Source organism: Sturnira hondurensis, unplaced genomic scaffold (genome assembly GCF_014824575.4).
Source record: "Sturnira hondurensis isolate 20B ecotype Veracruz unplaced genomic scaffold, ASM1482457v3 Scaffold0003693, whole genome shotgun sequence".
Taxonomy (NCBI): domain Eukaryota; kingdom Metazoa; phylum Chordata; class Mammalia; order Chiroptera; family Phyllostomidae; genus Sturnira; species Sturnira hondurensis.
In genome coordinates, this window is record NW_028076324.1 from 1143167 (window position 1) to 1287345 (window position 144179).

At 36.2% G+C, this 144179-nt stretch overlaps 1 protein-coding gene across 1 annotated transcript; it reads left to right on the forward strand.

The window, feature by feature from the left end:
* Positions 1-32456: 32456 nt before the first annotated feature.
* Positions 32457-106778, forward strand: GALNTL6 (polypeptide N-acetylgalactosaminyltransferase like 6). Its single transcript, XM_037042752.1, has 5 exons — positions 32457-32555; positions 43103-43211; positions 93128-93266; positions 104653-104819; positions 106720-106778. Exons 1-5 carry the CDS (start codon positions 32457-32459, stop codon positions 106776-106778), a joined length of 573 nt encoding a protein of 190 aa, XP_036898647.1.
* Positions 106779-144179: the final 37401 nt, after the last annotated feature.

Genomic DNA, 144179 nt, shown 5'->3' on the forward strand with positions numbered 1-144179 from the left:
TATGTGGGATGAGAAATTTCCTTTTCTCTAATAGGGAATTCAATTTATTTATATTGCTTTAATAATTATTAAATAAACCTACTATTTTGAATAAAAATGTAATAAAAAATTAGACATTGAAGTGTGTAGTAACAGAAATCAATTTATCATTGATTGATGATAAATGGCAGAAGCTCATGTTAGAACATTTCCAGAATTTTTCTTAGAAAATAGATTGATACTCTCTTTAGATAGAAGAAATTATTTGTGTTATATTACTAACTCATTCATAAAGAATATTGTAATTTGTCAAGTGTTTTACATATTTTAGTCCCCCGCATGGACAGCTGTTGTATGTCTCTGCTTGTACACAGGGAGGGTATTATTTAAACAGATGAGAATGTTTTTTAGTTGCATGACACATTTGCTCACTATTTACTACTTCGTTTATCCACTAGTTCCACTAAGTGTAGGAAGAATAAAAATAGATATAATTTTAGAAAGAATAAAAATGGATATAATTTTATATTCTCAACTAGACATTCATATTCTTATATTTACATAATACCCAGGGCTAATAGAAAAACACACATACACGTACATTGTGTGTGTGGGCTGTGGGCTGTAGCTAAGTAAGCTGCCACCCGATCATAAAGAAACTGTTTCTGTTTCATCACATGACTCATAATTCACTTGGGAGACCTGCAGAGTGCCCTTCGAAATCACCATGAGTATGTCGTTAAGTTATATCAATTACTACATTAGTGCTAAGAAGAACTTGATGCTGAGTTTTTAAAAACTGATTTCAATTGAAGTATTAGTTGGTGTAAGAGGAAGTGAATAGACTTTGGAGCAAAATGCTTAACCTGGCACTGTGACTTACTAGCTTCGTGGTATTTGGCTCTGAGCTTTAGTTTCCTCATCTCTTAATGAGAAAAGCAGGACTTAGCAATAATTGCTCTAAGGATTAAAGACAATAGTTCTTTGAAGTGTGCCTGACAAATGCATCATAGGCATTAAATAGATGCTTGCCATTTGAGTTGTGTTTTCTGTAGATGTACCCAGGGAACCACTGTATCACATAGACTCAAAATTTAAGGACTCAGCTTTAACTCGTATAAAAAGGACTGATCAATATACACAAAAGAGAGCATTTAAATAGTTCCAAATGGCAAAATACCGGAAATGATAAACAGGGATGGTTGCGTTGATAGAATGTTCCACCCCTTTAGAGAATATCTACTCATAGACTAAATCAACCAGTTGTATAGTGAGAAAAGTGAGGAAAAGTGAGTCCCACAAAACTATGATATCTGTTGATATGTATAAATATATTTTGAAATGTTATTTTATTTACATACCAATTGTATTTTGATAAGCTACAAATCTGTATATTACATTTTTATAAAAATGTATCCATCATTACTTTATAAAAGTAATCATATCATGAAGCCTTTTCTCACTCTTTTAATACTACATGTTTTGTAAGTACATTAAATAGAACTACATGAAATTCAAAGAAAATATGCCCAAGATCTTTGGAAAATTCTGGCTTCCTAAGTCTTCACACTAAAATATTAGTTCATTTTATTATTATTTTCTTGAAAAATGGCAATCTGATTTGCTATAAAACCCAGTCTTTTAAGATCTAATATTAATTTAATAGATATTTGTTTTAGTTTGTTTCGTGACAGCCAAAATGTCTATATTAGGATATTCTAAAAACTACTTTTATTCAATCAATAAATATTTATCCAAAAAAACTAGACCAAGTTTAGAAAATCCCCAACTTGTTTTTCTATTTTGTCTTCCATTTTCTTTCGAACTTTAAAAGACAGCAGAAGATATGAAAAATAATGAATAATATTAAAGTCCTACCATATCCCTGTCTGTTTCAGAACCATTCCTAAGGCATTATTTGTGGATGTAGGGATGTCCCAAGGGAAATGCTGAGAGGAAACAGAGTGAATTTAGCTGCCAGAGTCGATCAGTGAGGATGCTTTTTGACATGAGTAACTCAAATTGCTTTAATGTAATTTATTACTTACATAGTTGGAGTCCAAATGAAAAATGGGCTTCGGGATTACTGGATACACTGGTTGAACAGTGTAAGCAAAGCTTATTTTCATCCTCTTGCTCTGGGATCAATAGCATCTATCCACTTCATCCTGCCTCATTAACATGAGGTGACTTCCAGGAGCCATCAGGGCTGCATGAGCCCTTGAGGAAACCCCATGGCAACAAGCAACTGCCCGTACTCTGAATAGCAACGAGTAAATCTCCGTTCAAAGGCAATGCTCCGTGAGTCTCTCGTGGTTTTGCACATTCTCTGAGAAAGAGGCATTAACTGTTAATCTGTTGTTGTTGAAGGTTATTTTGAATGCTGTTTGTATAGTGAACAACTTTGGGGGATAGAGACTGTCTTTCTGAGCAGAGGGGTGATCTGTCTACTGACCAGGGTAACAGATACAATATTTCCACCAGGGCAAAGATAGTGGCAAGATTGCTGGTGGTCCCTTTCTAGATTATGGATTTCCTAAAATCAGCACATCTCAGCTGGGATACACACCCACTGTGTGCATGGCCATAGCCCGAGCCCAGCTGCATATGTCTCCTGTGGGTTTTAGTGTGCAAGAGGAACAGATATGAACGTGAATGCTGTCTGCTGTGTCATGAGTAAAAAATTTCTGCCCAGACTGGTGAGGCTCAGTGGGCTGATTGTTGTCCTGCAAATCAAAAGATTGCTAGTTTGATTCCAGGTCTGGGACAGTTGGGGGCACGCGAGAAGCAACCTGATTGATGTTTCTCTCCCTCTATTTCTCCCTCCCCTCCCCTCTGTTTAAAAATAGATAAATAAATAAATTTGAATGAATGAATAAAATTTTTGCCTTTGATCCACACATATGTTTTGACATTATTTTAACTTTGACCCATACATGTGTTTTGGCAGTACAAAAAAACCCCCACAAAACTCCGCGACAGGCTAACTTTTAAATTACAAGTAGAATAAAATCTCAGACCTTTCCCAGTTACATTCAGATTCTGAAAACATTTCTAGCAAACTTTTTTACTCAGGAAATTAGACAAAATTGGGTTGCATGTTGTTCCCAAACCAACTGCCAACAATAAGAGTGAACTACAATTAGAAATAGCAGCCCCATGCCTTGAGCTGAAGCCAATTCTCAAACTGTAGATAGATGTTCTATTATTCAGTAGATTGAAGAATGGATTAGAATTTGAAGAGTCAAACAAAATGTTAAGCTAGAGTTTCACACCCAAGTAATGATGCCATCGAGAAAGATTTTTTTAAGAAACACATGGGGGTTAAGGCTATTTTTGTTGTGGCAGGAATTTGGCTCGCAAGACAAGCCCCCCAAAAAACATTGTTCTGTGTGTTCTAAGCCAGTTAATAAAACCTATTTTAAGGCAATATGCTGATTATTGTACCCTAATGCTCAATTCTCTTATATAATCAGCTGCCCCATGGTATTTTCTTGAACCTCATCAACAGTCTGAAATCTCTTCCCTTTCAAAGATTATTTGTTTGGGGAAAAGCCAGAAGTTGAAGGGCTTGACATCTGGGCTGTATGGAGATTGAGCCACCTGGGTGATTTGATGTTTCACAAAAAAACTCTGCATGAGACCTGATGCGTGATGCATTGTCCTGACGAAGCTGCCATTCGCCAGTTGCCCCCAGCTGTGACCATTTTCATTATATTGCATCTCTCAACCGATGAAGAATATACTGATAAAGGTGGTGCTCCTTATTAATTGTTTGGGCTGGAGGGACATACTTGTGATGGACAACAGCTTCCCAATCAAAAACCACAGTTAACATGGTCTTGATCTTGCTGTGACTTTGCGGCACCTTCTTTGGGCTTGAAGAACCAGACAACCTCCATTGGGATGACTCTGCCTTCATGTCCTGATCATAGCCATAGACCCACAATCCATCTCTGGTTATGACTTTCTTGAGGAAATCTGGCTCATTGGTAGTGGTTTGGATCAAATAGCAACTGCAACACAATGTTCATTCTGCTTTGGTAGCAGAAGCCGTGGAATGGATTTCATCATGACATGTTTCCAGCCAAGATCCTGCATCAGCATCTTGGACACAGTAGTTTTTACAACCCCCAGATCAGCTTCTAGTTCTCACACTGTCACTCCCCAATATTTGTTGATTGCAGACTGCACACATTCAACATTCCCAGGTGTTCTGCTCATTGCAAACCTTCCAGAACATGGATTACTGTCAACAGGTTCTTGACCATCTTTGAAGCATTTGCCCCACACTGTTATTTGCACTGTACCCATTGGGTAGTCCCAAAAAGCCTTCTGAATCACCTGAATAGTTTCCACAGAGGAATGTTCAAGCTTGACACAAAATCTGATGCAGATTTGTTGCTCTACTCACTCAGTCATTTGGAATGCGATGGCCACGCAGTACACATGCTCACTCAGTGGTGTCTACAGTCCCCACGGACTAGTACTGGAAGTTGTCATGGTTCAAGCATACACATTCCAGTGCACTCTCCTTGGCTGCCAGGTTACATCAATGTCATGCAAACCATTCTCATATTAGTAATGGTGCGACTTTTTCTGGACAGACCTCTTTTTTATGTCATGCTAAGGAAGGAAAAAAATCCAATGTGAACGTAAGATTTCAGGCTATTTCAGGGTAAATGTTTAATTGCTGGAAAGGAAGTTTTAGAGTGTCTGTTGTTTAATCTGTATAAAAGAATATGTATTTCAAAATTATATTGAAACTTCATCTCCAAGATTCACTTAGTCTGTTTCTAATGAAGTACTATAGCTTGAGATGTGCTTCTTTTGCAAATATTAAATATTTTCTTGTCCAACTTTTCTTTTAAGACAAGTAATCAAAATGACTGAAATTCATTTATATCGATGCAGATTTTTTAATACATATAACCATATTTGAAGAGATAAGTTCCTGATTTAGGAACATTTTGTACAATTGTCTCCTAAGAAATTCTGTTTTTGATGAGAGTTGCTATCAAAGGCGTGCAGCTTCTGTTCCCCTTAACCTTTACAGTGACAATTTCAAATGGAAAAAAAAAGAAAAAAACCTTTATCTGTCTAGTTCAGGCACAGTTTAGGGACCAAAAGTTCATTTTGGGCACATTTGCTAAGGATAATGGATATCACTGATAGCCTTTGACAATTATGTGACATTAATATGAATGATGAATCACTAAATATTTTTAGGCTATTTATTTACTGTGGATGAAAAATCTCAATTTAAAGTGGTAGAGATTGTTTATACAGTTTTGCTTACTTACACGGGTGGAGTTTTTCCTATTAAGCTCATATTTTTTACTGTCACCAGGATAAGCTACTTCAAGTACTTCTCCTTCACCGGCTACTCTTTAGAACACATTGATTCTTTATTTTCTTTATCATCTGCAGTCAGGATAGAGATGGGCCAGTTCACCCATCAAAACTTAAAGCTTCTATTTTTTTCTGCATGATCAGTGACATAAGTCCCAGGTTATGAGACTGAATTCATAGTGACATCACTTCAATTATTGAGCTTTCATTGGGGAAGTAATATTTGTAAGTGCCTATGGGTCAGGAATTGCAGCTAAAAAGAAGTAAGTCATAGAGATTCCAGAAATCAGTGCAACATGAAGCCTCATATTCACAAATCATTTCATTATTTCTAAAAGAAGAAAAAAGTAAGTTCCCTAATGCTTTCCAAAATAAAATAAGAAAAGGAAAATATTTAACAAAGGAGTCATTATACTTGTCCATCCTACACAGAAATTTCCACTCTAAAAAGCACGCAGCCTCATAGTGGATCATTTATTTATTCAGTGAATGTTGAGCAACCACCAGGCCACAAGCACTGTCCACTGCAATGGGGATACAATGCACAGCAAGAAATAAGATGCTCTTGGAGCTTAAGGGGAAATGAAGAGGAAGACATCCAACACTATTTGCACTAAATAGTGCATGTGCAAATATATATATATATATATATATATATATATATATATATAATCAGAAGGCAAATTGCAGGGCATGTGATAAGACAATATCCATGGAACTGAAAGTTATGTTAGAAAATCTAAGACGCCCTTTCTGAGCAAATAATAACTGAACAGATTCTAGAGAGATAAACAGAACTCACATAGGTGGAAGATGGAGAACAGAGACTCCTCAGCAGAGGTGAGGGAGCAGCTGACAGGAGCTCTGGTGAAGGAACACATGTTGGGAACCTGGAGGTCCTTTTGAGGGAGTGAAAGAAAATGACATGTCTGGAGTGCAATGAGCAGCGCAAGACAGGACACGAGTGATGCACAGGAGTTTAGAGAATTAAACAGTTCTACGCTTTTGAAAAGCAAATTTTAATCTTCGTAGGTCTATCCTTAAATGTCAGTGAAAGTTTGACATGAATGCACAGATTCAAGTTTTTGGTGTTAGTACCAAAGTCACATCAAAGTCTTACTAACCATGTTTTCAGGATGGCTGGAATTTTTCTCAATTCAAGATACTTTATAATTTTACCTATTTTTGAAGAAATGTAATATATATACTTTACCTTATGAAAGATTAATATGACTTTATATGGATATAATAGATAGGGAAGTCAACAATGCACAACAGAAGCACCCCTGAACTAATTTAAGCCATAGATAAACAAATAACTTATTAAAGTCTCTATGCCGTTCTACTAAAATATAACAAATAGTAAGGATCAATTGTACTGTAGAATGCATAAGTAAAGAGCATACAGACCCCATGGAAAACCAGAAAGCACTGTGTATCTAGGAGGCCATTTGTTTATATTTTATTAAACCTGCTTTAGATTCTCAAAATCCCTAGTTCCTTCTATTTTGTCATACTTTCTAGCCCTTTAATAAATAGAGGAGTTTCAGATCAGTGAAGTATTCCTATTTTTAGAAATAACTGATGATTATAAACAGAGATAGGGTTACCTTCATTGTTCAAGGAGATTGAAGGGCAAAATGTTAAAAAGAATACACGCTGAAAGCTTTGCAGACTAATTTATTATTTTTAAATGGTTTCATTAGTCACAGACATGAGCATATTATTTACACTTGAATAAACTTGCCCTTTTAAAATCGAGAAGGGAATTAAATTCAAAAGACTTTTATATGAAACAGAAATTTTCTTTTAACATAGTTATTTTTATCTATCAAAAGATTATGTGCAGTTTGTCTATTTCCTAATTTGGAATTCAGATAATTAAATGATAATAACACTGATGATGATAATAATAATAATAATACCACTTATATTTACAAAGTTGAAGCAGATGGAAATAGAAAATCCAAGCTGCTGTTCAGCATATAATCACTATGCAAATATTCCAACAGCTTGTATGATTTTTCAAACTATTGTCTCAAGAGCAACAAACCATTATATTGAAAAGTTGAGAAAGACAGCACAGTGAAAAGATGTTATGCATATAGAGTTTAGGGCCATTTGTAGTCAATTCAACAATGATTAAAGTAAATCCACTATTTTTAAAGGATCCAAGCAAGAAAAGAGAGGCTGGCAGATGGTGTTGGGCAACATTTCCTAAAGAAGAGTTTTGTGTTCTCACATGGATGTGTGCATGAGTTTGCATGTGTGTGTGTTGGCATATAGTGTGCTTTCTGGCCTCATCCTTGTCATTTAAATGTTAAATGATGAATCCCACTTAATTTCAAATCTCCTCAGCCCCATATTTCTACCTACTGATTCCCCTTTTTCTATATTTTCCATTACAGACATATTTCTTGGCCAAAAAAGTTGAAAAGGAACTTTGAACTTCTCACCTGTCTTATTCTTTAGTACCTATTGTAATTCATCCATTGTTCCTTTAAAAATATTCATGGAACCCACCTAATTTACTATGGGCTGAAGATTCAATGGTGAATGAAGTCAAATATGCTGCCTGATCCCATGGCACTCCATCTAATAGGGACTTGGATATCAAATGCACGTTACAAGGAAAAGAATAAATGTTTTCAACTCTAACAGCCGTATCTGACCTGTCTTGGATTAAAGGGATGTCATCAGTAAAAAGAATACTGAATATAAAAGGAATATACATGAACTTAGTGACAGAAGGTTTCTGTGAAGAAGAAACTAATTACAAAAGTAGACATGGAACGTACATAGTACAAAGATGGGGCGGTTAATGTTGAGAGGCGTGGAGGGACAGGGGTCTATAGCGGTACATTGAAACCAGGCCATGCAGGCCTCATAAGCTGAGTTAGGCATTTTTCTCTTATTCTCTAAAGCAGTGAAGACGCTTTGTTTGTGTCTTTTACGGGGATCCTGGGAGCGTGATTTTTTTTCACTGTGAAGGAATAACTTGGTCCACACCATGAAGAAAGATTGTTTGGTGGGCTGGGGATAATCTGTACCATTGTCTACAACAGCTCCCGCCTCGGGAATCGGCTAACTTGTCTTCATGAAATGCAAAGGAAACATCGCACTCTCAGTGCTCCTGGAACAGGGCTTGTCTTCCTCTCGATTCTATGCTGCTTCCATTGTTATTCTACTCCCTCTCAAAGATGTCACTTACCTTGTGGCTTCATCTTCCCTCGATGTGCTGATGACTGTGAAAAATATATCCCCAGAAGAAATGCCCTTCCCAAGCACTTCAAACACATTATGTTCCAAATTGAACCACAAACTTCTGTCTCAATGTCAATGCTGTTTCTGACTGCCCTATCTTCGAATGACTTCATTGTTCACATAAAGCAGAATTATTCTGGAAGCCATCATCCCACATCTAATCAATGACCTTGACCACCCACTCCACTCCTTAATTCTCTCTCAAAGCCCCCCACTCCCCCCAACTTCACTGTGGGTAACTTTTGGCCCACCATCACCTTTTCAGTTAACATAACCAGATAGCATACTGTTCTTCACTGTGATCCCTCTGGAAACTGTTCTGCAAATAGTAGTTATAGGACTCCCTGGGGGACCAAGAGAATCACAAGCTGTCCTCTACTAGGGCCTAAACAACGTCCTCTGCCTCAACTTCCTAACTCATGGGAAGGCCCCTTCCTCATCTCTGCAGTCACGTGGCTTGCCATCCATAACCTACACTTTAGTCATGCAGAAATGAATGTCTGCATGTTCCCCCCAAACATGGTTTTCTTTCAAATCTTTGGCCTTGAAATAAACTATTCTTGTTGTTTATCACACTCGTTCAAAAACTCTCTCTATGCAGCTAACCTCAATATGCAGGTATATACTGCCCCCAGGAGCGTTTTCCTAATTCTTAAAATACTGGCTTTCCCCCATATGACGTTTGTGTATTGGGTCATATTTATCCTCTGGAAGTCACAGGCCATAGGCTTTAAAGGTTATGTCTGTATTATCCAGTGTTTTATTAGCCATTTTCATAAGTATATAACTCATATAGTGGTACAACAAAGGATTATTCAACTAATAAATAACTGGCATTCTTACCAATTTCTGGTTAAAGTAAGCATTATATATAGAAAGTTTTAAAAATATTTATAGCCACTTCTATGTACGGAGCCAAGCAAATAATAAATGTTCAGAAAAATGTTTATGAAATCAAATACTTGTTTGCAGATTTAAAAACAGTAAAATATTGTTAATTGTACTTAGCAAAGAAGTTATGTAACATGTTATAAAATATTTGTAATTCATAACTTATTCTACAAACAGAATTCTTCTAGAGTTACCATAACTTCTTTTTTCTTTTTTAAATTTTTTAATGTAATTATTGTTCAAGTACAGTTTTCTGTCTTTTACTCCCATCCCAGCCCATCCCCCCCCAGTGCTCCCCACCTCCCTCCCATTTCCACCCTCCTTAGTTGTTGTCCATGTGTCCTTTATGACTAGTTCCTGTAATATAATGACAAAACAAATAGTTTCAAGAATTAAACTAAAAAAAACTATCTAATGGTTTCTAGATATAAAATCTTTGGTAGACAACATAAGAATTTAAAAAATGCCTGAAACAAACCATCAATTTCAAACCATACTTATCTGAAAAATACATTTATATTTACACAGCATACAGATAATCTGTTTAAAGTAAGATTATTCAGAAATCTCTGAAATACAAAAGTTCTGCAAGTCTTATTTAATCAGAATCAGCTATAAGTAGCATCATTACAAGGCATCATTCTAGCACTTTCTGTACTAAGTTTACGGGCAAGTAAATATTTATGTAATGTATGAGCATGACCACATTTCCGTTTTTACCTATTAAATAGCTCTTGACTCTGTCCTCAACCCCACCCTCACCTCCTCTCTACTTCCACTTCCTTTCACTTCATGATTTCACATGTCCTTTTCTCTTCTTAAATGTGAGAATTGTCTTTCTCAGAAACTATTCTTAATTATTTAAGATTCGCCACTCAAATTAAACTTCCGCTCTCTTGTCCCGGGCCTCTGCGATATAATGTTGTAGTCATTTCTACATAGCTGAAACGTATTTTCATTGTATTGTACTGAATTTATTTTTGTGTGCCCTTCTAATTAGCGTATTATTGTGGTGAGTTCTGGTTCATGTCTTATTACTATCTGAATTCAGTGTGTTCCACACAGAAAGGTTTGACAGATGTTGAAAGAGAGAAGGAAGGGTAAAATGATTTTGATTTTTTAATGTAAGTGACCCATAATTAAGCTATCATAGAATTGATGTGTTGTAGAAAAACAAAGGCAAAAAAATGAAGTTGTCTTTTTCAGCGCCCTTAGTGCAATCAGGATGAATTTTATTATTTCTCAGTTTCTGGGTGGTTCTCTGTTACTTCTAATTTTGGATATGTTTCAGACAGTTATGTTTCATAACTGAACCTGAACTGCAGAGGTTTGTCATGATCACTAGCTCCATCATCTAAGCACATCCTTGAGGTATGGTCACTGTCCTGCTTCCCACATTCTAAATCATTTGTTCTAATGGACCCAATGCTATTGGGGAGGTAAATGCCAACATTTATAACATAATTGACCTCTAGACAATGGATTAAAGAAGTATTTACTATGATAGAAAGTTGGTTTTACCATTTACCTTAAAATTAAACTGCTGAAAATAACAGAGCCACTAAATACACATAGAGGTTTCAAACCAAATGGAAAACTGCCTATCTTTGGTAAGTCAAAGAAAGAAGTGAATAATATGAACTAGAAACTCACAAAAATTTAACTTACTTTAATTATGCTTTTGAAGCCTGAAATGTTTATCTAGTCAAAAGACTGTCATAATACCCAGATCAGAAAATTTTTACACTCACATGAGTTAAGTAGCTAAATAAAAAAGAAATAATTTATTCGCTCACATTTATTCAGACTTATTATGTACCAGATATAGTTTTGAGGATTATACAGAGTTACATACAAATCTATAGCATCAAAAATTCTTAATATGTAGATAAGCTACCTAAAAACAGACTCGAGCACTTTGCCCATAATTACACAGATGGTAAGTGGCCACGCTGAGACAGACCTGCTCTCTAACTCCTGAGCTCCGAGCTTTTCATTGCTAGACTCTTCCACTTAGACTGTTTTACATACAGCACAATAAGAAAATGAATGGCTGATAAAATTATGCTGAGGTGGCAAACCTAGTTTGAAGGTCTGTTGCACTGACATACTTTCTTTACTAAAGTGATCATTGAATTTCTATCAACTCGGGTTTTCACATAGCAAAATGAACTTCACAACCTATGGAGTAAAGGGAGTCCTCAAGGGCCTATTTTTAAAGCTGTGCTTTTGTAAATATACATAAGTAATATTTACAAGCAACCGAGCAGTGGATTTATGCAAGGTCAAGGAAAAAGACTCTAGGGCCTTACAACACTCATTGAAAAAACTACAGGAGCAGTTACATACTTTGTGAGAAGAACAGACTGCAGACGTTAAGAGCCAATCAGTTTGCGAGCTACCTTAAAACCTCTACAGCAGGAAAGTTAGCGCTGCTTGTTGGTAACCCTATATCATGAAAGCAATGGAGGAGAAGGTCATAAATAAGTAGCCACACCAAGAGTTATACTGCTGATCAAATGTTCTGGTCAGAGAACTGGTACACATGCTTTTAAACTCTTTGGAAGGACCGAGGAAAAATTAGAACATGTGAAGTTATCATGATGTAATGGGACAAATAATACCCAAAAGTTATAGTAGATATAATATATGATGAAGAATTGATTTAAAAGATAATCAGAACACACACATACACACATAGAAACACTTTTATAAAGGCTGGTAATGAAGTTTTTGAATTATATACACATCAATAGATGGCACATAAATATAACTGAATTTGTTGCCAGCTAGTAATTCTGTATTTAACAGTAGACTGCATTAATTAAAATCAGAATTTTAAAATTGATCTATATATTTTTGCAGGAATATTAAGGAAAGTAAATGAAACTTTGAACTTAAATGGCTATGGATGGCCAATTTATGCAGCTGAAAACTCCTACCTGCGAGTTACAAAGCAAAGATGATGGTAATATGCTCCTCATGCTTTGAGTGGACCCCTGAACCAAGGCAGTAGCTGTTGAGCCTGGGTGATATCGGCTCACATTCTCGTCTGTGGAGATAATCTTGAGTGCAAAAACACATCCTTCTGCAACCTTGCAGTGTTTCGTATTTATACCATCTTCTAAATGTAATCACTGTATTTCTTTGTTTCCACTATCTTAGTTAAGTCCTTTATCACTGAGATTCTAAACTACAAGCTCTTTTCTATCCAGTTATTAAATTGTTTCCAACTGATTATTCTTAAAATGTGTGTGTGGGAGAAGGGAGGATGGGGGTGGTAATGAGTGGGGATCAAGAGATACAGATTACCACTTATAAAGTAAGTCATGGGGATATAAAGTTCAATGTGATGACTGTAATCAATAATATTGTATTGCATATTTCAAAGATGCTGATGTTACCATAGATAGTTAACTAATTATTAATAAGAAAGGGAGCATTGTCTAATTTCCTCTTTTCTCTTATTAATAACTTGTAACTACTTATGATAACACTAAGGGACTAGATTTTAAAAGTCTCATCACAAAAAAGACAAACCAGTAATTTTGTATAGTGACAGACAGTAACTAGGTTTAGTATGGCAATAATATCACAAAGTACACAAGTATTAAATCATTATATTGTACACCTGAAACCAATATAATAGTCTATGTGATACTTCAATTACAAATAAATTAATAAAAATCCTCTAATATTTTACATTGGCCTCAGTACAAATCTTAATTCCAGAAATGTGTCAATATTCTCCAATAATATAAATTTTAAAAACTATATTTTTGTAGTTTCGGATCCACAAATAGCAAGTTTATCATGAGTTCCTAACATAGATTAGTCTCCAGTTGTCCATGAAAGTGAATCCATAAGTTGGTGTGTAGATAATTTGTAGGAATGAAGTGAAAAGAAAAAGACAGAAACAATTGCTACATAAAATAACCCGAAATGGGTGTTGCCCCCTTCCTGTACGCCCTTCATCTTTCATTCTGCAGACTATAATTTACAGATGCCTGGTTTGGTTTGTTTGCTTGTTTTAACAGTAGGAAAGCCCTAATGCATTTTGAAATGAAAAAGTACCTTTAGCCTGTGCTGACCTTCTCTGGATAGACTGTTCCTTCCATTTATAAGGGAACTGGCCACATGCCCTCAAATGGTTCCCTCTTTCAATAACAGATGATAATAGACATTTACGACTCTAAAAAGACCTTAAAAAGCACTAGTTCAAACCTCTTTTTAAATATGAGAAAAATACTGAGCAGTTAAACAACTTTGGAATTCTAACAGTCAGTAAAGGATTGGGGGAAATGTAATCACTAGCTATTTATCCATATAGTTAATGTCTTCAGAAGTATCAGTAATTTAGATGAAACTGTCAATTCAATATATTCTAGATGCAGTAGGGGCTAAATTGAATGTCTGCTTGAATTATATTCGATTACATTGATGTTTCACTAATCTGTGCTGCAGTGAACACAACCAAATCTTTCCCAAACTTCAAGTCTTTTCCCATGTTGTTAAAAGACTCCAGTTTAATTATCTTTAATTTAAAGTTAGAGTTTAGAAGTGCTATTCATGACTGCACATTGATTTCACTTGCACTGAAAAAATCTGAGTACCTTGAGTCATTTATATATATATTTGTAAATCATGAATGGTGCTTTTTTTACTTGGAACTAGTTACTTTCATGAATGCAAATGTCAACAATATAAAAAGAAAGTTTTGAAATGGAATAAGTGGTACCAGAAAATATTTTAAAATCGCTTGCCTAATCCATTGTGTCTTTCAGTACCTACTGCCATTTGAAATTGTGTGCTGATGGAAACGCCAACACAGTGTTGGCATGATGTGTTAGATAATATAATTTTACTTTTGCTTCATTTTATTTCAGAGAAGTATATTTGAATAGGCACATAAATACAAATGTAACTCTGTGATAGTATATAACTTATTTATCTTTTTGTTTTGCCAGTCAACCATAGTATTTAAGTGATTGTTTTTTTTTTCTTTTGGCAAGAAGAAACTGATAGTGATACCATTAGAATTGTTGCTGAGTGACGAACACTATAAAAGTTGACAATCTGTAATTACAATACCCATCCCAAAGTGTCATTGCATTCAATAAGGTATCACATAATGCCGATACAGTGTGCACTTGATCAAATGGCGGTTATTATTTGTCTTTACCAATAGAAAGCAAGCTTCACTGATGTGAATCACTAGAACAATTTATGAAAGAGAAGCTGAACTTGCCTCCTTTGTCTCATTACATTCTTTAACCCACCCCCAAAAAGGAGATGGATAAAAAAAGAAAGAGCCCTGGCTGGTGGAGCTCAGTGGGTTGAGTGCAGGCCTGTGAAGCACACGATCGCGGTTCGATTCCCAGTCAGGGCACATGCCTGGGTTGCAGGCCCGTTCCCAGTAGGGGACTCACGAGAGGCAACCATACATTGATATTTCTCTCTGTCTCTCCTTCTCTCCTTCCTTTCCCCTCTAAAGATAAATACATAAAATCTTTAAAAAAAAGAAAGAAATGTCTGTCCATTATGGAGAACATAAGAAATTAAGATTTTTTTATATTAAATGGATAAAATGACCTCCTAATGGCCTGCTTTCTTTGTTAAAAACTTCTTGAGAATAATTGGCTGGGGCCAATAACAGTCCCTACTGATATTCTTGTCATTAAATAAGACACAGATCAATTCTTGCACATTCAGCTAGTTACTACATGAGCTAGAAGACAGAATCTTCATTCTGGAATTTGAAAGCTAGTCGACCAATTAAATAATGTGCATGAAGTGATAATGAATGTAAAGATAAACTATGACATTAAGAGTTCTAATTGTATTGTCAGTCTGTCTTTTTCACTGTCAGTCTCATTCCCACACAAAAGCAGAGGGGTGTGGCCAGCTCTCACTTGGTGCCAGTTCAGCCTTGGCTAGAACAAGAGATTTTTGTGCCAAGAAATAGGTGGAGGAAAAGTAGCAGACTTGGTGGAGCCAAACTTTGGTGGAGCCTCGCCTTCCAGAATTTAAAGACATGGCAACCGTCATATGGGCAAACACCTTCATGTAGTTTGAACCCTGAGGCGGGGTGAGGCATTAGTAAGACATGCCATCTCCTCTATAATGTAAATATCTCACTTACTTAAAGCTTTCAAGCTTCTACTTCCAATTTCCTCAAAGCATCATTGGCAACAAGACCAGTGGTTAAAAAGTTTACCAGCATCTTTGCAATTGTGTGGACTTCATTTTGCGTATATAATGAGCAGACAGTTTGAGGTTGTATCCCAAGAAGGCAAATAATTTCGAATAGAAAAAGCTAGAAATTAGTGCAGTGAGTATTAAATGTCTTTTGAATTATATTTGTTATTAGGTAAATAAATAAGGGAATGGGAAATAGGAATATTTAACACAATTAATTATTCCACTGTACTTATGAAATAATCACATAAGCATTGATATAACAATTTCATGCATTATCCAAATTTGTGTATAGATATAGATACATGTTTAGATATAGATATCACTTAGATATTATTTTCATTTATACATAGATGATAAATACATAGATAAATATTATTTGGGGTAGAGAGATTTAAAAAAAATAGCTTCATGTGGTACATTGTCTTTGAAATAGGTGTATAGATAATTTACTCATGAAATCAGCATGGTCTGTGATTACCATCTAGTGGCCGTGTTCTCAAACTGCAAAAGTTTGGTGCTAATGGAGAGTCTAAGGGGGTTTACTGAGCTGCATCAACCCATTTTATTGATGCATATGTCACATATATTAACTATTATATAATATAATCAACTACAAATGCATATCTTATAAAATTTTTGCAAAAAAAAACCTGGTGGTTTTTGCATGAAAGTGCTTTGACTAGGCCAGTTGAGAAAGACATTAGTCAAAATCAAAACTAGCTGAGAAGAAAACAGTGTGTTCAAGTTGAATTAAATTACAACTGCTAGGGCATGCAAACAGAAAAAAAGTGCTGTGCAGAGTTTGGCAAGAGAGTTTTCCAATACTAAAATTTATAAGTTTTATTAAATGAGAAATCAAGTTGTTAAGATTTGAAGGTCAGAATGAATACTGTTACTTTGTGATAAGGAAAAGGGCAATGCATTTTTACATGATACAAGAATTCAAAAAATGTGGATAGTCGGTATATTGTCCTGGAAGAAAATGCACGGGAACTGTTTGCAATAATTTGGGAGATATGAGTACTTGCATTTGAATGATCACTGGGAAAATGGCAAAAAAGTCAGGGGAGGAATCTAAGCTTTGTCAAGAAAGAGGTGTAAGTACCTAATAAATTTGGTGGAAGAGATAAACCAAAGGCCTCTGGAAGGTTTGAGTGTGAAGAACTAGGAAAATTGTGATGTTTTATAAAGTACTATGGAAATTAAGAATAATTATTAAAAACACTTGTAATAGGATATCAATCTCATCAGATTTGGACAGAATTCTAAAGAGTCATTCTACATTCTGTCATGTAGTCTTCTCAACCATTCCTCCATTTTTAAGGTCACATTGGCAGGAAGGAGTCAGGTACATATAAATTCTGTCATTGTCCCAAAACGTTACAGCCAACATGTGGCGTCACTGGCATTCGACCCCAAACCCCTGTGATTCTGAAACTATACACTCTGTTCTCTTCTCTGTGAACCTTTTTCAGGTGTTTAATTCCTTGACAGAGACTTTTTTTAAACTAGGTTAATGTGAAGGTTCTGCAGTGCATCTATCTCTCTACTAAACATTATATAAAATTCTATATAATTACAGTTCAGAAAGTGTGACGTTTGCTCCATTATCTTCTATATCAATAGGATATATTTGTCCTGAAATAGAAGCCTGAAAAGAGCAAAATAAAAATACAGAAAGGCTCTATTTATATGTAATAATCCTTTTTTAAAAATTAAACCGCTGTCGTAGCTGAGGTTTGGGTTGTTACAATGTTCACTGCATGGTAGAGCTGTGCCCCCCTGGTCTGTGATTAAACAGAGTGCTGAACTGCACTGAACCCACCCGCCCGGTGCTCCGGGAGAGGCAGACGGTGAGTGTGTGCAGAGAGTGCGTACTGGTCTCACTCAGTCCCCATGTATGCCTGTTCCTGGTTCCTCCTGGTTGCTGGTTGGTACCCATGGTTTTTATTTTATCACCTATTTTGGAGTTAAGATAGGTAAACTTCAAAAATATCTTGATAGTCTCAGCTAGTCTATAATTATTAATAGACTAATATATGAATAATAATTACTGAGGGCATAATTATTATTATCCCCTGATTTTTAAAAGTGTCCTTTTTGGGACAATAAACTACATTGTTGGCCCTGACCAGTGAGACTCGGTTGGTTGGAGCATCGTCCCTTAAACCGAAAGGTTGTGTGTTTGATTCCCAATCAGGGCACATGCCTAGGCTGAGGGTTCAAGCCCCAGTCAGGGCACATGTGGGAAGCAACCGATCATTGTTTTTCCCCTTACATCAGTCTCTCTCTCTCTCTCTCCCTCTCTCCCCTACTCTCTCTCTCCCTCCCCTCCACCCCTTCTCTAAAAGCAAGGAAACAATGTCATTTGGTGAGAAAAACAAGTTACAACATCACTATTAACCAGAAGTGCTTAGACAGAAACACGGTGGCCGGTAAAATTCGTAGGTTCTTTTGAGAATAATGCTCTAAAATGGGTAGGATAAAAGACATAGAATTACAAAAGGAACCAAACATTAAAATAGAGTTATCAAAATATTTTAAAATCAAATTCAGGATGTAGTAATTATTGTGCTCCTTGATTGACTCATGAAATACCAGTATCTAGTGATGACCTTAGCAACCACTATAAAGAAGAGATGATCAAAGAATATTTCAACATAGCTGCATCAATTGCAATGTGAGATGAAAATATTTGCCATTTCTATTGATTAAGAAATTGTAAATCCTACTAATTTTGTAGTTCATGGCCTACATTTATTCTTGAAGGAAATGCTGATTTTCAGTTCTTTAAAAATTAAAGTCTATTTTCTTCTAACCCCCAAGTCATACATCCAACTAGTTGAGAACCACCAGCTACAGTGCATGACTGGCACATGTATCTTCTCCAGGACTAGAATTGAGCTCCTTAAGCTCACAATTTTTTTCTTGTATCTTTAGTAATAAATGTAAAGCATAACACATTATACATGCTTAATAAATGGATATATGCAGGCATAAATAATAAAGTCAATGAAAAAATTGAGGGTGTGAAAAATTCATCAGCAAACTTGGATAATAGCACCACAGTATAGAAAAACTTCCTGATGTAGGCGTTGCCTAGTCATGTGCTACGTAATAATGTCAAAACAAAGATGGACCTTACGTAAACTGATCTTTGGACTAGAGCCCAGTGTTTTGGGATAGTTATGACCTTTTCATGTCCTGGGTGACTTAAAAGATGGCAAGGGCTTACTCAACTCTAAAAGTGACATTTTGCTAATCCAGAGTTGTGAGATTGAGGGTATTGAAACTAGGTCTAAGGGCCGTTGTGACAAAGGGAAGACTCTCATTTTTTGTTTCTTATCTCTTCCAACTTCCAGTCCTACCCCAAACTCAGGAGTACACTCTGGAGGGTTTAGGCAATGTTATCGGAGAAGTCACTCTGCCTCTTTGATGTTTGTTCTTTGCGGAGTGTCTTCGTTCTGGAGATTTTTTCACATCTCCTAAGGAAGTCTCAACGGCTCCACAGCTTGCTGCCTTTGCACCTTTCCCAGGCCTGCCATCAATGGATTAAAATGATAAGATATGTGGAAAATGCATCTGTTTCCCACCTACAAATATAGGGCCATCACTGGTATTATATAAAGAGAAAAATCTGAACGGGATTTCTAACAGGAAAACATTTAAGCATCCTTTAATGTCGCAGCTGTGTGTCAGCAGAAGCACATCCTGATTCTGCCCGGACAAGCCCTTGTGAATGCTCTAGCCCACCACAAGGTCAGCCTCATGGGCTCAGCCTGTCAACGACGATAATGGAAGACAACACTGTCCAAGGGATGCAGGTGCCAGGAGACAGCGGGAGATCACAGACCATCATGGAAGGAGGACCCAGTGAGGAAAAGAGAACACGAGCTGCTCCCTAGATGCTCAAGGTGTTTACCGATAGAACATATTCCTTTATAATGAATGCCTTCGGCAGCCCCTGAGTAGATAAAGTATTTTCTTTATAATTGTATTATAATTTGAATTTACACTGTTAATACCAGGAAAACAAGCTGTTTCAGGTAGTGACTTGTGATGGAAAGAAGATAAAACAGAGTGATATGATTGGTAGTAATCGAGGGAAGCAACTCCAGATAAGATTGACGGTACGTGGGCAATAAGTGATATTTAAAATGAGACTTGAGTGATGAGAAAAAGCCAGCATTTTAAACAGTTGGAAGAGGAGCATTCCAGAAAGAGAGATAGCAGATGTACAGATTCCAGGGCTGGGAGAAGTGTTGTATGTTTGTGGAATAGAATGTGTATCAGAGCAGACAAAACATGTCTTTTAAGTGGGAGAGTCTTAGTGGTGTGCAAAGCTTACTCATATAGGGTTCCTAAGCTTTGGTAAGCACATTAGATTTTATGTTAAGTGTAATGGATTAATTCACTAAATGTCTTAAATAAATAGTGCAGGATTTGAATTCTGTTTTGAAAAGTCTACTTTGGATCTTTGTGGAGAATGGATATTTGAAGGACAAGAGGGAGCACGGGGGAACCAGGTGGGGTTGCCTTTGTCACTGTCAGGAAAGACAGTGAAGGGGGGGGGCATGGGAGTGCCTTTCTCTAAGAGAACAAGAAGAAATTGATTCCAACAAGGGGAGGAGGCTTCTAGATTTCTCTTTGGAAACGGGCAGCCTCTTCTGATGAGGTTAAGCATTTGCTTCCCTTTCCTAAATAAAGCTTTGGCCAGAGCCGGTACAACACCTCTTTCCAAGGAGATACCTTATGTAGCTGTTAAAACCGGGGAAGCCAAACCACCGGTGTGTGAACTCGGCTCTGCCTGTTAGTAGCTGTGTAACCTTGAACACCTACTTGAATTCTCTGTGCCTTGGTATCCTCACATGAAAGAAAGGATACTAATTATATTCTCTGTAATAGAGTTTTTAAAGACTAAATAACAATGCAAAGGCCTTGTCATAGGGCTGGGCACATAGTAAGTGAATGGTACACATTAATTTTCTTATGGCTATTCCTAAATGGCAGTGTTTTCTTTTAAAATCCATTGTCTTTTAGAATACATATTCATTATACATAATTACTAAACTTCCCCCTGCATGCCATGCGTGCGAAGACCTTTCCCCAGTTACTAAAGGGGACAATCACTGCTTAAGTGAATAGAAGAAAACAGAGCGAGGAACCAAGCATTAGGGGGGAGGCTATAATCAGACAGTTGAATTACAGCAGATTGGAATCCCTTTATGGAATCCCTGCGAATATCATTTGGAAGCCATGCAGTGAAGTCAAGAGCACTAAAAGGAGGACCCCTGACCTACACGCGTTGGAAGCCTATTGTCATTGAAGACTCTGATCTCAAAATGATACTGTCTTTTTTTTTTGCTCAGTAAGTGTAAGATAATTTTTTTAAAAAACATTCTTTTGTATTATTTTCTTACTATGTTTATTTCTTTTGTAAATCAACTATCACTCTAAATGTGACATCAGAATTATTAACAGAACTAAAATTTGTGAAATACAAAAAATGATACATAACCAGTGTATTACTAAAAATACTGAGTTCCTAAAGCATACCTACAAGAAACAAAATTCTATCGTTGTGAACCTGAAAACATGTGAGAGGCATCACTAAACAAGGTGTAACTGTACTTCAACAGATGCAGACCTGCTGAACAGGCTTTCTAATATTTGCACTATTTGGTATTTTTCTTAAAAATATAGGAAGAATTTTGATGCTATACTGTTTATACTCCACAAAGCTGGGAGCTTTGTGAATGATTTCACCCAGGAAACCACAAAACCCAATCGTATATTTAAAAACAAATTTTATAGGTGAGAACATAAAGTGCTTAGGTGACTGCTTTTATAGAAATATTGGGTTCAGAACAAGAGAATGGAATTGCCTTTTGTGGTTTGGTTGAACTCCATCTGAAAATCACAGTTGTGAGTATGGCTGTTAACACACAGAGATTGAGAAGAATGATGAAATCTCTATAATCATGTTTAGTGTGAGAAACTAAAGAACATTACCTTTTGACAATTAGAGGGTTGTTACGTTGAAGGAAGGATTTACTCTTTCAGCTTTGAATGAAAATTATAGGAAAGCACAAAAAGAAAGGTTTTTTAAACATAAATAATTTCTCAGATCATCAGAATGATTAAATTACAGAAATTCTCAAATTCTCTCCCTCCTTGGTTGTTCTATCTATTCTATGGAAGTGCTATGTTACAAGGATGTCTAGTTGCAAAAGAGAATATTTGCTCAAAGTTTCAAAGTGACTTAATTTTTTTATTCATGTCTCAAAATTCATAAATGATCTCACAATCTTACATGTTGCAAAATTGCATATAAGTCCTGACCTAACAATTGCCTCATAAAGCTTAACCATGAGATATTCAGCATTCTAGAAACTAACCACTGCAAGCTCAGAATATATAGGTGGTTGAGATGAGAGATGTACTCATCTCTCAATGAGCACAATTAGCTCGTTGAGAAATGGATCTTATTTACTTCCCTCAAAAGCATCAGTGTGGTATAGTTTAAGAGACTCTATTTGAAAAAGTATGCATTCATTCTGAATCTTCCTAAGGAAGGAGGATGCGTGATCATTGGTCAAAAAACTGGAGTAATCCTAGAAAACCAAACATTAAAAAAAAGTCATTATTCATTTTAATGCTACATTTTATTGATTCATAACAGGTATGTCACACAAGGAAAAACAAGGATGAACTGGCATCAGCCTTCAATCTTTTAACAAATGACCATAATTGTAGCTCAATGAAACAAACAGACTTCATTCTTTTTTATTACAGGAATAATAGCATAGGATCAAAATAAGGAATTATATTAGTAAGACTAATTCATTTACTTACTCATAGGTTTAATAAATAGAGGTTAGAGCTTGTTTAATTTTCATTTCATTCAAATTTGTATCTGTCCTTCCACAAATTCATTTTGCTGAGTGGATTTAGTTTTCCTGGTCAAGCTGACAAAAGGACTCCTTGGTGCATTAGAATTTTAAATGGTATCAAGTCAAGTAAGTAAATAAAGATAATTAAAGTGAATAGTTTATCATCATCTAAATGCAAACTAGCGTTATGCATAGAAAACCAATGCCATCTTCCCCCATTATTTACTTCACAGTTATTAATTATGTGGATATACATCATAATAAAGAGCAAGAAGTGTTGACAACAGCACTGTGAATTGAAAAGACAACTATGAGCTTCTACATATGGATAGATATGATAGTGTATTAAGCATAAGTATTGTTAAAATTCCAACATTATTGCTAAAAATAGTGTGGTCACTTTTTAAATAAACTTTATTTTTATAAGTTTTAGATTTGCGGAAATATATTGTAAAGAGAGTAAGGAGTTCTCATAAACCCAGAATACAGTTTGTCCTATTATTAACATCTTATATTCACAGCATTCCTTTATTACAATTAATGAAGCAATACTGGTGTATTGTTATTCACTGAAGTCCATACTGTGTTAATATTTTCTTAATTTTTACCTAATATCTTTTTTGTATTCCAGCATGCATTTTAGAATATGATATTGCATTTAGTCATTATATTTTCTTAGGCTCCTCTACCTGTGACAATTTCTCACACTTCTTTTGTTATTGATAATCTTGATGGTTTTGGAAAGTACTGGTTAGGTATTTTGTAAAATGCTCCTCTATTAAGATTTGTGTGCCGTCCCTGGCAGATGTAGCTCAGTTCATTGAACACCAGACTGCGAAGCAAAGGGTCGCTGCTTCGATTCCCCGTCAGGGCACATGCCTGGGTTGCAGGCCAGGTCTCCAGGATGGGGCACGTGAGAGGCAACCACACGTAGATGTTTCTCTCCTTCTCTTTCTCCCTCCCTTCCACTCTCTCTAAAAATAAAACTAAATAAAATCTTTTTAAAAAGATTTGTCTCTTGTTATGGATTTTGGGGAGGAAGATTACTGTGGTAAAGTGCCATTTCCATGATATCATATCCAGTGTATATAACAATATTTTTTACCAGTGTTAATGTTGACCTTGATCATCCGGCTAAGATCTTGCCAGGCAGGTTTGTCCACTGTAAAATTCTTACCTCCAGCCCTGCCCCCACTTCATACTATACTCGTTGAAACAAAGTCATTCTGCCAACACCTAAGGAATATAGAATTGGGTTTCACCTACTCGAGGGTGGGTGGGTTATCTACATAAATTATTCGAAACTCTTTTATTTATAGGAAGTATTTGTCTCTTCCCAATTATTTACTTATTCAATCATTTAGTTATATCAGTATGGTCTCATGGATATTTACTTAATAAATTATTATAATCGAATAGTATCTGGTTTATTTTGTTGTTCAAATTGTTTCAGCCTTGGCTATTTAAAGGCTCTTTCAGTTGGTTCTTTGGCCCCTTGAATTATCTCCATCATCGTTTGTATTTGTTGTTGATTTTTATTTCTTTCATTGGTTGGTTGGTTTGCTATTCATTCATTCATTATTTTATTCATAGGCATTATTCCTTTATTGTAGTGTTACATGTGCACCAAAATTGACAGGAAGGGACAGAAATTTCCTACTCTAACAATCTCTGTCATTTGATTGGTGTATTAAGACCATTAACATTTAAAATGAATGCTGACATGTTTACCATGTTTGTAACTTTTCTCTGTCAGAGTAGTTTTTGTTTTTTTCTCTTTTCTTTCTACCTTCTATAGTTTTAATTATTTTATATAATTCCATTTGCTTCTTAGACATGAATTGTACTTCTTTTTACATTTTTATTGGTTGTCCTACAGTTTGAATTATTAATTCTTTAAATTTGTCTCTACCAGTGAATGACAGTATACTGATTTGTGTGTACCGTAGTATCCCTATGAGTCTATTCCCATTTCTTCTCTTTTTCCCTTTTTGATATTACTGTTAGCTGTTTAATTATTTATATGCTATATTCACCCAATACATTACCTTTATTTTAAACCATTATATTTAAATTAAGAATAAAAAATAAAAATTTTATCCCCATTTATTCCTATTCTGATGCTCTTTCTTTATATAAAACTGAGATTCTGAACAATATCATTTTCCTTCTCTCTGAACTTCTTTTAACATTTCTTGCTAGACAGGTCTGCTGGTAATGAATTCTCTCTATTTTTGTTGAAAATGTCATTATTTTTTTCTTTTTTATAAAATAATTTAATGGGGTGTTGAATTATAAATTGATGGTATTTTCTTTCAGTACTGTTAGCATTTTGCTCCACTCTGTTCTTGCTTTCATGGTATTATAAAAGGCAAATCCAACTGAGTAAATTTGAAGACATGATTGGCTTTATTAAGCTACTGATGAATTGGCTGACATCCCACTTATCAAACAGAAGTCGCTGAGGAGTTGTGCAAATGTAAGGTTTTCATTGGGAGAAGGTGGGACAACAGAAAAGACAGGATTATTTTAGACCACCGTGTGTTTTTTCGAGAAGGAAGAGAATGACAAAAGTGTTCGTTATGCAGATTGCCTCTTCTTTCTGTGGGGGATGAAGAGAACCTGTGTGGCAGATCACCTCACTGAAGTTTGCCAGAAAGTTCTGGATTGCTTGATTAAGATTATTGATTTGGGGAGAGGTCGAAACAGCAATTACGTAAGGTATTAAATCTAGGTTTGATTAGCACAATTGACTCCATCTTGAAACTGGTTTTCTCTTTAACAGTTAGTGATTGGTGATGTGGCTTAGTATAAGTGATTCCATCTTGGCCTATTATTTTATTTGTTTGTTTGTTTACTGTGTGTCTGCATTGATGTGTATTCACTGTGTGCTGAGTACTATAATAGATATTTTACAAATAAATCTTCTCATCTTAAACCTATTTGAGATAAGTTTTATTATTCCCATTTTATAAATTAAGAAAGACATTGAAATTTGTGCTTTTAACCACTAATTGTTTCCTGTCCCTAATTCACTGGAAACTACCTATCTATTTTAGATATTTGGGATGGCAGAAAGATGTAGGTTAAAGAGTTCAGCTAAAGTCAAATGTTTAGATTAGATTGCTATGCAGTTAGCAGTAGTCTCTCGGATTGCACAAGGGTGACCTGAACATCTGTGTTTAAGGCATACAGATGAAAGAGAAACCTGGATGGTGCAAGTGAAATAGTTCATTGTATTTTCACCCCTGGCATCTATACTTATTACTAATATGAAATATCTCCTTTGTGGATGGTTTTAAAGACACCAAAGGAAGGAAAGGAGAATAAGTTGCATTGTTGCGCGGTTGACATCCTTAACCTAGAAATGAAAAACACTGCATAGAACTTTATTTGTTTGGTGCCATCACTAAATGCAGAGAAATCTTTTTGAACCTTTACCAATATGTTACTCAATCTCATATCTATGGTCGATAAAATAGGCTGTTTTAAACTTTGTTCTAGTTTTTAAAAAAACTATTTGACTGTAAACTATAATTATAATAATCAAAGTTGCTTTCCCGTAAGTAAATCACTTTAAAAGTACAGCATAGATACCAGGAAAACACAGCAATCCATTGTCTTTCATGTCTACAGTGTGTTGAACCAAATACTCTAAATTAAGAGCTTGGAAAGTGGTCCACTAGTATGTGAAATAATTAGCTGTGAAAGTCATGGTCCAAGACCCTTTTAAGATTTAGGTCTTAAGTGCTTTCTCTTCTCCTTGTCAAGTCTTGACATTTTATCATTTGGTATTTAAGAAGGGAAGATTAACCTCCTCCCATAAATACCATAGATAAATTATATTTGTGTTAAATAATCAATACCATTAAAAGCAAGCTGGTTTGCATAGTCAAAGCATTGATGCCTCTGCCCCAAAAGATGGCCACTTACCCACATGCAAATGGGTCTTTATACTCAAATAAAATTCTTAGTTTAAGTAATTTTTAAAGCAAAACTTTCCAGTGGAAAAACTATTATCACTCCTGCTAGGTCTTAGGCACCTGAAATTCAGTATGTTCCAAATTCAACTCACCTCTTCCCCTACTCCTTCCCCCTACAATACTTAAATTAATAAAGCAAAAAGACTTCATTGAAATTAATACTATATACTTTACTTGTTAATTGTATTTTTTAATATTACAGTTTTAGAATGTAAGCTATGTAAACTCCTGAAAGGCATGTATCTTCTCTACCTTAGTCACTGATAAATCCCAAGTACCTAGAACAGTGCCAGGCACATAGTAGGTGCTAACTCAATTAATCTTGGTTTAATGAACGTGTGCATCCTTCTACTAGAAGATCAAGTCCCTAAGGGCTGTAAATTTGTCTGACTGACAATTATATTCCCAGTGTCAGAGCAGACATTCCATAAATATCTGTTGATGGATCAGCTGAAAGATGCATTGAATAAAATTATGCCAGTAATAAAATATGAATAGTAGAGGAAAACATGGTATAAATACCCTGGTCTCTCTCTCTAAGCAATGTATCTACTACTAAGGCACATTTTATATACATTTACTTGTTAAGTTGTGGTACTCCCGGAAGTAAATGTTTGGTAAACTTATGATGACTTACAATGACTGCATTGCCTTTTGACTCAATTTTCCTGAAGATTGAATGAGCTTGAAACAAAAATTCAGCCTTGAAGACAGGCAGGCTAAAAACACTGTTTGAGCCTGTCAAGTATGAAGTTTGCATATTCAATTGTCTTCATAATTTAGAACAGTTTCCTTCAGATAAAGATTTTAAATTATCACTATAAAAACCATTTTTACCTTGTAACAATACTAAAGGTAGAAAAGTCTCATCGAAGGTAACGTTGAGGTCGCATCTATGTTTGTGTGCGTACCGCTGAGGCAATGATGTTTATAGTTATTATGAAAATGGTAATAGCTGTAGCCAGACTGAACATATGTTTATACGTACAGTAACATTTTAGGAGTTTGAAGCCAATGACTGAGACATGCTGTCATCTGATCATTTTTTAATTATAAACTAATCCTGTATTCTCAGTTGTAATTCTGGGTCTAGGTCTGTTATGCTGTTTATTTTGTTAGCAGATATATACAAGCACCTGGGGAAGAACTGACACTTGTTTTATTTATTTTTGACACTATCACACTTACGACGGAGGACCTCTGCATTTTCTCTCTAATCCTCATTTCATGTTTCTATGTCATGTTTCCCTTCGGACGAAACACAGGAAGCTCACATTAGAAAGCAAACACAGCCGCATGTTAAAACAATGTTGATTCTGAAGAGCACCCGAATGCGCTGTTTTTCCCCTTGAAGCACTGATAGGGTGGAATTCTAGAGGCACCATCTGATGACCTTCTGCAGAAATTTCAGGGGGTCAAGAAGCCCAGACTTAACACCCGCAGAAAACTCAAGAGTGCATCTCCATCACCAGGGGCCAGGTCATTCCTGAAGGTTAATATAATTTGCCTTTTTTTTTTTTGACATGAGCACTCTTTGCTTTTAAATTTTCACAGAAATCCTGTCCACTTCTATACTAAGTTTTCTCTATTGTTTTTTATTTTTTCCTGTAGGGATCACAAAGAATACTTTGAAATGGGAATACTCCTCAGAAAATGTGTTATTTTTGTAACATGCTGATCTCCCGAATATTTCTACGAGGTATGCTACTGCGTAGCAAGCAAGGGCCTGGGGGCTTTCTGCTGAGTCAACGTGTTTCATTGTGCTGGATAAAAGTAAACACTAGTTATTCTGAGGGTCAGTGGCACTACTCTTCCACATTGCACAGTTTAATGGAAGCATAGCGTGTCTGCTGGATTATGGCTGCTGCTGAGTTCTTGTCCCTCTTTAATATCGGGAAGGTTTTCTGCCAGGTGCTTTCATTAAATTGTATTTAGCTAAAAAAGTTAATAATGCCATCCTTTATTTGCAAGAGACTAGTTTGCTACTGATCTTTCTGATTATGGACTAACAGAAACTTCTGTTTACTGACAATAATTTTTGTTATAATGTGGATGAAATTCATGAAGTAACAAAATAGAAAAAAAGAGAATCAAAGCAATGTTTTTATTTTTTTCAGCCACCCAGACATGTATTTAATGTCAACAGAGATGCATCTTCAGAAATTCTTCACGAACACCCAAGAAATCATAAAACGAGGGTCATGTGACCTTTGCCTATGCAAATGAATGATGTTTAAAGAATTTGGAGCAAAAGCAAGAGATGTCAGTAGAACTCTCAAACTGAGTGTTCCTTGTACTACATGCATACAGTTGTTCCAAATAAAATAGTATTCTTACAATACGGGTGTGATGGCAGTGTTTTCTGTGTGCAAATAAGTCCCAAAGAGAAGCATGTGTAATGGAAGTAACCATTGCTGCATTCTATCCTGCAGGTGCCTGGTCAGTGTAACTGAGCCAACAGGAGCACATCACCTTTAATCTGGGATTCTGAGCGTCCAGACACTCAGCTGGTTTTGTCTTTTTTTTATGCTCAAGATTAAAACCAGAGCACTATGCAGCTGGTGACCAGCACCGAGTCTTGCTTGGACTGCCTCCCCCTTGCAGCTCCGCTTACCAACACTGCCTCGCAGTTTGTCTGTAACGGATTTTCCTGATCTACACGGCCTCCTTGTAGAGATACTGTGTGAGGTTCATTAAAATGATCCATGAAAAATCGTGCAGTGCTCTGAGGAGTCGAGACAGTGACACAGATACAGAGGATAAATATATAAGCTCAAGGTTTTGGTGATGTCAGTCAGGTTTACACCAGATAAAAGATAGTGCCCTCAGTTTCTGAGGCAAGCTGAGTGAGGTCCCGATTAAGCTTGTGACCCAAGCCTGGCCCTTGGTTCAGGAATGGTGACTGCATTGGCACCCAAACACACGATCCTATGGTATATTTATAAATGTTTGAATCTGTTTAAAATTGTAAAATCTAGACATTTTATATTGCAACCCAGATTCTGCTGAAACATTTTAAAATCTAAAAATAAGCCCTGGCTGGTGTAGCTCAGTGGATTGAGCGCGGGCCTGCGAACCACACGATCGCAGTTCAATTCCCAGTCAGGGCACATGCCTGGGTTGCAGGCCAGTTCCTGGCAGGGGATGAATGAGAGACAACCATACATTGATATTTCTCTCTCTCTCTCCTTCCCTTCCCCTCTAAGATAAATAAATAAAATCTTTAAAAAATAAAATAAAATCTAAAAATAAGAGTTGAACTCTTTTATATGCCCCTCTGCTTGCTATCGTACATCTGTGTGTTCAGCCCTACTTCAGATACAGTGTTTACAAAGTCAACAGGCTGGACTGGAAATTTCAGTGACCCAAACCACCTCAAGACTTATTTTATATCCTTGTTTCCATGCCTCTGGGTCTCTTCTGCTTGTTTGTTTGTTTTGTTCATTAGGTCTTTCTTATAGGTGAGATCCTATGGTATTTGTCTTTCACTGCCTGGTTTACTTCACTTAGTATAATGCTCTCCAGTTCCATCCAGAGGGGAGCGGGAAGGGATGAGGTTGGAAGGGGAAGGGACTAATAAACTAACAGGTATAAATGACCCACGGACATAGACAACAGGGTGGGGATTGACTGGGTGGGGGGTGCAGGGCAGGGGAGAGCACCAGGGGAAAACTGGGACAACAATGAAAAAAGATTTATCTTGTTAATAATGTCACATTTAAAAATTTAAACAGAATGTGAAGAACAAGACACTTCTACTCACTTGAAAAGGGATTTTATAGTCAGACCCTAACTTACGAGTATGTTTTAGGAGCATGCAAAAATGCAAGACAAATGCCATATGATCTCACCTTTAACAGGAACCTAAACAACAAAACAAACAAGCAAGCAAAATATAACCAAAGACACTGAAACTGAGAACAGGCTGACAGGGACCAGAGGGGAGAGGGGAGGGAATTTCAGGGGAAAAGAAAAAGGGTTTACAGGAACGAGTATAAAGGACACATGGACAACAACTAGGGGGTAGAAATGGGAGGAAGGTGGGGAGCACTGGGTGGGAGTGGGCTGGGATAGGAGTAAAAGACAGAAAACTGTACTTGAAGAACAATTAAAATAACTTTAAAAATAAAAATAGAATTATTTTTTTTTTTAAAAAGCAGAATCTTCTCTGCAGATTTCTCTTGACTCTTCGCATGCTCTGTAGTTGGGTTCAAACTTAGGAATAAAAAGGATGTTAGAACAAACATCGACAAAACTAATTTCCACATGACATTTAATGCATTACTCTCCAGTCTGAGATCCATTTATATGACTCCTTAGTGCTCAGTGGGCAAAGTCTAAGGTCCTGCATAGTAATTTTTTTGGCTTCAACTTATCTCTTTAGTTGATTTCCTAACATTTTAAAAATGACAGTATAGGGTTTGAGTAAGTGAATAATGAGAGAATCATAGAAAGTCTTTACGTTTTCACTTTGTCTTTTGTAATTCATAATAATTCAAGGCAGATCAGCTTAGTCCAAATTCTAGTTTGCCACATATTAGTTATGTGGTCTTGAAGACTCGATTAATTATGTGACTTTCATATTTCTGAACTCTAGTCCATCATCCAGCTCTTATGAAGATAAAATTGTATAAGAATAAATATGTTAGTTGTGTTCTTTTTTCTTTAATGTGTGGTATCACACATTATATTACTTTTTTTAGCAGTGTTCCATTTGCTTAGAACGTCTCCCAAATGGCTTCAATATATAAGAAACTTAATCACACCTAATATAAGAATTCACACCCATCAGTATATCCTATTAATGTCTCAGACATAGAGTTTAGCCTACATCATTTATTATTTGTTTAATGTATATAAATTTTGTCTCTGCAACGATGCTGTAACTTTTCAAGGACAATGGAAGTAACTCAAATATATAGGTAAAAATAGCAGAGATGGGGAAACAACTGGTATTATATATCACTTTATGATAAGCCAAGGGCTTTCACATACTTTATTTGATTTAGTACTCAAAAAATCCTTGGGAGGTGGGTAAGGTAGGTCTTATTTTTATTACCCTAATTTCATATATGAGTTAACTGAGGAACCTAGAGAAAATGTGCATTTCCTGCGTATGGTCTAAACTTTAATTTATTTCTTCTGGCCCTGAATCCAGAGTACTTCTACTACATCATGTTGTCTTCTAAAGAATATGTATAGTGGTAGGTATACGGTTGATGGCGAGAATAAAAGTCCATTGGCTGTTGATTTATAAACCCCAAGACAGGTCCTGAACACAATCTTTTCTTTATGGAGTCTCACACAGTGTGTTTTTTAAGTGTCATCAGCATCTGTAGTAAATATTGTGATGAATAAAACTCCTCTAATTGAGGCAAGGGACTAGTATTTTTATCCGCCTGGGGTGTTCAGACTGACAGCCCCTGGGAACGGTTTGAACATTATCTCAAAGTCGCTGATGGTGGTCAGGTAGCCCAGGAGTCAGTCCATCATTACTTAGGGGGGCACACCCTTGACTTTGACCCATCCCTGTCATATATCTGACCCCAGGTGTTTGAGTTTGCTATCTCCGGTAAGCACACTGTCTGTGAGTAATGTTTTACCCTTGGACCTTTTTTCTCATGACCTATTCTCCAGTATATTATTTTTCCATAGGTTCTTGGAACTCAGCTTTAACTGCTAGGTATGGCTTATGCTTAATGGATTATGTCTCTTCTATTCCTGGTATTTTTTCAAGTTAATTATTTGTAGTGACATCGCAGTGAATTAGAAGTGTACCAGGTGAGAAATAGGAAGGGTGCTCGCAAATAAATGGCTGACCTGATGATAGGTCTGAAATATATGCCGCATGGAGTGCAGCACTTTTTCCATGTATTTTACAAGGTCGTAGATAATGGTTCTGTACGACTATAATCACACGGAGGACACACGATACACTCCAGGAGAGAAGCAAATAGATCTGACACCGGAGACTGCTTATGCGAAAGAAAAGGTTAGAACATCGACGGGCCGTTTGGTGGGTGGTTAAGCTTTCGGGACCAATGTAGTTCCCCACAAACACATGCGGATTGCTTTAGTCTTATTCACCCACTTTTCTGGCCAGAGAAGGTGACACAAACATATCAAACTTTTGTTATATATGAGAAAAGGATCCTTCAGTAAATTGTGGCACAGGCTTTGCTGATGAGTCTGCTATGTTTTCTTTTAGTGTAATAATTGTGTTTGTTACTTCCCTTTTCATATGAATTAGTGCTTCATAAGCCTCAGAGTTACTTGCAGAAGTAGTGACAACATAGATTTCCGTGTCCCTCCTCTCTTATTTAGCAGGTATAAGTTGGGACTGGGAAATTGTATTTCTAACAAGTTCCCAGGTGATGCTGAGGCTGCTGATCTGTGAGTAGCATTGAAATAGATACGAAGAGGTATTCGTGTAGCAAATTCTCAGATGGCTTTTATTATTAAAGCACAATTCCACCTGGCTCACATCCTCCTACTTGCAGTTTCTGATACCCAGGGTCAACCATGTCAATTTTTGATCCTTATTTAGTTATATGCTTCCATATTTGCAGATAGCATGTGCATATTATTGTTCTCTAAGGGTTTTTTTTTTTTGGTCCACTTTTGCTTTATCGATTGTTTTCCTGTTACATAAATGTGTATTTAAAACTATTATTTCACTCTTTTGCTCAACTTCCAGTATAGTTTTAGCACCAATTTTTGTTAAATCAATATTTAGGTAAGAGTATTTGTATCTAAATCATAGTCTTCTATATACTTTCCTTTTTATATATATTTTCCCCTCCAGCCTAATTAATCGCCCTAGTTTTTATTTGTTTAAAATTTTCTATACAGGGTGGAGAAAAAGTGGGTTTAGAGTCATTTATATGGAAAATAGTACAATAGTTAATAAGTAATAAGATAAGAAAAAACTATTGTGTTTTGCATATTTGTAACTATGTTGCTACTTTTGCCACACCCTGTATGCAGCAGTAATTTATCCTAATCTCCTTGGAAGAACTGTAACTCTTCTTTTAACATATTGTTGAAAGACAGGCAATGACTCAGGATTTGTTGTTGTTGTTGTTTGTTTTTGTTTTTTTTTTGCTTCTGACACTCTTGTTTCTTCCCCTTTTTTATATTTTTTCTAGTTAATTTAATGGATGGTTGAGATTTCAGAACACTGGTCGTTCTACTCAATTGGACTGGGATTGATTTGTGTTTATTCACCTACCTTTCTGGCAGGTGAAAAGGTTGCAGGCACTTCTAATCTTTATATTGGTCAACAGCCCTCACTGTGAAACCGCTTCTTCAGTAGGTCTTGGCACGTGCTTTGTGAATGAGTTCGGTTGCTTTGACCTTTATTTTCAAACTGCCTCTAATTATTCTTTGCCTACTATTCCTTTTTCATTTTCTAAGAGCTGTTTCTTTTTTGTAGTTGTTGTTATATTTTCTAACTGCTCATTTCTTTTTAAATTTCTGTTTCTATGCGAGAACTTTTTCTTAAAGTTTCCTGAGGAAATTAAATTTAGATTTGGGGAGAAGTTGTCTTCTCTGGGTTACCGTATTGCCTTTGTTTCCTTGCAGTTTATTGTAACTTTTGTTTATTTTGGCCTCTGAATTTTACATTAAAATCTCTCTCAAAAGTCTGGTAATCCTTGGGCACCTGATTATATGTATGAGTGAAGTAATGAAAATTCTACTCTGAAGTTCTCTGTACAGAGGACTTGCCATGCGGTTACTGGGTGTGTACCTGGGAGCTGGTTCCCACGTCTTTCTTACAGATTTCAGGGAGGAATCATCTGTGTCTTGAGGAAGGGGTGTAAGAAGGCTAGGAGCCTCCTGGAAGCCTAGCGAGAGAAGACAGCTTTGGTTAATAATACTTGGCATGTAGACTCACGTGGAACCCTGATTTTCACAAGAGCCTGGCATCCTTGTTCTCACCTGTTTCTGGAATTCTGAAAACACGTCTGTCATTCAAACCCCGACCCTCTCTGGGTGGGGAGCACAGTGGTGAGTGAGTCATAGAAATCAGCTGGTGTTGGAATTGAGCTAGCCCTGGAGAGTCTAACTGCCCCACCTAAAAAGTATAAAGGACTCATGGATATGGATAACAGTGTGGTGATTGCTGGGCAGAGTGGAGTATAAGGGGACTAAAGAATAATGGAAAAAAATATAATAAAGATTCAATTGTTTTAAATTTAAATTTTTTTGCAAATTTTCTATGGAACTTAAAAAAGAAAGTATGTCCTCTGTGCACACAAAGTTTGTTAGCTATCAAACTACAAAGAGTAAAAAAATAAAAAATGAAAAATAAAAATTGTCAGTCTTTCTAACCTGGCCCTCAGAAAAGCCCATTGCCTCTGATTTGAAGTATTTTCAAAGTTCATTGGCATAAAAAAGTATGCTTTCATACCAGTACTTCTCAGCCATTTAAAAAATTTATATTAATTCAACTATCTGTTTTCTTGATAAATCTGATGCCCTGCTGTAATTTTATAGGGTTTCTGGAGAAAGTGAAGATTAGTTCTTGTGTTCCTTCTGCTCTGTATTACAAATGGCTGGGTTCTCTAAATTAAATATGTCAAAATAAGGGAAATTAATGTGCCTGGTAATGCTGGAGGAGGTCTTGGAAAGGACTTGGCCTCTGGTTGATCTGTGAGCTGAACTCAGACAAGTCAGAAGCTCCTCCTCCCCTCCCCTGACCCTGGAACCTACATCTGGCCCACCATTTCCACACTAGGAGCTGTTTCAGTAGGTAGCCTAAAGAAAGTAAGATGTTGTAGCACTAAATACGGGACTCGGCCCAGGTAAGGCCTCTATATAAACTTAAAACGGTGGGCAGGTACAGAGATCTGCTTGTCTCCCAGCTGCCCAAGGCAAGCCTGGTAAGTAAGTATGTTTCCTCGCTTATTTAACCTGCCACCTACTAATCTGGAGTGGCCTGCTACTTGCTGTGGTCCATCCTTGTCCCCTGTGTGCTGGGAGGGCTAGGAGGGTCAGTTTGCAAACCAACAATTTGTGAGCCAGCCAGGAGATGTAAGAAATGGGTCTTGAGAAAGCGACATTGTAGAGGCAAGTGTGGCCTTTGACATCTGTGTGGGACAGGGTAGTGTGTAATGAGAGCAGGGTGAATGAGAGGAGGGATGCCCTAAAAAGGCCAGCTGGTTTAATTGCATGTTGGAGGAACTGCACGTAGCTCTCCTTAGCAAAGAAGGGAAATGCATGGCTGTGCAGTGGACTGGCCTCAGCTGTGGGCAGCTCTCCACTACTACTAAAGCCCTACCAGAAGCTGAAGCTTGAGTGAGAACGTTGTACGAAGAGCAGAGCTTAGAGCAAAGGTGTCACACTCATTTTCACCAGGGACCACATCAGCCTCGCGGTTGCCTTCAAAGGGCCAAATGTAGTTTTAGGACTGTATAAATGTAACTACTCCTTAACTAGGGGCAAGGAGCTCAGCACTGCTGCTGGGTAGCAACAAGGTGCTGGGCTGGATAAAACAAGGTGGAGGGCCAGATTTGACCTGCAGGCCTTGTGTTTGCCACCTGTGGCTTAGAGGAAGACTTGTGTGTTTGTACTGCTCTGCTAGCTTCAGGGTTGGAAGAAGAGGTAAGAGAGTGGGATAATAAACTGGAGACTTTAGCATGCTATTTTGTAAAGCTAGGAGAGTGCAAGCAGCTGCAGATTAAATTTCAAGTGCTTGTGACAGAGCCTGTTTGGGATGCTGAGAGCTAAATGAGGAAATACTGAGGAGAGTGAAGGGGAGGATGTTGTGGTGGTTGACAATAAAAAGAATTAGATGCCCCATGCTGTCTGTCCCCAATACAAAGCAACACAACAATAACCCCAGCCAGTAAGGCAGCCCCTGACCCAGGAACGTCCTTCTGCTGATTTATTGTGATACAGGGCTCAGTGAAAATAACCCTAAAGCGAATGTGTTTTGACTTCATTGCCAATGTGGCCCCACCTGAAGAAATAGACTAGCAACCCACTGCTGTGTTGGTTGTTGTGTAAAAAGCCCTACAACCTAACCAACCGTTCAGACTTTCCTTACCTGCCCCTACCATCTCCCATGCCCTGCCTGCTTCATTAGAGGCCTCAGGGATACAGTTCTGTTGGGGGTGGGTACTTCCCACACCTGAGTATAGAATGCAGGCCAAGATTGCCTCCAAGGAGGGCCAATGAAGTTGATCAAAGTCTCCTTCTGACAGTCCTGGCTGCTGTGGCTCAGTGGATTGAGCATGGGCCTGTGAAGCAAAGGGTCACTGGTTTGAGTCCCAGTTAGGGCACATGGCTGGATTGCAGGCCAGGCCTTGGGTAAGAAACACATGAGAGGCAGCCACACATTGATGTTTCTCTCCCACTCTTCTTCCCTTCTCCTCTCTCTAAAAATAAATAAAATATATTTTTTTAATCTTTTGAGCTCAGTATTCAATGGTTTCCAGAAATATACAAAAATGATGGCTCCAATGTCTTGTTGATATTGGAGCCAAATATTATACTCTAATACATAGTAACCCTCAGGAGTTTTCTGGCTCCCTCGGTCATGGTTGTGGAGGGAAACAGCAAGGTCAGGGAGGTTCCTCTGACACTGCACATGAGGCATTCTTCCCCAGGAGAACACAAGGTGTTTGTCTCTTGAATATCAGAGAATATACTGGTCACTACAAGGGCAGACTCTGCAAACCTCTATGGGTGAAACCTGCCTCCAAGTTAGAGTAACCCAACCAGCCCTGAGGGGAAGCACCCACTGGAAACCAGCAGGTCCACCACCATGAAGAGTAGTAATAGTCAAGCAACATAAACTGCCTGAGGAGGGGCATCAGGAAATAGGAAAAACTACCCAAGAACTACATTGAGCGGGTATTGTACACCCTGCCTACCGGGTTTTCTATAGCCCGGTGTGGTTGTTAAGAAAGCCAGATGGCTCATGGCGGGGGACCGTGAACGACTGAGAGTTGATCAAGGTGGTGACCCCCTCCATGCAGTCATGCCCAACATTGCCATCATCTTAGATGCCTTGGCCTCAGTCATAGGAGTGTACCATGCTGGGCTGATTTTAGCAAATGTTTTTTTCAGTACACCCTGCTGCTAAGTCACAAGATGAATTTGCCTTCATGTGTGAGGGGCATGAATGGACATTTCAAATGCTTCCCTGATATTACCTTCACAGTCCCAAAATATGTTAGGGCATGGTAGCCTGAGATCAGTCTCTGTCCTCCTTTCCCACATCAGTAAAATGGGCTCATTCTGTTGATGATACAATGAGGACTTGCCCCTGCTGCAGAACACTGCAGACTCTGCTGGAATAGGTGTGAAGGGAAGGATAGGCAGGGAACCCACAGAAAATTCAAGGCCCAGGCAGTGCTATAAAGCTCTGGGGAGTCATTTGTTGAATAAGACTCATTTTTTTCCAAGAAGCTGTGATTGGTAAGTTCCAACCCCTAAGAACAGGAAAGAGGTACAAGCTTTTGTAAACATTTTTGGATTTTGGAGGACTTTAATCCCTCCACACAGCATAGTACCTCCATCCTTTACACGCCCTGGTAGAGAAAGGGCAGGTGTGGAACTGGGCATCAGAGCAGCAATCCGCCTTTGAGAAGGCAAAAATACTAGTGAAGTAGATTAAAGCTCTGGGCATCTCCCAAGCAGGGCTACTATCTGAGTCAGTTGTGTCTGTGTTTGTGACTCCAAAAGGCATGGGTTGGGCACTGTGGCAGAGACAACAGGAGAAGAGAGTGCCCCTCGGATTTTGGTCCCCAATCTGGAATGGACTAGAAACCCTGTACGTCCATGTACATCAACAGCTCCTAGCCATGCACACAATACTCCTTCAAGTAGATCCTCTCCCAAAGAAACAGCATGTTATGGTAAGAATGTCCTTTCCTTTCTGTTCCATCCACCCACCTCTGCTTCTCTGCAGCAGAAGAGCAACCTGTCCATCAGCCCAGAGTCTCTAGATACTAGACCCTATAGATTGTGTGGATAATCCAAGGCTCTGCTCCTCTATCCGAGGCAGCCCCTGCAGCCTGTAGAGAGGGAGTGGAGGAAATGCTCTGCTCCATTTCTCTTCTTTCAAAACAAGTAGATCTTTTATAAGCTATGAAGATGGACTGAGGTAGATAATTTTTCATTAGCACATTAGTTGTACTGTTTCCATCTAAGATGAGTCTGGTCAGGGCAACCAGCCCACAGGGACTGCAGTCTCTAATCAGCCTAACACTGACACCATCTGGATATAAAGAGCAATGAACTCCAGCAGCAAGTGGGATGAATCATTCAGCGTTTGTCCTTTGCACTGACAGTGGGCTGTTCTAAAGCGATCAGCCCTCTGGCTTGGGTGATTGGAAGCCAAGGGATGAATGACCATTAATAAACCCTATGGGGTCAGGAATGTGGAAAGACATTTCAGCATGTCTACAAGAGCCTGAGACAGTCCTCACTGCCTTCCAAGTCCAGGCTCACAGGTACTGGCACCCCCTGGTAATTAGGAAACTGAATCTTAACTCAAATGCAAGCCCTAGCACCTGACCCTTTGGTAGATACAGCAGATTGTATGCATAAAAAGAGTGGCCACTGTAGTAGCCCAGTGGGATGGGGATGGCACATTGCCAAGGATGCTGGATTGCCCTTGACCTACAATTATGAGGTTAATGTATTAACAGCTTGTCTTATCTATTCTAAACAACAATCAAGAGAATGGCCACAGGTCTGGGGCCATCCACCGAAGTTCCCAAAGGTTCTGGATTGGCAAATGATTACATAGCCCCCCTCCCTCTGAGTGAAGGGTTCTAGATATAGCTCGGAGTGTGAGGAGACTGTGTCTGCCCTAATGTAAGCTTCCCCTGTCCTTATGCAAACCAGGCGGCCACCACGAGGGGGTGAGAGAACTGAGTGCCATGTATGGATACCCTCAAATAGACAGTAGTTGGGGGTCACATTTCAAAGGTCATGATGTGCCAAGCTGGACAAAAGAACATGACAATGAATGGTGGTCCAATCTCAGCTGTTACCTGCAAACAGCAGGTTTTGTAGAAAGGCAAAACAGAAAGTTACAGCAGCAGATTAAATTAGTAACAGATTAAACAGCTCGGCCAGCTGGATTAAAGTACTGTCTCGGACTACAGTACCTTTGAATGATCAGCCAGTAGGGCCTGCAGTCCCCTATGCCAGCCCAAGGAGCCGGCCAACAAGCACAAAAGCAGAAAAACATGGAGGTCCAAGAACTCCCCTCTTATTTGTGGATTAAGTAGCTATGCTGCTGAGAACACCAAGTCTCATTGGGCCTGGGAATGGCATTTTATGCTGGGATTTTCAGTGGGACAGCCCCCAGAGATGAGTGAGTTACCCCTGGGTGAGAGGGAACTCCTCAGTACTGCCTGGGATTCCATCGTTCTGCGGCAAACCGGACATATTAACATGCTCTTTACCTCAAATGGAACACGAATCCTGGAGACAAGGGAGAAGCCAGCAGTCCTGGTCTGGCGCATCCTGCCCCCAGCCCCTCACCTCACCCTGGCAGTGCTGCCTCCCCTGGCCAACACGGACACTGCGCACAACCAGGCCAAGCTCTTCTCCTTAAGGCCAGGTGGGCATGTTCTGTTTTCCACCTGTACACTCATTTGGCCGCCATCTTTGTCTCCTCCACTGCCTGGTGGACATATTATAGCACATGTTGAAGTTCTCACTATATTCACCCAGCAAGACTTGAATGGTAACTGACATAGCCTGTCTTTACTGAACACTGGTTTAAATGTCTCTAATGAAAAAAGTGGTCCTTCAAACAGAACATCCCTGGGCGTGGGTACTGCCTCGCAAGGAGGCACCCGTGCCACTATCTAAAGAGAATGTTTTGTGTTCCTACATAATGAGTCTGCTAATGTGTCATCTTTAGTAAATCACATAAAGGCACAAGGAAATGCAGTGAGTGATCTGACCACCAGCCTAGGGGACTCAGTAAATCAATGGTTTGTATCGTGGGGTCTTGGAAAAATTGTTATTTATTTTGGGAATGATTATCTTAATCTGTGTTTCACTTGCATGTGTCTAAATTGTTACTGAGGCCTCTGTTTACAGCGCAGCCAGGGTGCAACAGATTTCTGCCAAATGTGCCACCTTGATACTAGTACACGGAAAAGTGCACTGAAGGGCCTTGTTGACACACAGGGCCCATTGAGGAGAAAGTGGATGTGGAAGACAGGAAGAGCCAGTGGAGGGGTGGAATGTTGGAAAAAGTCGTTAAGAGGATATGACCACTGGTTGTCTCTTGAGGTAGACACTGGGCAATCAGAGGCTCCTCCCACTCTCCTCTTGACCTTGGAATGTATGTTCCACCCACCATTCCCACGCTGGAGTTCTTTTCAAGGGTATAACTCTGAGAGGAAGGTGTTTTGGACTGCCTGGACTCAGCATGTTATTGAACCCAGTTAAGGCCTCGCTTATAAGCTTTTAAGATTCTGGCAAGTGCGTTCAGACATCTACTCATCTCCCAGAGGCAGACTAAGACCAGTCTTGTTATGTAGTCTAATTGCTTATTAAACATGCCACCTACCAACTGGAGTGGTCTGTATCTTTCTTTGATCTCTCCCTACCCTCGGTGTAAGGGGTCCAGTGTGTGAACTAATAGGTAACCAGAAACAACTTTGTGTATTTGGACTTATGCACTGTATCTCCATGTTTTATGTCAAAGCTTATTTTGAAACTATTTTAATTCAAAATTGATGTTTATCAATTGGTATTATCTGAGTCAGTGTGAGAGATTTTCATTCTAGCTTGGTACTTACCATTGTAAATTCATGGCTATGACAAAACATGGGTTTTGTATTCTACAGTTACTTGATTATTTAAAATTTTAATTCGTAGCTAAATTTTGGTAAAATGTCTAAATATAAAGTCGTTATCAATTAGAAAATATACATGACATCATACCCCAATTGTTTTTGCCCATTTCCTTGTTGTTTTTTTATTGTATTATTTTCTGTTACTTTTTCCATAGCTTTTCTTTCTTGTCATCCTCCTTTTGAAATCTAGCCTTATTTTTATATATCCTTAATTTTATACATACTCACCAGTAACCTTGTGTGTTTTTCCTGAAATCACCACTCTTACAACCAAATTTCTTTAAATATATAGATAATAGTCACCAGGTTTGGAAAATCTTTTCTTTGATTTTGTTTTTCTTTATTAGCTTCATTTCATTCTGTGAAAAACAAGTGGGTCTGTTTAATAAGACATTTCATTTGCCATCAAAACACTCATAGAATAAAATTTCCTCCCTGGAATTATTCATTTTTTGTTTTACCTAAATAGAAATTTTAGAAAATGTTTCTTTATCTTATTTTCTAGATGTATTATTTATTTTAAGCATAAACCAAATAAAAGGAAAATGATGTATAAATATGAAACTGTCCATTTTACATTTTCTTAACTAGTAAGATTGTGAAAACTGATATGATATTCATTTAAAGCAGTTTCATTACCAAAATTAAACACTATTAAAAAAGTAGCTTCAGCCCTGACCAGTGTGGCTCAGTTGGATGGACATCATCCAGCAAAGCCAGAGGTCACTGGTTCAATTCCTGGTCAGAGCATATGCCTGGGTTGTAAGTTCAGTCCTGGACAAGGTGTGTAGGAGAGGAAATTGATTGATGTCCCTCTCTCTCTCTTTCTTTCTCCCTTCCTCTCTTTCCAAAACTAAGTAAATAAAATATTTTTAAAGTAGCTTCAGCAGTGTACCCGTAATTATTTTTCCAGTAAGAACATACTGGGTTTTATGAAAGCATGAAACGCAATGTTGTGACTATAGTTGTCGAGTGGGTGATAGTATGAACTCTAAGCGTAACCAGGTACCATACACTAACAGCAATCTAAATAGGAGTCCACAATTACTAGTCTTTAAGACCACAGTTTTGGTCTGAAGAATGGGTCCAAGTCCTGACTTTGCCACTTTGGTTTAATTCACCTTATTTTAGTTCTCTGGGCCTCAATTTAATTGGCAGAAAAAATGGAGACTTACAACCAAAGACTATAATAAAGATTCAGAAATCTTCTATATACAGACTATTTAACATAGTACCCGGCACATAGTGAGCAGTCAATGAATAGTTGCTAATGTTATTATCAGGCCATTCAACTATACTTGAGCCAAATTAATGAAACTGAACAAATCGCAAGCAAAATTCATTCCATTTAATACCAAATTTGGCGGCATTACTAGTAGTTACATTTTGGGCAAGTGAAAACAGCTAGGCTGCTGTGCTCAGAGGAAGTGGTATACTGAATTATTATTAGTGTCTCGGGGTGGAATAAAACAGGCAATAATAGGGACTGTGGTGGATGCGTGCTCTTGCTTTAAGAGCTGAAACAAGGTTTTAAATCTGTATTAATCTGGCCACTAGCAATACCTTTCTTTTCAGTGTACTTGGAAGAATCACTCATTCAACAAATATTCTTTGATTGCCTATTATGTGCCTGGCTGTGTTTACCTACCATGCAAAAGGAAATACCTCCTTTTTATACTCTGAATACTTTCCTTTTCCACAGACATTTCCACTGGGCCTGGGAGATGGGCAATTCTATGCATGGACAGATGGTTTGAGAAGAAAAGACTGGCATGACTATGAAAGCATTCAGAAAGAGGCTATGCGCTCAGGTATGGAGTTCAGTGTGAGCTACTTCACTTACTGCAGTGTCTCATGTGCCACTTAAAGGATCTCTAATTAGCGTTTCTTCTGCCCAGTAAGGTATGTCTCATGGGGATACTGGAGGTCCACAAGGGACAGAGCTAAAACAATTTCATATTTCAGAGTGAAAACAAATAATAGCCCTTACAATATTAGCTGAAGAAGTTGTTAAATTTTTAGAGATCTGTAGTACTTTGTATTTCCAAACTGCTTTTTAATAATTTCTGGGGTATCTTGGGATTTATTAGTGAGAATTGATGGATGTGTATCTTGAACTAGATTGATTCCTTAGGGCTGGGAAATGATTCACTGGTAATACAATGTATGGAAGGGGTACCACGTTCCAGACACTGGCAGGGATACAAGAGGTGGGTAAATCGCATGAACCATGGATCTCAGGTTGGCAAAACTTGGACAAACAGAAAGGCGGTTAAACTTAGTCAAGTAGGTCTGTATAGGTGTAGCAGAATTCTATTCTTGGGTTAGAGGTAGAGGAAACATTTTACTTGTTGGAAAAATTAACGGGAAAGAGCAAGTTTTTCTAGAACTGAAAAATCAGGATGCTGGAAACAGGGACACAGAAGGCTCCGTGCATAGAAATTGATAAAAGTGAGTCATGGGAAGTCCATATTCTATTATTTGACCAAAAAAGCTCTAGCTCTAGTGCTTTTTTTTTTCATAGTGAGGATGTCACAGAAATAGAGAAGCTATTATTTGGTAATGACATCTGAGCAGCCTGAGATACTGCATTCCGGGTGATTCTGCAGCAGAACCATGACCAGCCACAATGTGAGGTCCTGCTGCCCAACCTTCCTCATAACTCACCCTGTTGGGAAGTCTGGCGTGATGGTATTTTAGTATTTGTGAAATTGTTTGAGGTGGTGAAACGTTCTGAGCTCTGAGTCAGGCGTGGATGATCTAATTATAATCTTCTTTAATTCCATTTCCCCAAAGCACACCCCTCACTTTCCCCAGCCTTCATTAGACCTGCTATTCTCAAGGATATCCTCTATTCCTCAAAGAATCTTTCTCTTCTAAGTTTCATTGTCTTTCTACCTTGGCCGTACCTTATAAACAATGATGAAGATGCATTCATTACCAGCATTCTCACTTCGGGAGCTCTCTTATCTTTTTTTCTCTATTCGCTTGATTAGCCCTGTATTCATTCACCCATCAATTCCCCTTTGGAACCACAGAATGCTGGAAAATTTCGGAGATGTGTATATAATCTAACTAATTGAAGTTGCAAAGTGTTAATAATAATGATAATAGAATAAGTTAAAATTTTTGCATAGATGTTTTGTGCTAGTGGTTTACATATGTGTTTTATTTAAACCTCAAAATAAAGCTAATAGATAGGTTTTATTACCCTCAACGAGTTTTTCAAAACACCTAAATTCTTTTGTATTTAGTAAATTTTATCCAAGGTCAAACAGCTAATAATCTGCAGAGCTAGATTAAAGGTCAGGTCTTATCATGCTCCATTACACACCACTACCTGACCTTCAGTAATATCTGGGCAATATGAAGTAATGACCTACAGACGTATGAGAGACATGCCTGGGATCAGATCCTGGCTTCTCCACGCATGAGCTAGGTTAAGCAGGAAGTCAATTTATCTTTCTTATATTCTACTTTGCAGAATTGCTGTGTGGATTAAAGATAATATACCCTAAGTAATTGGCCACTTGTTTGGACATATTATAAGCTCAGCTAATGATAACAGTCATTGTTAATTCACTGAAGTTACTTTCACTTGACTAGGGTGCTTACCCTTCACTGTACTGAGGAGTTTTAGGTACAAAATCCAGAACATCACATTTATTTCCTCTTCATACTACCCTTTCTGCTTCCTGGATGAACATGCCTTTACATCCTCATTCTCAGACGAGGCCAGGGAAACTGGCTTCAAAGGAATTTGGTGATTATTAAGTATTCTAAAGTGCACATTTCAATGGAATGCAAAAGTTTTTAAATACTAGTGTGTTGAATGAGTCACTCGAAGATATATGACAAATGCAGTAGACTATAATTCATCATTCCTTAAATATCATGAAATATAAATAAAAGAAGTCAACACATGCAACACACAGAGCACAGAGTCAAAATAATCCTCCCCATTCTCCATATCCAGGTCCAGAACAGGGATCATTTGTCCCATTCTGGCTCCTCCAACTCTTTTTTTTTTTTAAGATTTTATTTATTTAGTTTTAGAGGGGAAAGGAAGGAGAGAGGGGGAGAAATATCAATGTATGGTTGCCTCTCATGCATCCCCTCCTGGGAACTGGCCTGCAACCCAGGCCTGTGCCCTGACTGGGAATTGAACCGCGATCCTCTGGTTCACCAGCCCGCACTCAATCCACTGAGCTACACCAGCCAGGGATGTCTCCTCCAACTCTTGAGGTTTGTATTTACTCTTATTTTTCTCTGTAGTAGCTTTTCCTCCCACCTATATATTTAGTCCTAAACAAATATGGTTGCATTTTGCCTGTGGTTGATCTTTATTGGAAAATGGATTATACTGTATGATTCTCTTCTCTCAAAATTAGTATTATTTTAAATGTTTTCCTTTTTATTGAACTTACTGAGGATGACACTGGTTAACAAAATTATACAGGTTTGGGGTGCACAATTCCACCACACATCTTCTGTACACAGTATTGTGTGTACACCACCCAAGTCAAGTCTCCTTCTATTACCATTTACCCCCTACACCCTCCTTTTCCTCCTCACTCAAAATTATGTCTGAGATTTACCCATGACAATGCATGGAATTTTATTGATTCATTTTTACTGTTGTTTCATTTTCTACAACATTCTTCTCTTCACAGACACTGGGGGGGTTCCCAGGTTCTGGTTATTATATACAATGTTGTTATACATATTCACATGTGTGGTTCTGGGGAAGAGACAGTATTTTCTCAGGATACATATTGACTAGTGAATTTAGTGTGTCTAAGGAATGTATGGTATGGTAATTCTAAAGAATTTCAGGTATGTCATGTAGTCCAGGACAAACTGTTTTCCAAAGTTGATATACTGATTTCACTCTACTCAGTAGATGGAATTCCCACTGCTCTAAGTCCAAGTGAACACTTAGTAGTGCCTGACTTTTTTTCCTTAAATTACTGGTATGATGTAATCTCTCACCATAACTTAAATTTGCATAGTCACTTAAATTTACTAAGGTCTAATGTAGTTGATATCTTTGTTATTCTTATGAACTGTTTGTGCCTTCTTCTTGGTAAAATTCCCATTTCTACTTTTAATTTTTGAATTTATTTCTCTTATTGATCCACAAACTGCTCTTAATTTATTGTAAATATCCTTTAGTGGTTGTATGTGGTGAGAAGATCATGTTACATATTTTTTAGACTATTTTTATAAAATTTCTAAAAGTTCTTAATTTTGATGTAGTCAAATTTGGAAGTTATATTTTAAAGGATAGGTCATACTGATATTCTATATTATCTTCTAAAAGCTAGAGTACATTATCTTTTATATTTAGGTTTTAAACCCAATTAGTCCTCACTTTATTGATGTAAGAAGGGGGATTCAATATTTATTTACTTTTCATCCACTTAGATAAACTAAAACAGTACCATTTATTGGAAAGTGTATCTTCATCACTCAGCAGTGTTGACTCAATTATATATCAAGTTTTCATATTTGTGTTTTTTCTCTGGTTCTTAATGCTGTTCTATGAGTCAAAACCCCTGAGCTAATACCGTATCTTATGTATACTATGTTTTTATAATGATTACTGGTGTATGATAAAGTTCCTTCTACTTAATTTGCTCTTATTTCCTTGAGAATGTACAGCCATTCCTAACATTATGTCTTTCTTTAAAATTTCCTCTCAGCTTGTCAAATTTTACACACAAATCCATAGGTAAATCAAGTTATTTAAATTTTAGAATAATATTGTCTTTATAAATTAGGAAATAAGTGACATTCTTCAAAAACAAACCATCAATTTTATGGTATACATTGTATTTATTTGCTGCTTTTTCATTATCTTTAAGGTTGTATTTTTTTAATTTATCTTTAGAGGGGAGGAGAAGGAGAGAGGGAGAGAAATATCAATGTATGGTTGCCTCTCATGAGTCCCCTGCTGGGAACTGGCCTGCAACCCAGGCACGTGCCCTGACTGGGACTTGAACCACAATTCTTTGGTTCGAAGGCCTGCACTCAATCCACTGAGCTACACCAGCCAGGGATAAGGATGTATTTGTAATTTTATTATCAGATACTTTCAGTGCTATCCCTAAAAAAATTAATTTGGATATTGTGCATCTTGATTTTATTGATATTCCACATAATTTGTTGCTGGTATATAGAAATATTCATTTTTAATATTGATCTGAATTTAGAAATATAAGTTTTTCTATGAATTATAATCCTTTACCTATAGGTTTTTTGAATTTTTAATGTAGATATCTACATTGTGACATCTACAATGTGGTACTACAAGTAATGACAGTGTTTTTATTTTTTTTCTTTCATTCTGCACCTTATAATTTTAGTTCTTTTGCTCTGACATTGCAGTTGCTAGAAATTCTGTGTAATACTGAACAGTGGGTACTGGTGGCTAGTCTTGACTTGGGATTTTTCTGACGATAGCAAATTAAACATTCTCGTTCAGGTTTTTTTAGCTTATATTTAAAAAAAGGCATTTTACCATTTTTGCTAAGCTTTCTGGATCTGATTGGCTGAGGAATTATGAGTTTTATTTTATTTTTGAACCTAAATAAATGTTAATTTACTAAAGGTGTTTTTCTTCTATTGCATTTGTTGAAATAGATATGATGAATATTATTTAATCCTTTATTTGAGTGAATTATATCTATTGATTTTCTAATGGAAATCATATTTGCAATTCTGGACAAAATCTATTGTTTTAGTTGGTTTACTAATATTTTGTTTATCATTTTTTAATCCTTATTTATGAATGAATCATTGGTCATGAGTAATTTTTTTCTCATGGAGTCCTTGCAAATTTTGGTAACAATGTAATGATAGCTTCATAAAGTGACTTCAGTAATGCTTCCTATTTTCTATACTTTGTAATTATTCATTGTGTATTAGAATTGCTTATTTATTAATAATTATAGAAATCTTGTGGGTGAACTATATGGACCTAGACTTTACTTGAGCAAAGATTTTTAACTCCTGGGTTTAAATGCTCATATTGAATAACAAATTTATTTATAATGTCCTCTGAAAGGTTTAATGTCTATGGTGTTTAAATGTATTTCTTTTCCAAATATTATTTATTCATGTCTTTTTATTTTTTCATAAAGTATTATACTGGAAATTTATCAATATTATTAATCATTTGAAAAAGTAATTTTTGACCTTATTCATTTTATCGGCTGTATTTTCTCACTGACTTAGTCTTATTTCTTTTTTTGACTTTCAAAAATTTAAAAATTTAATTCATAGACTTAGTAATTTTAACCTTTTCTATTGTAGAATAAGCACTTAGGGCTCTGAATTTTGTTCTTTAAATTAACTCTTTTAAATTACCACTTAAAGTGTGTCACTGCTCTGTGGTCCAATATTTCATATTCATTCCTCATGTTTTAGTTATATTATTTTGTAGTTACATTTTGAAATGCATGGCCTACTTAACACTGAAATTATCTTAAAAATATAACAATCTAAAAACTACTTTTTAATGAAATTTTAATAATCTTTTATAAAAGTAATTATCACAATAAGCAGCATGCATTTTATTAAATGTCTGTTAATATTTTTATTAATATTAACTGTTTATGTTTTGTTCAGTCAGTCACATTCTTGTGGCATATTTGGTAAGTTTTGAAATATCAGAATCTTAAATAACCTTTAAAATAAATAAGTGGTATATGGGGAGAGAGAGAAAAGAAAGTCAAAAGAAGATAATTGCTTTCACCATTGAAGAAATGGGAGATTATTTTAATTTAAAAAAATGTTTAAAAAAGCAATTGAAGGATAGACCCAAAGAACTTAGGTGTAGCAATAGGGTTCTTTCAGGTACATATGTGCCCTTACAGTTACAGTAAATTGTTAGGATTGTGTCAATTTGTTAGAAGAATCCTAATATTCAGAGAAACCCAGAGTTTTGTTATGTTTTAATCGTACACTTCGCTGTTGGGAGATTACCATTAACCAAACCCATTTAGCTGTAGAAGGAGTGTGCCCAGTGTAGCATTTCAGGGTAGGGTGCCTTCCTGGAAGAGGTCAACCAAATTCTCAAGGATAAAACATATTCTGACATCCGATAAGCTTTTGTTTTCATTCAGTTAATTTTCTGATTTCTCTTCCCTGTAATTTGCTACTAATACAGTCATATTTTAGGCATTTTTGTATATGTAATCCCATTACACTTCATTTAGTTAGCTTTACATCATTTGAGAATTTATGAACACAAGATTTCAGCTGTGAATTGTTTAGCTATCCTTTTGAGTTGTACTGTATCACAAAATTAAAATCATTATTTAAATAATTTATAAAATTGGATGAAAAGAATTAAAATATTATTTCTTTTATATAATATGAAAAATGATGTATAAATTGATATTGATCTATTATTCAATATACATTGGGAATAATTATTATAGTGAGCAACTATAGAGCTATGCAGCTGACATTTATCTATTCATAATTTGAGGGAAAAGCCAATATATTTCTGAAATAAAAATAAACTCTGTGTATGGAATTTTTCTGAATTATGTATCTAATAACACACACCAGATTTTGAAAAGAAGATGCAATTAGTTTAGATAGCTGTTCTTTGACATATGATATTACCTAATTCTTACCGTATCCTTTTCCAAGTTGTAAACACACACTGTTTAAGTCATCCATGCAAGCTGGGGCAGGTGTGGGTGTCACATGTACCTGTACATGTGTGATGTATAAAAATCTTTAAGATTTCTAGAAAGCACCTAGTTTTAGTTTACAAATTTGAAAATTTTTGAAAAATTTTCTTTATTCTAACTCAGATTTCCACTGTGTTAGCTTTTAGATATCAATACGGGTGAACTGAACATGAAAAAAAGCTGTTTTCAACTCTTATATTTGATGTTTTTCTTTGAAATATGTTATGTCCTTAGATAATTATAATCGAATCATGCATTCTGCTATATGCCTCAGGAATCCTATGAAATTATATCTAACTCTTCACTACTTGCATTCATCTTAGTTAATCACACTCATAAATTTGAATGTATAAGGTTTTATTATTTTATAATTCATTCATTTATTCACTCATCCAACAAATACTTGTATGCCACGGTCTTTTATTTCCTTAGTTTTAGAGGGAAAGGTAGGGAGAAAAAGAGGAAGAGAAACATCAATGTGTGGTTGCCCCCCACTGGGGGCCTGGCCCACAACCCAGGCATGTGCCCTGATTGGTAATCAAACCAGCAACCATTTGGTTCACAGGCCAATGCTCAATCCACTGAGCCACACCAGCCAGGGTTTATGCCAATGTTTTTTAAATACTGCACCACACTCTGAAAGAAAAGAAATAAAATAAATCACCGTGGCTTTTGAAAAACGTGCAGCATAGTGGGGGAACGTTCATTGTTAATGACACAATGGCCTTTTGGATCTGAACCATTAATCTTTCTTGTCTAAAGGATTTCAGTAGCCTATTAACTGATCTTCATGCCCATCTTCATCTCTTCAAATAAAAACGAGAGCGGTCTTCTAAAAATTAAGGTCGCTTAATTTTTAAGCGACATAAGGTCGCTTCACTCCTCTTCTCAAAAGCCTACAAAGGCTAGTCATCATTTTCAAAATTAAATCCAAGTTCATTCCATGATTATGGGATTAAACATGATCTGCTCAACACTTATATCTGTCCTCATCTCCTACTGATTGATATATAGTCTCTCCCCTGGCCATGTGGTCCCCTTTGTTTTCCCTTACGAATGCTAAACATGTCCCAGGACTTTCCACTAAGCTGTTCCCGTGGCCTGGAACACTTGTAATGCATATCTTCACAGCCCCCTCTCACCTTCATTAAGGTCACCAGACCATGTATCACCTGCTGAGACATGCCTGTCAGTCACCATAATATCATACACAGATATAGCTCCTTTCCTTCATTCTCTATCACTTCATCCTACTTAGTTTGGGGAGCAATTATCTTTCTGTCTACATTTATACATACATACACTTATTTAATGAGTTAATAGTTTTATGATTCCCCAAAATACAATCCCTTGCCGGTGGACTCTGAGTCACATCCTCTCTGGAATCACTCTAAGTGGGCTTCTGAGTATTGACGCTGCTGCATTAGGAAAGTGACGTGGAAACCTGACACAAGATGGCTGCTTTTCCTCTCGTCTAGGGTTTGCTTCTCAGGCCCCCTTACACCTCATGGTCTAAGTTACTGAGGGTTCTGACTGATTGCTGTGAATTTACGTAGCAATACATCTAAAGGGTATGAACTAAAACACTATCTGAGAGTTAGGAATATACTGTGTTTTAAAATGATTAAGTTCCTTAAACAGCTAGCTCACTTTAGTGCTGATCAGGGACCCATTTTGTTCTTAAATGTCTTTATTTTGCATAATTGAACAAGATCACCCACCAAACAGAATAAGAAACAGAAATGTGCACCATTTGGAAAAGACTACAACTTCTTTGCTCTCAGAAAGTGAAAAATGGCATTTTTACTGTAACTACAATGACTCCTGCCCGCCTTTTACTAATGTCTTGTGTTTCTCAAAAACAGGGTCTAGCATATTTTTCATTTCTACCAACAATGAACACTGCATTTTGTTGATAGTTTGGCACAATTTATTCATCTATGAAGACCTCTCAATAAATTTTATAATGGGATTTGTTGGGAGGTCGGTGGTCAACTTCAGAAAATATTACCAAAATAACACTGATTATTATCCATTAGCTTACAATTAACTTTTAATGAAATATTTTCTTTGGCAGTCATTATTTAATAATGAAAATGTAAGTTGGAAATGAAAAGATATGAGCATTCAGTTAGAGATGTCTCAATTATATGTTTAATAATAAAATAAAATTTAGCTGAAACTGAATTAGTTAGAATTACCCAGGGTCCAATCCAGTCAGTATTATAGTATGGAAATAACAGTGAAGATGTATCTCAAGGGATTTATGAAACTGAAACCATTTTTTATTCAAAAATAAGGTAAAGTTAATTTAAAAAAATTCAATGTAACTATTTGTTGCAAAAGTTAAAATACCTCTCTTTAGAAATACCAATTTCCATGAGCAAGTGTGCATGAGATTAACTTTATTTCCTTACTAGTCACATAGAGTTACTTTAAGTGTTAAGTAAATCATATAACTAAACTGTGGACTGTAGTATGTGCTCAATAAATTGTTATTTGTATAATCTCATAACAATTCATATGTCTATATGATATGCCTATACAGTAATAACATGAGTCACCTGTCATAATATTTCTCATGCCTTCAAATCTAGCCAGTTGACATTAGCTCTCTCAAAAATTTTCACTAGGGTGTTCATATTTTCTTGAACTTCAGGTAGAGTTATCTTACTTGACTTTAGGATTTATTATTACAAGCCAAATATTGTGTGAGCATTTGCCCCAAAATTGTTTCCCTCTAAGTATTATATATTTATGCTTTGTCAGATATTTTTTCACATGGTAGTTGTGAATATTGTCAATTTTTTTCTGGCTATAAATTCCACACATTTAGGAGGAGTCCTATGAGTAGATAACTCTTCATCATTGGAAAAAATAGTAAAATGTTCTGCTGAACAAAGATGGTGCCTGATAAGAAGGAAAAGATGAGAAATATCTAGTAAGGCAAAGGAGATGAATCTAAATGGATTAAATAGACTAAAGTTAAATTGACTACAAATCTGCCATTCATTTTCCTGAAGTCTTATATGCAATTTTATTCTTTCCAATTTTAACCATTTTCTGCACAGATTTTAAGTGAGTATGAATTATAAATCTATATTTTCTAGCAGCTTTTTCTACCATACAGAAAAGTCTGATAGCCACTGTGTCTAATCCTTGTAGCTCAACATCACTGGCAATATTTCTGCTAATAGCAGCACTATCTTCAAACTCCAGGAGGTTAGATTTGCTATTTTTTGCTTTGGCTCTACCTTTGAGTTGACATTAAAGCCACCCTTGCATTTAGTGTTAAACCGTTTATGTAGTTATGCAGCACACAGAGTGCTGCGCAAAATCAGGTTCACAGTTGTATGTGAAACAGAGTTCATTCTTGTATTACTTGTTTAGTGTATTATATTATTCATTATTATTAACCTACTTTCGCCACCCTTGTATAAGTTTTAGAAGGAAGAGTACGATGACTCTTCTATATTTGGTATAGAACAGTGGAGAACTCTTGTATATATTCATAAAGGAGAATACAGTTTTGATGACTTGGGACTCTGATGTCACCATTATGATGTTAACACAGTTTTCACCATGTGTCATGAGTTTCCCATGACTGAGGGGGACTCTAAACCATCTGGGCCCCATTATCATTAAGGCATTGTATTTTAGTCATAATTTTTAGAGATTCAAATAATTATTTGAACCTCCTCCAAAATGCGTATCCAGGATCTGGCGCACATTGGTTAGTGAAGAGTCCTGGACCGTCTTGGCCCCATCACCTAATGAACACTGTAGGAACGGTGTGTGTCCCCCCCTAGGGAAGGTGGAGTGCCAGCGCCGTACACCGGTGACAACCCGGCAGACATTGACTTGAGCACCATAAATGCCAGCTTGACCTGATGCTCTTTGAGTGAGTCACAGTGGTCCCTGTGCAGCCTTCATGCCACATTAAAGCGACTGTGCCTTCTGATCGTTGTAGTCACAGAAACATGACGTAGTGGTCCTTAGGAATGCTAGAAGCTTAACAAGGACTACTTAATTTTAAAGAAAGATGTCCCTGCCCCAAGATGTGAATCAGAAACCTGACACAGACATTATAACAATTGAAAAATAACGTTTAATATATAAAGAATTTAATTTATTCCAGTGTTCGGTTTACTAATATGAAGTGACCGGAAACCACAAGGGAATTAGCATTATCAGGCATTTAGTAATGATCTGAATTTCCATGGTGACCAACTGAGCCTTAGGGATGCAAACTCATTATTGAGCTAGAATGACTGAATTAACCTAATAGGCACCGACCTAATTAACAATCTAATAACATTTGGTAGTATGCTCTAATTGGGATATATATATTAGTAGTAGAGTCTACTCATGCATATAAAATTATTCTGTTTTAAGGAGTAACAATCATTAAGGAATAACTTTTGAGGTTTTAGCAAACGTCTTACATGCACAAAGACATTATTAGATTTATAGGTATGTTTATTTCTTGCCTTGTAATAATGGCAATATTTTGTGTAACAATTAAATATTTTATTAGCCTCTCACATATGTGTCTCAAGTATTTTTATAAATAGAACAAAGGCATTAAATGTATTATCTAAATTTGGAAATTCAGTGTCATACTTAGGACAAATAACCTAGTATTTTTTACTACAAGTCCTATATTATTCTTTATGCCACATTTTCTCTCATTTTAGTTTTTCTTTTTTTTTAATTTATTTTTAGAAAGAGGGGACAGGAGGGAGAAAGAAAGGGAGAGAGAAACATCAATGTGCGGTTGCCTCTCACGTCCCTCCTCCCCCGCCCTGACCCCCCCACCCCCACCCCCGGGCACCTGGCCTGCATCCCAGGAATGTGCCCTGAATGGGAATTGAACTAGTGACCCTTTGGTTCACAGCCTGCACTCAATCCACGGAGCTACACCAGCCAGGGTAATTTTTCTATATACATTGTGCCCCAGTATGAGTACAGTGATTTTATTTATTGTACATTGCCTCAATGTTTCTCACAAAAAATCCTATAAAATAAGGACAGTCAAATATTATCAACAGTGTTTGTATATATTAATATATAAAATAATATATAAATGAAACAAATTTTTAGAATTGATTTTATACATACACTTGTGTGATTTTATACATGTGCACATATATATGATATACATGTAGAATATATATATCAAGTGATTATATATATACACACACATCAAGTGATTATAGATGCTCCCACACACATATATATATATATTCAGATTAATGCCTTTACTCCAGTAAATTATAAGATAACCCTCTCTTTATACACTGCTTATTCTTATCTCTATTGAATTTCTTTGGACTCTTCTCCATTTATAACTTGTGTAACTTGTATTGCCCTGTGCCTCCACTTACATGTTTACTAAAAACCGTAATAATGATGACTGAATTTCTCTGGCAATGCTCTCCACAATATACAGACTCCTGAATCTCCTCTCTACAAAACCTCACCATATATCTGTGGTCCTTGGAGGTCTGCAAGTTTACCAGATACTAGAGTCCCTTTCTCTACTCCAGCCACCGCACTGACTACTGATGGTTGACAGCTATTCCAGTTCAGCATCTCAATGCCACTGGCACTGGAATCCTATCTCCAGTGCTCCCAAAGCTGCACGTCACTGTGTCCCTAAGACATCATTCTGCATTTTCACAGCCCTCTACCTCACGGTTCTCTAGGGAAGTGGGTGGGGAGAATGCCCCTGTCGTCCACTGTGTTGCCCTTTGTTGTCTAGGTATTAATGCAATTGCATTGCAGTTCCCATTCTCCCAGAGGTCCTTGCACGAAACAGCTTCTTCAAACAGTTCTTCTGCCAAAAGAAGTCAGGTCTAAGTTTCTAAAACTAGACCAGAATCCAGTATCAGATAGACACCAACTGGCTGTTCTGCACACTTGTTTCTCCTTACCCATGCTTCATGCTTGCCTGGAAACAATGAAAATCTGTGAAAATCTGTGAAAATCCTCAGGAAAATGAACTTAAGCCAACAGATACATTCTAAGCTGGTTCATCAGATGAGTTAAATCTCCATACAAGGTAAACCAAACTTTGGCTGGAACTCCAAACTCAGTAGATATAATTGTAGCTATAAATATAAGTTACATGAGTCTTAATACGTTCCTTTTAATTATGCTCTGTGTTAAAATGAGCAGACATGCATAAACTCTGAGTCAGCAATATAAACCCTAAATTGTGTTTAACTTACTTTAATCAAAATTATAATGTTTTGAAAGTATTAGTAAACTAATGCTTGCAGAACATATTCAGCTTCAGAAACAATGGCACGGAAAATACTTCTTTTAACTTCTAAAAAAGAGTATCGCTACCTCTTTTTATGAAAGAGACTGGTAGTCAGTTTTTTTTTTAACAATGAACAAAACATATTTGACAAAGCACAATGCAATACCTTTTAAAAATGAAACATACATTTCCTGTAAGGTTTTTCACTATGTAAAGATGCCTTTAAATAGTTCTGAATAATTCTTTAAATATGGTAGTTTTTTGTAATATTGCTCAATAACTTAATATTTGCTTTAAATATAGTAATGTTCCCTCATTTTGAAAGGAGTGGGTGCACAGATTGTTTCAGCCAGCTAAAGGAAATTTACTCTAAGAAAAGCAGAAAATACTTTCACAGGCAACCTTCCTGGACCCTAGGAGATGTGAAAGTGAGCAGGTAGCCCTGTGGCTTCAGGAACCTCCCAGCATCTCCCAGATGCAGAGCAGGGACCAGGCCCTGAGAAGCGCTTGCTCCTTTTCCCTGCCTGGTATGAAGCTCTCTCTTTGGCACCTTGCTCAGCTTCTGCGGCTTCTGTTCTTCCTTTCTCTAATGACTAACTCACTGTATCTCCAGGCCAACATGCCCTAAAAGTGAGGGTGTGGTCACCAGTCAATTTCGGTTATTGCTGTGATACAGAGCGCGTGTGGCAGGGTTCCTCAAAGGCAGCAAGACAGCTTGGCATTAGATGATTTCATGTGGCTTGGATAGTAACCCATGGTTGACAACCTCGGCCAGAGTAACACAGGAATTTGGCGTAGGACACAACAGGTCTTGCCTTAAGGATCACATTTGGTCATTATTCAGAAGGGATCAATAAACACAGCAGATGCTTGGAGCATACAGTGCAATCTAGTGAATTTTTCTTTTCTTCTGATTATTCTAAATAGCAGGTGTCTTTCCTGAAATGAAAACAGTTAGTGGCTAGGGTGACATGATCAAGGCTTATATTATGGTTCTCCAGGGAAACAAAACCAGCAGGGTGCTTGTTATAGCTAAAGAGAGATTTATTTTAAGAATTTGGTTCATGTAATTGTGGAAACTTGGGTTCGTGTAATTGTTCCAAATCTGATGGGAAAGGCTGATGGGCTGAAGATTCAGGAAAGAACTACAATTTGAGTCCGAAGTCTTCACGTTTGACGGAGGTGACCTTTGTTCTTTCAGGCCTTCAACTGATTTGGATGTAGCCCGCCTACATTATGATGGGTATTCTGCCTTACTCAGAGTCTACCGTTTTATTTGGTTTCATTTCATGCCTGATATTCATGTTTTTCTCACTTTACATGGCATGTGCTAAATACCATAACATACATAGCTGTAGATATATTATTTCTTTATTTATACCCACTCTGGCTATTTCGCAATAATTATCAAATTCTTTTAACTATTTACACCTTTGTTTCTTAATTTCTTTCCAAGGGGTTTATCCTAAAGCAGCAGATTTTAAACTATGCTTCTTACAACCATTATCATTCCACAGAATTGTCTGGGGGGTCTTCTAGGAGGCTATGTCCTAGCCAGGATTTAGGGCTATAAGCGAGGGAACAGAAATTAACTCTGTCTCTCTTTTTCCACCCATTTCCCTACCCCATCTCTTTTGGCAATCATCAACTTGTTTTCAGCATCTGTAAGTCTGTTACCATTCTGTTTCGCTTGTTAGCTTGTTTTTCTAGATTCCACATATAAGTGAAATTGTATGGCATTTTTTCTTCCTCTGTCTGACCTATTTTACTTAACCTAATGCCCTCTAGGTCCATTCATGTTGTTGTAGATTTTATTCCTTTTTATCGCTGAGTAAAATTTATGTATTTTAAAGTTGTTTCCATATCTTGGCTATTATAAATAATGTTGAAATGAACATATGGGTGTATATCTTTTTTAAATCGGTGTTTTTGTTTTATTCAGGTTAGTAAATACCAAAAGTGTTATTGCTAGGTCATATGGCAACTCTATTTTTAATTTTTTAAAAGATTTTCTTTATTTGTTTTTAGAGACAGGGGAAGGGAAGGAGAAAAAGGATGAGTTAAACATCGATGTGTGGTTGTCTCTTATGCACCCCTCACTGGGGACTTGAGCTGCAACTCAGGCATGTGCCCTGACTGGGAGTTGAACTGGTGACCCATTGGTTTGCAGACCAGCACTCAATCCACTGAGCCACACTAGCCAGGGCTATTCTTTTTTTTAGGAATCTTTATGCCGTTGTTTCATAGTGGCTGCACAAACTTACAGTCCCATCAAGAGTATAGGAGAGTTCTCTTTTCTACATCCTCACCAGCACGTATAATATTTTGAGTTTTTAATAACCATCCTCTCAAGTGTGAGGTACTATCTCCTTATAAATTTGATATGCATTTCTCTGATGATTAGAGATGTTGACCATCATTGAATATATCCATTGGTCATTCGTATGTCTCCTTTGGAGAAATGTCTATTCATGTCCTCCGTTCTTTTTTAATGAAATTTATTTTTTGTACTCAGTTGTTTGTTTCTTATTTTTATTGGATATTAACTGATATTAATCCCTTATCAGATACATCATTTGTGAATATCTTCTGCCATTGGTGGGTAATTTTTTATTTTATTGATGGCTTCCTTCATGTGAAGAAATTTTTAAATTTACATAGTCCCCTTTGTTCGTTTTTGCTTGTTCTGCCTTTGCCCAAGGAAATACATCCCAAAAAAGTGTCGCTAGGACCAGTGTCAAAGAGTTTATAACCCATTTATTTTCTAGGAATTTTGTGGTTTCAGGTTTATCATTTAAGTCTAATCCATTTTGAGTTTATTTTTGTATATGGTGTAAGAAAGTGGTCCATTTTGTTTTGTATGTGTATCTTTCTCCTTTTCCCAACACCATTTATTGAAGAGACTATCTTTACCCCATAGTATATTCTTAGTTCCTTTGTTGTAGATTAAATGGAAGTCCATTTTAAATGTTAATCTCATCAAAAATAAAAAGATCACCCAGAAACACCCAGAATAATGTTTGAGCAAATATCTGAATACCAGGGTCCAGCCATGTTGGCACATAAAATTAAACATCACGAGGCTCAACCAGGCCTCAATGGACACAGGAATTAATGCTAAATGGGCCAGAGAAAGTCTACAAACTAGGCTGGAGGGTCCTGAGCAAGTGAAATGATTCTTTCCTACACTGGGTAATGTGAGAGAAATTGACAATTCTAAGAACAACCCCCTCTGCATTCTAATATCTCAGTAAAGGACAGAGGATTTAATGGCATCTCATCAATTCAGGTATGAACTATCAAGAAATAACAAGGGAACCTAGATGAAGAGACAAAACAAAAAAAAAACAAGAGTAGAAAGAATGTAATAGTCACTCAAGGGGGCCAACAGCCAGAGAAAGGAACACAGAGGGACACTTGGACGGAGATGTGAAATCTAGTTAAACAGAACTCCAGGAGGGTACAGAAGGCACCCCCAAAACACCAACAGCGAGAAAGCATTCACTTGGGATCAATTCAGCCAAGAAAAGACTTTCTAGAACTAAGAATGTGACTTTTAAGTTAAAATATTTAATGAAAGTATATAAGGAGTGGATGATGGTTTTGAGACACATATTAGTGGACAGGAAAATTAAATCTAAAAGTATATCAAAACAACATAAATTAATAAACAGAAATTATGGGCAGAAAGTTTAAAGCTATGGACAGATGCATGAATTTAAACAAATGAAAAAGAGACAATAATTAATAAATATCAAAAGAAAGTACCATGGATCTCAAGAAATATTTTAGTCCAAAGACTGAAAGCATGACAGGCACCACTGATGACAAAAGACACATCTAAATGTATGCTAGGGATATCTTTGAAGTTTGAATAAGGATACTCTCCATTAAGGCTTCTGGCAGAAATGGGGAATTATATATTAAGGAAAAACAATCAGTCTGGCATTAAAATCATCATCTACAACTCTAGAAATTAGAAGAGAGAGGTTATCTATCTGTCTATATTATTATATAGGTATATAATACAGATATATAGATATGTGTGTATGTGTGTATATGCGTATATATATGTATCATAATATAGAGAGAGATAGACGGATAGATGAATGTCATAGACTAGTTAGATATGTAATTAACATACGGAAATCTGGTTTAAGTTAAGCTAGTCCACTTCGCAGTGACCAGCATTTAGCCAGTCTAAAAAGGGGAAATGACCATTCTTTTAAACACGGCTAAGATAATACTCAGGATCAAATGCTGCTATACTAGCATTTTCAAGGGAGACATCGCACATCATTCTTCAAGCTTGTGTGTAACTTGGAGGTCACATTGTGATCCAAATAGGTACTCACATCCATTCACTTTCTCAGAGAATTCGAGAATAGAATACCGCCAACACATCTGTCCCGCATATGTCCCTCCATGAAGCATAGTGACTGATGAAATTCATGTCACTGAACAAATCTTATTTTCTGGCTTACTTTGAATCCCTGTGTTGCAGAAGCTGGTAGAAAGGACATGTATAGGCATTAAAATGAAGATAGGCATTATTGGTGGAGAAAACTTCAGTTATTTCCATGGGTCTTTATTGATGAACCTCCCCCCAAATCACTGATGGACACATTAAATTATGATTAAATCTGCATTTCCTACCTGAAGCTTTTAAGTGACCTATCAATCAAAAAATCAATGATTAGAATTGCAAAACAAAGGTTAATCAAGAACCTTATTTACTACTACTGATGCTGCGAGACTTCTTTACGCTAAGAAATCAACATTCTGCTAAAAATAGCTTCTATTAATTTATACAGGATCTCAGATGTAGTCCCACAGAAAGGAATGCCGCCTCTTGATGAGGCGCCTCTTTAATTTGTACGGAAAAATGTCAACTTGAAAAGTGCCAAACTTAGACCATTTTACACGAAAAGGAAAAGGGTATTCATTCCTAAACATAATAGAAACACCAAATATTGTGTATGATAAATTAAGTAAAAAATGAGGCTGTCTATTAACTCCCCTCTGCACTTGAAATTCTAATGCTACAAAAGCAAATTTGTCTTGTCTGGTTCTCTCTCTCCTTTCTCTGTCCTGCTGCAGAAAACGCTTGCCTATATAACGTAATCTAGAAACGCGTGCTTTTAATCACCCAGTAAACATTTTCACTCCTCCAGTACATTACAAAATAATGTTTCCTGTGAACAATATTTTATATCATCTTACAGATCTAAAGAAGAATAAAGAGGTCAGGAAAGAAGCAACCATGGTATAAAGGGTTTAAAACCTGTTTAGTCTAATAGTTCATTTTTCAATAAAAAAATCATATATTTCAGAGTACATTGGTTTTCAGTTTCAACAAGAGACCAATACTCCCAGCTTCATACCAACTTGTCCTAAATTATTCAAATGGCTCAATTACCCATTAGGGTATTTCCTTACATCAGCTTCCATGTTGGGCTTTCCTCCTGTTTAGATGAGATTTTATATTAACTGTCCTTTCATTTCTGTGTCCCTATTCTCCACCGGTTTGAGGAATTAATGATTTCATAAAGTTTGTTAAGATAAATGATAAAAAATCATGTACAGAAATAAAAACATCACAGAAATTTGTTTATGTAAGACCTCCCCTAATGGCTATAGTGTCTTATGTCCTTAAGAGGTAATTCCACATTTTAAATGATTGTTTAATGTCGCAGGAGACCGTAAGATCAGTCTCCCTCAGAGAGTTTGTATTTGAATTCCAGATGTCCTACAAATAGACCCTCATGCTGTCTCTGACAGAAGTGGTAAAACTCTGCTCAGTTTCTTCCTCACGGATTAGACAGCCCTCCAACGCTTCAAATCACCACGACCATCACAATTCGATCTGTAGCACGTGGAAAAGGTTTCATGGCCACTTACTTTTCAAATCGCTGTACTACTGTCAATGAAAAAATCATTAGCGAATCTGTTCAGTTGGTTGAAAGATAAAGGTGATAGTGGTTTGCTAATATGTTAAAGATGGAGAGTAAATATTTTCAAGTATATGCTATTTTGTGTTGTCTGTGGAATTGCAGTTGTTCCTGGTTTTCCTCCCTTTTCCCATCTCCACCCAACCCCACCCTCTCCCCTCCCTAGGTCAATCCCCACACCTTTGCCCGCATCCATGGGTTCTGCATAAATATTCTATTTTTAACAGGAGAAAATGAATGCTATTGATCTCCAAATAGACTATGACTTTGGCTTTATTTCCACTAAAGAAATGATTTACTTCTAAATATGTGCTATATCTGATGATTAATGCCCCTTTTCTTTTCTCCTATTTCTAGCCACAAACTTGGTGCACATTATGCTCACTTCCACTCTAAATTGATGCATGCACATACAGTTAACGTATAACCACGAGGACCTTCAGCATGATTGTGGAATTGTGGGCAATATTTTTCTAGCTTTTGTGTTTTGATATTTTTCAGGTACTCTGCAATGACTATGTTTTGCTTTTACCACTAAAATTATAAATATACTATGTATATGTTTAAAATAAAGTGAAATGAAAAAATGAGAACTCAGACAATTAAGATGGAATGATATCCATTTATTCTTGTGATAGGCATTTTGTTAGATTATTTTAGAGCGCATTCTTCCAGTTCTATGCATATGCATTTATCTGCAATATTTTTAAAGCAGCTTTGAAATGATAAAGACCATATCAATTTATAAAATGCTTTTATTTAACAATGTATCTTGACACATTACCCCATTTTTACTATTTCACAAATGCCACAATCTCCTGTTTCAGTAAAAGGCACCATCACCTCCCTGAGTTCTCAAGCCTAAGCCTTCGTTACTCCTGATTTCACTTTCTTCTAGTACTACTCCAACCAACTCAATCCAACAGCAATGACTGGCATCTCCACCTCTGCTTATGAATCTATCCATTTCCCTCTGTTGGCACCAGCCCAAACGTGCTCCCTTGTCCAAACATCCATCATCTTTCATCTGAATTTCTAGCATACCTTTCTAACTGTCTTCATGTATTTCACTCTTTCCACCACAGTCCATTATCCTCATACTAACCAGGGAGATATTTTTAAACCATAAATCAAACAATATCACATCCCCACTTAAACTCTGCCAATTAGCATGTAATCGGTATAAATGTATATAAAACCCAAGTTTCTTAACCTGGCTTAGAAAGCCCTACGAAATCTGGCCCTGCCTCCTCTCTGAACTCCTGTGTTACCATTCCCTCTCCCCACCCGATTTGATTGCACTGAATTCTAGCCTCACAAACCTGTTTGACTTCTTACACTCTCATTGTTCTTTCCCATTTTTTGGTCTTCGTACTAGGTGTTTTATCTAACCAGAATATTTCCCCTCCACCTTCCTGTCGGGCTGAATGTTGTCCTTCAGCTTGTAGGCAAAATGTCACTGACACCCGAATTCTCTGTAGACGACTTGTTGCCATCTGATACTTTTCTGGTAGGTACGAGTTGATAGATAGATTAGACTGATTGGCTGACCATTTCCCCACATAAGCTCTGTGAATAGTACTTTAGTGACCTCACCCACCTCGGTCTTGCCAGGAGAGAAACCACCACCGTTCTCTCGCTGAGACTGAGGAAATATTATCGAGCACCCTCTGTGTTGCTATGCTGCCAAATTTTTAAGTCTTGCTTTTCTTAACACAAACTCAGTCACTCGTATTTGGCAAAAAGGGAAATGATGTTTGGGTAATGCAGAAGTTGCCAATTTATTCAACACCCCCAGAAGACTAATACTTTAATTGATCAGGGAATTTTTTCTAAAATTAAAGAGAGAGCATAGACAATGTCTAAACGCCTTAATTAAAAATAATGTTCCACCCTGGCTGGTTTAGCTCAGTGGATTGAGCGTGGGCCTCTGAACCAAACAACCGCGGTTCGATTCCCAGTCAGGGCACATGCCTGGGTTGCAGGCCACATCCTAGAAGGGGACGCATGAGAGGCAACCGCACATTGATATTTCTCTCCCTTTCTCCTTCCCTTCCCCTCTAAAAATAAATAAATAAAATCTTTTAAAAAATGACGTCCTACAGAAACACCCTGCTTCATTCCCGGAAGTGGCATGGTTGGGGACATCAGCGGCTACGCCTTTCGCTCTGGTTACAGTGACCTGAGAAGATGCCCGTAAAGAAGCCACTTTAGCAGCTGCAAATCTATTTCCACACCACTCCTCCGACCTTAAAAAACTGTTAGAAAAAACATCTGTGCTCTTACTTAGATCTTTACTTTTCATAAAAATAGCCTCAGTTTTCGTGACGGTCCCTAAGAATACACATTTTGAAGGAGGAAGGGTGAGTTCCAGGATTTAAAGGCACCTAAGAACTGACTGTTTCTAGGTACACGTGGTGGTGATGACTTAACTGTGGTAGTATTTTTATGAGGGATGTCATTCTTTTGTTGATACTTTTGATTAAATTAAGTGTATTGGGGTGACATTGGTTCATAAAATTATATAGGTTTCAAGTGTACACTTATGCAATACATCGTCTGTATATTGCTCTACGTGCCTCTACCCAAAGCCCAAACTTCTTCTGTAACTGTATGCGTATATCTGGTTCCTTCACCCTGTACTACCAACCTCACTCCCTTCCCTTCTGGGGACAACCCTACTGTTCCCTGGGTCTGAGTTTTTGTTTGCTTTTCTCGCTTGTTCATTTTTTGCTTTCACTTTTTATTTCCCACGTATGAGTGAAATCATACGGTTCTTGATTTTTTTTCTGTCTTATTTCACTTACTATGATCGTCTCAAGATTCCTCCATGTTGTTGCAAATGTCAGTATTTCATCTTTTCTTATGGCTGAATAGAAATCTTTGATACCTAATAGTGTTCATTTGTCCAATGTTCGAGGGTCAGTAGAGTGGCTTGAAAAAAATGATAAAACAAGGAATTAGCTCCTTCATATCTCCTATTCAGCCTGAAATATACAGCCTATCAGAAAGCCTGCTCCGCTAGACATCACTGTGAACTAACTTATACGTAAGTTTGAATTGAAACTTATCTTAGATTATGTAATAATATAGGTCCTATTGATTTCTTCATAAGATTGTGCCCAATATGAAATACATTTGTATAGCTTATACATCATTCATTCATACATTCATTTGCTCAGCAAGTATTTGCTGATCACCTGCTTAGATCCAGGACCTGTGCAACAACTTCAGCGTTTGATTGTAAATAAGACCATTTCTCCTTCAAGGAGCTTTAGGATTGAAATGCTAAAATCATTTTAGCTTTGAATTAATGTATACTTTTTGTTTCAAGAATATGCTGGACAAAAATTAATTTTAAAATCTTTTATTGACTTAATATAGTCATTTAGGACATCTTCATTCAAATGATTTCTTTTACACTATGGCTAGAATTACTTGTGATGCTGAAAGCAAAATTTGCCTTCTCTTTTTATGGTAGCTGCTGGGAACTATGCCTTCATTCCAAGTATTGTTTCTTGGTAGGTTACTTGTTAGATTTCTCTTTGGCTTCCAAACAAATATATCTAGGTATGAATACAGTTTTATCTATTCTTTTTGAGGTGGTGTTCCTGAATCTGAGGATTATATTTCTCATCAATTCTGTAAATCTCACATTCATCATCACTTCAAATATCTCTCATTGTTCCCCTTCTTCTGAAATTTCAATTTACCTATATCCTTTCTTATAAATGGAATTATAAGTTATTTGCAGTCTGCTTTTTATCTTACCTGCCTAAATTTAAATTTCAATGAGAATTTATATTTCTGGAAGTTCTTTTTCCCCAAATATTCACTGTTCATGTTTATATAGAGTGTTTCTTCTTTCCCACACATACATTTCTTAGTTGCATGACTCTGATAATTTTAATTTTTTATTTGATAGTCCCTATTGAATAATTTTATTAACTGAATTTCTTTGGAGTGTAATTCTTTTGTGTGTAGACATATCCATGTGTGTGCCCAGGTGTGAGCACACAGTCCTCTATGCACGTGCACTGCCTGTACTAACGGTCAGATGTTTCTTCATGCAGTTTGTAAATTTTGTTTGCAAACTCTCGTTTGGTGGGGATTTATCTGTGGGAGTTCTATGGGAGTTGGGCTGAGAGTACACTCCTCCAGACCATTTTTACTTTTGCTTCTTCAGTGTAGCCATGCAGGAGCAATGGCCCCAGGCTTTTTAACATTAATTTCTTGGTGTTTCACTGTCTATGTCAGGAAGTGCAAATGTGCATCCAGGTAACAGACAAACAGAGAAGGCCTGGAGATGTGAAATCTCAGGGGAGGCATTTTTTTCTGCAACTTCATCCAAGATAAAGACCACAAAAACATCCTAATTATTATATTGAGACATGGGAAGACTTTTTCCTCTTCTCTGTTATTTATCAGAGGTTTTGATTTTATATGTTCTCAGCCTCATACAGGAGTCTCATTTCCACTCCCACTTCTTGAGCCCAAGCTTTCATTTGTTGTTTAAAACCCCTCCACCTCTTATCCTTCAGCCACTACACTGACAAGTGCAGAATCTCACCAGCCTGCTTCCCAGTTGACTCAGTTTTGTTCCTTAGTGTTTCTGGAACATTAAATCTCAGGTGTACATTTTCAAAACTGGTTGTATAATACACCCAACAATTTTTGGTTCTGAAAACTCTTTTCCCCATCTGTCACCTCCTGTATACAGCAGTCAGGAAAGGGAAATGGAGGCGATCACACTGACAATCACATAACGTCCAGACACGGTGCTGAAACAAAGTAACCGCATAAAGCTGATACTGTCATTAGTGACAATTCCTGTGTATTTCTCTTGTGAACAGGGAATTACCACTTTTAGTGGCATGATACACAAACAAACAAGCAAACAGTTCCCTTGGCACGAGAGGTGCTTCGGTCGCTTGTGCAATTTTAATAAATGAGAAAGGGCTGGTGACATAGGCTGTTGACATCAAGGAACAACCACAAGTCTACAGTCATCATCAGTTGTCATCAGTCCAACACATGGCAAATGTGAGAGGTGTTACAAAATGAAGTTACACGATAGATGGGGAAATTGACCGTTAATGCTCCATTTTATCTTTCTTATTGGTGCAATAAGCAATCACAGGAGAAGAGAGTCTTGTGATGGGCATGCTAAGGTGAGCTCCTAGTTTTCAAATTTACATAGCAGGAAGTGGGAAAAATAGCGTGAGCATTAAAGTGGGTTTGTCAGGCTATTACATCAATAAAAATATTCATTAAAGCTTTACTCTGTACGAGATATTGAGTACTGCTTTCACATGATCCAAGAATTCATCTTCGATTGTCTTGTCACACTCAACTGATCTAAGACCTAAAACAGAAACTTCTTAATGTCACACATCAGCAATTTTATGACATGTTGCTTGGGATTCAGAATCTGTAGACATTTTTTCTAAAGAAAGAGACTCCATTTTTTTCTTCAAACCTTGAACAAAAGATACAAGTATATAGACTTTGTAATCACTGTAGTAGCAAAGAAGAACAGATAAAGCATTTAGAATAAAACAGAATAGTTTGCCTTCTTTTAATTTAAACATAATAAATATTATATAGGTAAATCAAAACTTGGTACAAGTATATATCTTTTCTTCCCCAGACCAGAGAATATTAAGGTACATGAGTGACTAATGAGAACTAAGGTTCATTGAGAACTAAGTGTTGTGACTTAGTTCTCAAAATTGGGGGAATTTTTTTACTTTTAACATCAGGTAAAATTTACATTCTTGTATATCATTTCCAACCTTAAAATGTCTCTTCTGCTGGTATTTCTCAGTCATGGCTACATTTTAGGGTCATTTGAGAGAACTTAAAAAAAATAATAATAAATGATGGCTAGCTTCCACTCCAGACCAGTTAAAACAATGTCTGTTTTTCTCGTTTGTTCACTTCTTGCTTTCAGTTTTATATCCCACATATGAGTGAAACCAACTGATAAACAAAAAGTCATAGACACAGACAACACATGCTGTATACTAGAGAGAAAGGGATTGGGGGAAGTCAAGGGTAAAGGGGGTCAAAAACATGGTGATGAAACAAGATTTGACTTTGAGTGGTGGACACACAAGGCAATATTAGATACTGTATCATGGAATTGCACACTCGAAACCTATACAATTTTATCAACCAATGTCACCTCAATAAATTTATTTAAAAATATATGAGTGGAAGCCAAGAATTGATAGGATTTTAAGCATTCCCCAGATGATTTAACTATGTGGCTGGGAGGAGCACACCGAGACCTGTTCTGGCTGTGAGCAGAGCAGCACGGGGTCTGAACCTGCGCAGAAGCAGGAGGCTGCTCAGGGGACTGGGGAGCTGGAGGAAGACTGCCTAGGGTACGCATGGGGCTTAGTTGCTCTTTATGAAGCATTTGGGAGACTTGTCTGAGGAAATTAATGCTCCAAGTTACATTTACAGTGCTCTTAATTCCCNACACTCGAAACCTATACAATTTTATCAACCAATGTCACCTCAATAAATTTATTTAAAAATATATGAGTGGCAGCCAAGAATTGATAGGATTTTAAGCATTCCCCAGATGATTTAACTATGTGGCTGGGAGGAGCACACCAAGACCTGTTCTGGCTGTGAGCAGAGCAGCACGGGTTCTGAACCTGCGCAGAAGCAGGAGGCTGCTCAGGGGATTGGGGAGCTGGAGGAAGACTGCCTAGGGTACGCATGGGGCTTAGTTGCTCTTTATGAAGCATTTGGGAGACTTGTCTGAGGAAATTAATGCTCCAAGTTACATTTACAGTGCTCTTAATTCCCTCAAGTTTACTTCTTAGAAGCAGCTGATGATTGAGTTTATATACATATAGTAAGTTGATTCCCCTCATACTTCAGCAACTTAAAAACTGACTATATTTATGAATATTTATGAATAGATTAAATAATTCTTATTATATAACACCTAAGTACAAGAGCTACAAAACATCGTAGTTGTAAAACATTCATTAAAATAGTCTAATATACATTAAGTGCTCGTTTGCCTATTATCAATTATTGCCTGTTTTCTAAAACAGGTACAAATATTATTATAATAAATATAAATTTTTTTAAGATTTATTTATTTATTTATCTTTAGAGGGGAAGGGAAGGAGAGAGGGAGAGAGATATCAATGTATGGTTGCCTCTCGTGTGTCCCCTTCTAGGATGTGGCCTGTAACCCAGGCATGTGCCCTGACTGGGAATCGAACCACGATACTCTGGTTCGCGGGCCCACACTCAATCCACTGAGCTACACCAGCCAGAGCGAAATATAAAAATGTTTTCTTTTTAATATCCTTCCTTGGGTTATTTTAAGGTTACTTAGCTATTTCAATGTTATGGCAATTTTTTTCACTTTCTATTTCCATAATGTTTTAGCTATTTACTTTCAAATATGGTAAAGCCAGTGTAAGATTTCAACCCATCCTGTCCTCCACACCCCGCCCCCTCCCTCCCTCCCACTCTCCCTGAGTCGGGTTTCCAATAGATTTTTCTTATAATGTGACTAATAAATAATATATTGGGAATATTTTTAAATAATTTGCCTAATAGCTTATATCACATAGTAGTTATTCAATAAATAGTGACTATTACATTTTTATTTTATTTTGTAGGAACTGAGATCTTCCCACACTTTAAGAATACAAGAAAGGTTTTTCAATTTTGAGCAAAAACATCTAATGCATTTACATTTTTTCTCTTAATACGGACATGGAAATTTAAAATGAATCCATTCACAAATAGCAATTATACAAAAAATATAGTAAACATTAGTAAGATCTTTAAGGTGTCCAAACAACAACACATAACAAAGAATGTATGTATGTGTTTTATGTAACTTTTTTATTTTCATGATATTGATTTGTTAAGTGAATCTTCAGGGCATGTACATGAAATTAAAAAAAAAGACTTTATTATCGGTGAGAAATATAAGTGGAAGCAGAACATGTATTCATGGTTCCTGAGGATTAGAAACAAGACATGGCAAAATAAACACACATAATTTGCAACAGTGCAAGTTTATGTGAAATCATGCCTGCGAGTTCCCACTAATGGTTCAAGCCATTGTTACCTGTGCCCGGGAGCTGTCCTGATAATGGATCTGTTGCTATGGAAGCAAGTTCAATCTTAGTTACACTTGGCAGCCCCAAGAATGGTTTTACAAGATTTTTTTCCCTGTATGTTTGGGGAAAAAATAACAATCAATAAATAAAAAACATATAAACAATGAAATAATCTGGAGTCCACAAGTAAGCACCGCTTAATTCAGTCTTGCAGAGGAAACAGACGGTCATAAACTGAGGATTGACTTCTTTGTCCCATAATAACATTACCAACCACTAAACCAGCCAAGTCTCTTTTGCATAATTCTCCACTCTGACGAATGTTAATGTTTGTTCCGTATGGCTGCACCTGCCTCAAGCAAAGTCACTGTGGTATTTGGTTTGCTCCTTTGTAAACTGTCTGATTTCCGGAATGTGGAAAGATGGAAATCTCACCTGCACTGTGGTGAATTTGTTAAACCCTACTTACACATGCTGCTATTTATCAGTCTTCATTAATTTTAGTGTCAACATATGGAAACACAACTCTAGAATATTTTAAGGTTTCCTAATTGTACGTGGGACACCAGTACATAATTGAAATATAAATCATGTTTATATGGGTAAATATTTAACATTAAAACAGAATAAAAAATATCACTTTCTCCCTTTCTCAGTTTTCCAGAGGTAACACTTGCAACTCTTTAATCTTTTCTGCTGCAGCTTATCTCCATATTTGTAAAAATAACCAGTGACTACTTCTATTCCTTGACTCACTGACTTATACTCTTATTCATTAATTCCCTATTATTGCAGTTCAGATTTTTATCTCTTTTGTCCTCTCTTTCCATCTTTCTGTTTTCTATTTTTATCACAATTTTTTCATTATTATAATAATTTAATTTTTTAAGTTGATCCAAATGGTTTAATAATACAATTTATTCTTTCTCATGAAACTTTGTATTTGAGCTGGAGTTAGTAAGAGCCTCTTTTGTCTTTCATTTGTGTAGTTTTCTTTGCACCTCTGACTAAGCTTTCACGTACCCTTTTTAATCATTGTAAATTGTACATCAGAACAACTTCACCACACACCACACTGTCTGATAATGTATTCTTTTTTCCTTACTAGAGCCTCTTGTCCACTTCCAATATGATCTGATTATTTTTTGGACATGCTATATCTCCTTGAGTTCCCTCTTCCTTATCAACCTGGGAATTCCTTTTGCCTTTGTCCTCTATTAGATCAGCTGTTTCCTGAATCCCATCTTATCTTTTGAGTTTATCTCCATATTTCGGTTAAGGAGTTCTTCCAGTACCTTCCCAAGAATGAGTGTTTGGTAAATTTCTGAAATTTTGTCTAAAACTATTTTTACGCTTACTTTTGACTGCTTGAAAGTAGATTTCTTAGTTGAAAACAAATGCTGACTTTGAGATGAAAAATGTTATTCATCTATCCTCTAGGATCTGTCATTAAAAAGAAGAATTCTAGGCATTTTGCTTTATTTCTGTCTATTATAGAAGTTAAAAATCAAGAAAACAGGCTAAGAAGTTGTATTAGTGAAATTAATCTTCTATACATGTCCCCCACCCCACCTGTATTTTAGAAATAGTTAAGGAGGAAAGCAACAGTCTTCTTAATGATATTGTTTCACATTTGTTGGGATTTCTTACTGCAAAGTTCTTTCCTGCAGTCCTGTATTGCTTACAAGTTTGGAAGGGAATTTAGAAAAGTTGTTCATATTCTGAAATTTTGGGTAATAAAGTTAAATATGTATACAAGATTTGAATATTCATCTACAGGTTCAAGTATGCATGTAATATATATATATATATATATATATATATATATATATATTAAGATTTTTAAAAGATTTTATTTATTTATCTTTAGAGTGAAGGGAAGGAAAGAGAGAGAGAAACATCAATGTATGGTTGCTTCTGGTGTGTCCCCTGCTGAGAACTGGCCTGCAACCCAGGCATGTGCCATTACTGGGAATTGAACCACGATTCTTTTGTTTGCAGGCCGGAATTCAATCCACTGGGCTACACCAGCCAGGGTAGTATATATTCTTGTCTAAAATAAATTAAATTAACACCTAATCTCCACCCCCAAAACTGACAAGAAACTTGATTATAGTCACTGACCCTGCCTCTGAGAAGCATAACGAAGCATCTAGCAAAAGTCTGTCTTTTGTAGAGTTAAATATCCTACAGAGCCCTCTCTTCTGTTGTCCATTCTTGTGATGGCTGGGCCCTTGGTTCAAACCAACAGGATTTAAGTGTCTCAGGTCTAAAAGGTTTAGAGGATCCATGGCTATGCGGCTCTGTTAAATCATAGAGCTAGTTGACAAGGTGGGAGCCCCCGCTTACTCAAAAAGTCTCCCCAAATTCACCTTGCCACTGTGCCCTCCAAACCTTTGTCATTGCCCTGACCGGCACTGGATGTGCTAAGCTCTGACCTCTTTATCTCTGCAAAACTCTGGTCCCTTTCCCTCTAGCAGTGATCAGGGACACGCCTTTCTCTCCCTCTTACTCCTAAATGGAAGCAGCTTGCTTGCTACTTTCTTACTTGTCCTGGAGCTTCAAGTCACAAAGACATTAGCCAGACCCTGCCCCTACATTTGTTAAGGTCCCTGGGGGCAAAGACTTCAAAGGGACTGTGTGCCTACATGGAAAATGTTAGGGTGGGCGGGGATAGGAGGAAGCTCCTGCTGGACTTTGCCAAAATGGACATCCTCACAGTAACCTGAGTCCGAGGAAGAGACCACCAATGCTATATCACTGCTTTGTTCAGAGGGCACCAATCCCCAGCTTCCACGGGGAGCCAACGAAAATAAAACCCCACTACATTCCCTGCTTGGGCGTGACTTCTCCTGGCCTCATCCTGCAGACCTGGAGAACCTCACCTGGGTGCACAAACCCCAATAAAGCTCTTTATTGCCTATTTTATGGCTGATTGGCATTTCTTTCTTGGTGGAGCCTAAGAAAACCTCTCAGAAAATACCAAGCACAGATAACAAATGAGCACCTCAAAAATTATCTTTCCAATTATGAAAAAGAAAAACAAAATTAATTATAAATGCCTCATGTTATGAGTCAAGAGCATTAGAACTTTGGCTTCATAAATAAAATATAATATTTTTTTTACTTTACCATTTTGTGGATGTTTTCTCAATCAATCAGTACTTGCTTTAGATTAATATATGACCTTCTAACTGGTTTAGTTTTCTTTCTAGTTTGTACCTCAGGGAAAACGTGCTGAACAGCTCTCACATTCGGCTGTTTGCCTGATTATCCGTGCAGAATAGTTCAGCATGTCTTCTACTTTGAAGAAATTTAAAAATAAATAAATAAGCTAATATTTTACTTACTCTTTAAAATAAGCTGAAGAAATGTCTTTGATTTCCATCATCTTTATAAACAGATTAAGTGGAAGAAAAGGGGGGCACCGATTAACATGAGAAGCTCAGGACAGACCTGTGAGGCAGGCTTACAAACTCAGAGACCTAAAGTAAACACAAAGGATGGTCTAAAGTTAAAAGGTACTAACTAAAAGCAGTGCCCTCGAGTAGTCCTGCCCTACACCAGTATTTTTCCCTAACAAAGGTTGATCTTTACCTTAACTAAGCCTCTCCATTGTCTTTTTGCATCTCTGATAACATATCTTTGAAATGTCAAGGTAACATCCCTTTTCCCCCCCAAGCCCCTGGGGCACAAACAGAGACCACAAATCCTGTCATTGTTATTATGATAATCATTGATTGTTAACTATCCTATACCCACGAACTTAAAAGAAGTATGTCTGTTTCATTTTACCTTTTATTCAGTCCCAGAGGTTTTTCCCTGCTTTACCTTCCTCTGCCTCCCCTAATCCATCCCCAATGGCCTTCATACAACTCCCTCATGGCTCCTCCTTTGGTCCTAGTGCATAAAATAAGGCGCGCTAACCTGCCATTCTCCCCAGCACTTCCAAATCTGTTGAGAAGTTGCTTCCTGACAATTATTGTCAATGTGGCTGAAAAAAACTCACCAAAAGTTGTCTACAGGCTTGAATGTTTCTTCCATTGACAATGAATTCATCTATTCAGTAATTCTGCGGAGCATCTGTTGCAAGCTGGGTGCTATCCAGCAGTGTGGTGAACACAGCTCATACCCGCAAGTGATGAGACTAGGAGAGAGGACACACTGTGGTTACTGGAAGGAAATAATGTAAACTAAGAACTGAAGAATAGGTCGGCATCGACCAGATAAATGGGATGTGGGGTGGAGGAGGGAGGGATAGTGTGCCAGGCAGAGGAAAGAATAAATTTGAAGGCCAAGACAGTTCGTGGGCCTTCCCAAGAGTTAAAAGTCTAATAGAGCAAATCTTCAATAGCCTTAGAGACCAATATAAAAGATTCAGTTTTTCTCATAAGAATTTTAGAGAAATTTCATTAAAGGGCTAAAGAATTTTATAAAGGATGTGACAAAACCAGAGATGTATTTTAGAAGATAACTAAATGAGGAGGAAAAAATGGAGAAAGGAAGAGGTTGCTGGTTGGGGGAGGTGGGCTGGCTTCAGGATGGCCAATTAAGAAGCTATGGCAGTGGTTCAAGGGTGAAAATACTTGTAACTGGGGAGTTAGGTTTAGACATGTTCAGTATCAAGTATGAATGAGACATACAAGTGGAGATGCTAAGTAGGCTTTGAATTTGAGAAGAGAAATCTGGACAAGAGAAATGTATTTGATTGTCATAATGTGATAGATCATGGTTAAGGGCATAAAAATGAATCAGGTCACAAAGAAAAACAATGTAAGAAGAGAAGAATGTCCAGGGCAGAAGCCGAAGAAACGTCAATGTCCAGGTGAGAAGAAGGAAACTACAAGATTAAAAAAAAAAGCATGGCTGGAAGAAAAGGAAGAAGGCCCAGAAAGTTTGATTTCTAAGAAAGCTAGAGAAGAGACAGTTTTAAGAAGAAAGGAATTATTGTAGGGAGGGAGGGAAGGAAGAAAGGTCAGTACAAATAGGGTTCAGTCAAAGCAAGAAAAAGATTCAGATAAATCCATCAGATGAGGAAGTCGGGATAATCATTCATAACATTGGAAATAGATCATACAAGCCAGATTGTTTGTTAAAGTATGAGTGGAAGGGGAAGAAATGGGAGAAGGATCCAGTGTTGGTCTTGGTAAGCTCAAAATTAAAGGACAAAGTGAGAGGTAACAATGTGTTTCAGATCCGGAAGAAGAGCTGTCCTAGAAGCGCTGATTAAGGCAGCAATCCAAACAGTCCTCATTGGGAGGTGAAAGCAAGGGGTATCTATTAGCAAGGGGAGGATTATAATTACATAAATATAAAGAAGGGCTTTCTATGAATGTCAATAAGCTAAGGAAGGAATTTCTGTAGGTGCCGATAAGCTAACATAATGATCCTAATTCTAAAGCCTGTCTTTAATAATTTTCAGTCATGTGGTCACACTGTCTGCTTCCCTGTCAGTTTGCAAATGGCTGTTTGGAATGCTGCTCTGCTTTAGGCCTGGGCCAAAAGCAATTTCACCCAGTTTTAACATTCCAAACCTGGGGAGGAAGACATGCAAGGAAGTTCCTCTGGAATAGCCTCTCCAACTTCATTTTGAAGTAACTTCATACAGGGTGGGGCAAAAGTAGGTTTACCATTGTGAGTATGAGAAACACAGCATTTATTCTTGTGTTATTATTTACTAACTATTGTATTCTTTTCCACGCCAGCAACCATAAACCTAACTCTGCCCCACCCTCTATTATTCTTATTGTTTGGAAAAAGAAGTGACAATGGAAGGGAGTAACGGACAGAAAGAAACAGAAGGGAGATGATGGACAGAGGAATGTCAGCGCACTGAGAATCTTCATGGGCTGCAAGGACAGGCATAGAGGACATAAGTCAATAAGCAAACCAGAAGAATAGGCGGTTGTTTGCCACTAGTGATTTCTGCGGTAGATTTGCTTTGGATAACAGCAGTGCCAACATGTGACTATGAACTGGTGACTGAGGTAGAACAAGAAGGCCATTTGGAAAGAACAGTACATTGGTGAGCCATCCATGTGGAAAATGAAATCACAAAGGATGACGGTAGGACTATATTCAACTGGGCAACTATTGCTTGTGTGCTAAAATATCTATTGAATTACCGGGAATTAGAAATGAAATCAAAAGATGACAGCAACAAGGATAATAATAGGGTTTGACTATCCAAAGGGTTTGGGTAGTAACATTGTCCAAGGTGTGCAAACATTCACTTTCTGACCAGAAACATTCACTTTCTGACCAGAGGCAAAGGCTTTTGAGTAAAAACTTTCAGAGCTTGAAAGGAAGATTAGCATCTGACTCAGAGAGCTGTAACTAAAGAGGCATATTCAGGGGACAAACATGTTTTCTCTGAGCATACAGTGACGAGAACAAGGATGTGGAGAACTGTGTTAATTATGGCACGGGACACATAATGAGAATAGTCTGGGTTGGAAAATGGGATAATTATAAGATTGAAGGGAGCAGAACCACGGAGCGGTATGAGATGCGGGCAAGGGAGATTTATCATTTTGCCCGAAGACAAGAGGACTTGGTGGGTGTCCCTGAACATCCTCAGCTGCATTTCTAAGCACCCAGATCTCACCAGATCCCACCGCAAGTTGGAAGGAAGCCAGGCATCTGGGAGTGTCCGAGCCTGCAGAAACGGGTGACAGCAATCCACAGCTGTTCCTTTTCTTCTCTGACTTTATCCAGGAGATGCTTCCTGCATAGCACAGCCCTGGCACCATCTGGCTGGTCGCCTTGGGGGTCAGTGTCCCAGATGCAGAGGGAGCAGCCTTTCTTTAGTCCCCACCATTGCCTTCAGATAAGGCTTAGGGAGCTTTCTAGTTCAGTCCTTTTAATTCAGAATAGAATATTCTTGAAAGATGATGATACGGTGCAGTTTGGAGAGCATTTCCTTTTTCTCTGTGATTTTGAATTCGAAGAGCTTACTTTTTTTGAGGACAAAATGGCAGAGGAATAATTGCCATCTGGCTCTTTGGATGAAACCCTGACAGCATCCAGGACTCTGCCCGGCTCTCCCTGGCCCCTAGCCATGAAACCAGGCTGCCAGCCACAGCTAATGGGCCTCACACTGTGTGCATGCCCACAGTACATGGGCTTCTGCACTTCTGATCTAAACCATTAATTAGAGCATTTTTTACTTAACAAATACTTGACTGGTTGCTTGAGGACATCTATAAAACAGTTATTTAGATAGTTTTATATATCACTACCCATACCTATAGATACATACCCACATTGTAATTATAACAAAATTGTCACAAAAAATAGCTGTTATAGGATGTCTTATTGATTTAAAGCAAAAAGTACTTTCAAAATCTTCATTACCTAGTGATTCTATTTATGCTTAAATTAAATCTTTTTCCTGGTCAGGGTAGAATGGTATGAGCTTTTAAATATACCTAAAATGGTCTCTGAGTATGTGCCAGAAGATGGACTTTTTTTGTGGTGGGAATGAATGGGAACTTGAGACATGTGTGGAAGCTTCTGGGACATTGGGAATGAAGAAGGAGCAGCATCCCCAAGCACCGCAGGCAGGCAGGACTCCAGTGCAATCTTAAAGAGCAAGTGGATTTGCTCTCAGGGCACAGAAATGACCTCACCACTAAGTAATAGAAGAAGGAGAAACACTAGATCCTGAATTAGTGTGTTGTTTCCAGATGTATACATGATAATAAAGCTTAACACAGCTACCTACTTAAAAACGGACTGTTTTTCCCAACTAAAAATGAATAAAGAAATAGCAAACCAATTATGACTCTTTAAATAGAATTAGTTAATCACCCAGATAAAATATTAAAAAATAGCTCTGGCTGCTATAGCTCAGTGGATTGAGTGTGGGCTGTGAACCAGAGAGTCCCCAGTTTGATTCCCAGTCAGGACACATGCCTGGGTTGCGGGCCAGGTCCCCAGTGGGGGCCACGTGACAGGCAACTACCCATCGATGTTTCTTTCCCTCTCTTTCTCTTTCCCTTCCCCTCTCTCTAAATAAATAAATAAGATCTTTTAAAAATATATAAAAATATTTAAAACTTTCTAGAAGAAGAAAATTTATTTATTAGGACCTTTTAATACCTGAACACCTTACCTTAATCTATTTCCCTAGTTATGCAAGGTCTGAGGGGTTGGAACCATGAGTGTTTTTCTTTTTGTGTCTGTTTTCCATGTCCTCATACAGTTTCTGGCATATAACAGGACAAGTTTGGATTAGAACATTTTTTGGAGACTGGTGTTTTTTATCTGTTGTTTCATGTATTTTATTTTTTATTGGATTTATTAGGTGATATTGGTTAGTACAATTGCAGAGCTTAATTTCAAGTGTGCTGCTCTGTGATACATGATGTGTATATTTCCGTGTGTGCCTGCCACCCAAAGTAAAATGTTCGTCCACCATCATGCACTTGATCCCTTCTACCCTTGACCACACCCACATTTTCCTCTGATAACCACCATAGTGTTCAGCAAAGGAACCAAAAACATACAATGGAGAAAAGAAATGCTTGTTGCGTAAAGGCTCTGGGAAAAATTGGAAAGCCACATAAAAAAGAATAAAACTAGACCACTGTGTGTCCCCATCTACAAAAATTAACTCAAAATAGATCGAAGACCTAAATATAAGACCTGAAAGAATAAATTACATAGAAGAAAACATAGATACCAAACTTAGAGACGATGATGTTAGGATTTTATGAATTTGACCTCAAGCGCAAAAGTAGTAAGTGAAAATAAAGAACTATATCAAACTGAAAAGTGGCTTTTTGCACAACAGAAGAAACTGCCAACAAAACAAAAAGGCAACCAACTGACCGAAGGGCAGAACACACCTGAACACAGCTCTGACAAGGGGTTCATTTCCAGGACATAGAGAGGCTGGTGTTTTTATAGCAAACTATAACTCACGTATTGGCTTTATTAGACATAGAACTCTTAAAAGTTATTGTTCATTCAAACTTTAATTGGTCAGATTGTAAAAAATCTGAGATTGTATCAGCAATAATTAAAATGTCCATCTCAACCCCTTTTTACATTTCCTTTTGTTTCCTCTATTCTGCTCACCACCTAACTGGGGACAACTTGCCATCGGCACGTGGTTAAAAAGGCTTCTAGAAGGCAGAGGCTGCAGCTATTTCATAACGGCCCTGCGGTACTCTTTTATGAATGCTTGAATGATCGTATTTGTGTCAAATTATTGCCATATAAATATGCTTTGGAATTATGAATGATTCTATATTGCATGGTTCTATTGTTTTGGATGCCTTTTCTCTCAATCATCAGTTAAAACTGGAAACGTAAAATTCTCTTGACAAAAGGATGAGGTGTGTTGTGACACGCTGGCCCTTCCGCATCATTCTTTAATTGTCTCCTGTCTGCACTCCAAGTGACCTTCTATAATGAGTTTCGCTGTTAAGGATCATTTCCTCCTCACATCTGAAGATATCACAGTGTTCTAATTATTATTTAGTTGTTTCACGATTTCTAATGATTCTCATTATTTACCTTCCTGATAGTTTTAAAAAGACGTTTTCCTCATATTGCATTTTGTTCTCCATGACAATCTTTGTTTCAGATTGACATTTTCAAAATTGAGTTAAAATGACCTGAGATACTGCAGCCCCTCTGAGTGGGCGCACACCTGGCAGAGATTCACTCTCAGGAGGGGCGGCCTGTGCAACAAAGGCCATCTGAGCCCCGGGAGTTACTGAGACAGAACAGAGAACCATGAACTGAGATTTCTCCAATCTCCTCACAGCTAACACTCAGTGAGTTCATAGGTGTATGGGCAGCAATTCTCCTAAAAGATGAAACAATCTCTCCACTCACAGATGCTTAAGCTCATTCTGGTAAGAGACTTCATCTCTTCTTCATACTTCCCAGTAATTACTCATGTAGTTAATAAGGAGTGATCTTATAATTTATCATGTTTCAGCCTCTGCCTTCTTATCTAAATTATACTGGGAAGCATTGGGTTCCTTTCATAGGATTCAGCTTATTTTGTCATAAATTTAATTTTTTTCAGTTGGCTCTTTCCTTAATTATTATATCTGCTTTACTTGGGAAAGAGAACTGGCAAATGTAGTCTGGAGACTTCAGTGTCTTTCATGTCTGCTTTGGAATCAGTTGGCTTGAACTAGGGAGACTAAATTTAATGAGTTCCTCTGAGATTGAGGAATAGAGACAATTTTAATTGAAACATTATGAATAGTAATTTTTATGAAAAAACTTTTCATCTGTATTTATATCACACAGTAATGTCATCTTTAACAGTATTTTGATGGAATTGCATTTCATTTTATCTGTGTATATTTTGATAAAAAACAAAGAGCGTGTAAGTCTTGTGGTGGAAGATTGTGTTAAATAACCCTGTACATTTTAATCTAGTTTACCCTTGCTTTTTTATTTTAAGTGTGTGCTGTGTTTGGTCAGTCAGATAGCAAGTGTGTATTGAATATCGCTATGTCCTCAATTTCTCCTTCAGGGTCTCATAGCTTACTTGCACAGTGAATCCCCATGTCTTCTCACAGATTGGCTAAATCATATAGTTTTTCCCTGTAATTATTGCTAATTGCCTCGAAGAAATTATTATTGTAAAGTACTCAAACTTCAGATAATATTTGTCAAGTTCAACCTTCAAACCCAAATGAAATGCCTGGTGATATGTGGCCATTTATAAAAAAAAAGAAAAGAAAATTGAACGATGGGTAGCACAAAACATCAGTTGGAGCAGAACTGTTGAGCCACGCTTCTTGTCTTCGTAGACAGAGCCACTGAGGTAGAAACGTGGAGCACCAGCTTGAGTCACACAGCTTCTTAGGAGGACATTCTCACGTAAAAGTCAGGACCTAGATACTTCGCCTCCAACTCCAAACTGCTGCACCCATCAGCGTACTGTGGCCGTGGTATGGCAGTGGTCTGCTCCAGCAGGTCTGGCTGCGTTCTCGTCTTGGCCTCACCCTGCTCAGCCAGAGCTCGGGTCACCAGCCACGGACTTGCCCGACGAGGCCCACTGTCTCCGGGTCTCAGTTCTTCACCAACCCCCAATCCCCAGGATCCTAACAAAAAATGTGAAGTTTGTGGTGTTCTTATTCTTGAATGATGATACAAAATAACATTTTTTCATTCCTTTATCTATTCTCATGCATCCACCTTCCTTTATAATCTATTGGATAAGAATTCATTTGTCCCTCAGCATCATGTTAAAATTTTAGCATAAATGGCATATACTTTTATAAGGCATTGGTTTTTACCTATAATCAAAGTATCATATGAGGATGTTACGTAGAAAGTATTGTATTTCTGATATATGTTATGCATCACTTTTTTAAACCACAATTATTTCAGTGTCCCTCTTAATATTTAACTAACAGAATTTTTTCTTGAACTTATTTAGGACAAAAGCCACTATATTTTTCTCATCAACAGTAAAATAGAATTTGAGTTGTCTTTTCCATCTATGCACAATGTTATTAGTAACATAATAATTATAAAATTATTATTTTGTTAATCATACTTTTACTCCTTCATTTAAAATCTATTGGAGAGTGTACTGCCCTCAAGTTTGTCTTTTTTATTTATAGCTTTCTTTCCTAATCTTTTTTCTTTTGCAGATTTTATTCTATTTTGCCCCTTTATGAGTAGCCTTTTAATTTTATTTCTATTGCTTTCTACTTGTTTGATAGTTTTTAATACCAACTTCTCTATACCCTTCAATGACATATGTAACACTTTATGTTGCCTCATTTTTAGAAATGGCAAACTGCCCAATTTATGACACTCTAAGTGTTTATGATTTTTATACAAAGAGAGGGGCTAAAAAGACCAGGTCAGACACGTTTGACAGTAATGTTCCATTTATTCTGAGTTCAACAACAACAAAAAAGTTGTCACTTTACAGGGAATGCACTGCATGGAAATCAAATCAAGCATTTCTCCTTAAGAAGAAGCAAGGATACAAGGAGGAGAGAGAAAATGTAGAAACCCTATAATATATAAATTCCAGTAGCTTTTTAAACAAGATTTTTAAAACGCTTGTTATCACTTCATGACTGATAAAACCTTGTACCTCTCTCTGTGTGAGTGGATCCCTAATGCACCAATGATGGATGAAGCTAAATAAGATTTAAAATGATTGGGACATCGAAGTGAAATATATCTTAACAAGAAGATTTCTCCTGCATTAGCTGCAGATAACAAACCTTTTACGATAATGTGGAGAACAACTACACAGTTAGAAAACAAAAACTTTTTACGAGCCCACACTGAAATCTGAAAAATGATAGAACACTAAGATTTCTATACAAATGTCTATTTTAAACAGAGTGGCTTCTCAATCTTTCATCGCAAACTTATTAACAACATCCATTTGTACACATAAATAAGTTATCTCCACTTTAAAGAGATGTGCTCAGCAGGAACAATTCTTGTTATTTAATTCCTTATTACTAAATCAAAAAATACATACTTTTTTTAGTATAAAAATGACCCCTATCTCTACATGATACATAAAATAGATAACTTTTTTAAGTGAAGTTTTCATGCTCAGAAAGTGGAGATATCATTCTCATTGTTATCACTGTTCCTGCATGGTTGGTTATTATTATTACATATTGCATGGCTTTTTTATGTAACCAGATCAGATCTGGTTTGTGCTACAGCCGAATGTGTATAGTTTTAATTTTCTCAACTATGGTCTTCTCCATTAATACTGCGGATGGTATTCTGGGTATCTGGCATTTCCAAATGTATTTTTATTCAGGTCCTCAGTCTCACCAACAGACCCTGCCCCTCAAACACACACCAAGAACAGCAATAGCACAGCCAACCAGCAAATCTCCTGGGACTTTAATTTAGATTGCATCATAGCTAGTCTTAATATACCTTTTCAATCTAAGGTCATAATATATCACTTCAGTTATTTGGTGCTTCATTAATTTCTAGAAGCAGTGTTTTTTATATTTTTAGTATGCAGAATGGCCTTATCTATATTTTGTTAGATTTAGTCCTATATTTTATATTTTTGTGTTATTTTAAAAGCCATTTTGAATATTGTATTTCAATCTTTTTATTAGTATATAGAGCGTTGATTATCTATTACCTTTATCAGTAAAAAACTTGACAAATTAACATCAATTTTTATAGTTTTTAAATTTTGTTGTTTTGCGCACAATTACATTATTAAAAATAATATGAGTTTTTAGTTTTACTTTATAGCTTTTACTTCTTCTTCATGACTTGTTTCACCCGATAGGCCCAATACACAAGGTCAAGTTGGAACTAGGTGCTGATACTTGACATTATCACTGTGTCTCCAGCCTCAGGGCAAAGGTGTTTATTGTTTTACCAGTGATGGTTTATGACGTGCATTGCATTCTTATTGTGGGTACCCCATGTCACATTAAAAATAGTTCCCTACTATTCCAAGGTTACTGAAAATTTTCATTATGAAATGTAGCCATTTCATCAAATGATTTTTGATGAATATATTTTAATGAATAAATTTTCATTATGAAAGTGTAGCCATTTCATCAAATGATTTCTGATGATTTTTGCGGCTATGTTGAGATAGTCATACAACCTATCTCTTTAATGCTTGACTTTGAATGTTAAGCCAACTCTGCCTTTCTGGAATAAATCCCAGGTGGTCATGAGGTATCTTTTAAAATATTGAGATTCAATTTGCTGAATTTTATTAAGGATTGTTCTATCTATACTTGTAAGCAACATTGGTCTGATATATTCCTATCTTGTAATGCCTGTACCTAGTTTTGATATCAGGCTCACACTGGTATCACAACAAATATTTCTTTCTTTTCTGACAAATTTGTGTAAACATGGTATTATTTCTCACTTTGATGTTTGAAAAACTTCATCACTAAATCCATGTGGGCCTGGAGTTTTCAATTTTTTTAAAAACATATAATGGCCTCAAGGTTCATCCATGTTGTTGCAAATACAAGAATGTCCTTTTTTCCTTTCGGCCAGATATCAATATATTGCATATACCAAGCGAAATAAGTCAGACAGAGAAGGACAAATACTGTATGATACCACTTACATGATGAATATAAAAACCCACAGAAACAGAGTAGAATGGTGATTATCAGAGGCTGGGGATGGAGGGACATGGTGGTACATTGGCCAAAGGGTACAAAGTTAATAAGATGAATAAGCTCTGGGGAGCTAATGCATAGCATGCTGATTATAGTTAACACTATTGAATTATATATTTGAAAGTTGCTAAATGTTTTTGCCAAGTAAAAGCAATCATAATTATGTGGGACGATGGAGGTGTTAGCTATTACTACAGTGGCAATAATTTCTTGTTATACAAGCATATCAAATCAACACATGTACACCTTAAACTTACACAATGTTACATGTGAACTATATCTTCATCAATTTGGAAAAATACATTTTATAAGCTAGATGTTTGTATATTCAGTAAATATTTAATAAAGCAATTTAAAAAACAAAATTTAGCCCTGACTGGTGTGGCTCAGTGGATTGAGTGCCAGCCTGTAAACCAGAGGGTCACCAGTTCAATTCCCAGTCAGGGCACATGCCTGGGTTATGGGCAAGGTCCCCAGTGAGGGGTGTGTGAGAGGCAACCACACATTGGTGTTTCTTTCTCTCTCTTTCTCCTTCCCTTCCACTCTTTCAAAAAAAAATAAATAAAATGTTCCTTTAAAAAATTTTAAAACAGATACAAGGTCGATTTTGAGGTTAAATTTTTGTTGTTAATTTTGGTAAGATTTTTAAAGAACCTACTTCATTTAATTTTGCTGTGTGTTTTCCATATGTGTCATTTCTTACATAATCCTTAATTCATCCTTGACTGCTTTGTTGTTACACAAATAGCACTTTTTATTATTACATTTTTTCTTTATTGGCTTTTGTATTATACATTCTTGTGTGACTTCCGTTGTTACCATAGAGATTTCGGTGTGGATTACAGAGTTATTATTCACTTCAGTGGCTTTGATCACTTCTAGAATAATGCAAAACCAACAGTATACTACTTTCCAGCCACGCCTTCCCGTTCCACCTTATAAAGATCACACTCCAGGCATACCGAACAATAGTTGAGATTCCTAATCACCTGATGCTCTCAGTTCTCCGTGCCATTTCTGTGACAGTTCTTTTCTGCCTGCCTCCCTGATGCTTTCTTACATCTCGTGGGAAGTCCCATATCGTTGAGACATCCTCTGTCCTCCTCATAGCAGCAAGTGCATTAATTTCATTTATCCACTCACTCATTTCACACGTACTTTGGGGGACAACCAATGGGATAAGTACTATGCTAAAGGGTCCTGACCCAAAGATATCAACATGAAATCTCATTCCCCAATGATCTTATAGATTATTATGTTTGTATTTTAAAGCACAATGATCTTTTTTAACTTTTTTCTCTTGAACATGATACCAAAGGCAGTAACTGTGTTATTCATCATTGAATCTCCTGCCCCTATGTCTCAGAGTAAGTACGTGCTATATGAGTTTGATAAATAAATGAGTATCTTTATTTCCGGGGGGTAATGTGCCCAAATCCTGTCACTTCTTATTTGAATACCACTCAAATTTTCATTAAGTATTTACCATGTGGCAGGCACTCCTTTAGGTTCTGAGGAATAGCAAAAAGTTCCTGCTTTTATGCAGCTTACATCCCAATGGGGAGATAGTTCATTAATATGTAAAATTAGAATCGTAAGCAACACATGGTGAAAATGGAGTAGATTTGGGAAATGAAATAGTGCCAGGCATGCCAGTTTAAGATGGGCGATCAGGAAAAATCTCTCCAGGAAAATTGCATTAGAGAAAAGGCCTAACTATATTGATTCTTGACTGTTCCAACATTTTTTTTTTGTCAAGAACCCTCAGGAAAGTGCTAAAATACTGATTTCCCTATGTTATTCTTATACTTTAATTATTTCAAAGAAAGTTCAATTACCTTAAATTGTCTGTCACTAGATTTTTTTCCCCTCTAACAAGAAACCCTTTTATCTCTCAGAACTTCATTTTATAAGATCTCAATCTATGTGGATAGATTTATTAATTATTTTCCAAAGAGCCTATTTCAAAATTCTTACTGGCACAAATTCATTCACCTCAATTCTTTCTTATGTAGTTTCCTCAGCCCAAGGCTCTTCAAAGTAATGGAAATCCCTCACTATCCTTCAACTTTGAGCTGAAAACTCACTTTTTCTAGTTGCAGTTTTCAAGCCATACCAAGTTCATCAGTTTGTTATAATTTTGAAACTCTTACAGGATTTATTGTTTAGTTTATTCACCTCCATAATTACTGTGTTTCTTTTTCATAACCGTTTTACAGGTTTGCTGTGTCTTATTCCACTTGGGCCGCTATAACCAAATACAGACTAGGTGGTATATAAACAACATAAATTTATATCTCACAGTTGTGGAGACAGGGGAGTCCAAGTTCAAGGCACTGGCAGATCTGGTTTCTGATAGGGTCGTGCCTCCTGATTCATAGATGACTGGCTTCTCACTATTTCCTCACATGGTGGAAGGGCAGAGAGCTTTCTGGGGTCTCTTTCATAGGCACTAACCCCATTCATGTTCATGAGTTCTAATCCTTTATGGCCTAGTCACTTCCCAAAGCCCCACCTGCAAGCACCCTTATATTGGGAATTAGGATTTCAACATATGGATTTTGCAGTGATAGAAACATTCATCCTATAATCCCTGTATATCTTAATCGGAGTCTCTTCAGGCCTGGGTTCAAGCTATACACTTTGCACTTTCCCTATCCAGTGCTGTGTTTAGTAGACAATCAACATACATAAAAAATGAAAATAATAACAATCTACAAGATTACCAGTTTAGATAAACAGTCATCTTATTTGTAGAATGAATATCAGGTGTACTTTGAAAAAATAATTTCCATGTTAAATTTTAGTATATCCTTGAACATATATAATATCAGAGACAAAATTATAGGACTTTTCAACTTTCTCCTTAATACCTATACATACATTTAGATATAGTATTTAATTTTAATATTCTGATTTTTTAAAATGGCTCACTTTACCTCTCTTACTATTTCAAACATAGCACATGGTGTACTGTTTCTTAGATTTAAAGGATTGATTTGAATTTATTATTGATAACAGTGAGTTATATTAGAATTTTTAAAATATTAGATAGGTAAATCTGTAGACTAACAATCACTCTAAAGACCTTTGAATATATCATTTTTCAACATACATATTTTCTTTGTTTGCTTAGATTTTTTTGTTTGCTTTGTTATTTTACAAAAGAAATGTCAAAGTTCATGATATTTTCTAGCTCCTGAATTTCTGCATTCCAAACTTTAAGAAGATTGGTAGCATTTATAGTAAATACTGCAGGCCTTGTACATACGAAAACAAAATTTTAAAGCCCATTTATTTTCACAACTGCAATGAAGAAATTTCTATTACATCATCATTGGTGACTCACACAGTTGGTTTTATAACTTTAGAGAATCATTCATTTGAAAGGTCTTGTCTCAGGAGATTTATCAATCTGAAGACTATAAACTGTGAAAAGAAAATGAATTTCCCTTTGAGTGATAGATGTTTTCATGGATGCATAGCTTTAAAATTTTATATTTGTTGCCTTAGAAGTAGGTGAATCTGAAAGCTCAGCATTAAACACATCTCTAGAAACACTATTGAAACAAAGCCTCAGATGTTTATATTCATTTCACTTAGGACACATACATTTGAAAAAAAAATTTTTTGAAGGAAGTAAAGATCACTATGCTATATGACTTTTTTTTATTAAATAGGAGTATGAAGTGGCCCATCGATCCAGTTCACACCAAAGAATATATAAGGTCTTTAGCTAATTTGGCCACCCTGGGAGAGACAGGTCCATACAAGTGCCCGTGTTTGATGGCTAGTGGAAATGATTGGGAAAACGCTTGTTGAAAATGTCAGTCTCTCTTTTGTTTACTTCCATGCATAGAACCATGTTTGTTTTAAAGTGTTGAGCAAAAATATGTAATAAAATGATTTAACATGGTACTTCGTACATAATAGATTCTCAAAAATTAGTTGTTATGCAAATGAAATTTTTTAGGCTTATTTATTTTATATTTAATTTGTAAAAATAAGTGGCATTTTTTTCCTAAGAAATCAAAACAAGGAAGCAGGCAAGTTCCACTGTTTTCCTTTTTGATGCCTAAAGTGAAACGCTTAATTTGTTTGTTTGTTTTTCTCCATTTAACTTGGAGAGATTTTTGGTGTGCTTCTGGAGCGTATGGTTTCTTATCAGTCCCTCAGTGTTTGATCCTGGCCGCCAGCTCCGCTGAGGTTAATGTCTTTGGGGCAGGAGGCACAGAGAAAGAAAGGCTTTCACTTCTGTACGGGAGAATATGGCAACTAAAGCCAAATGTACTAACAACATTGAAATGAATCTCAGTAATTAAAAACAAAATATGGCAAAATCAAAGCTCAGTCAAGTGAAACGTATAAATCTCTAAAATTCTTGAAAAAGAATTTGATAAAATGTGTTCTATTTATGTAAAATGTGTTCTATTTAGTTAACAGGCATAAAAAAGATTTTTTCTTATGCTGTTACCACATACACGCATGCAGAAACACATATTCAGCACACAACGTACATTTGTAGTGTTTTGCAGAAATCTCTTTAAAGTCATTACCCAAGCGATGCCTGCTGACACCAGTGTTATTTGTTGTAAACTATAGAATTAAACAAGGAAGCTGACACCTGGCACTCAGGAAGAAAAGAGGAGGAAAGAAGTATTATTATTTGAAATCAAATTATGTGTACCTTGAAAATACCTGAGATAAATATATATATTAGAAAAAATGAGTTCAATAAAGTGACTGGTTGGCAAATAAGTATAAAAATGAGTAACCTCAGTGTGAAAGAAAGGACAGTGAAGAAAAACACATACCTAGTAAAAGTTAACAAAAATGCATATGATTTAAATAAAGAAAACTGTAAAATTCCATTGATACCCAAGGGAAAGAGCCTTGAAAAATAAAGATATATAAAAATATCACTTCTCCAAGGGTGAACTAGTATATGAATATAATCCCAAAATAAAATCCAAGGGGTGATTTAGTTAAACAGTGAAATGAGTCTAAAGTTTACATAGGAAAATAAGCACGTGATAAGAGTCTGAAAAAGAATATGGTGAGTTCATGGTGGCTGGGCAAATTGCCAAACTGTGTTTGTGCCACAGCATCACGGTGTAGGAACCGACAGAAGACTGAAGCAAATCCTTACGGAAGTTCCTAAATGTGCCCTGAAATAGTGCAAAACTTTTGTGTGTGGCATTTTAAAGCAGGAAAGAAAAAGGCAAGTGATTTATTAAATGCTTTTCCTACACCTACCTAACCATGGGTGGGAAAAAATGTGAGAGTTTCCTTATTTCTCAGACAAAAACAAGTTTCAGATGGTTCAAAAATTGTCGTGGATTAAATAAAAATAAAATTTTAAGCCCTGAACTCATGAATGAAATTAAAAAATAATATTGGAATAAAAAAGAACTTATTATAAGTATAATATGTAAATAAGAAGCAATGAAAGAAAAAATACAATCATGTGAAGGGGAAAAATCTTAGATTTTTCTTGATCAACTGACACATTCTGTCTTTTAATTGGTGCTAAATTTAGGCCACTGGCATTCAAAGTGATTACTGAAATTGGTTAATATCCACCATATTTTGTTATTCTTTTCTATTTGTGGCCCTTGTTCCTGTTCTGGTTTTATTTTTATTATTTTTCTGCTTTTTATTGTTTAAATTGGGAATTTTATATGATTTTCTCTTCTTTCTTAGCATATTGGTTACCCTTTAAAAAAAAAAACCCTTTTAAATGGTTGCCCTAGAATTTGCAACATACATTTTCAACTCATCCAAGTCTATTTACAAGTAACCCTACATTACTTCACGGGCAGTATGAATGAATTCCTTATAATAGTGAATAACAAAATAAGTTCCATTCCTTTCTCCAAGTTCCTGCCTCACTGTTGTCATTTGTTTCACTTGTATGTAAGCACACATACGTGTATATATACTATACATGGTATATACATAAGCACATATAATCAAATACATGTTTGTGTTAATTTTGAACAAACTATAATAGCATTTAAGAGTAAGAAAAATAAAAAGGTTTGTTTTTATTTTATTTCACTTATTTCTACTTCAGTACTTTTCCTTCTTTATGTGGGTCCAAGATTCTGACCTCTATTATTTTCCTTCTCTCCGAAGATTTATTTTAATAACTCTTACAAAGCAGATCTGCCGGCAACAAGTTCCCTCTGTATTTGTTTGTCTGAGAAAGTCTTTACTTCTTTACTTTGTAAGGATAATTTTGTAGAGTACAGAATTATAAGTTGGTGGTTTTTCTCTCTCAACTATTAATTTCTGTTCATTTTCCTCTTGCTTGCATGGTTTCTGAGGAGAAGTCTGGTGTAATTCTTTGTTCCTCTGTAGGTTAGACGTTTGTTTCTTTTCCTTTGACTTGTATCAGGATTTTTCTTTATCTTTGATTTTCTTTACTTTGAAAATGACATGTCTAGGTTTATTTTTTGTTGTTGTTATTTGGCTTTTATCCTACTTCGTGTTCTCTAAAGTTCTTGGATACATGGCTTGGTAGCTGACATTAATTTGGATAAGTTTTCCATCATTGTTGTTTCCAATATATCTTCTGTCCCTTTCTCTTTCTTCCTCTTCTCTTATTCCCATTACATGTATGTTACACCTTTTGTTGTTGTCCTGAAGTCCTTCGATATTCTGCTCCAAACAGTCTTTTTTTCTATTTGCTTTTTGTTTTAGGCTTCTAATAGTATATCCATGAGCCCAGAGGTCATTTTGATAGCTGTGTCCAGTCTACTAAGCCTATCAAAGGCATTCTTTATTTGTCACAATGTTTTTATCACTAGCATTTCCTGTTTATTTTGGGGTTGTTTCTTTTTTGCTGTTTCATTGAATTTCCATCTTTCTGTTTACATTGCTGATCTGTTTCTGCCACTATTTACTCTTTCATAGAACCCTTAGCACATTAATCATAATTGTCTTCCACTCCCACTTTGATAATTCCAATGCCCCTGCCATGCCTAGTTCTGATGCTTGCTCTGCGCCTTCAAATCATGTTCGTCTGCTGCTTGGTTTGCCTTGTAACTTTTTCTTGACAGTTGCACAGGATGTGCTGAGTGCAATGAATTGCTGTAGATAGGCCTTCATTGATGTGAGGATGAGGTGTGGGAGAGGGGCAGTGTTCCGTAGTGTTATGATCAGGCTTTTAGCACTCCTCTGCCTCTGGACTGTGAACTTCATAGCATTTTCTCAGGGTTTGTGTTTTTTTTTTCTTCCTCCCGTCTTTGGTTGGCTGGGATAGCTCAGGTGGGCTTAGTCTGGACTTTTCCTGCCTCCCAGCTCAGTTGTGCTCTGATAAAGGCCCAACAGGTGAAACTCTGCTTAACTAGTTTCTCCTGAGGAGAGGCCTTATTAAGAGGAAGAGTGTTCTCAGACCTATTTCAAAAGGGCTCCTTTTCTCTCTCCCTTACCGGAAGCACAAAGGGTTTTTCTTCAATATTTACTCTGAGTCTGGTTGAGCTTCTGGAAGTAAATCTTACAAGATTATTGGGGTCCCCCACACTAGGTTTCTCCCTTGGGAGTGTTTAACTCTCAGACTTGCCTGCACTGAGCCTCCAGCAACATCGATTACAGTTCAGGGTTTTCTACCCTGGCACGAGTTCCCCGGCCATTGCCACTCCTGAGTGTGTCTGGTAAGCCTCGACTTCCTGTAATCGCCTGTCTGTCCTCCTAACTTGGGGGGCAGCGGTTTGTATTGTGTTCTCTCCTCTCTTTCAGATCCCAGAGCAGTTCGTTGCTCAGTCTGTTCAGCTTGTTGTTAGGACGGAGTATCAAGTTCCTGGAATGCAGAATGGGAGAGAAGTCTTAAATCAGATTTCAATTGTATAAACTTAAAAAAATTGTAACATATGAATTAAATAGAACTTTAGTAAGCAAATTGTTTTTCTAAAAACACACAAAACTGAACAATAATTTAGCAATGTAGGAAATACAAATGATAAATGTATACAAAATTATTAATTTCATTAGTAATCAAGAAAAGGCAAATTAAAGTATGAATAACATATATTTCACCAGTACTTTTCAAATTATTATTCGATGCTTCTGAGGATGAGTGAAAACTAGCAATTCTATTTGTAGAAATTGTCCTCCCTTCTCCAAAATACATAATTAGGAACACATAAAAAGATATTCATTTAAACATTGTATATAATAGGAAAAATTTAAAATAAAAGCATATTTTCAGTGGAATGGTATAAGTTGGGATACAATGAAATGATATAGCCATTGAAAGTAAATGAAAAGATAGATTTTTTTACACACATTTTGTGTAAAATCAAATTATACAGTTTTATGAATATTATAATCAGAATGAAAATATTAGGAAATATACACTGAAAGCCTATTGTGAGTATATCTCCTTTTCATAAATAAAATAATATAATATAGTATAACAAAACCTTAATGCTAGAACCTTCTGTGGAGCATACAGCAGGTGACTAAAGAAAGTTATACTTTCAAGTCATATTATCTGTGTTAGCAGATGAAGTGGTTTTCAAGCAGACGATGATTCTATTTCCTTTTCTCCTGTTAGGGAAAGGTGAACACGGGAAACCTTACCCCCTCACTGAAGAGGACCACGACGACTCTGCTTACAGGGAAAATGGCTTCAATATTTTCGTCAGCAACAATATTGCTCTGGAGAGATCCCTGCCCGATATTCGTCATGCGAAGTGAGTATCAACAAGCCTATGTGTGATTGGTTTTCTCTCGTCGATTCTGTTTTATTGTGTTTAATCTGTGCCGCAGTTCACAGTCATGTCACTAAAATTGTTTCCCTAATAATTTTATGTAAAAACTTTTATATGTTTGATGTATTGATGTACAATGGAATATTCTTTAAAACTCCAAAAAATAACTAGTGACTCTCTAAAACTTAAAACACGCTTTTGCTATTGAGTTGACTGTATTATTTCCATTTTAAAATGACCTATTTTAAGAGAATATTCATAGTATTACATTGGATCGCATAGCTTTTGAAACAAACATTTTTTCCCAGTGATTAGTGTTAACAGAATGTCTACATCGATTATATACTGTATGCTTTCTATCAACTTCCTTCTCACTGGACCAGTTATATTCACTGCCATTATAGTTATATCTCCCATGAAGAATGCCTAAAATAAGCGTATCCATAATTCAAAGGAAATGGTTGTTGCTCAATTATCTGTCACTTTATGAATTGCTTGTGGCTTGTCAATTGACAGTGAGTGCAGTTTTTACTGAATTATGGCTAAATACTATAGCAGAAATGGAAACAAAAATAACGTGACATTTAGCTACCTGAAACTCCTCTCTTCTCTGTCCACACCTACCTACTCCTAACATGGTTTGATATATGTTTCCCCTAGTCTTTCAAATATAAAAGAAGTACTGGTTTCCTCCTCAGGTTTTATGGGAACTTGCATTTCCCAACATAGTCAAGCAGAGGATTAATGTGAAGAACATACCAATTTTTCCCTAAACTGAATGCTTTATATGTGAGTTTAGGCTTTCCAGCTAGCCAAATGATTCCCAGGTTACCTGAAATTATCTACAGTAATTCCAACTGACCGAGAACACTTCTCATTATGAGAAATTTTAATACCTAATTGCACACCATCAAAGATGAATTAAATTGCATTGTTGGCATAATAAATATGCTCAGAGAATAATTTCCATCCACCTCCTCTCCCACCCCCACACTTCCAATCTTTTAATATGTATTCAAGTGGAAAGAATTGCGGATGGAGACAGTGCAGAAAATCACTGATGTCAAAAGGCAATTTATATTCTCATTCTTCTCGGAGTGTATTTTTAGTGTGACTATCACTTTTTAAGAAGATATTCTTAGGCAATAAGGGAAAAGAAAACTTAAAAATGGAACAAAAATACTTTAAAATTTTATTAGAGTCACTGAGTTTGCAGTATCAGAGGGCATTATTCTAAATATTAGGGAATAAATTTTGGCTAGAATATGTTTTGTGACTATATTTTTACTTTACTGAGGGTGGGAATCTAGCAGGACAGACAGTCACCTAGTAGAATGATACCAACAAAACAAAACAGCCTTAACTGAGGGGTTTGGAGATGGAAGACAATAAATTGTTAAGTGCAAGATACCAGAATGATCATTTCACCTGGTTAGTCCAGTACCTGACTCTCAGCGATGCGGGCAGATCCAACGTTGCCTGTCATTTTGTCAGGATTCTACAAGCAGGAACCAAGAGCCAAAGGAAAGTCTTGCAGGGATCCCAGTGTTTAAAGTCCTATCATTTTGACCTCATCTGTGTGTCCCAAAATATAGGCACAAGTAACTAGATGAGTGTGCAGCTTTCTGTAATGGTACTTGATATATAAAAGCAACTTGACACCTATTCCAGTACTATCAGTTTAACAGGCTGCAGGTGATGGAGCTTGTTTATCCTGATGGACTCTATGGCAGAGAATGGAAAATTTATGTGGCTTGCAAGTGTTCTCTACCCATTCATATCTTCACATTTATTTAAAAAAAAATCATTGTTCTGAAACAGAATTAAAGAATTAAACCATACTTCTTGCGACAGCATAGATGGACCTAGATCATATAACACTCTGAAGTAAGTCAGTCAGAGAAAGACAAATACCATATGAGTTCACTTATATGTGGAAACTGAAGAACCAAATAAACAAACAAAATATAAACAGACTCATAGATACAAAGAACAGACTGACAATTAGCAGAGGGGTAGAGGTGCGGGAGCTGGCTGCAAGGGCTGAAAGGATCAAGTACAAAGTGATAGTTACAGAAGGCACAGGAGTGTAAATTACAGCACAGGGAATATAGTCAGTAATATTGTAAGCACTGCGCATGGGGCCAAATGGGTACTTGATATATCAAGGGAACCACTGAGTAAAGTATGTGATTTCTAAACAACAGTCGCGCAACTGGAACTAATACAGAATGATGTCAAATGCAAACTATACTTGAAAAAAAAAGAAAGATATCTCCAAATCCTCTCCCTGAAATCATGTATCTGGGTGTTTTGTTTTGCTTAGTTCATATTTTAGTTCACCATGAAGAGTTTTTAGAACATGAATGATTTTAGAAATCCCAATTCAGAAAAAATGGTTTTACTTGTTTGTTTTCTTTCTTATTTTTATTTTTATTTTTATTTAATTCTTGCTCAAGTACAGCTTTCTGTCTTCTATTCCCAGCCCTGTCCCCCCCCAGTGCTCCCCACCTCGCTCCCATTTCCGTCCCCCGTCTTAGTTATTGTCCATGTGTCCTTCATACTTGTTCATGTGAGTCCATCCCCTTTTCCCCTCTGATTCTCTCCCCTCTCCCCTCTGGACCCTGTCAGCCTGTTTCATATTTGAGTGTCATTGGTCATATTTTGCTTGCTTGTTTGTTTTGTTGTTTAGATTTCTGTTAACAGTGATATCATTTTCACTAGCATAAAAGCAAACTGCTTCCTTTTGGCTTTATTATTTCATTGAGTTACTAATAGATTCCTATTAAGTAACCATAGATGAAGGAAAATCCATTGACATGTATACAATGATTTGATCATTCTTACTGACATCCTAATAATAAATTCTAAGTTTTTCATTTACATTTTAAATTTTTATATTTTTACAAATATGTTTTTCAGTTCCTAATTTTGTAAATTATATTTTATTTTTTCATATTATCTATGCCTTGGTATTATCAAACTTTCCACCTTTTTTCCATAGTATTAACCCTACATTTTCATTGACTTTTGCATATTTTTGAAGCTATATCTACAAACTCTAAGTACTCACCTTTTTAATCACTGACTGCCTCATTATAGCTATATCCATAGTACCTGGGCTCAATGTGATATCTGGCCTTAGAACATATTACCTTTACGTTCTACTTAATGCAGTATTGATAAGAATGTCACCATAAGAGCTTCTGCATGACAAATGTCCAGTTAGTAGATACCTGGCTGGCCTGGATTCACTCTATCAACTTCAGAATTTCCCCACCTGTGTATTGATTGTGCATTCTTTCTGTACATAGTCAACCATCTGGGGTGCTACATCTTTGTATGCTATAAAACATCCTATTTTCACCTCCAGTTCTAGATAAGACATTATAAAACATACGTTTAGAATAAAAAATCCATATAAAATAGGGAAACAGAAAACCAGGATGGATAAATGACCTGCAAATGGATAAGCTTATGCATAAATATATGGTTAGCAGGGTAACATTTGATAATATTTATCACTCTGTTGATACGGATAGTCAGCAGTCAGCACACATACTCCCTCGAACGGGGTATAAATAATGTGTGTAAGATGAAATTACATCTATAAAAAGAGAAAATGCATGAGATTCAGACACCACAGAGCCATGTGTAAAGGAGAGTTGGGGTAGGCTCTGCAGAAGATCCAGGTAAATGCATCATTGATAACAGGTTCACATTTTGCTATTACAAGAGAACACAAGTTTATACACGTACAATTGATGCACCTACACATTGATTAGGACGTACCTATAAGGTGGTGGAGTAGCTGGGATATTTCTGAGTTAACTTTTCATTTAACCCCCCTTTACATTTTACTTATATTCCCAAGATACGAATAGTTTTAGCTCTGTGACTTTGACAATAAGTAAGATATTGAGTGTTGAGAGAAATGTCTGTGATATCTCTAGTCTTGAGAAAATGTAGGAGAATGTTTACAACCTCTTGGGTTACATGATTGCTTTCAGCAGTGTTAGTTATATTAGACCAATACACTTCACCCTTAACAATGTGCAGGTTAGGGGTCTGACCCCTCTGTGCCATCGAAAACCCACATGAAACCTTTGACTCCCCCAACACTTAACTACTGATAGCCTATTGTTGACTGGAAGCCTTACGTATAACATAAAAAGTCATTAACATATAATTTATATGCTCTGTGTACTATACACTGTACTCTTATAATAAAGGAAGCTAAAGAAGAGAAAAGGTCATTTAGACAATGATAAGGAAGAGAAATATACATTTATAACACTGAATGTAATTATTGAAAAAAAAAGTCTGCAGGTATTGAACCCAGGAATTTCAAAACTGTGCTGTCCCAGAGATGATTTGGGATTAAAATATGACTTTCTTTTTGTTAATATTCCATTGGTGGGCATAGTTTAGATGTGGGCCAAGTGTGATTTTTAATAGTAAACTCCACAGTGAATCACACTCAGCCTCGAGTCCTAGACATCACCGGATAACACAAGGACAACTGTAGAACATGAGGCATGGAGGGCAGAGGTGGATGTCTGATCTCTGCAGGGAAGCAGATTCCGAAGCAGAAAAATGAAGGAGGAGCTGTGCCAGGCAGGCACGGCGAGCTCTGTAACTCAGACTCATCCTTTCTCCTGGAAAGAACGTCTGTGCAGATGGCGCCAGGCCAGCCGTGTAAATCCAGCCACTGCTCTCCTGCATGGGAACCTCCATGGAGAGGAAGGGAGTCTCCTCCCTAGGTGAACGGTGCCTAATATCTTTGTATATAAGGAGAAAAAGCATTTCCCAACATACACGGGCTTTCGAGTAAATTTTTAAAATGTCAGTGCCTTATTGTCTAAACATTTCTGCTTCCTAGAAATAGTGTCAAATAATAATTCTAAACATTTTGACTCCCTTGACTAGCACTATAGTGCTGAACAAGTCAATTTTCATTTTGAAATTTTATTTACCCACTTCAAAGTGGGGAGTCTCACTTTATTTGTGTCTCCGTTCATGTACTAAGATGATTGGTGTTGAGACCAAGTTTACCAAACCAGTTACAGCATGGTGTGTTCAGTTATCTCTTTTCCTTCTGATGATGATCCTTCTGATTTCCTTCCTTCTTTTCCAATTATATCACGAATACATAAAATTTAAGGACACATGGATAATAACTAAGGGTGGGGGACAGAAAGGGGAGGGAGGTGGGGAGCATGGGGCGGGGGGCGGGCAGGGTTGGGAATATAAGACAGAAAGTTGTACTTGAACAAGAATTAAATAAAAAAATTATATTTTTAAAAAATAAATAAAATAAAATAAATTTCAAATTGAAAAATAAATAAATAAATAAAATGTAAGGAGATAAACTATAATTCTAAATTTTAAATTGTAAAAACAAATTAAATTTTTTAGTCAATTTTGACTGTGAGGAAAATAATTGTATGTGTCCAAATTCTTTTAACTATGAATTAGTGAGTATATTTAGAATATTTTTTTAGATTTTATGCAAAATACAAAAGTGTTATTTAACTGTTTGACACCTGTCTATTGAATGCTGGGATGCATTCACAGAAGTATTTGAATGTAACCACCCTAAAATGTGCATTTTTTAAGTCTCTGTTGCAAAAACTATGCAGAAGTTTGGGATGCACTGGCTTCCTTTCATGTTTTTGTTATGATTTACTTGCAAAGTCGATGAGGTATCGTCTTTCACTATGTTTACAAGTGAATTGTGAAGGAAATTAACCTAAAATGACAGAGGGGGATGGGAAACATTTTCTTTGGATCACATGTTTCCTAAGGTACAGCCTAAGGTGCATCTAAATATGATTTTTTTAAAAGTTATATCATTAGCCTCACATTGGGGGAGGGATAATCACAAATAACAGATAGGAAACAATTCTTCAAAACTGTTAATCAAGTGAGTACCGTTCAATAATTTGTATGAGCTACCTTATGCAAATTAGTACAGCCATCAGTACGTTAGTATGTTACTAAGGTCTCTTTCCTTGACTATTATTAAATCTATCTCTAAATGTAATGCCAAAATGTGTCTCAAATGCATGCAGTTCCCTTCATCTCAACTATATCCACTATTATCTCTTAATTACAATTTAAAAATAACCCCATAACTGGACCTCACACACACTTTCTTACATTTTTCAGAGTGAGTCCTAGTGAGTGTTAAGAGCTAAGGCAGATCATTATAACCCACCATCTAAAATACTTAGAAGACTCCCTGCTGCCCTAAAAATAATAGTTCAGAAAACACTGTCGTCACCGACCTCCGTGTTCTGATCCTTGCCTAGGTCGACTCCCACTTTGGCCCTCCCGTGTTCACTGTGTTTCTACCATAACGTCACGATGAACACACAGCTGTATGAACACAACACACGCTCTTGTTCCTTAGGACGGACACAAACTATCATAGCACATTAAAGTGTTAATCCTATTGCCGTATGAAATATTAATCTACCGGTAAGTTCCTGTGTACTGTGTGACCAAATAAATAGTGATTACCAACCCCCAACAGGCACGCACACTCGAGTACATTCACATGTACACAGAAGTCCAAACTAATTTATCAAGCCTGTCAAAGCAAAATAAATTACCAGTTACCACCGCTCTATCAAACCCAACTGACAAGGCCAGATTAGAACAGAAAAGCAGTGTGACTAAAACCAGCCATTGAAAATTGAATGCGCTGACATTAAAACAATTATGTAAATTGGTGCTTGGAAGTGACTTGTACAGATAGGCTCTATAGTATGACTGTCAGTAGCCAGATGCCAAGTTGACATTTTATTCTGCTACTATGGAGAAATGGCGCCAAGAGAACGTTAGCTGAACCACAATAGTTTCGCAAGAAATCATATAATGAAGAAAAATTCAAAGAAAATGAAGAAGTTTTCTCCCCTTCCCAAACACAAGTGATTCCCTTGAGGTTAAAAAAAAAAAACAAAAAACTTTTTTTTTGGTCTACTAACTTTATAATAGACATAGCTATTCTGATCATCTTATTTAGGAAATATTTTTAATAACAGACTTCATAGAACTCCACTACCTTCACTGTCATCTCTTATTAGTAAAGCCACTTCGTAAGTCTTTTCATAAATTAAAAGACAATAAATTAATCACTTAACTAATTAATTTGCAGAGTGTCCAAGGTGCTAACACTGCTACTTGTAAATGTACCAAAAGGCGGTCTGATTGTACACCCAAATACAATTTTTGCTGTAGCCATGCAGTCAAACTAATTGTAGTTTTTAGAATTAGTTTCCACCCTGGCTGGTGTAGCTCAGTGGATTGAGTGTGGGCCTGTGAACAAAAGGATTGAGGTTTGGTACCCAGCCAGGGCACATGCCTGGGTTGCAGGCCAGTTCCCAGCAGGGACTCACAAGAGGCAACTATACATTGATATTTCTCTCCTTCTCTCCTTCCCTTGCCCTTTAAAAGATAAATAAATAAAATCTTAAAAAAAAATTGGTTTCCCTCTCACATATAGCCTAATGAGACTGACTAGAACTGAATTGGCCCTTTCTTTATCAGCATTTGAGAATTTTGATTATTATAAAATGTCATAAAACCATAACGATTTACAATGTGGACTCTCATGCAAACTCAAAATATAACTTCCTGCCTGTTTATTATCACTATTACTATGTAATAACATTTTAACATATTCAGCATTATCTTAAATATGTTCCAAATTTCATTTGTTTCTCATGAGCAATATATATATTTCTCATTTAACGGAAAGAAGAAATGACGAAGAGAATAGAGAGAAAGCACTCCACCTAGCATCAGCAGTGTGTGTGTTCTTGAGTATGCATGGAACGTTCCATCAAGGTGGACTGTAACCTGTAGTTTAAAACAAATAGTACAGATTTAAAAAATCAAAACCTTACAAAGTATATTCTCTTGCCATAATACATGGAATTAGAAATTGACAGAAAAATAACAAGGTGATCACTAAACAGTCGGAAATTTAAAACCTATTTTAAGTAACCAATGTTTCAAAAAGAAGCTTAAAGGAAATTTGAAAATCTTTTGAAATGAACAAAAATTTTAAAATTATATATTTCAAGCAATTCATACAATGAAACCATTCTAATCTATCATTCGCTACTTGTAAAAATAAAGAACAAAGGCCTCAAATCAATATTATAAGTCTTTACCTTACGAAACTGGATAAAGGAGCAAAATAAAGAGCACATTTTTTACTGTGACTGGAGTTATCTATATTTCCTTCCTTTTTCTAAAAAACTTTTGCTTCATATATTTGGAAACTGTTATTAGGTGCATACAACATTTGGTTTTGCAGTCTTTTTGATGAATTGATCTCTTTATTACGAAATGAACTTCTATAGATGCGGAACCTTACGTATTATAATTTTTTTGTCTACAAAAAAATCAAGTCTTGTTATTTTTTCCATTAAGTGCAGCCTAGCCGTTCCCTTTCTTATATGAAGGAAGGCAGAAGACTGAAATGGTTGTGGTCACTAGTCTTGCTTGCCAAATGTTTCTGATGATGTTCCTTCTGGATCACATAGGAGAGCATTCCCCAGGGCCATGTCTTGTGTGGCTAATTCTGACCCGTGTGTTGCAAGCAGAAAGCATTATGCCCTATTAGGGAGAGACCATTTAATTGCCAGCTAGAGACCCACCAGCATCTTTATCTACCTTCGGCAGAGTGATTGACCGGTTAAAATCTTGGCTGTTTGCACTGATTATAGTGAACACAGATCCTCTTGCCGACCAGTGGTGAATAAGCAGAAAAATCAAAGAAGAATACTTGTTGCGTTGAGCCATTGGGACTTGGCATTGCTTAGAAGTACAAACATAACATCCTGACTGATGTCCTTAATATAAGCAGATACAAAAAACCTCGGTAACACAAAAAATGAAGCAATACGTTAGATAAGTTAACAAAATGACCTAAGGATCAATATATGCAAATACTTTCATCTAAACATTTTACTCCAATCTTGCAGTCCAAGAGTTTCAATTTTTTAAATGTGGGTTTTGACATTGTACTTAAAACTAAATTCAGCCTTACACAGTGAGAAAAAATGTTTTAGTAATGGTAAGTAAGAATGTGAAGGTTTTAAGAACCTCAAATGCAATTTTACCTAAACGCCCACAGTGTAAATGTTGACATTGTACCATGAGTAATAAACTATATCACAAATAAGTTCTGTACTTATTTTATACATCTGTAATTAAAATTTATTCTTGGCTTATTCCTATTGTTAAAAAAACACTTATTTTTGTGTGTGAAACCAATGACATTTATAAAGATTAACTGTGAAAGGGATGACAGTAAAGTATGTTTAAAATAAACAATGCTGTTAAACTAAACATATTTTAAATCCCTCAGTTTAGTAAATGCCAATAGAAAATGTCAGAAAATGTGTATGCATTGTTTTGGGGAAACATAGAAGATATGATAAATTTTCTATTGAATTTATTTTCATTATTGTGAATGGTTTAGAGGAATGTTTATAGACTAATTTGTGGGGATTTTTTGTCAACTTTTAAATGTCTACATGATTTGTCATTTCTCTCAAGTAACTTTAAAAAAATTATTTATTTATCTTTAGAAGGGAAGGGAAGGAGAGAGGGAGAGAAATATCAATGTATGATTGCTTCTCCTGCGTCCCCTGCTGGGAACTGGCCTGCAACCCAGGCATGTGCCCTGACTGGGGAGCAAACCTAGATCTTTTGATTCGCAGGCCCGCGCTCAATCCACTGAGCTACACCAGCCAAGGCCTTAAGTAACTTTTATTAAGAATGTAAACTATTTGTTTTGTCTCTCTTATTCATATAAAATTTGAAGCTTTTTATTCATTTAGGTAAATTGTTACTTAACTAAGAGATGTCCTCATCTCTGAACCATTCCAAAATTCTACATTAATTTCATGCAAATGCTCATTTTAAAATAATACAGCAATGTGAAACACAATATTTATAGGCATTTCCATTCATATTTCTGTAAACAATGCAACAAATATTTTGATGTATCTCTATTTCTCTTTGTAATTTTGGTACATACCTGTAACCATATACATATAAATTGGTTTTTATTTTGCTTATTCAACACAGCTCCATATTACTACATTGTCCTCACATTTCACAAATTTCCATTCTCAATGTGACTTGAAATTAATCCTAAAATACACAGTTTTCAGATTCTTAGTAAAGCCCTGGGTGTGCTTCAGTATTTCTAGCAATGCTGGGAAGCAGTCACCTGGACCCACAGCCTCAGGGTTCCAATGCCTCCATTCGGGAGTGGATTCAACATCCTTTGGAGCAGGTTAAGAGCTAGAAGGCTGAACTATAATTCAATTAGATTAAACACTGTCACAAAGATGTTGCTTTTCTTTAGAGGAAAAATTAGATCAGCACCCTCCTTCTTTTTTGCCAGAACTTTTGAAATCACTGTTTTGCCTGTAGTCCCTGCTGTCTTCAATGCATCGGCTGCCCTGCTGCCAGGGGAATGTATAAACACGGTCCTGTCTTCCTCATCACTGACAATCCGTGAAATACTTCACTGCAGGCTAACGCCCAAATTCCTTAGTATAGCTTTCAAGACCCTGCATGAGCTTCTTCTCAACATACAGACTCATCTACAAAGACGTCCCTAATTCTTTCAGTCGAAGTTAGTCATACTTCCTTTGGGCGCTCCGTGCCATCTATTATGTCACTTGTCTCATTTAAGTCTAATCATTTTATGTATCTGTCCACTGGTCTGTGAATCCTTAAGGGAAGAAATCCTAGCTTATTCATTATGGGATTCTAAGTGCGTCTGGTTTTTCCTCATGCAGTTCCTCTCTCTCCTAGTTCCCTACCTCCTTCCATAGACAGCTTGACAGGTAAAATAATCACAAAATAACAACATAATCACAACAAAAATTATGATAGTATTTATCCAACCCTTGCTATTATCATGTGTCATGCTGTGTGTTTGCATGAATGACCTACCTTAATTCTTGTTAACATTATGAAAAAGGCCATTTTTTTGCCCCTACAATGCCCCATTTGAGAGACTACTCTTACAGAAGTTGAATAACTTACCCATTATAATAAATTGATAAGAACACATTTTAATACAATTCATACCTAATATTTGAGGATACTAAAAAGTATTAAATAATTATTTTTATTAAGAATGGGTTTGGAAAAGAATTACTAATGAAATCCATGAGTAAGTAGAGTAAATACTGTACAAGCTCTGGCTGGAGAAGTATTGGACAGAGTTTAGTTTGCAAATCTGTCTGATAACATAATGCATAAATAGCAATATGACAAATACTATGGTTCTGTGTTTGACCCAGCTTTTTTCTTCCTGTATCATCCCCAGTTGTAAGCACAAGATGTACCTGGAAAGACTGCCAAACACCAGCATCATTATCCCGTTTCATAATGAAGGCTGGACTTCACTCCTGCGTACCATACACAGTATAATCAACCGAACCCCGGAGAGTCTGATAGCAGAGATCATCCTGGTAGATGACTTCAGCGATAGAGGTAAGATACAGTTAATAATATTTTACCTGACTGTGCTGTCACCTACACAAACATCATGGGCTTTAAAAAGGCAGAAGATGTTCATGGTGCTTCTTTTTGATCCTGTCTGAAAGATGTTTAGGAAGTTTTGTCTGTGTTGTGATTTCATAAAATGTTGGACAAAGGCATAGGAAACTGAATGAGAAGTCATTGCTTCATTTGGGGAACTATACGAAATTTGCATTACATTCCCATTTGTAAATTAGACAGGTGTTGGCAAAATGACTCAAGTTCTACTTGTAGCTTCAGCACAAACACTACAAAATATGCTATTGTAAGTACACCTGAGAAGTGGAATATTCTAGTAGAACTACAAAATCTATGTCTGTTTCTGAAAAGTATCTACTTTATTAATTACAAGTATAATCCATTCTCCAGGCTGTGCTTGTGTTATTTCATGAATACCAAAAATCATAGTGGAACACAAGTATTTTTACATGGCAATTCCAGTTATCATAACTGAACGGTAACAAAAAAATCTGGCATAACAGTATATTAGAAAATTTGACATAAGTTTTAATAATTTAGCATTCTAATAAACAACTGGTTTTGTAAAATATAGAAAGTTTCTTGAGATTAGGATTTCATTAGCTATATTTGGTCTAAATGTGGGGATAATTGATACTTCAGGAAAAATAATTCTATCTTTCTTGGCTATTGTGAATGGAAGGGAGGAAACCTTTTCTAATGATATTTATGTCTTTTGGGGAGATAAGTTTCTACCTTATATTACATTTCATGAAGGAGCTCTGCTTAGCAGTGATGTGTATCTGTAAGAAAGAATGGCAATGTAACAGTGTGATTGTACATTATTATGCCTCAGAAGAGGATACATCTTGAAGTAATATGAGTTCACTGAAGTTTGGGAAATTTCATTTGCAGCAATAACATCATTTTCTTCACAGTATTCAAAAATTCTGTAAAACTGCCTGGTGTGTTACTTTTCATGTTTCTTTGAGAGAGTGCTGGTCTTCAGTGATTCACTTCAAGTACTGATTCAGTATCTTCCTAATAATATATGTGGCTCTGGCTGGTGTGGCACAGTTGGCGTGGCACGCTTTTGACCTTGGGGTGATACAATACCAAATACTTGGGAGCAGACAATTTGGGTTTGTACAACATTTTTCGCTGAATATTTCTCAGAGGTATTTTTAATTGAAAGTCTTTAAAGAGGGAGAAAATAGTGGGATACACATTTGCCTTGACTTCAAATCACTGTCATCTTTGGTGCAGTAGTAACAGATTCCCGACTCTTCTGCATGTACCTGGGAAGTGAGTTCCGGAAGGCTGTCCATGTAGTTGATGTTTGTAAAGCAGGACGACAGAAAGGGGATTATTTGGAATAGTTATGGTGACATTTCCTATTGGAGATTTGTATGAATAAGTTATTTTAATGCTTTGGTAAGTCTTAGATATTCAATTCCTATGAACTCTCAAGTTAAAAGTATTACTTTATGATCATTCCATTTGTAAAGGTTAAATCTTTTTAATACTGCATTTCATTCAGTTAATGTATCAATATCTGTAAAAGTAAACATTAAAAGAAATATTTGATAAAAGTGCTTCTATTATCTTTTGGAATACATTGCAATTTTCAAGTTGCATGGACTAGGAAAGAGCAGCCTTTCAAGTATGTATCCAAGTGATTTTATGATTAGGATTTAGGTGGACATAAGAGATATCACCCCTGCTTTGTGAAAAATGGGGAAGATAAAAAATTAATATAATCTCAGGTTAGAATCTTGTCACCAACTATTAACTGTATGACATTGGATAAGTTAAATAACTTTCCTATGTCTTGGACTTTTTTTATCAATATGAGAATAAGTAACCGCTTAGTTATTTAACTAACTCCTTTTAGGTTATGATGGAGACCTACCCCGGATGCTTGAGTGCATAGTGCCCTGTCCAGGGAAGTAGTTGCTCTCAGTTACAAATGTATACTCACCAATTACTCCCCTACTACTATAACATAGATAATCTTCGACTAAGAAGATGCTCTCAATTTAATCAAACATAGTCCCCCCCAATTTATCTATCTATCTATCTATCTCTCTATCTATTCATCAGTCGTAACAGTTTTAAAATCTCTAAATTTACTAATAAGTGGGTTATTTACTACCTGTATTAAATAAAAATTAAATTCTGGACTTTCAGCAAAAGGATGATAAATTAAGCATGTTACATAAAATTTTATGAGTGATCTTACAAGTGTTTATTCCTTTCAAGATTATTTTCACCATTACAAGAGAAGGATGCTATTCTAAGGCATCTCTTGGTGCCTTAAAATACAGGGCCTCTAAGAAAAGGAGTTTTTTTCTGTTCCTTTTCATTTTTATGTTATCTATAGCCATGCTGTTAAAAAGCATTATAGTGTATACTATAAGGTATACTTTTTGACACCCCAGAAATCATAAGCCTGTAATACATAAAGTCTCTCACTAATTCTTTAAAAATCAAATTAAATAGGCTAGATGATTTTTTAAATTTTTATTTATTTATCTTTAGAAGGGAAGGGAAGGAGAGAGGTAGAGAAATATCAATGTATGGCTGCTTCTTGTGCATCCCTGGCTGGGAACTGGCCCCTGCTGGGAACTGGCCTGCAACCCAGGCATGTGCCCTGACTGGGAATCGAACCGCGATTGTGTGGTTCACAGGCCCGCGCTCAATCCACTGAGCTACACCAGCCAGGGCATGCTAGATGAATTTTAAAGAATGAAAAAAATATAGAGAGGTTTTTTGTTTTCTTTAGGAAATTACTTATGTAATGCTACACTTTATATTTATTTTTAGAAATACATTTCTATTCCAAGTCTGTTCAGTATGCACTATAGCTCTCTTGGATATTCTGCAATATCCTTTGGCCAAGGGCAACAAATTTCAACAAGACTTAATCAAATATCACTGCCTTATAGTATATGCACTCTAGGTCAATAGAGTAGCTATACATGAAGAAAGAAAAAAAGAAAGAAGAATGACTCAACATGTTAGCTGTGTTCATAACACTTGGAATTCGTCATTCCAAAAGTATAAGCAATGTCGTGATTGGAAAATTCTGGAGTAGCTGGCTTCATAGCAATAGAGAAAAAATACTACAGTAATTTCACAACTATTGAATAATTATGAACTTTGGAAAGTGATTTTTAAAAATCTGCCTGAGTAGGTTTCATCCAGTTATCAAAATGCTTTAGGGGAAAAAATGAGCATCTCATCGAGCAGTTCTTAGTTTAGATATTCTTCCTCGAGCAAGCTTGGTAAACCAGATGTTGCTTCAGCCCCAGAACATAAGCCTACTGTCTATAAATACATTAAGATGCATGCCTGCAGGTGAGTTTTCAACAACAGCACTGTGTTTCCGCTATCTGAAGCTTACCAAAGTTACCGAATGTGATTATTTTTTTTTAGTGAGCTCTCAGAAGTACATTTAACAACTTCACTTGAAGCCTATAACAAGGCTTCATGATGACTTTAAAGCAGGACTAATCCTGGGCTTATCTCCAAATTCCAGGCAACCTTAACGGCCTCCACATGGAAAACGTTGAAATGTGTGAAATAAGCTGGGACTTAACCTCAGACATAGGATATATTTGAACTTGACAATTCTCTAAACTCCGTATGCCTAGATGAATGTGAGTTCAAATTGAGGAGCGTCACAGGAGAGTTGCTGACACACTTCCCTAAAGGCGAGTGTGGAAGTACTACTGAGCACAGGGTACACACACACACACACACACTCACACACAGATTCATATCCACTAGTTCATTCACTCTACTGCCCCTGTTTGTTTCAAACTTCCCAGTCAGGAAAGGTAGGTAGTTAAGTTATTTGAGTTTCACAAAGACCAATTAATGTCTAGGTACTAGGCAGAGGGAAAATCAGAAAATTGAAACCATCCTCCCAACTTAGCAAAGCTGACAATTTCAAAACATCCAGTGTACTTTTCTGCAGGTGGCATCATTCACTGCTGCGCATAGTCTTGTCCTCAGACCTACAGCACCAGCATCACACTGAAGCTTATTAAAAGTGCAGAATCTCAGTCTCTCTCCAGATACATCAGAATCTGAATTTTAACAGGATTTATATGAAACTTTGATGCAAATCAAAGTTTCAGAATAACTGTCATATGTTTCAAAATTGGGTTTATGTGTCAATAAGTCATGTAATTACATAAACATCATAACTTCAAAACACAGTTTCTTACATATTATTATGAAATAAATGTTTCTACTTGTTTTTATTGTTTAGGGTATAATTAATACTGTATTTATAAATCTGTGAAGGAAGGTTGAGGTAGAATTCCTATGGCATTATCTCCATTATTTTATGTATTATTTTCTATTTATTATTACATTTTTGATAGAATTTGTCATCCTCACTAATTTGTAGACATTCGCTCTGATTTCTTTTTTTTTAAGATTTTATTTATTTATTTTTAGAGGGGAGAGGAAGGAGAGAGAGAGAAATATCAATGTATGGCTGCTTCTTGTGCATCCCTGGCTGGGAACTGGCCTGCAACCCAGGCATGTGCCCTGATTGGGAATCGAACTGTGATCGTGTGGTTTGCAGGCCCGCACTCAATCCACTGAGCTACACCAGCCAGGGCTGCTCTGATTTCTTAGGAAGTCATTTTGTAGCATTTTATGTTTTATTTCAGGCTGCTACCATTTCCATATTTATAGAACTATTTTGCTCTGGGATCATTCAATAATTTTCTTGTCAAGTTCAGAAAGGGAAATTTACACACACACATACATATCAAAGCAGTTTATTTAAAGGTCTATATTATAATAAAATCATAGACATGGTTGAGTATTTAAATTTAAAAATAGTCAGAATTCTTTTAAATCAATTCCCAAGTGAACCTGACTCTTGAATTTCAGGTCCTATTTTACTCAGAGTCGCTGAGTATACACTGAGTATAAGCAGACAAATCAGCACAAATTTTGCAGCTCTTCAGAGTTGGAAGATGTCATCAGTGTAAAAGGTTGTAAAACAGAAGAATGGTAGTGCATTTTTATTCTATATGATAAAATACCAACACTAAAGTGCACATAAAGATTCTGAGACGGCAGTCAACATAAATGCTTTAGTGCTGGGACTCCAGCGGATGCTCCACTGGATGGCCAGACACGCAGCTTTATGTCATGCTTATTGAGAGCTAGTCACTGTAAATGAATCTTGGAATTGTTTAGGTTTAATATTCATATTTTAAATTATAATAGTTTTAAAATCAAAAGATAATGTTAAATACTAATAAACTAAGAAAATACAACTGTATACTTTTCTGTTTAAGAATTCAGCCTTGTCTGCTAAAGAATTGAAAGAAAGCTGTTCTATTTTTCACTGCAACATTTGTATTCATGTTGCATAATGGTCAAATGGGGAGTTTAATGAAATAGATGAGTTTTACCAATTACTTTAGCATTTGTGATTGGAAGGGAGTCTAAGACATAGAGTGGCACCATTTCCTGGGGTCATAAATATGAATGGAAAGCAGTATATGTTCTTAAGACCACTGGACAGCTAGCCTACCACCTCCAAGAGCAAGTTTTGGAAGTTACAAAATTAACTCCTAAAAAGTCTCTTTGCATTTATTAAATGTGACTATTAACTGTAGGTGACAGAATATATATATCAGGTAGAATCTATCTCAGAAGGAAAAGCACTTTCAGACTTCTCTTGATTTTTTAAATCACAAATTTAATCTCACATGATGTCGATGGCTACATAAACAGAAGCATTTATCTGACAATAACCTTGAGAGTTATATCCTTAATGAGCCTTTGCCTTGCCTTAATGGTTGGAGTAGCATTTTGTTCTGTCTGTGCTACTCCGCCAGAGATAACATAGATAATCTCTCCAGCTTTCAGGAGTGTTTCTGAGGGTTACACACACACCAACAATTCTCCTGATTAATACCAGAGTGCTCTATTTATTCTAGTAGAAATCTATTTTAAGTAGATGCTTATTTTACAGATTGGGATAAAGAATATTGAGATACCATAAACATTTATGTATTCCTAATGAATAATTTTATAAATTAGCCTTCATAGGTATGTTGACATTGGTAGGTTCAGAGCATTGCCAAAGATTCTTACAGAAATTATTAATATATTCTTCCTTCTTCTAATGAAAGCAGTAATATATCTAAACTTGGTGAAATTAAGTTTCAGTTAAGATGCAGTAGAAGTTGTTTTCAATGTACAAATATACATTTGTTTCAATTTCCATACAAATAGACATTTTTATGTAATTTGATTTAACAAAAATATGTTTAAATGTTGTAATGTAGATATTGAGTTTGTAGTTTGAGAGAATGTAATCATCAGAATGAAATGCTTCTAGGCTAATTTTGAACAAAAAATATACATATTTTGGAAAATGTGTAGTAGAACAGAGTCAACCCCAAATTCCATCATCTAGCTTGGCTGTATGTTAAATATTATATATAACAAGAGAACAAATTTCACAGTTGGAAAATTTTATTATTGCTTTCTTTTGCTTTGTACTTCATTTTGTGTACTTGAATGAAATCAAATTAAAACATAGCATTCCTGTATTGTGAGATATTTTTAAATAACCATATAAAGTAGGAATTTTGGAGGTTATGAATATTTATATTATCTCTGGGAGTTACTATTAAAGTTTTTTTCTAATATTTTAATTTTGTATAGATGGTGAATGTCATCTTATTTTCATTTTTCTAACTAGCATACTGCTCTTTTGCAGTTCTAAATAATAGAAGCATATGAAACTGTCAATTTTCTTATAACATTAAATGGCTGACAATATATAACACTTTCATATATTCATATATTCTTCAATAACAATCATCTTAAAACCTGTTTATCTTTGGATAGAACACCACTTGGATAGAACATTTGGATAAAACATTAGCCCTAGATCATCATTTAGGGCCAATATTTTATAGGTCCTTTTAAAAACAGAAGGGTTTGGGTTTGGCATGAAGGGTATGCTTCTTTTCAAAGCAGAACTATTTCAGTTTACTAATGCCACAAAGGCATGACTTACTCAAGAAAAATAAATTGTGCGATGTATTTTATGGCAGATTAAATTCCATTTGTTTTCCTTGCGGACAGCTGTTTTGAGTGGGGTGTCACTTGTATGAAATCGTTTAATGGATGTTGGACTTCACATCTTGGGCAGGCATAACTTTCTCTGATGAAATAAAAGGTTATGTTTTATGATTATTCCTCTCGTCAGCAGCGCCCCACTGGTTAGCAGTAATAATACAGTGGTCAGTATTTCAAGAAGCTCTTTTTGATGGCTAAAGAACCATCTGATCTCAATTTTTGAAAACTGATTGCATTGCACAATGCAAAACAACACAAAAATGTCCTCCTTTATCCTGAATTATAGCACTTCCTTAGAAAATTATTGATCTCTCACCAGTCATGATTTTTGATGTTTTAAACATCAAGAGTTTTTGTGTTTATGGAATATATTTTAACAAAATTCTCCTAGCAAGAATTACAATTTTTTACGACAACCGAGTAAGAGTTCTACAATAGAATGGTAACATCTGTGAGACTAATGAATTTGTAGGTGACATGGTATGTTTGTTACCTTTCTGGAGACTCAGAAAGATGGCCTTCCTAGTCACACACTAGGTCAATTTACATGCTTAGGTAAATGTTAGATTGAACTAAAACATACAGGTGTTTAAAAAGATTTTATGTATTTGTTTTTAGAGAGAGGGGAAGGGAGATAAAAAGAGAGGGAAAGAAACATAAATGTGTGATTGCCTCTCACACACCCCCAACCTGGGACTTGGCCTGCAACCCAGGCATGTGCCCTGACTGGAATCAATCCAGTGACCCTTTGGTTCTCAGGTTGGCACTCAGTCCACTGAGCCACACCAGCTGGGGCTAAAACATACAGTTTTTATACTTAGGAATACAGGGTTCTTTTCTGTAATTCTCTCATTTTGAGAGAATGAGAATTCCAAGAAATTGGAACCACTCTGATAACTATCTTGAATTTAATAAAACTGTACTACAAATATATAAACAATAATAAATCTAATTTATTACCCATTTTCACCTTAGGATCAGGATTATAATAGAAACCAGCATTTTACTTTGTAATACAAGTATTGGAATGGAGGATCCCGAAGAATTATGATGATTTCAACATACAAATTCCGGTTATCCATAATGACCTTCCAAGACTGCAGGGGGCCAATCAGAGCCTTCCTTCTATAGAAAACAGTGTTTCTAACATTCTGAAAGGCTCACCAAGCTATAAAACGGGTTCTAAAACATAGTTAAATATGCTTATGTAGCTTTACAGTCTGATGTAAAGTAGAATTTGTGGAAATAAATGAATGGGTTTTAGACTAGCCCTGTGTAGGCCATCTGATTCTGTCTTTGTTATAGGTGTCTCATTCCAGAGTAGGCTGCTTCATTTCACAGAACCCAGGCCAGTTTTTATGCTGCCCAGAGGCACTCAGGTGTAAAATGTCCCAGACGATGAGAGTTGTTCTGGGACAGAAACAAGCTGGGCTAGCGGTAAAGGGGAAAGGGACTGAGCAAACATCCAGCATTAGAGTGGATACTGATTTAATACATGTTCTTTGTTTTTCATTTTTTTCTGCTTCTCCTAAAATCCAGATAAAGAACTCTATATGGAATTTATATTTGCACAACGCTTGAAGGTCTACCATTGCCACATGTTTAGAGAAATTGCAAAATTTGTATTTTAATTATAAATAACCTTCATGAAATGGCGATGGAGATGACTTCCCAAAACTGGAGTCAGATAAATAGTGTCTATATATACAAAAAGGCAAATTTCATCTTGCAATATTTAATGCACTTGTTTTGATCTTTGGGAAAAATTTAAAGTAATTGCATCAGTGTTTTCTAAGTAATAAAAGAAAAACATTAAGTACTGTGAGGCAGTACAGATTTGTTAAATTCTAATATAACATGACAGTATAGAGAGGTATGACTTGCAAATTCAGGTTCACTGAGTGAGGCTTAGAACTGAGGCTTTCTATTGCCGCAGGGGTGACCTTGGTATAATAGCCTATCGGACCTACTATAACAGACTGGCCCTTGGATCCCTGGCCACTCCTATAAACATCTGAGATTACTCCACATTGCATAGCACCAAGCAACCTATACTTGCTACTGATTAAAACACTTTGTCACACTTCTGTATGAAAGGTGAGCCATGCATGGCATGGATCAAGGTATCTCTACTAACGTGGAATCCAATCTGAGTCCAAAATATGCCCTAGCAAAATGGCATTCTGTGTTATGGTAAGTCACTGGGGGAATCCCTAAGCATATTGATTTTGCTGGCCATTGCCAAATATGTTTTCCTTTACTTAAGATCCCTATGTTTCAATATGAGGCCCTGAAGAAAGCCAAATGGCATGGCAATCCTGGTGACTTATCTAAAACCACAGGTGACACAGTTGTTTTCTAAAACCATATAGGTCCCTCAGTGCAGAAGGATTCTTGAATCCAAAAGGGAAGTTATACTTATGGGCAAAAAGTAAGGAAGGTGTAGTCCCCAGATCCAGCTTCTAAGCAGCAGACAATAAGCCTAAATGGAGATACTGAAAGTTAGAAGCACGTGATGATGTATACATCCTTATGCATATACTTTCTTCTTATGATGGTGTTTTCTTATAGCTGGCATGTGGTACTAGTAAATAAGGCCCAAGTAATGATGAATGCTTTGGAGTTGCCCATAGCGTGTCTAGCAAACTACATTTTCTACAGTGACATGACAAAAAGATCTTGTAGTTCTGTATAGTAAATAAAACATTATTTAAAGGAGCCTCTGCCCACTCTTTTAATTTTAAGGGCACAGATGACTTCTTCCTTCTAAATGGATAACCTGTCTCTGAGTTCTTGCTATGTCCCCAGTTACTGGTGATCACAAAACTGATATAGATTCCCAGATTTGAATCATTAGCACAGGGGCGTCCTGGGATATGCTTCACTTAGGATGTGAACAGGAGGGGACTAGAATCAGAGAAAAGACTACCGCACCTGACTGAGTAACCTACTCCAGAAGGTTTGTGGTTTGAACTGCTTTGTTTGTGATTGTCATGCTCTTAGTAAAAATTACATGATATTATTGGTAGGTAGAATTTCAAAGAAAATAACCTTGGATACTTTCAGTAATGATATAACTCTTCTGTACCAGACTATCATCCAAAAGGCAAATCTGATGTGCGAAACAATACAGCCCACGTCTAGGTATCAAAAACTAAAGCCTCTTGCAGTCCAGAGAGTTACTTTCAAAGTTCTGTATCGAAGCTTGCATTTGTTTTCATTAGCTAGTTCATGCATTTTCTTCCTCCTTCTCTGTGATGGAAAGGCATGGACATGCTCTGTGGTTTAATGTATTGACACCTGATAATTGGGCTAGAGTATAAAGCGGACCAGCAAATACGTGGATCAAGCCAAACACGTTTCAAGTTTCAGAAGCAATGGCCACTTAATATAGCTAAAGTTCGTTTTTACCTATTTCAGAATTCAGAAGAGTAATCTATTTTGCTAATTTTAAGAAAAACTCTCTTAACCTATACTGCAAAATAGTTATATTGTATGGCAGACTCAAAGGTTGATATTGTTTCTGATAATTTGTACTTGTAAAGCCTATTTTCTGGTGAGAGAAATTATTAAAGCATCACCAGTAAGAGAGAGAGCAAATGATATTTTCAAATTATTGAAGTCACTTTCCATAGAGTCAGCAAAGGTCTACAAGGGAGCTGAAGTCCAAAGTGCTCAGTGCAAAAGTTACCACCGTACCTTACATGACTGCTGGGCTTCATACCTGCTAGCATTTAGACAATGCTCATGGATTATGGTTCTGTTCTTGGCCTGAACATTGAACCTAGGATGAGCTTTCACCAAGACAGGGCATGATGAGTAATATCGGCCTGTTCTATTCACTCCCATTCATTTCAATATCGCAAGTGTGGTTAATTCTCTTATTTGATTAAGAGGGACTTAGAATAGGCAGAAAATGGGGCAGGGTGTTTGAGAAAGGGGTGCTTCACTCTAATCACCAAGTAAACATGTTGCAATGACTGCTTTACTTTACCTGCAATGAGTGGCAGGGGTCAAATAGGTGATGTAGGCATCATCCTAGGTTTGAATCCGGCTTTATCTTTACTGGCTGTGTCACCATGAAGAAGTTATTTATCTCGTTTGTCATGTATTCATTGAGAAATCAGGTTTTTACATGGAAAACAGTGAGAACTAGGCTGGGGAAATAGTAAGCACTCAATCAATGTTGGCCATTACTGTTCTTGGTATAACGAGCTGGAATTGAACTAGATGACTTTTAATTCTATCTCCAACAACTCTGAGTGCACATTAATATCTATGCTTTATAGGATATAAAAATTATTAAACAAATAGTTGTTTCTTTCTTTCAAGGCTATTGCCTTTGAATAGTTGCAGCACAGTGGTAGGAAGTGTAGGGGACCGGTTTGTCTTGGTCTGGCAAATGTGACTCAGCTCTGTATGGAAAACCTACAGATGCAAAGTGGTGGGCAGGAGCCAGATCTTCAAACTGAGTTTTCCCGTGGGAATCAGGCCTAGAAAATATTAAAGACTCTTATGGCTTGCTCTTGCTAAAACTCCCTCACCCTGGTCTAAAGCAACAAATGTATATTGTTTATCCTCAAGGTAACTTCCAAAGCCTGTGTGAACTCTCCCAAGGACAGAGCTAATCAGCCCATTGCCATCCCCCTCTGCGTGCTATTTTTATTTCCTTGATTGTACCTAGAGTGTAGACAATAATGTTCTATGTGATAGATAATAAATCTTTCAATGATGTAAGGCCCCAGGAAAACAATAAAAGCCTGTCTAGGCAAGGGTTGGGGCGCTCCCCTCTTGAGGGAGTGGCTGAGACATCCATAGGCACTCTCCCCCTGAGAGAGTAGTCGTGCCTGTTCCCTTTTTCCACACAGGATTGTTGTCCCCTGTGCATTTATTCTCATCGTCAACCACGACAGGCAGACTCTGCTGGACAGGGTCTGTGACAAAGAAGACCCTGTATACACTTACAAAGAGCACACTACATCCAGAGACCTTCGGTGTTTCCAAGGTCTCACCACATTCCTTCTGAACTTGTAAGACTACTATTAAAAATTATAATTGTGAATACTGCAGAATCCAGTGAGTTTTTTATATGAGGGTTTAATAATTAATAAAATAGTTAAATAACTAATTCATAATTTAATCAATCTATATCTTTTCATTAAATGCTTAATTGTATTTAGGAAATAAAAATAAATCTATTTAATTAAATCGTGTAATAATAATTTAATACTAGATCTCTCTGCTTCATTTGACATTGCTTGCATCACTTCTCATTATTCAGAGCATAATTTTACAATCATTCTTTCTCTGGCTTTTCATGGACTTCTCTTCCTCTTTCTTCTCCCTGAATGTTGGTGATTCTCAGGGTTCCTCTCATGACTCACAGATCATGTTCCTGTGCTCACTATCTTTGATCAGTTCCTGCTTTCTATACAATTAAACTCTTCTCTTGCTTCTGACCTGAATAATCAGCAGACTACTGGACTTCTGGACTTAAATGCTCCACTGATATCTCAAACGTAATGTGTCTAAAAGCTTCCATTTTAACTATTTCTTCCTCCTAATTTCACTCCCACTTTTGATGACATCATCATTCGCCCACATTAGATACCTGAGAATTATCCCTGTTGTTTCTTTTTCCTCATATCCCTTCTCTGGTTAATGGACAAATCTTACCAAATGTACCTTCTGAATACTTTTTAAGCCATCTTCTCTTGAAGTTCTATTCTACAACATATATTCTGATTTGGGGTCATAGTCATACAATTATTGTGAGTTGAACCAATCTGTGCATTTATTTATTTACTTACCCTAGAAATAGAAATCATTCAGTTCTTTAAAATTCAGTGTATAAAAGTAGGTTTCAGCTATTATAGTTTCTTCACTTCCTTTTAATTAATTAAAGTAGGTGAGAGACTTCACAAAATAAGAAACTTTCCCCGTGTACAATAATGACACATGCCAGAGATAATGGAACTCCCAGGAACACTTCTTTGCAACAATTATTTTCAAATGTTACAAGCTCATGATCTATTAGGCTATCCCCAACTGAGAGAGGTTATACGTAATATAAGGTATGGCATTAATTATTTCAAGAATGTTATTTGATTTTTCCAGGAAAAGAGAATTTTAAGAAATCAGAATAGGATAGGTTTAATTAAATTAAGGTCATAACTTCTTCATGATCAATGTTAGAAGAGTCTTATGTTAAATAGAAAATAAATTCTATTTATTTTGATGGAGAAACTCTTTGATTAATTTTTTTTATTTCAATAACATAAATCTGTTAATAGTTGGGAAAAAAGATAGCAGTTTTTTGTTTCACAGTCTCAGTAAAGGATGGCATGGGATGGGAAAAGAAATATTTCTTGAATACATTTGATCCAATGTCATACACAAAGATTCAGAATTTTAAATAAAAAGTGTGCAGAAGAATATGTTTCCTACCTGATCATCCCTAGCAAAGTGAAATAAAAATAAAAAGTAAAAATGTTCAACTAATGAACAGAGTTAGATATACTTTTGTGTATAAATGTACATAGTTTTATATATACTATATGTTGTATCTAAAATAATAATTCATATATAAGAGAAGCAGAAAATATTCTCAAAACAAGTTTTATTCAAACTAGCATATGCATAGCCTACATTAGACTACCATCTTCCTGAGGCCTTATTAGTCACTGCTGTGTTCCCACTGTCTAGAATATAAAGCAGTAGATTCTTAATTAACATTTATTGAATGAATGAATAAATCATAAATGAAAACAGTTTCCACAGTTGCAACAAACCTCACTTCCAATCCTTGTCTTACTCTTCTTCAGATTCCTTTTTCTGCATAAACTTCTGAGTTCACAGCCAAGCCTGATATGGGACATGGTTAAAACAAATCACAATGCGTGCAGTGCATTTGTCTGAGTTTTAACTTTTAAGTAAGGACAAAAGTTCATGGAGTCCTATTAATTTGGTAACCCTGACAAAAAATCAGAGACATTTTAAGAGCTGACCCACCTTTAGACACTGGGTATAATTGAAGACAATTTCAGCTTCCATTAAGAGCTTGTTATGTGCAGGGCCTGTCAAAGAACGAAGATAAGCCTTATATCACTGCGAAAAAAGCGGCAATTCATCTGCATTCATTTCAACTGGAAACCAGCTTGTGGAGGATTTGAAATAGATAATTTGACAGCGTGTATTTGGGTGGCTGTTAAGGCTTATGCAGGGACTTTCTGATGTTTTTCCTCTCTTTTGTCTCTTGTGCTTTGGTGTCAAGTCTAAAAATCCATTGCCTAGCAGAAGGTTATGGAAAGTTACTCCTATGTTCTTGCTTCTAAAGTTTTATAGTATTAGTTTTTATATTTAAATTTTGACTCTTGTTCATTTTTTTTCATACTGTGTGCAGTAGAAGTCCAGATTCATTACTTGCCCATTGATACCCAGTTGTCCCTGTACAATTTATTGAAAAGACTATTCTTTCTTTGTTGAATTGTCTATGTATCTGTATCTAAACTCAAATATCCATTAAAGCAAGGGCATATTTCTGGACTCTCATTCAGAAGTGAGTCCACTGATCTATTTTCTATCTTTATGCTTTACATACTATATAGATTACTGCATTTTTGTAATAAAGTTTGACATCAGGAAGTTGTGATTCTTCCAGCTTTGATCATTTAGCATATTTTATGTACTAGGAAATATCTTTCAAAACAATACATTGTATCATGTGTAAAGTCGAAAACGTTCAAGACACAGTGAGAAGAGATTGTATGTAGGAATTGTGTCCTGTGTCAGTGTGCCTTCTCTAATCTAACTTGGAATAAATTAAAATTAAGAGGGTTCAAACACCCTCTTATTAGCTTTCAGAGAATAAAAAGCGGACTGAAGACAACAGATAAACAGTTGGAGACTTTTAAAAAGTTTACTATTTTGGCTCTTCTGGATCTATTACTCTCTCATAAATAGAGTTTAAGATCAGCTGAGTCAATTTCTAAAAACATTCAGCTGAATTTTTGGTAGGGATTTCACTGCATCCATAGATCAAATTAGAAGGTATGGCCATCCAAAAACAGCATGAGGTCTTCTGACCCGTAAACATGGGTGTTTTTCCGTTAATTTAGGTTTCTTTAATTTCTTCAATAATGTTTTGTAGTTTTCAGAGTACAACTCTTGAATTTTTGTTAAATTTCCTTCTTTTTTATTCTTTTTGATGCTATTAGAAATGGAATTGTTTCCATTTCCCTTTCAGATTGTTCATTGCTAGTATATATTGATGCAATTTATTTTGTATATTTACATGTACTGCAACCTTGCTGAAATCATTTGCTCTAATTTTTATGTGTATTTCTCAAGATTTTCTATATACAAGACCATGTCATCTGTTATTAGAAATTAGTTTACTTCTTTTTAAATCTGAATGCCTTTTAATTCCTTTCCTTGCCTGATTGGAGTGAAAGAACACACCATGCTGGTGTCCTGGATATTTGAGTCAATTGATGTTTTCACTTCAAAATTGCTAGAGCTCCATTTTGGTAATTCTTTATAATATAATCTACAGGGATAAGTTTTTTATATATATATGTGTGTGTGTGTGTGTGTGTGTGTGTGTGTGTGCACGCGCACACGTGTGTGTGTGTCATAGAAAGACTTTATGTGAAAGAATAAACACACTTATTTAAAAGGTTATATGTAAAAATATTAATTGAGAGTAACCTTTAATGAAGTTATTACCTCAAAGTGAAAGACATCCCACATTCGAAAGACAATCCTGACCAATGAAACTAGTTTATGTTAATGAAATTTGGCCTTAGGATTTTATCTGCTTCAGTCTGAACTCCAGTTTGCTGGACTGGCTTGTACAGTCCGCATTTGAGCACCTTTGGGGATTTGTGTTTAGCCCACTTGAAGAGGTGCTCTTTTCCTTCTATTGTTAATATGACCATTATATTGACTAAAAGAGCTTGTGAGGAAATTACTTACATCTCATGTTGGACACCTAATTAGTTTTATAAATACTGGATATAGTGTTAGCTACCTGTTCTAAGGAAAAAAAATCAATCGTAGCACACATCAGTGGCAAACCACACACAATAAAGAGTTTATTATTTCTAGAAGTAGCCATTTAAAAATAAGCAACCAGAAAGCTTTTGCAATATACATATATAATATTTTTCCCTGAAAACATTCTGTTCTAGGTTATTCTAATTTCTAGTGCTTTAAAGACTGTTAATCATCCTCCAAATTCAAAATTCAAAAACGTATGATTACATTAGACATGATTTCAGGACATGACCTAGATTTTGTGTTCATGTGAAATCCTTTAAGATAATATGGGATAGTATATTTATGCCTAATTTATTGGTGTTTTAACATGTTCGTTCTCCTAACACTATTAATAATAAAAATGAATAAGAAAGAAATGTTTTAAACTTTCTCAAGAAAGATAAAAGTAATTACTTATGACCAATCCAAAATACTTCAAAAATAACTACAAAAAAGAAAGAGTAAAAAGAATATAATGAAAATGCATAGAAATCATGAAGATGGTAAAAAAGTACATAATGATGCGTGTATTAGCAGAACAATAATTGTTTCCTTTTTAAAGTCTGCTTAATGACAAATTCTCACAAGATTTATTGCAAAAATGAAGAATAGACATATTTACTAAAAGGTTAGAAAATAGAAAACTAATAAATTTTGTTTATGGAGAAAACAAAATGAATAGACATGTATAACACGTAAGTTAATGCTGAAATATCATCTCAGTCTATCGTGTACTTCTGAGGAAGAGGGTTTGGTTGACACCACTGAGAGTTCCATGGCACTTTTCAGCTTAATCTCAAAAGTTTCGCTTCCTAAAGAGCAAAAATATTTGTGGCTTAAGTAACAAGATCTGACACAGCTGGATGATGGATGTATGGCTATTTTTTATATTTTATAATTTACTACAAAAACATTCATTTAACTGAGTAAAGGGTTGTTGGAGGCATTAAAATGAAAGTATTACTAAAAAAGAAAAACATCTATTTAGTTTATCATTTGAAAAAAATGAAATGTCAATTTTCTTTAAAAAATATTGCTTTCTATCTTCCCATTTCACCATTTGAATTTAAGTTAGTGACACACTCACACTGTATGGTGGTGGATTGCTTGGCAGGGTCTGCCGATATTCTTTCTAACACTTGTATTGTGGGTGAGTGCTGGAAACCACTGATGAAAGCACTGTTTGCTGTTTTGAGTTTATATTACTATATATTTAAAAAAAACAGCATGAAGGATTTATTAGAACTGCAATCCTATATCTCGAAAATTTAATTTATCTTTCTGACTCTGTAATATCTGTTTCTAAATAATGTTTTTTGGCGTACTCTCAGATTTTCATGGATTATCTGTCGAGCATCTATGGACTGTTTAGAATTGAGGCACTGAGACAAAAACAGTATTACTTAGAGAAAAGGATAAATATACCTAATGATGACTTAAAGTGTAATACTTTGTTAAGTGAGAGGGATAAAGTAGAAAGTTTAAGTAATCATGTTCAATTAACACAGAAAAACAGAAAATGCCAAAACATTTTATAATGAGACTCTTAGGAGCTTTGATTACAAATAGGTATGTAAACCAGAAATTTTGGCATTCTTAAATAAGTCATAATGGAAAGATAAAATCCATATGGGAAGGTAAAAGATTTGAATGGAGAAAGTACAGAGGAAGAATTAATGGTATCAAATAAGTCAGTGTTATTTTAGAATTTTAAATATGTAAATTATTACAATGTGAAAGAAACTAATTTAGACTACATGAACAGGAACCATCCTATTCCTCAAATTTTAAGAAGCTCGATGTTGGTGTTGGATAAACAAATAAGAAGCTACTGGCATACAATGGGAACATATCTAATAAACATAATTTCTAAGCACCTGCTATCACATTCCCCTAATTTGTAGCACGGTATTGCCAACCACATGGAAAAGTAAGGAAGGCTGTACCCTGAGTCATCAGATAGTATGCATTTCTGATTTCCCGGGAGATTCAAAGTGCAGTGATTTCAATAATCTTACCCAAGAAAGTTCCAAAAGACACAGAACACATTCCCTTTCCAAATGATTTCCAATGTTGATGGAAAGGATAAACAAACACTAATGAACAAATATTTTCTTATAAATTTTAAAATTTTCTTTACTTCTATCAGAATTTCAAGGGACGTTTTAATTATACTCTGAAGAGATATTAAGAACTGAAAATAAATAAAACTTGAGGTTCTCAATTTCTGTTAGAAAGGGGTGAAAAAAGTCCCTTAGAAATATTCAACGAACAAAAGTTTGACTCTGGCTGAAAAGTTTTTCTGGGAGAAAAAATAACACAGCTGGATCATGAAGAGATTTGTGGTGAACATCTGTGTTTCCAGCTCTTGCAAGACCAAAATTCTATATGAAAATAACCCTGACTCTAGGGTCAGATTATGTGTATTTGAATATCTATTTTTTGCTTATTGGCTTCATGGCCTTTGGGAAGGGGTGCAAGTTCCCTCCACTTCTGCTTTCTCATGTACCTTATGAAGCTCCTTATTATGACAGTTTTGTAATAAAACATGTAAAGTGTCTGGCTCCTAAGAGGAAAAAAAAATAAAGTGAGAACAAGAAAAGCACTTCTAAAAACTGGGCCACATCCCTCCTCCACATATCTGTCCCAAAGCTGTTGAAAATTGCCTCCTCTGCTACTTTATTTTAAATTTATTTTTTAAAATATTTTATTTATTTATTTTTAGAGAGAGGGGAAGGGAAGGAGAAAGAGAGGGAGAGAAACATCAATGTATGGTTGCCTCTCAGAGGCCCCCTACTGGGACCAGGCCCACAACCCAGGCATGTGCCCTAGACTGGGAATTGAAAGCAGCAACCCTTTGGTTTGCAGGCCCACGCTCAATCCACTGAGCTACACCAGCCAGGGATTAACTTTGTTTTTATTGTTGATGGTATTACAGGCGTCCCCATTCCCCCCCCCCTTTTCCCACCCCATCCCCAGCCTCCACCCGCCTTCCTTCTGGCCATTGAAACATGGTTGGGTGATGCATATCTGTTCTCTGTCTAAGCCCTTCACCTTCTTTCATCCAGTCCCAACTCCCTCCTCCCCTCTGACAGCTACTAGTCTGTTCCCCATATCCANTTGTTGATGGTATTACAGGCGTCCCCATTTCCCCCCCTTTTCCCACCCCATCCCCAGCCTCCACCCACCTTCCTTCTGGCCATTGAAACATGGTTGGGTGATGCATATCTGTTCTCTGTCTAAGCCCTTCACCTTCTTTCATCCAGTCCCAACTCCCTCCTCCCCTCTGACAGCTACTAGTCTGTTCCCCATATCCATGCCTCTTTTTCTATTGTGTTCCTTGGTTTATTTGCTTATTAGATTCCCCATATAAGTGAGAATTTATGATATTTGTCTTTCTCTGTCTTATCACTGTTACTTTCTGACCTATCTCTAGGGCTTCTTGGGAGCCTATGCATAGTTATTCTCAAATTTTCCACTAAACAAAATAGGTAACAGAGAGACTCCAACAACTCTGAGTAGCAGATTATCAAGTTCTTTTCATCTTCAGGGGACATCATTATTCTTAAAGGTACATTAATAATCAAGGGACTTCTGGAGAAATACTAAAAATTCCAGTTTCTCCGCAGCCTGACAAATTTCCATTAGAGAAAACCCAATTAACCGGGTGACTTGTGTAATTTAGATAAAGCAAGCGAAAACTGTGGTCTTTCCAAATCATCTCCTAGTTTTCTGTGAAGATCACATAAGAAAACGAAACTGAGTGGCTTAACTAGCTCTGAGAACTTGAGCAAAGCATTGACCTGCCTAAACCCCTTCCCTTTTCTGTGAATGGGAACTAGGTTAGGACAGACCAGGCAGAGTTTGTGTGGGAGTTAAATAAGGTGATCCTTGTGACAGCTAGATACTCAATAAATAATTGTTCTCCGTTTCCCTTTCTCTTTTATTTCAGTCTTTGTAAGACTTTGCCCAAATGAACATTTTATTTTTACAAAGATACATTGAATGATGCAGCATAGTATCTATTTTAAAAAATCGCATCTTTATCTTAATTGAAAATGTACAATATGCAAAAATTCTTAGGTTGCGTACAAAAATATTTGGGGTACAAAGATGACAGATATATTGTCTACAAGATTTTCCTGTGACAGCCCCATCAGCAATCCTGTTATACTCAATTAAATATGATAATGAATGCCTGACCAGCTTGGCTTGATTTAACTATACTCATAAGGGACTTGATTTTCACTCTTGGAGTGTCCTTAATTATTCAAGTTATCTATTAATGTTAATTTATTCAAGGCTCTACCAAAAAACTTAAAGAGTGGTGAGAATTTTATATTATCTCTACTTTTAAGTTATATTTTAATTTTAATTCAGTCACTCATTTAGTAGATGTAAAGAAGACATTATTCCAGTTTGTTTTTAGTGTGAAGTCTGTTTACTAGAGAAACTATATATAAAATTCAGTGAAAAACTATATCAGATTAAAGAGATAAAGATGGTTCATGGTTAATATGATAAAAAATCAAAATATGGTTAATCTGATTCTTAGAAGTTGTAGGAATTTCTAAAATTTACTGAATTTATTTTTGCCACAACTTTATGTTAACCCTATAATTCATTAACATCTTCCAGAATTTTGTTGAAAAATATCTTCTAATGTTTTAATGAAAGTGAATTATAACTATAACAATTACTATTTTTATTCACATAGGGTAATATGAGGGCCCTAGATTTATGTGACTAAGAACATGTGTCTCTATTTTTTTTAAAAAGGCACTATTTGTGGAAATTAGCAGTAGGCCTTCAGTCAATTTTCTCCATTTCACTTGGGAAAGAAAGCATTTGAAGCAGTTACATTACCTTCTAAGCATCCTGGTAACGGCCTTCCTGACACACACTGAGGTTACTGAAAGAGAGTCCTTATGTATGAAATGATTGGTGCACAGTACAGTTGGTTTGTTCAGCCTGCTTGTATAGTGGTACCTGCCACGCTGGAATGACAGCTATCAACATCATTTATATTTCAAGGTGTGCTCACCATCTGTGTTTCCAGTCTCTTTGAATACACAAGAAGGTATTAGGATACATAGCAGTTTCTTCCCACATTTAAACTACTTAAATTTGTGTTATCAAAATTATTGGTAGTACAAAACATTTGACATTAGAATCTTCCCAAAAGAAACTCATACTAATAGGCTTTCACTCTCTCTGGAAACATTCTGTATTTATAAATGAATTGGTAATTAATGTAAGTCCAAAGAGGACATCACCATCTTTCCTTGTTCAATAGTTACATTAATAAGTCCACATTTTTCATGATGCAAAGTTTAGTACAATAGTTATAAATACTGAGATGCATTGTAGCTTTAAATAATTAGTAGTTTTGTTTTCATGGATACTAATAAATATGTACAAAGACTGAAAAATTATTTTACTTAATAAGGATGAATAGCAAAAAAGTTTATAGCTTATTTTTATATTTATATGTTAATTTTTATCAGAATTATTTAGATATTAATTCATATCATACTTCCGTTGTTAGAATGTGACAGTAAAATCCCATATTATTCTCGGCAACATGTGGTGATTTTCTCTCAACCCTGTTACTGTTTGAGTTAACAGCATCAGTGTCATTAAACAATTTTATACTTTTTTCCTAAAGTAAAATATATTCTGAAATATCAGAGCTTTGGAAAGAGTGATGATCATGAATATTTGGTTTCCTGTAGAGAGATAAGCAAGATGCCTTGATGTGGTTAATAAATAATAAAAGGAAGAATTCCTCCCCCCCAATTTCCCATGGAAGTTATTGATAGAAGTGAAGTATTATAAATTTAAAAAGCAGTAAATAGCACAGTGTCCTATGAAATGGGAAAAAATTTAAAGAGATATAATCATTGATATAAATCTCCTGAAAAATCAGCCTACATCATTAATTATTAATACACACACTGCAACTGCTTCCCTGATGTGGAAATGAATCTATGAACACTGGGAATTAACCGCTTTGTTTTTCGACTCCACGCAAATGTCAACTAGCTGCAGAGGTCAGATCAACCTTTACAGAAGCAGAAAGGGGTGAAGCTGTCCCTGGCCTTCGCCCACCATTCACCATTCTAGCCAGGCTGTAGGAAACGCTCAGGCATGCCCGCCTTCCCAATCTCAGAAAAGATACCTGCCCTAATAGGCAAAAATTGTGTATCTTGAATATGTATAGTTCTCTTTGTTCTAACAAAAACACTGTCTCATCAAGCTTCCTCTTCCCCCATGACCCCAATTCCTCCTTCATTGATGCTGAGTACCTGTCTTTTCCCTTAGTGCTTACTCCGTATGGCTAGGAAATCTGAGCCTTTCAGTCTAAAGCCTGTGTAGCTACAATGACTATTTTACTTAGTCTTAAGCCTCTACATCCTACTGGTTTTGATGTACTGTTTTTGAGTTTATACTGCTTTTCTTGACTAACACCCAGAGAATAGCTATAGCCTCCTATAGTTTGTGTACAACTATCAACCAAAGGACAGATTTCTGAAAATAAGTCAGATGGATTTCTGACATAGTTTCAATTCAGAGCCCAAACCCAATGATAATTTATTCCTTTCTTAAAACTAATTCTTAATAAAACCACGCTTCTGAAGAATTATTTTTATGACAACTTTGACTATGGTCCTAGTTCAGTTTCAATGAAATTGGAGTCCCAACTTCTAGGAAATGTGAGGTTTTACAATGGGACTATATAGGGTGGGTCAAAAGTAGGTTTATAGTTATTCATGTGGAAAATAACACAATAATTAGTAAATAACATTACAGGAATTAATGATGTGTTTTGCATACTCTCCGCTGTAAACCTACTTTTGCCTCACGCTGTATTGTCATGGCTTAAATGCAAAAATAGAAAGTAGTCATAGAATTGCATGAATCCTACTTTATTTTTATATAATTGTCAGAGTGTTTCAATTACAAGAACATTTTCCCCTTGAGCATTTTATAATGCAGTAGTGAAATAGGTAATCCAGTGAATTTTGTATGCTTACCTTCAGAATCAGAAACATTAAGACTCATCCTTTTGGAATTTAGAAATATTCTTTCTTAATTTTAAAATGATGCACACTATGTCTTTCAGCATCATATTTTTAATGCTGACTTTTTCTGCCATGATATCTATTATACAATTAGTAATAATCCTTTGACCTTTACTATAATAGTAAAAAGTTTGATAGGTATGAAGATGTGAAATTTGAGATGTAATTAATGTATGAAGGAAGCATCCATAGGTATGTTTATGTGTCTGTGTTTCCATGTAAGATGGATTCTGTAGGCCTGTATGATTATTAAAGATTATTATATTCAAGAGTTTGTGACAGTTGATACAAACTCTTTAGAAGTCTTCACATTTATATATTCCTTAATCTCCTTGGGCTGCTACCATGAAAATACCATAAACTGGGTGGCTAATAAAAGCAGAAATTTAGCAGAAATTAAATTTCTATTTAAATTAATTTTCTATTTAAGCAGAAATTTATTTCTCAGACTTCTGGAGGCTGAGAAGTCCAAGATCAGAGTGCCTGTGCGTTTGAGTGGGGGCCCTCCTCCAGATTTCAGCTTTATTGTGTCCTCACAAACAGAAGAGACAGACTAGCTGTCTCTGAGGCTTTTTTAGTCAGGGCAGTGATCTCACTTATGAGGCCATCACCCTTATGACCTATTCCACCCTCAAATGCCCCCATTCTCAATACCTACCACCACCTGTTCAGTTCTCAGTATATTAACTTTGAGAGAACATATTCAGACCATAGCACAGGTGAGCTCATTTTTGTTTATTCATGTTAATTCCTTCACATTACAGTTGGTGTTACATGTAATAGAAATTAGTTGATCTCCGTGACATCCATGAAAGGGTTAAGACAAGCAAAGGTAAAACTAGGATTTGAGAGCTAATTTAGAGGACAGTATTGTCCTCCGAAAGGTAATTGTAATATTAAGGTGCATAATCTTTAAAGCATTGAGAGCCCCGTGCCAATCTTGCAAGTCTGAGAACTTTTGTCCCACATGAGTTCTACGTTTCTTTGGAATGAAAATGAATGAGCTGTTCAAAAAATAAGTATTTCTTATTCTGTCTTTTCTTTTCCAACATGATAGTGGCCAGTATGGCATAGGCTGTCTTCTTTTACTTTTGCATTGTTCTGTTCTTCTGTGGAGTGTTCATTGTCCTTAACTCTTTCTGTTATCTCCTCTAATTGCATGTCGAGTATTCGCCGATTATTTTTTTGCTATTCTAACACAGTATATGCTTTGTGAAACTTTGTTTTACCGCATTCACATAACGTGATGATAAAATAATCCCACATGAAAAACAATATGTACCTTTTAGCATTTACTTTTTATGGAGAGAAATTTAAGAAAGTAATTAAACAGTCATAACTTAGGATAATAGAACAGGAACAAAAGAAGTCAATAAGTTAATACTTATTGAAAACAATTAGTCAGTGTCTACTTAAGAAATCATCCTTCCCTGGCTGGTGTAGCTCAGTGGATTGAGCTCAGGCCTGCGAACTACACAATCACAGTTCAATTCCCAGTCAGGGCACATGCCTGGGTTACAGGCCAGTTCCCAGCAGGGGACGCATGAGGCAACCACACATTGATATTTCTCTCCTTCTCTCCTTCCCTTTCCCTCCAAAGATAAATAAATAAAATCTTAAAAAAAAGAGAAATTATTCTGACTGACTCGTGTTAAAATTAGTTGTCAAATTTATAACATATCAGGGATACTGATATTTTATTAATAAAATGAATAAATATTTAAATGGCATTTATGGGAGATATGGCAGATGATGAATTGAGAGTTATCCTTTTTCATATCCTGTTCAGAGCATCCTCATCCAATTTGGGGAAAACATGATTAGATTTGATCCATTAGAGGCTGGCACTGTCCTTTCCAAAAGAGATTTGCCTTTAGCAATCTGCTTATTGCTTGAGTGATGTGTTGAGATGAAAAGTAAGGCAGAGTAGTAAAGCAAAGCTTCTGTACTATTTACTGTAATAAAGTAAACCATAAAAAATATATTGGCATTTTCTATCATAATGATGACTGGAAACAATTTGACATCCCAATACTCAGGAATCAGTTAAACAAATCATGGCACAGCAAGTCAACAAGGGTATTCAATCCCTAAAAAGAATTTTGAAAAGTATATCTAATGGTGTAGAAGTATAATTGTGTGAATTTGTGTTTTTCAACTTGGTTCTATAAATATTTGCACTGAGGTTCTTATTGCCAACTTTTCTGTTTTTATTTATGGAAAAGCCAAATTGACCTATTGAGAAACGTTAAGTACTGAAATGGTTACTACACTTCACCTATTCAAAATAAGTAATACTAGAGTTAGTATAAGAAAATCTAAGTTTTAAATTTTCTCATCATGATAGTTCTCTTGCTTTTTTTGAAAGCAAATATCAATTATTATTAAAAACACATATTTTGTTGCAACTATTCTTTAAATGACCTAAATATATAATTAATCTACCCACTGAGTAGAAGAGCAATTGAAGCAGATATTGTTTTGCCTGTGGATTCAATATGAAATAACTATTTATGTCATCACAAAATAATCAGTTTTAGCAATAAAATATTGATGCGTGCATATATTTATATTTATAGTAAACCAAAATATATTTTATTTTTATATTATATATATTAGATGTATTATATATATAAAACTACAAGTATATATTATAAAGCATAAATAGTGTTTAGTCAAAGGATTTCATGGAATTTTGTTTTGGGCAAGTCTCTATTTTTTAAAACTTTCTATAATTAATTTTTCTATGTTTATTGAGAAAATAACTAAAAATAACTGTATGCTGTATAAACATGGAACTCTAATTTGCATGATGTATGATTTTAGTACAAGTTGAACTTCAGTATTATAACTTTGTTTTCAGAAATTTTGTATTTCTTCCTCAATTTCACAAGTTTTCCAGAAATCGCTGAGTAGTGTATATTCATATTAGCAACTCAGAGATCTAAGAAATCTTTTTCAGATCTCCATGCAATATTCTAAAAATCTAAGTTAAATAAATGTGTTTTTTAAGGTATTATTAAGTAAATATTATTCTTGTCAATTTCTGCTTCACAAGGAAAAGACGTTAGGTACGTGTCTCTTATCTAGCCATATGAAATGCTCTCCTACTTCATTAACTTTTCAGAAAAGTAAAAGTTTTGGGCTAAATCAGTGACTTTTTTTCACTCACCAGTTAAACATTCCAGACTACACCTGAAAAAACAAAACATGATAGACACTTAAATGAAGACTTAATTTATTACACTTGCTTTTTAAACAAAAAATCCTTGTCTTAAACCTACTATTTATAATACCAGTTTTATTCATTTTGATCAACAAAATTTTCTCTTATCTGCAAAGAGTTATTAAAAATTTGCTTTTCTCATTTATGTCTATGCCATTTGTCATCAGATTTATGAAAATAAACCATTTGGAAGGCTCTGTCATTTACTTTTTCTGAAAGTTATGAAGGCTTAAACAGTGTCAAACAGGTTTTTAAAAGCCCTAAATTTGTGCCTCTTTAAAATTTTAGAGGAAAGAAAATTAATTGTGCTAATTTAGACTTCCCAGTCCTTAGTTATTACTTACCTACCTGCTTTCTTTGTGTCTGTTGAGTCTAACAAATGTTTACATAGGATCTGGTGTCTTGGTAAGGATTGGAAGAATCAGTAAGTATTAGGTAAAGTTCAACATTTGGCTAATTTTTTCTGGCACTTACCTAGTATTTATCACATTAATATAATATTAGTAACATTCCATAAGAAAGAATTTGAGTCCATTTTAAGTTTACAAAATAGATTTCCTAATAAAATCTATAAATATGGACAAAGATCTTTCAGGAAACAATCAAAACACATTGATAAATGATGAATCTCCAGCTTATACACTATAATACAATGGTAAGTAGGGGACAAAATTTGTTATCCCTGAGACACGTGTGGTCTTGTGGATGAACAAGGCCCGACAATAGCACATCTCTTAAAAATATATAATATCAGACTATAAACACCACAGGAGGCTCCGGAAACAGAGCAGAGGATGTGGAGAACTTTGTGGGGCACCTAGAATTTATAATCCTTCCTTGAAGGTGGTGTCACATTTAGAAATTGTGGCTTGTGTGGCCATCCCTAAATGGTAGGCAAGCATGAACCAAGGTACAGAGATAAAAAGAGAGCTACGCACAAAGAAAGAGCCAGTGGAGGTTAGTGTTGGGGGAAAATGTTGGAGAAGAAAGATTACTTTCTTCAAAACTGACAGCGTTCGCTTCTGAAGGCATGGCTCTGGGAAGTGAAGCCTTTAGTGAATGCGTGTACTAGACGTACCCACAGGGCTATCAACAACCTTGACTGCATTTCCGTTTCGGAACAGTGGCAGGCGTGCCTTTCACAGGAGAGCTATTCCTTTTGTGAAGTGAAACAAAAGTGCAAAACATTTCACAATGAATGAAGATGGAGAGAAAGCACAACTAATCTTTTCACTGTGTCAGAGAGGAGATTCTACTCAGGGCAATTTCCTTGTCTTTTTTGAAGTTCATATTTTAATCAATATATTCCATATTAACTCTTAGTCTTTCATTTTCTCTATATAAAACATGGACACTTAGAAACACATTCTTATGCACACACGCAAGTGTGGAAAATTTATGAAATTCACACGCAGCTTTATCTTTCTTACAGATAATTCTGGCTTCTATATAGTTTTGCTGCTTGACTCATAATTAGTGAATTGTAATGTCATCTGATTTTATTTTTAAAGCTAATTTTAATTTTAAAATTGGAAAACAATAAAGCTGATTTCAGTATTCCTCATGGCATTCAGAATCTAATCTTCAAGGAGCTAGCTTTGTGATGGCCTCCTGTATAAGTGATAAACTGCACTTAATTTTAATCTCCAAAGCATATTTCGCGGTATGTGAAATTTCCTATCCATTGCGAATGTTTTTAAATTAGAAAAATAGTTTATTTCTTTTTATGCTTTCAGTTGGTTTTCAAAATAACTTTGAAGTCAATTTTACCTTTCACTGTCTCCTTATAAACTTATTATATGCATATGAAAGTATACACATACTCTTTTACCACACCTTGACACAAACTGTGCTTTTTTTCTTTATCTTTTATTATTTAAAACTTTCTGGGGAAATAGGGGAGGGATTTAGAGGAACATTTATAAAGGATACATGGACAACAACTGAGAAGGGTGGAAATGGGAGGGAGTGGGGAGCACAGGGGATGGGATGGGAGTCATAGACAGAAAACTGTACTTGAATAATTAAATAAATTTTAAAAAAAGAAAAAAAGAAAGAAATAAAACTTTTTCCTTTGGTTTTCCTCAGATGATATCATGTTTAATATAATAATTTGCAATGTACATTTCTCAGTTTCACAATATACTGTAGCTAGCTCTTTTTTTATTGTTGTTCAAATACAGTTGTTTTCCTTTTACCCCCATGACTTCCCCTCAGCCCCCACATCACCACCTCCCACCCTAAACTGCTTCTTATAAGTTGTTTCTTTACATTTATGTCTGAATTAAATTATACTGTGCATATGACATACAAACTTTAGAAATTGACATACAGAAAGGGAGATATGCAGCTGAATTTTATTTAGTTGTGAAGGAAAATCCAGTTAACAATTTTTTAAAGCTGTTTAGTATTAGCCGTACTAACAGTACTGGTAATGTATTGGTAAACAGTATTGGGGTTTTCAGGGAGCAGAGAGAGACCAATTCTTATAAACAGGCACAGAATCCCCAGTCCCCCCACAAAAAAATTCAGATATCAAAATCTCTTCTCCATATTCTTTATCCAGCTCAATAAGAATAATTTTTTATGCTGAGTGAAATAAGCCAGGCGGTGAAAGACAAATACCATATGATCTCACCTTTAACAGGAACTTAAACAACAAAACAAACAAGCAAGCAAAATATGACCAAAGACACTGGAAATTCAGAACAGGCTGACAGGGACCAGAGGGAAGAGGGGAGGGAATTTCAGGGGAAAAGGGGAGAGATTCACAGAAACTAGTATAAAGGACACATGGAGAACAACTAAGGGGGGTGGAAATGGGAGGGAGGTGGGAAGCATGGGGGGGCGGTTGGCTGGGATGGGAGTGGGAGACGGAAAACTGTACTTGAACAAGAATTAAATTTAAAAAAAATAATAATTTTGATGCCACTTCTATTTTACATGAATTTCATAAAATGGGCCATTTCGTTATGGTCTGTGATCATACAGGAAGGATGGAACTTTATATTCTCTCCTCTATTTGGGCAGCTCCAGGCTTTGTTCTGTGTTGCTTGCCTGGCTTAGTTCAACGTACTTAGCATTGTGATGCTGTCCCTGTGACTACTACAGTGATCTTCCCTTACATTCTTGAAATTGAATCTGTGTTCAACTGGTAGGCTCAGCACTCTCTGCAGAATGATTTATAAACCTGTCATTTTAAAAGATAACTTGGGAAGTCTCTCAATGAAGTCAGTAGCACTGTACCTTTCAGGAACATAATTTCTACTAATGAAATACACTTACAGCGTAATTTAAAATCCAAAGCAGTTAGCTGCCATTGTTGGAAAGTAAAAAGTAGAATTCTAAAGACAAATATTCCATTTTTCTAAATGTTATCAAGCTTCTTTGATAAAACACTACTATTGCACTGGAAAGTAATGTGCCACCAGGGATAAGAAAGATTTCAACCAGACAGTTCTTTTTTAATTTATAAAAAGATTTCTGGATAACCTCATGAAAACAATCACTTTTCCATAACACTGTAAGAATACAAATGGACACAAAAGCTCCCATAAAACAAAAGAAACACATCCACTAACACTGAACTGCTTTGGCATTTGATTTGAACAACTTACTAGACTTCAGCTTTATAATTTTTATTTTGAAGAGTAATACATTGTCTCATTCCTTTTAACAAATCATTAAAACATATCCACTAATGAACAATTATTGTCAATATTCTTCTTAAATGTAGAAGTTGCAGGGGGGGGGGAGACAAATTTAAAGTACATGTACGTGATAGTTTCTATGTGGAAAAATAACCTCGGATCAGCAGATCTTATACTTAGTACAACCTAATTCTCCAACATTTTAACTCGGACAGTTTGGGGGGGGGGGGATTAACTCTCTAATGTTGACGTCCTTAAATAATTTTTTAAAAAGGAACCAGAAGAGGCAATACTCTTCAAATTAAAAACTATAAAGTTCAAGTCTAATACGTTGTTCACCGACATGGCATTCACTGCTCATTTCACTGTGTCTGCGGAGGGAGCACACCTCAGAACCAGCACCACCCAGGATGGACTTGGGATCTGCACTGACTTGCCAACTTCCTCATCACCTCAAAGGAAAGGGTATCAAGAAACAATAGAATGCGGTCCTCCTGTCCAGCTCAATACGAGCCCCGATTCAGAAACATTGGCTGTCAGCCATACAAGCAAGGCGTTAATCTCATCCTGGCTCCTCCCTTAGGAATGAAGAACCGTGTAGGTGGTGGGTGGGATAGAACACAAATATACGTGATCATATGCACCATGAGCAGAATTCATTGAGCACATTTAATGAGTTCTAAATATTCCATGACTATCTCAATGAACACAATTAAAAAATAAAATAATTTGTTCATGCCTCAGCAACTCGGGAAGGATCATTTTCCTAAAGTTAGGAAAGCCTCTTCCTAACTTTAACCAAAAATTGTCGTGAAACAACTAGATGTCATGAAAGTAGGATAGAAGTATCATGAATGCACAATGAACCCATTTCCTTCAGAGGTTATATATGTGTATAAATTGAACACGTACAACCTGCACATATGCACCTACCACTTGTTTAAAAAGCTACATGTATTCATAGAAAGAGGAATTGACATTAGGCTCTAAAGCAATGGACCTTTGAAGAGCAGTGTTCTACCACAGAAGACTCTTTCAGCCCTCGCTGGTGTAGCTCAGTGGATTGAGCAGGGGCCTGAGATCCAAAGGACTGCCTGTTTGATTCCCAGTCAGGAATATGCCTGCATTGCAGACCAGGTCCCAAAGTAGGGGGTGCTAGAGAGGCAACGACACATACATGTTTCTGTCCATGTCGTTCTTCCTCCCTTCCCCTCTCTCTAAAAATAAATACATGAAATCTGAAAAAAAAAGACTCAGTCTACTATTAAATAGTAGTCACCAAATCTTCTTTTGTTTGTTGATTTATTCAATAACTATTGTTGATACTCTTCTTTTTTCCCAAATAAAAAATTGTATTGAGGTACCATTGGTTAATAACATTATATAAATTTCAGGTATGCAACATTAGATTTTAATGTCTGTATACTCTATTGTGGGCCCACCACCAAAAGTCGAGTTTCTTCCGTTACCGTATATGTGAACGACTTCACCAGTTTCTCCCTGCCCCACCCTCTTCCCCTGATGTAACCCCCATTTTGATGTCTATATCTATGAATTTATCTTTTTCTTTCATTTTTTTAGTTTGTTACTCTTTTGTATATTCTACATATGAGTGGAGTTACATGGTTTTTGTTCTTTTCCATCTAACTTATTTCTCTTAGGATAAGTAAGACCCTTAGTGCAGCCAGGTCTGAGCAGTTTGCCTTTGTGTGTCTGACCCCGTCCGCTTCATTCCTTCATCTATCTATGAACACCTGGGTTGTTTTTATATCTTGGCGATTGTAAATAATATTGCAATGAACATAGGAGTACACATATCTTTACGAATTAGCATTTTAACATTCTTTGCATAAATATCCAGAAGAACTGCTGGGTCATATGATAGTTCTATTCTTAATTCTTTAAATGAACCCCCATACTGTTTTCCACTGTGGTGGCTTCAATTTACCAATAGGGTACGAGGATTCCCTTTTCTCCACATCCTTTCCAACACTTGATATATCTTGTATTTTTTATAATAACCACTCAAACAGGTGTCAGGTGAGTTTTTATTGTGGTTTTGATTTGCATTTCACTAATAATTAGTGATGTTGAACATTTTTTCATATGCCATATTATCTTTGTTTTCTAACTCCATTGTTTTGGGGTTTTGTCCCCCTTGTGTTTCTGTACACTATTTTAGTTCAGTGCTTTTCTATGATGTTTTTATGTTGCCTCTTTTTTTATGTTTTGTGACTCAGCTATGAATTATTATATTGTGGTTACCATGAGGGTTGCATACAGTTTTCTATCAATGAGGTTTTTTTTTCTTCTGCAAGTTCTTTATCATCATTTCCTCATTTGCCTGTATATGTTCTGTCCTTTTCTGCCTCTCCTTTTATGATTTTGTTCTCAAAATTATTAGGGGCATTTTTAGCAAATTACAGTAATTATAGTTGTTTTAATGCTTTTTAAAGCAGTGTACTTTAATTAAATGTTTAACACTACTCTGAAATAGAGTTGCAATTTTCTGCATCTGTCTGTATGTTTGACAACTAACTCAAACTTTTGTGTAGTTTTTTTTTTTTTTTAGTTCATGTAGAAACACCACTTTCAACATTTTCTGAAATGCACATCTCGTGATAGTAAATTCCCTCAGCTTTTGTTTGTCTGTGAAAGCCTTTATTTCTCCTTCACATCTAAAGGATAAGTTTGCTGGATGCGTTATTCTTGGCTGGTGATTTCCATCTTTTAATATTTTAAATGTAACATTCCATGGTCTCCTGACCTGCAGGGTTTCTGTTGAAAGAAAATATGATGATAATCTGATGAGGTTTCCTTTGTAATTTTCTGTATTTTTTCCCTGGCTGACTTGAGAATTCATTCTTTGTCATTCACTCTTGACTATTTTAATACAATGTGTCTTGGAGAGGTCTTTTTCTTTTGACATGATTATGTGTTACGTTAGCTTTCTATACTTGAATGTATAGTTCCTTCTCCAGACTTAGGAGATTCTTATCAATTATTTTTTTGAATAGGCTCTCTGCTTCTCCCTCTATTCTCTTCTGAGATACCCATTTTTATTATGTTGCCCATTCTAATAAAGTCTGATAGTTCTTGCAGAGTTCTTTCCTTTATTTAAATCTTATTTCTCTCTCCCACCTAGTTTCTAGATATCTATCTTTGAGCTTGCTAATTCTCTCTTCTTTTTGGTTGTATGTCCATTGCTTTGTAGTGGATTCTTTGTCTTATTTATTGCATTCTTCAGCTCCAGAATGTCTCTCTGGTTCTTTTATATTGTTTTAATCTCTTTGGAAAAGTGCATCTTTTGTTAACTCATTTTATTTCTGAGCTTATTGAACTGTCTTTCTGAGTTTTCTTGTATTTCATTGAGTTTCTTCATGAGTGCAGTTTTGAACTTTCTATCATTTAGATTACAATCTTCCATGACTTACAGTTTAGTTTCTGAAAAATAAGCATTTTCCTTCCTGCGTTACCCTATTTCCTTGGCTGCTCACAGCGCTTGACTGTTTGTTCTCTGCTGGTGCATTTGAAGCAGTGAACCTTTTTCTTATTGGAATACTTGATTTTACAATTCAGCATGTTGATCATCAGAGGTCTTCTTTTGTTTTCCAGTAGATGGTGGTATAGTTCAAGTTTTTGTTTTCTCTTGCCTGAGCTACTTGCTCTTCTGGAGTCCTGGTGGGAGTCACCACCTCGGTGGGTGCCCTTGGAGGTGAGTCTTCCTACTGTGTCTCTTTCCTCTGCGTTTCTGGGCACCACCCCTGTGGTGGAAGGATGTGGTCGTTTGTGGGGAACCAGGTTCATGGTCCTGCCATGCTGTTCCCTAGTTCCATATGGCCACCAGCACCCTGTGCTGTAGCCAGGAAACCATTGCTTTGTCTCTGTTACTGCTAACAGGCTTCTGCAATTGGTGGAGGGGGTGGGGGCTGGATTCCTGGGCTCTAGTACTGCTTCTTTCCCTACTGTTAGTCTTTAGTGTGGGATCCCACTCCGACTCTCTTACTACTTGCTTGTGAGCTGGGGCTGTGGGCTCAGCCACAGCCTACAGGAACCACATCTGTGGGTGCCGCCCCAGTGCTTCCTTCTGTGCTTCCTCCTCTACGTGTTCCAGTATGTCCGCTTTCAGATATACCAATGTGTGTCTCTCAGGCGGGCCGGTGTGTTGAGTAGAGCAATACTTTTTGGGTTATAGATATGCAAAGAGTTGTAGATTTTAAGGGAAGATACAAAGAGTCTTTTCAGTGATACTGACATCACCAATACTCATCCTAAGTGTCAACTATTTGGAATATAAAAATGAAGTGACATAGTCTTTTAATTAAAGAAGTGTACAGTGCTGAGAAGCACAATCCTAACCAAAACTTATTGGCTGATTGACAATTATTTTCTTAATTCATTATTTTTGGGGCAATTAATTTTTGTGTGTGTATACAATAAGTATTTCTGAATTTAACACTGAGGAACATATCCTAAATGTCCTATAATAAGGTTGCCAAATAAAATACAGGATCCAAAGTAACTGTCTTGTGTTTTTATTGGTAAATCTGTCAATACTTCTCTGAATCTCCTACCAACTACCTCTCCCGATGATTATTACCAGTGGGTAAAGTTCTCCAGAGTCAACACCCGACAAGAAGAAAAACCTTAGCTCTGGCTGGTGTAGCTCGGTGCATTAAGCATGGGTCTGCGAATGAAGGGATTGGGGTTCAATTCCCAGTCAGGGCACATGCCTGGGTTGCAGGCCAGTTCCCAGCAGGGGGTGCACGAGAGGCAACCACACATTGATGTTTCTCTCCCTCTCTCCTTCTCTTCCCCTCTGGAGATAAATAAATGAAATCTTTAAAAAACATCGAGTCATGTACATGTTAAAAAAAAAAGAAGAAGAAAAGAAGAAAGACCTCACATGAGCCATTTTTCCACCTGACAGGTACTGAATATCTAGTGCTGAGAAACATGTAACTGGATGAATTACTCATTATTCTGCTCTACCCTAATTTGAATCCTAGTCAATTCTCATGTGTCCTGGCTAGAAAGTATTTTGGTTCAAAAAGATATGTTTCATTACATCTGGTTTGGCTTTTAGCTTCTAATTTTTATCATAAGAACTTTAAATGGCCAACACTTGAGTTTAATATAAAATATTTTACACGAATACCTTGGGTTGCCTCTTTAATTATAAAAATCGTGACCACTATGTAACTGATGTTACATATACAAAATATTCAGTGCTTTAATTAAACTTACTTTACTTAAGTGTTAAAGGAAGCAACAGGCCTGCAATTGCCTGGGCACTAATAGTACATAATATAGCCAATTGCAAACAGCAGTCTAATTTGTTGATTTCAAGCGAGGTGTAATTATATTGCTTCATTTGCTGAGCAAATCATAGGAGAGTTTCCCTAAATCAGCCTGATTGTGTAATGAAGAGCTAATTACAAACAGCAGTGTTCTTGCAGCAAATTCATTGTAAGTGCTAATGCCAGGTTGGCTCCATTGTGACAATGGCTCATTAGTATATTAACAAAAGCAACTGTGGAAAAGGGCCCAAGGCAGGGCTACTGGTCTCTCCGTTTCAGAAGGCTGCGCTGATTATATCCTTCCACATATAATTGCTAAGGAAATGGCATTTGATTTAGGTTTTGGCAAATTTTAAAAACGAACTAAAAGACTTTTTTTTTTAGAGCAAAATAAAATGGTTTGGGAAAGCCTTCTTGTCAAGCTTAATGTGTGCTTCACTGTACCAGGTGTGCCCTGGAAACCTCCACCCTCATTTAACAAGAAGCTGCTTTAGACTCTAGGCCATTCTTGACAATTGAATTTCAACATTTCACCATCCAAATGGAATCCTTGCCTTTAGATTTAAAAAAGCATGTGTGTGTCATGTACACATATACATGCATACATACATAGGGTGGGGCAAAAGTAGGTTCATACTTGTAAGTACCCAAGACTCAGAGTTTATTCTTGTATTATTTATAAATTATTGTATTATTTTCTATATAAGTAGATGTGAAACTACTTTTGCCAACATTGTGTATATACTCATATATACACACATATATACCCATATACACGTATATACACACACATATATACACATGTATCTGTATGTATATTTCCTTCCCTTGCACTGAAGTAACCCAAGTAAATGAAGTTGTTGCAAGTTGAATAACAGTAATATCTAGACAAGATTTCTTCTCCTAATTGGTCTTAAGATGGTCCTTGTGCTACATCCACAATCCCAGAACACTATTACCTTCCGAATGCCCCCAGCTGTTCATTCACCTCTTCTTTTTATTGATTTCATTGATTATCACAGAGTTGTCTTTTTCTGTTCTTGTTCTAAAATGGAGCTTTAAGATGTAGATTTTCTAAAATCACTAACAATTCAGTACATCACTTCAGGACTTTTGACAAAACAGTCATGGAAACCCCCCTCCCAAAGGCAATGATAGCACTGTCCCGACAAGCAAAGCTGTATCTGCCCAGTTTTTAAAACACTGTCACATATATTCCCTACGTTGGTGTTATAGACTTTACAGTTGCTATAAATAAAATACCCTCAGCAAATTTAAGTCTATTTTTACTTATCTCTAAAAACTTGTATTCTATTTCCTAATAAAGGAAATAATAAACAATTGTAGTGCAAATATAGACTAGTTAGTATGAGTATCTTAATATAAGAATTCATATTTTTTTAAAGAACTAAAAGATTAAGTCAGAAATAGATTTTAGTAGACAAATTATAAAAAATATATGTGCATACTAACTAGAAAATTTAGGTAAAACATGAATGATATTTGTATGTACAAATTTAAATCATATTCATTTTCTCATTCAAGCTGGGAATTAAAGACTTTAGTTCATTAGCAACACAAACAATACTGTCTTCAAGAGAAAAAAATAGGTCTTCCATATATGTTCTTTGACTAATCCCTTCACCATTGAAATGAGAAATGGTGTGGGGGTTGGCTGTGGAGGTGGGGAGTGGGATGAGCAGAAGGAAGTGAAGGCAGAAAATCGGGACAACTGTAACAGAATCAACAATAAAACATAAAAAATCAAGAGAAAAAACTAAAAGAGGTACATAAATTCACATTCCCAGAATCACATTACCTATTTCTTAAGTCCTAACTAGAAAACATTTTTATTTACAACTACAGCTCAGAACCTTAGGAAGTTTTATAGATGATAAAGCCAAGAAACAAGGAAGAAAAGTTAGATGCCTGAGTTCTCGTAGCTAAGTAAATGACAGAGCAGACTGGAAATATTTATTCTCGGTGAGTCCACTACTCTTAATTTACTAAGCTCACTTTGTCATATATTTTGGCCCCTGCCCAATTCTACATCTTAAATTACTACCAGAGTAGACATCAACGCTTCTCAAATTTTTAAAAAAGATTTTATTTATCTTTAGAGGGGAAGGGAAGGAGATGGAGAGAAATATCAACATACCATTGCCTCTTGTGCATCCACTGCTGGGAACTGGCCTGCAACCCAGGCATGTGCCGTTACTGGGAATCGAACTGCGATCCTTTGGTTCACAGGCCCGAACACTTCTCAAATTTTATACCCAAATGAATATTTTCTTATTTTCATGGCCTTAAATTTCAGAAGCCTGGTCACATTTTCAGGAATTAAAGGCTTTTTTGTGAATGTATGTAGATAAACACTCTGTTGTGTTGTCTCCTATCCTCTCCCAATAACCAGCTTGTAGAATCACCAGATATCTATCATTATCACTTCCGAAATGCACTTTCAGTAGGTCAGTTTCATTTATAATTTCAGTGTACATTTTCATCATTGCATGTTCGTTACAGCCAAATTTATGGGGTTTTCAAGATCTTTATGGGTAATCTGAAATGCATGTTAATTGATTCTACACATTAGGCCCTATTCTATTCATAATTACACTTTATAATTGCTCTATAGTCATGGTTCTGGTCAGCCTTTTAATTTCATGATTATGATTACTCATAATATTATCCAGTATGAACTTCATAAGATCAATATTCCAATTTAAGTTATAGCGAGAAAAACCAAGTGAGTGACCGCTGACCAATGATGAATGCTTCAATCCACATAGAAAATGTTTATTCAAAATCCTGGCAACGAAGTAAGCTGAACTAAGTGATAAAAATTCATGAGGATGCAAAACTATTCAGGCATTTGACAGATTCTGTGGCAACAATGCCACAAACTTATATTAATATCTACTATGTGCAAATGTAGCATTTCTTTCATGGGCCTTGCTGTCATTTCCTATGTCAATGCTTCACTGCTTCAATTTGTTTAGAATATATTTGAATAACTCTTTGTAAGATTGAACTTCACATTGGGGAAATGGATCAATCATTGTATAATAAATTCACTTTTGGATTATGTCTACACAACAAAACATAAAATGAAAATTTGCTTTATTTGATGATTTAGGCACACGGTCCATTGACTTTGTGGGCTGAATGATTATCCTTAACTTCATTAAGAGTCTAAAGTAACCATATCCATTATTAAAACACGTACTGCATTTGTTCTACATAGAATTAGCCTCAATAAAGAGAAAATGGAATTTAATATTTAGCCAAACTATAAACAATAGCTTTACCACCCTATAATTTACTAGCAGCAGGTAGCACAAGAATTTGTTTTTGTTTAAGGTTACTATGTAGAATAAAGAATCAAGTCTTCATTCTGTAAACAATACTTTGAAAATATATTAGTCTGATGAACATTTTTAAAGGTATTACTGAAATTGTGGAAAATATATAGGGAACCAAGTTAGGAAATGCTACTTCTTGTTAATATATAAATTATAGCCAGTTTTTTCTCCTTTTTCCATAGCATTTGGGGATCTATTTTCCATAGCATTTGGCAGGTAAACTGCTACCTTGAGCATGTTTTCTGGCATCCTTTATTTTTATTGAACCATGAACTTAAAAATTTATCATAAAATATTATTATGTGTGAATAGTGGAAATGTATTCCATTAGAACAAAAGCTGTGTATTCAGAATCCATTTCAACACTGTCATGTTTCTTCTGTATGAATTTTTATCTAAAATTGGAACGATAGCACACTTAGTCTGTCATTGTTATCCCTGTACCCGTACTTATGTCTGTACAGATACAGATACAGAGTATGGCATAAGATAGATATGTTGAGAATGAAGAAGTCCTGTGCTTGGGCTTTGAATGAATCCCAACCAAAATTAACATATAAACAA

Excerpts from the sequence above, each read along its gene's own strand:
- GALNTL6 (XM_037042752.1), top strand. The coding sequence starts at position 32,457 with ATGGTTCTGTACGACTATAATCACACGGAGGACACACGATACACTCCA. Across the intron at positions 43,212-93,127 it reads GAAAGAGGCTATGCGCTCAG|GGAAAGGTGAACACGGGAAA; the intron begins GTATGGAGTTCA and ends TTCTCCTGTTAG. Across the intron at positions 104,820-106,719 it reads AGATGACTTCAGCGATAGAG|GTTATGATGGAGACCTACCC; the intron begins GTAAGATACAGT and ends AACTCCTTTTAG.